Source organism: Myodes glareolus, chromosome X (assembly GCF_982192425.1).
Source record: "Myodes glareolus chromosome X, mMyoGla1.1, whole genome shotgun sequence".
NCBI lineage: Eukaryota > Metazoa > Chordata > Mammalia > Rodentia > Cricetidae > Myodes > Myodes glareolus.
Genome location: NC_142053.1, coordinates 77298750 through 77435944, shown reverse-complemented (window position 1 = coordinate 77435944; position 137195 = coordinate 77298750). Strand labels below are relative to the sequence as shown.

General features: G+C 39.3%; 3 protein-coding genes across 3 annotated transcripts in view; all 3 read right to left on the bottom strand.

Moving 5' to 3' along the window:
• The window catches only part of Taf9b (TATA-box binding protein associated factor 9b), an 8781-nt gene extending 5696 nt beyond the window's left edge, over nt 1–3085 (bottom strand). Inside the window, exons 1-5 of the mRNA XM_048417669.3 lie at nt 3003–3085; nt 1303–1422; nt 614–695; nt 127–263; nt 1–48 (exon numbers count right to left, since the gene is read on the bottom strand). The exon at nt 1–48 is cut by the window's left edge and continues 87 nt beyond it. Coding sequence (XP_048273626.3) covers nt 1–48; nt 127–263; nt 614–695; nt 1303–1422; nt 3003–3056 — 441 coding nt within the window. The 5' untranslated portion in view covers nt 3057–3085. The remainder of the gene's footprint in view (nt 49–126; nt 264–613; nt 696–1302; nt 1423–3002) is intronic.
• Nucleotides 3086–16015: 12930 nt separating this feature from the next.
• Nucleotides 16016–56813, bottom strand: LOC148117368 (fibronectin type III domain containing protein 3C1-like). Its single transcript, XM_087902557.1, is given in 23 exon segments — nt 16016–16167; nt 19171–19414; nt 20168–20289; nt 22391–22557; nt 23045–23257; nt 23570–23844; nt 27771–27920; nt 28917–29030; nt 29237–29343; nt 29759–29864; nt 29970–30088; nt 30669–30740; nt 31336–31474; nt 31679–31765; nt 32841–33015; nt 33102–33223; nt 33949–34002; nt 34532–34670; nt 35101–35160; nt 48062–48204; nt 48517–48572; nt 49708–49742; nt 56521–56813. Coding segments are annotated over 23 exon segments (3144 nt in total).
• Nucleotides 56814–72972: 16159 nt separating this feature from the next.
• LOC125389240 (fibronectin type III domain containing protein 3C1-like) lies at nt 72973–108974 on the bottom strand. The gene is made up of 24 exons (XM_087902556.1): nt 108959–108974; nt 105601–105677; nt 103696–103975; nt 100492–101202; nt 98999–99054; nt 98537–98679; nt 89584–89643; nt 89014–89152; nt 88431–88484; nt 87596–87717; nt 87335–87509; nt 86210–86296; nt 85877–86015; nt 85193–85264; nt 84419–84537; nt 84191–84296; nt 83669–83775; nt 83344–83457; nt 82191–82340; nt 78767–79041; nt 78241–78453; nt 77590–77756; nt 74573–74694; nt 72973–73702 (listed from the first exon to the last, which is right to left on the bottom strand). Exons 1-24 carry the CDS (start codon nt 108972–108974, stop codon nt 73367–73369), a joined length of 3840 nt encoding a protein of 1279 aa, XP_087758682.1. The 3' UTR covers nt 72973–73366.
• Nucleotides 108975–137195: the final 28221 nt, after the last annotated feature.

The following is a 137195-nucleotide window of genomic DNA, read 5'->3' as shown; positions in this document are numbered from 1 at the left end:
CAGTGGCAAAGGAGTTTGATTTTTCTGCCTTGCAATATCTAGTAAAAACTAAAAGAGAAAAATCCTCATTAGAAATATATTTTTCAAAGTGCAAGTAAAAATAACTGCAAATAAATGTTTGCTCACATCTCGTGGAGGAGGAGAGGTAAAGGACTGGTCAGCCCGGCATTGGATTGCCAGTCTCACATCGTCTGCATCAACAGTAGGTTTCTTAGCATGACTTGAATAAATTTTTGCATCATCCAGAATTGTAGTCACATAGCCTTTAGGAGCAAAATATTATTACATGAAGACATACTTACATATATATGTAAATACTATATATACAAATAATAAATATACACATATATAAATACTATTTATATATTTATTTATGGCTCCTTTTAAAAGGTTCCACTAATTTCTGGAACCTTTCTGTCTTGGTTTTAATAGCTGTCCAATTTGCATGGTACTTTAGTTAAACATACATGCTATATGTAAATACTGCTGTCCCTTAACTTGGGCTCCTCCTTAGTGCTTTACTCATTTCTAGACAGGTAACAGAATATGCTTTAAAGTGTTATAATTAATCATCTTTTCTAATTAACAAGGTCAAGTTTCTTTTTTAACTTACGGAAAGCAAATTCCAACATTTGATTTATGACCCTTGGCTCATACTCAGTGATCCCCATATCCTTCAGGATCTGTGCCATCACCTGTGGATTCAAATAAAAACAATAAGCCAGATGCACAATGTAGATAAAAGAAATCAAAGCTGGACTGGAGGCATATTTCTATGTTTGCTACCAAGTCCCAAACTCCGCCTTGTGCCTCCTCCAGTGTCAGCGATCACACAAAATCAGTCAAATGCTCTTGGTAATAACTTTTATTTTAGCAAGGGTGGGAGCAAAGACACAAGAAAGGCCTGGACTGGCTTTCTAGGCAGAGGTAGGGGTGGGTCCAGCTGGCTGTCATTTTCAGATCTGACAGTGAGGAAAGCTAGCATCAGAACCCATGTATGTCGCAGTCAGGACTCACAGACTGGGTGAACCGATGAGGCTGCAGACTTGGGCAGGGGCGTGGGGGGGGGGAGCGGCCCGGCGCTAAGGAGACAAAAGCCCTGAAGCAGCCGGCGCCCCTCCAGAGGGGTTCCCGCAGCGCGGACGGCGCCCCAGGGACAGGGGAACCCTATTGCCCTTTTCCAGCTATGTCGCCCAGCTGCACATGGCACGCGAACCCCCTGCCTCCCCGCCAGGCACTCAGTCAGGCTTGCCACACGGGGCGCCTCCAAGTGCGCCTCAGTCTCGCTGCCCTCGCGCTTACCAATGCATCTCTAGGAGCGTTCTTGGGAGGCGCCATCTTGCTGGGCTCCATTTTCTCCTGCGAGTCTTCCACCAGGGCGAGAGCTTGGCAGGCTGATTCCTCCTCGCTCGGGCTCCACCCCTGTGGGGAAGGAAAGGCGGGCCTAGCTTGCGGCTCGCCCGCCTGGGCGGGTTCCCAGCCGCCGGCCCCCACCTGCGTGGGCGCGGCTACCCGGAGCCCGGGTGGCCGCCGGCGCCCAGACGGAGATGCCGAAAAGTCGCCCTAGTAACGCTGGGCGGCTGGGCAGCAGACGACCCCAGCTCTGCTCCCACCATCCTCACTCCCCTTCATGACCTCCTGTCCTTTGAATTTCCTGGAATTTCCTGGAATTCCCGCAGAGGCCCTTCCTCCACCTGTCTCAGGGTGAACAGGGCCCTGGCGAACTCAACCTCCCCTTACATTTGAGAATCACATTAACAATGAATACAGTTTTGTAAGCGTTATTACCACATTTACAAGGGCCATATTGATACTACAAAATTATGTGCTGTTTAGCTGACGTTCAAATTTAACTAGCCATTCTTGAATTCTTTTTTTTTTTCCTAAATCGGACAACCCTACCCAATAGACCAAAGGTTCTCAAACTGTGGTTCAAGACCCATTGCGGTGGGTGGGTTGGTGGGTGGGCTGTCGCATATCAGATATCCTGCATATCAAATATTTACATTATGATTCATACCAGTAGCAAAATTACAGTTATTCTGAAGTAGCAATGAATAACTTTATGGAGATTTAATTAATAACTCTATTTAATAATTTAAAATTTAATAATCTTAACATTTTATATATTATATTTAATATTTAAATCTATTCTATGTAAATATGAATAATTATATAATATAAAATTAAAATTTAATAAGTTTAATAATTACTCCAACATGAGGAACTATATTAAAGGGTCGTAGACTTAGGAAGGTTGTGAACCACTGAAATGGGCACTATTCTTTACGTGTAGGGTTTTGGTCAAGTCTTCATAAGCACCTTCTTCCCTCTATCCTTCTCACGGTCTGAAGCGTTCATCCCACTAAGGTCCAAACTGGGCCCTTTCTTGCTTTCCAGAGTTCCCAGTTCCATTTTTATTTTCAGCATATGTTAGGCATAGGGACCAGCAAAGAGAGAGCACGAGACAAGTTTGTAGACCTGTCCTCCTCTACGAAATGCCCGTGGGCTTGAGCACTATGACGGTCATGCCCTGGCATCTACTCTCCCGACCCCCACCCCCCATTAAAAAGACATCAGTTAACAGTCTCTGTCTTAAAAGGTGTGGGAGAATCCTGTTTCTACAAGCATCAACTGTTCTACTATCTTCTGCCTTCAAAATGGTTGCCGTGACCCCTAGATTAGAAACGGCCAGGCCATAAAGTCTTTTTCCCTTAGTCCATTAATTAAGAACAAGTCCTATTATGGTGACCTCACAAAATTACATCACATCTCATAGTGCCTCGGTATTTAGTTCTAGAGCTGTGATGGTAACGTCTTCACACCAACTGCTTACTAAGACTGAACTAGGCCTGCCTACTAAGGCTCTGTCACTTCCTCGCAACGGAAGGGAACTCTTAGTTACAACAAATATTGTTTTATTTAAAATTCCCCAATAGTACCACCCACATATTAAAGGTTAGGGGCTTAGAAAACCTTCCAGTTAGGGTAGAACAGTTTACCTGTTCGGATACCTCAACCATCTCGTCAGAATCGTCCGACTTCTCGGCAGCCATTTTGAACTTTGACGACCGGCCAAGCACTCTAGTGACGCACCCCACCCAGCCCCCCTCAGTCACGCCTTATTCCCCGTGGGAACCTTCAGTCCGTAGCGTCTCCCCTCCCCCCCCCGCTCTTAAAAAAGTTATCCTGTGTTCAAAACTAACAACGATTACCCCTTCCAAATAAGTAGAAACTAATAAATGAGTAGCTTGTACATAGTATATAACACTAAAAAAAAAGAAAAGGCACTGTTTGACTTCCAGTTTTGATTTAAAACTTGTCTATGCAATATACAAGCAGTCCCTTGTCTCTATCATCTTTTCCCTTTATTATACTGTTTAGCCTTTAGAAAGACAACCCGGAACACAACTCTACTGGGTAGGAAATTTATAAGACAATATATAAAAAGTAATTATACACAGTGTTATTAGTTGAAAATCAATGTTCATTTTAATTCTTTAATTTAGTCTTCTGTTGTACAACTGGTAACAAAGCAGTAAGACTAAATAATTGCAATAAGGCAATAAACAGGCTATGTCCAAAAATATAGGACAATTTTTCATTTTTGTCTTCCGTCAGCAAATATATTCGTGGATTCTGTGAGTTATACTATCGTTTCTTCTTAATAGATGTATGCAAGTTTTAAAAGGGAAATATAAACAAAGTAAAAAACAGCTATCACCTATATTCAAAATAAAATGAAATTTTCCTTTTATTCCTATAGTACAATAATATTTTTAAAATATTTGTTTTCTTTTTCTGTGTATGCATGTATGCCTGAGTGCATATATATGCACCACATGTATGCAGGAGTCCAAAGAGGTCAGAAAAACTGTCAGATCTCTTGAAACTGGAGTTAGAGAAGGGTGTGAGTCACCATGTGGGTGCTAGGAACCAAACCTATCTTCTCTGCAAGAGCAGTTAGCACTCTTAGCTGCGGAGTCAAAGATTTTTCTTGCTGTTTGTGTTCTAATACAGCTTTTGGGAGATTCTTCTTTTATACTGTATATTTGATAAAAGTTGTGTAGCAAGCCTTCTTGTTGGTCTCTATTTGGACTGCCATCCCATAAATAATGACCTGGAGATGTATTATTAATTATGAAGCTTGGCCTTTAGCTTAGGCTTATCTCAACTAGCTCTTATAACTTAAATTAATTCATATTTTAAAATCTATGTTCTGCCACACTTCTCTTCCATCTTGCACCTTCCATTTCCTCTCCTCATCTGGCTGGCAACTCTGCCGTTTTTCTTCCCAGAGTCCTCTCTGTCTCCAGAAATCCCGCCTAACTTCTTCCTGCCTAGCTATTGGCCATTTATCTCTTTATTAAATCAATCAGAAGGTGTCTTGGCAAAGATACATTTTTAGAGTGTAAACAAATACTCCACAACAAAGCTGAACACAGTTAAATATAATATTCACTTTTATATACAACTCAGATCTTAGCAAGATCCTCTTAGAATGATTTTTCTCATGTTACTTCAGCGTAATAACATTAAGAAAACTATCAGGCTGGCAAGATAATTTAGTAGGCAAGGGTGCTTGCTGCTAAGTCTGGTGAACTGAGTTCAATTCTCTGAACATACAAGCTGGAAGAGGTGAAGTGACCCCTGAAAGTTGTCCTCTGACCTCCACATGTGAAAACACACACACACACCCATATACAAGTAAATAAACATAATAAAAATGTAAGATAAATATCCATTCAAAATGCATCTTTGCATTTGTAATACTTAAATTTGATGTGCTAGAAGCAATAGGTTCTTAAAAATCTATTTATTTATTTATTTATTTATTTATTTATTTATTATGTATACAATATTCTGTCTGTGTGTATGCCTGCAGGCCAGAAGAGGGCACCAGATCCCATTACAGATGATTGTGAGCCACCATGTGGTTGCTGGAAATTGAACTCAGGACCTTTGGAAGAGCAGGCAATGCTCTTAACCTCTGAGCCATCTCTCCAGCCCAGCAATAGGTTTTTTGATTTGAAATTAGTTCCTAGTTCTCTGAAAATGCCTGGCCCACTCTTTCAATGCTATAGGATTGTCTTGGTGGACGGTTTCCCAGCTAATCAGACCCTTTGCACAGGCATACAGGCTGCCCAGGAAAAAAATCTTTCAGTTTTGAACACTTCAAAGTGCATTGGATGTTAGAAAGTAAGTCTGTCTTTTAAAAAAGTTTTATTAGCCTGACTGTGGTAGTGCACATCTTCAATTCCAGCACAAGAAAGGCAGAAGCAGGCACATCTCGGAGAGCTTGAGGCCAGCCTGGTCTACAGAGTGAGTTTCAGGATTTTCAAGGACAGCTAAGGCTACAGAAAAAAAACCTGCCTCAAAAAAACAAAAGCAAGGTTTTATTTATTTTAATTATGTGTGTGTGTGTGTGTGTGTGTGTGTGTGTGGTGTGCACATGAGGCCTGAAGAGGGTGTAGGATCCTCTGGAGCTGAAATTACAGATAGTTGTGAGTTGCCCAATGTGTATTCTGGGAACTGAACTCAGATCCTCTGCAAGAGCTGTATATGATCATGGCAGCTGAGTCATCTCTTCAGCACCAAACTTGTCTTTCTTATGAAAAAAGTCTTACAACACAGAACTAATTTGTGAGACTGAATGGATTCCAGGTAAGTTAGAAATATACTGGATTGGTCTCCCCTTATCTTTGGGGGAAGTATTCTAAGACTCCCATAGATCCCTGGAACTAGGGATAGTTTTGAATACACACACACACACACACACACACACACACACGCACGCACGCACGCACGCACGTAGGCACTCATGCACACACACAGAGATTTTTCCCTCTCTATTTATGTATGATTATGATAAACTTTCATTTTGTTTGTCTTTGTTACATCCAAATTTCCAGAATTACTTATTAGTCTTGTGCCTCGGGGCCATTTTTATTTGCCCACATGCACTGCTGCAGCTGAGACAAGGACTGAACTAGTTTCCGACTCATGAGTGAATCATGTGTGGTTGGGATGCACTAACAAAGGGATGAATCGCTGTCGGAGGGCACAAGAACTTTATACGCTACTGAAAACAGCTTGCAATATATGATTACGAATGGCTAATTTTTGGAATTTTCATTTAATAAGTTTGGACCATGGTTGACAGCAGGCAACTGAAATTGTGGAAAGCAAAAACACTGCATTAGAGAGATAATTAAAAAGAAATGAGAGTCCTACTTCACTCTGGTGCTTTTTCTGATGACTTTGTATGTGCTTATGTATACTCTGAAGCTATTTTATTTTCAAATACAGCTCCCTCTAATTTTCTTTCTTGTATGAGAGTTGTTTCACAACCTACACATAATGTCTGTGCTGATTAGGTTTTTGACAACTTGACACAAGCCAGGGTCATCAATTGAGAAAATACCTCTGTAAGACTGGCCTTAAGGCAAGTCTTTGGAGTATTTTCTTGATTAATGATTGATGTGTGAGGGCCCAGACCACTGTGGGTGGTCTACTGCTGGGCAGGTGGTCCCTTGGTTGTATAAGAAAGCAGGCTGAACAAGTATTGAAAAATAAGCCAGTGAGCAGCGTTCCTCCATGGTTTTTACTCCAGTTTCTGTGCTGGCTTCCCTGCGCAATAGACTACAACTGTAAGATGAAATGAATCCTTTCCTCCCAAGTTGAGTTTGGTCAGGGTGTGTTAGCATTTCTTCCAAAATCATGAAGCTCTTTTGGAGAAACAGTATATAAATATCTGTTTGAATATTGTCTATTCTCATTCCTAGTGTTTTTTCAAATTATGTGCATTTTCTTTTCCACATTAACAAAGTTTCAATTTATGGCAGACCAGCATTTTAGCATCTTTTCTATGGCCAATGACGAAGATAATCATTTGGCAGGCACATGTCTTAAATTATCACTTCCATTTCAGTAATTTAAAACATTTCAGGAACCTTTGTACATTTTCAGGAAACTGAAAGTACACAAAAGCTTCCACTATGATTCCACGCTATTCTCAGTAGCGTATTAAGTTCTTGTGCCCTCCCACAGTGATTCAGCCCTTTGTTAGTGCATGCCAACTATACACAGATTCACCCAGGCACCCAGGAGTCGGTAACTATTTCAGCTGTCATCTGAACTGCTGCAGTGCATGTGGACCAGTTTTTTTTTTTTTTTTTTTTTTTTTTTTTTTTTTTTTTTTTGCTTAAAAATGGCCCCGAGTCACAAGATTAGTAATTCTGGAAATTTGGATGTAACAAAGACAAAGAAAAATGAAAGTTTATCATACATATGTATAGAGGAAAAACTGTGTTTATGTGTGTGTATTTCTATGTGTGTCTTTAATAACATCCCTAGATCTGCAATATCCTAGGCAAAAAAAATATCACATCCCTCTTCATCAGAACTGTGTATAAGACTTGCATATAGTACATCTAGTTGGTTAATAATCTTGTAATTTTCTTTGCTTGTAGTTTATGGACTGACAGAGTAGAATATATTAAAATTTATATCTGTATGTTATTTGAATATGAATCAACTAAGCAAAAACGCTCTTTGTATTTGGAGAAAATAGCAATATTTTGTTTTATATTTTATACAGTTTTATTAATGTCTTTATTAATCCAGTTAGTAGATTTGAAACTCCATTGTCTTCAAGTGCACATCCCTAAAAATAAGAAGGAACATTTGTAGAAAGTATGATTGGGTTCTGTACCATGAGAGGCCAGTCCATCTACTGTCAAAAACTTTTTTTTCATTTGTTCATAAAATGTTTCAGTTATATCTGAACCAGGAGCAGTAACTTAACTACAAGGAGCAACCAAAGGAGCTTTGTAATAATTTATATGTTTTTGAATCTCTAATTCAACAACTGTTCTTTTCTTTATTTTTTTCCTTTTGACAGTCATTGGTTTGAGACAGGGTCTTGCTATGTAGCTCAGGCTGGCCTTGAACTCACCAATATAGTACAGATAGGCTTTAAACTTGTGATTTTCATGTCTCGGCTTCTCAAGTGCTGCAATTACAGACATTGATCATGGTGTCTGTGTGGTAGCTGTGTTTTCAACTCAATACTGAGTCTTATGGGAGGTGAGCAAACTGGATTTGGTCTCCATATGTCTTTCTACTTCCATGCCCAATCTTATGTTCTTTTCTGTATATTTTGGAGCATGCTTTATTTGGTTATTGTTTTTTCTATTCTAATGTGTGTATCTTGAAAGAGATCAGAAGGACCCAAGCTCCAACAAGAGCATTTGGCTAGGATTTAAACACTACTAGATAAAATTCATTGAAGAAATATGTTATTTTCAAGTTTATATTTGTTGTCAGCAATTCTTAATTATTTTTTCTCTTTTATTCTTTTAAAGAATTGACTTATTTGTAACATGAGGGGCTGTTTGTTGGGGTTTCTGTATTATTTCGGGGGTAAGCTAGCCGGGATTCAGGCGGGAACCCACAGCCTGCTGCTCCTTCTACATTTATTATTTATGTGTGCCTGCTTGAGTATATGCACTGCCTTAGTGCTGGAGCTCTTGGAGGTCAGAGGACATCGGATCCCCTAGAATAGGAGTTGCAGATGATTGAGAACCATTTGATGTAGCTGTTGGACACCAATAGCAGTAAATGCTCTCAACTGCTGAGCCGTCTCTCCAGATCTGTTCCTTTCCCTAAAGACTGAAGACTTCAGGCACCAGCAGTTGAGTTATTGAATTGAATAGCTATCTGACTCTCCCTTTCTGGTACCCTGTCTTAAGGGCAACTTCCAGGGAGTGGAACTGGGTGACTCAGGTTGAGGCCAAAATGGAGGTCAGATGAGAACTATAACTTTTTGCCCAGGTTTTTCAAGACTGTCAGAACTCTACTTTCATTATCATGGTGACAAGCACATCTACAGTTTGGGCATTTTCTCAGAGGTTGCACAAATTATCAGTCAAACCCTTACTTCTCAGGTAATTGTTTCAACTCTCCTCCGAACAACTGTGACCACTTTAAACACTTCATGATTGCCTGAAAAATTCCTAGTCAGTTCAGGCACCCAGAAGATCCTGATCTAGGTACCGATGACCCGAGAAGATTTCCTTCCAGCCATTGGGACCATTGTGTTTGTCAAACCTTGGATTTGCTTCAGTAAAATTTGCTTCAATCCTGGCAACACCAGACCCTCGGAAACAGTTTTGGGAGACTTCCATTGGATCACGACAGCTTCAGGTAACCTTTCTATGTGTGGGCAAAAGTAGTGACAGTCACTATGGAAAGCCGATCATTTGTGTTGTCTTGATAGTAGAGACAGTGCTGTTTTTAACTTTTATTTATTTTTGGTCACTGTGTACAGCTCAGCTGTTTTCACCTCTTATTTAAGATTTTCTTAGGTCAAAAATATTGAGGAACAATGTTTCTCGTGCTAAATCTCTTGCTTCTGATTCTCACTTCTGGCTGCTAGTCTCGGTTCCTGTTCCCCATTCATGCAGAGGACTGTGATCTAGGACAGTGATCTGTGAATCTCCCCTAAATAAATAACCCTTTATTATATGTAATTCTGAACTAGTGTGGGGATTAGTTTGTAACTTCTGTCATCACTGCCTGTGAGAAATTAATAGCAATTATCCCCAAAGTGATAGAATTAACCTTATAAAGAGAGCTACTTGGATTCTTCTCCAAATTGTACATGGTGCACCCATCACTGGAGCCTGTACGTTTTATACTGATGGAAACAAATCAACAAAGGCAGGTTACAAATCAGAAGAATTAAGTAAGGTGGAACAAAGCCCTTATAATTCTGTCCAAAAGGCAGAGTTATATGCTATTCTTATGGTACTAAGGGATTTTTAAAGAACCTCTCAATATAGTTAATAATTCACAATATGCAGAAAGAGTTGTTTTGCATATTGAAACCACTGAATATATATCAGATGATACAGAATTGATTTCATTATTCGTTTAGGTTTAAGGTACAATCAGGAATAGGCTTTATCCCAAACACATAACACACATCTGATTTCATATGGGTCTGTCAGGTCCTCTAGCTCCAGGTAATGCAGAAATTGACAGATTATTGATTGGAAGTGTTCTGAAGGTCTCAGAATTTCACAAGAAACATCACGTTCGTAGAAAAGGTTTAAAGAAAGAGTTTTCTATTACGTGGCAACAAGCTAAGGAGATTAAAAAGAGCTTTCCGACTTGCTCTTTCTATAATCAAACACCATTAACTGCAGGGACTAACCCAAAGGGTCCTCAAAGGAATGAGATCTGGCAGATGGGTGTGTTCTACTTTACAGAATTTGGAAAATTGAAATATGTACATTGACACTTATTCAGCTCAGAAAAGACTGCTTCAGTAATCACACATTTATTGGAAGTTGTGGCCATCATGGGTATACCTTCACAAATAAAGACAGACAGTGGTCCAGCATATGTGTCAAGAAAAAGAAACAGTTTTTTTGCTTATTATAATATTGCATATTACAGGTATACTAAACAATTCAACAGGTCAGGCAGTTATACAAAGATCAAATCGTACTATAAAGGATATGCTAAACAAACAGAAAGGGATGGAAAATACCTCCAGAAATAGATTGCATAATGCTTTACTAATCTTGAATTTTCTTAACACTAATGAGAAAGGAACAAAAACAGCAGAGAGACATTGGATAATAGAAAAAGCTTCTGAATTAAATCAGCTGGTATATTTCAAGGATATGTTGACCTCACAGTGGGAACCAGGAGATGTGCTAGGTTGGAGAATGGGTTTTGCTATTGTTTCTACAGGAGAAGAAGAATTATGGATACTGTAAAAATTAATAAAGATTCTGTTTGAAAAAGAGAAATCATGTGAGAAAGAAAAATGAGAACTCATCCACAGAGGTGACAGCCATACAGGTTGTAAGAAAACCTCATAAGGGTTGGGGCACGGTTCTGTTCTTGTCTTTGCAGGAAAATATTCATCTTCAAAGAGTCGAGAGACCTGGGGGGACATCTAGATGCCTAGACATGAAAGGATAGCTATCCAGAAAGAATCAACAAGCCAAGAGAATTCTGACTTATGATACTGTATCATCTGCATGGTAAAATTTGATTATCTGGATATGTATATATCTCTACTCAAAAATAAGAGCTGGATTTGGAGTTGGACAATAGTTATCCTTCTCTAAATCCAAGCATGTTGTTAAAAGAAAAATTCAGAATTTCTACTTGATGTCAGGATTCATTGGTATGGGGCAGAAAGAAGATAGATTTTAAGGAAATATTTTACTTCTTTCCAGGCCCATTTTATCTATGTCGTATCTTTTGCTGAATATATGTCTATATGAATAATGTTTAAGTTTTCAGCAATGAACAGCCAATTTTCCTGCAGTAATTCTTGAAGTTTCTAGGAAGAAGATGGGGCCCCATAATGACTCCACCTTGTTGATATGACATCATGATACTGATAGTGCTACTATGAAACCCGTTTTTGGGTACCAGCTGTAGAAATGGTGCATCTTTTTACAACAATCTGGCCAGAACTCCAAATAAGAGCTACAAACAAACAAACAAAAAACCCTATCGATTGCTCATAGACCATTTACATTTATACAGAACAGCAATATTGAAAGTTAACCATCATTTTACTTTTACAGGATCCCATAGAAAGAACATTGCCCTCATGACAGCTGGAAGCAATTCGAGAAGACGATCTCCCCTCCCCCAACAAAGTTTGTCCTCAAGGTTAGGGCCAGCATTTCAGGGTTGATTATTACTCGCATAGGGTTGGAGGTTGGGGTGGAAATTATGGAGGTCCAGAGATCTTAAGAAAAAAAGAGGGAAAACTGAGTGGGATGATAGGTAATTCAGTATGAATTTATTCACACTAGTAATAATAATAGTGAGTACTAGTACTTGTGAGCTATTATTTATAAACAATTTACATTGGTTTAGATTTTTGTATATTGATACAAGTTGAAATTATATTTGTTACATTGAATATGCTATTTCTGTCTACAATATTTGCACACCTATACAAAGTTATTTCATCAGATTGTAAGCATGCATGTTTCTATCTCTGCTTAAGACATTTTGTATATTGATATAATTTTAGGATATATTTATCATATTGCATTATATATTTCTACCTCTGATCAAAATATTTATACATTGTTTACATTTTGAGGTCATTGTCTTCCTTTACTGCACAATTGTTTCAAGATTGTTTAATATTTTGATATGAAACCTTAATCTTTAAGTTATATAGGTATTAAGTATTATAGGTCAATAGTCATTCATGTTTGTTATACTTTTAGTCAGAATAATTAGGTTCTTTAGATACATAGAGATTGTATTCTGCATAAATAGTAATCTTCAACCACTTCAAAGAGCTGTAGAACATGGCATTTAAATAATTTAGGATTCTGTTGACATGAGACATGATTGCTCCTGGCAGCACCAATCTATTATTGAGAGAGTGTTGAGCACCAAAGACACTCCACTTGGAGTTTGTTTTCTTCTTGACACAACTGGCTTTTGGGTAAGGAACTGCCCATGCCTCAACCACTGACAAAGTGCACGATGTCTGAACTGGACAAGCAGGATACAAGAAAAAAGACTGTCAAATCTTGCTAAGACAGGGCAAGATGGTTTTGAAAATATTTGTGCCTCTGAAAATGACCTAGTGTAAGGCCAGTTACACTAGGCCTTAGCCAAAGCTGGTTGCTTCAACATTGCAAATGAGACTTTGGGTGATTGTTCAGACAGCCAGTGTCTCTGTCATCTATTGCACATTTTGGAAGCTTCTTGATTACACTTCCTGCCTACTCAAGTAATATTGTTTTCCTTCTCAGGCTTTCGATGGGGTTAAAGATTAGATAGTTGTAGCTTCTGTCCTCTTATGATCTAGCCAAGTCATTTCCAATACAACACTTAGACTCCTTAGGATAGAAAATTTTTTAAAACATTAGGATATGTTCCTTGCTTAATAGTGTTTATGCTGGTTGTAATTCTAACTTTATATTTGATATCTGTTCCTAGTGTACATAGTTTTGTATTGCATTTGGAGCTCTCTTATTTAAACAAAAGGGGAGGTGCTGTGGGATCTCCTTCAGCCAATAGCCTTTAAGATACTAGCCCACTTGGGCATGGTCTCATACTATAAATGCAGTTGTAAAACGTGCACTTGCTCTCTTGCTTCCGGTTCTCACTTTTGGCTGCTAGATTCGGTTCCTGTTCCCTGTTTGTGCAGAGGACTGTGATCTAGGACAGTAATCTGATCTGTGAGTCTCCTCTAAATAAATAACCCTTTATCATATGTAATTCTGAACTAGTGTAGGATTATTTTGTAACTTCTGTCATCAATGCTCAATTCTGAGCTAGTGTGGATTTTTTTTTTTGTGACATGTTCACTTTGCGGTAGAGAAATCCCCAGGATCAACAAGGATGACCCCAACTAAAACCCTAAGCAATAATGGAGAGGATACCTGAATGGTTTGCCCTATATTCAAGTTGAACTATCTTAAATGTCATCATAGAACCTTCATCTCTGGTTATTTCTGCTGCTTAGGCTCTAAAGGGCACCTCAGGACTGGTTTGTCTTAAGTCTGTGACTGGTTTCTTTCTAAGAACAAACTGAGAATGCCTAAGAGTGGTAGTCGATCTTTCTGACAACCCTGTATTGCATTTCACTGCTTCATTGGAATACTTTCAATTGCTAATTCTCTTTATTATCACTTAATAATAATTATATATAATAATAATTATATGTATAGATTGAGGTACAGTGTGATATTTTAACAAATATATGCAGCATACACTGATAAAACTATGTAATTATCTGTATGACACTTATGTTTTGAGCCTCCTTATTGGCCTGACTTTTTATACTTTCAGCCTTTGAGCCTCTCTTATAATTCTTCACAACATTCTATTGTTTAGTTCACTATGCTGTGGATCACTACGAACCATTACTTCTGTGTGCCTTCCAATACCCCTTAACCAACCTCTAGCTTTCCTTCTTCTCTTCCTAATTCCCAGTGTTCTACAATCTGAGTTCTTCAGGTGTTTGTATATGGACAACATATTTCTCTTTCTGTGTTTGGCTTACTCCAATTAATAGTCTGTCCTTCTGTTTTGACAATTTTGCTACAAATGGCAGGATTTTGTGTTTCTTTATGGCTGAGTAATGTTCAATGATGTACCTATTATCAACAACAATTTCTAAAATAATTTACATTTACTATAGATAGTGCTGAAATACTGTTTAATAATTTTTCTTCCCCATCATTTCATCTATCACAAGTGTTAGGGAAATCAAGTGGAATGCACATATAACTGGATTTTTTTGTAATTTTCTTATGGACCAACCATTATTTGTTTAGTGGAAAGAAAATGTTACCTGTTACATGATGGCAATCACAGTGCATATAGAGAAGCAAGACTGAGCTAATGTCTATCAAAATGTACTGGAAATTTTATATTATCATTTATATTGCTTATCAGTTCCCAGTAAAAGGATATATCATAGAATATGACAAAATCGTCAGTGGTGGGTATCTTCATATTGAATTTAAGTATTGTTTTAAAATCCACTGAAATATGAGATAGCATTTAAACATTTTCAGTGTGTGTGGTAGCTTGAAAGAAAATGTCCCTCAAAGTGTGTGGCTCTATTAGGACGTGTGGCCTTGTTGGAGGAAGTGTGTCACTGTGAAGCTGGGCTTTGTGATCTCATATATGCTTTAGCCACTCTCAGTCTCGGTTCACTTCCAGTTGCCTTTGGATCAAGATGCATTGGCTCTCAGTTTCTTCTTCAACACCATGTCCTCTTACATGCTGCCTCGTCCCACCATGATGATAATGGACTGAACCTCTGAGCTGTAAGTCACTACCACAATTAAATGTTTTTCTTTATAAGAGTTGCTGTGGTCATGGCTTCTTTTCACAGCTATAGAAACCCTAACTAAGACAGTGAGCATGGTAAGTTTCTTGATAGATTTTGAGAAAAACTCCCAGAGCATGAACTGTGGGAACTGAGGTGAGATGCTTCATGTGTAACTAGAAATGGATGTGACTCCATCTATTGTGAGAGGAAACAACTATGATTTGCTGTGTACACATGCATATAGACGATTGTATATATATATATATGTATATGTGTGTGTATATATATATATACACACACAGTGTTTTAATATGCTGTGCACATGAGCATATAGACTATTGTTTATGTATACAGTGTTGTAATATGCTGTGTACACATGCATATAGAGGATTATGTATGTTTACAATGTTATAATATGCAGTGTACATGTGCATATAGACTATAGTGTAAGTATACAGTGTTATAATATGCTGTGTACACATGCATATAAATGATTGTGTATGTATACAATGCTTGACAATACCAATGAGAGGAATGTATTTCAAGGAGCTTACAGTGGTAAAGAATAGTTCTCCACGTCATTTCCCATTATCCCTAATTTCCTATTACAGCAAAGAGCTATAAAGTACTATTTCCCCACTGTCAAAGCATGATGGCTAACTTCCATCTCGACTATCCCATTCCCTCAAGTTCTCCTTGCTTCTTCCTTTCTCCCCTGATCTTACCCTTCCATCCTTTCTTCTTCCCCCATGCCATGCTTCCAATTTTGTCAGGCAATCTTGTCTTTTTCAACTTTCCAGGTAGATCTATGTAGTTTTTTTGGGGGGAGGGGTTCACCTGTATAATTTCTTCATATCGATATTAACTGGACAAGTAGAAGTGATTTTAATATTTCCTCCAAATGAAATTCCAGAACACTGCTGTTATCTCATAGTTTCAAAATTTTTGGAAAAGATTGGCTTGAAAATTTAAGGCAGGTAATAGTTTGACAAAAGTTTGTAGTTTTGCACAACAATGTAAAGTTTTGTTGACAAATGATGGAATTCAAAGTACATTTTTTACCCTAAAAATTTTCTTCTATTGCCACATTAAAAGTTCTTAAACAGTGAGCAGGTTTTTTATTTGTGACTAGTTTCTACCAATAAGCTCCATTTCTAAGTGAAGATGTATCTAAGGTTTTCTAAATTTGATGTAGTGTGCTTTCCTAATTCCCAGAAGAACAGACTTGTTGGTCAGGAAGTACTGAATTGCAGCAGCACACAAAATGGCAATAAGTAAAAATCCAATCTGGAGTGTTAGAATAAAGGTACCACCACTTATTTCTTTATTATTTTTTTTTAAAATTTATTTATTTATTTAATTATTTATTTATTTGTTATGTATACAATATTCTTTCTGTGTGTATGCCTGCAGGCCAGAAGAAGGCACCAGATCTCCTTACAGATGGTTGTGAGCCACCATGTGGTTGCTGGGAATTGAACTCAGGACCTTTGGAAGAGCAGGCAATGCTCTTAACCTCTGAGCCATCTCTCCAGCCCCCTCTTTATTATTTTTTTAAAAGAAACAAGGTTTTTTCATTACACAGACCAATCCAAGTTCCCACTCCCTCTCCTCCCCCCTTTTTCTCTACCTAAGCCCCCACCCCACCCACCATCAAATCCTCAGAGAGAGTAGGCACATTGCTTTGGGAAATGTCCAAGGCCCTCCTTACTATATTTGTCTGAGCAAGGTATCCGTGCAAAGGGAATAGGTTCCCAAAAAGCCAGTACATGCAGTAGGGATGAATCCTGGTGCTACTGCCAGTGTTCCCACAGTCTGCCCCAGTCATACAACTGTCAACCACATTCAAATTTCAAGATGTCATCATTTTTTACTTCTGAATAGTGCTCTAATGTGTAAACGTGCCACATTTTCTTTATCTATTCTTTGGTTGAGGGGTATCTAGATTGTTTGTAGGTTCTGCTATTACAAATAATTCTGCTATGAACATAGTTGAACAAGTCCTTGTAGTATGATTGAGCGTCTTTTGGGTATATGCCGAAGAGTGATATTGCTGGGTCCTGAGGTAGGTTGATTCCCAATTTTCTGAGAAATTGCCATACTGATTTCCTAAGTGGTTGTACAAGTTTGCATTCCCACCAGCAATGGATGAGTGTTTCCCTTACTCCAATCCTCTCCAGCATTAGCTATCATTGGTGTTTTTGATCTTAGCTATTCTGACTGGCGAAAGATGGTATCTCAGAGTTATTTCGATTTGCATTTCCCTGATGGCTAAGGGTGTTGAACATTTCCTTAAGTGTCTTTCAGCCATTTGAGATTCTTCTGTTGAGAATTCTATGTTTAGTTCTGTATCCCAGACTTTCTTATAGACCAGGTTGGCCTCGAACTCACGGAGATCCATCTGCCTCTGCCTCCCGAGTGCTGGGATTAAAGGTGTGTGCCACCACCATTCAGCCTGTATCCAATTTTTAATTATGTTATTTAGAATTTTTTGTCTAATTTCTTGAGTTCTTTATATATTTTGGAGATCAATCCTCTTTCTGATGTGGGATTGTTGAAAAATTTTCCCATTCAGTAGGCTGCTTTTTTGTCTTATTGACTATGTCCTTTGCTTTACAGAAGCTTCTCAGTTTCAGGAGGTCCCATTTATTTATTGTTGTTCTCAGTGTCTGTGCTACTGGTGTTATATTTAGGAAGTGGTCTCCTGTGCCCTTGCATTAAAGGCTACTTCCCACTTTCTCTTCTATCAGATTCACTGTGATCAGATTTATATTGAGGTCTTTAATACATTTGAATTTTGTGCATGGGAATAGAATTGGTCTATCTGCATTCTTCTAACTGTTTACATCCAGTTATGCCAGCACCATTTGTTGAAGATGCTTTCTTTTTTCCATTGTAATTTAGCTTGTTTGTCAGAAATCAGGTGTTCATAGGTGTGTGGATAAATATCTGAATCTTCAATTCAGTTCCATTTGTCAATCTCTCCGTTTTTATGCCAATACCAAGCGGTTTTAATTACTGTAGCTCTGTAATAGAGCTTGAAGTCAGGGATGGTGATGTCTCCCCAAGTTTCTTTATTGTAAAGGATTGTTTTGGCTATCCTGGGTTTTTTGTTTTTCCATATGAAGTTGAGTATTGTTCTTTCAAGGTCTGTGAAGAATTGTTTTGGGATTTTGATGGGGATTGCATTGAATCTATAGGTGGCTTTTGGTAGGATTGTCATTTTTATTATGTTGATCCTACCTATCTGAGAGCATGGGAGAGCTTTCCATTTCTGGTATTTTCTTTAGTTTCTTTCCTCAAAAACTTAAAGTTCTTCTCGAATAGGTTTTTCACTTCTTTGGTTACTGTTACCCCAAGATATTTTATGTTATTTGTGGCTATTGTGAAAGGTAATGTTTCTCTAATTTCTTTCTCAGCTTCTTTATTGTTTGTATATAGGAGGGCTACTGATTTTTTCGTGAGTTGATCTTGTATCCTGCCACATTACTGAAGGGATTTATCAGCTCTTGGAGTTCCCTGGTACAGTTTTTGGGGTCACTTATATATACAATCATATCATCTGCAAATAACGAAAGTTTGACATCTTCCTTTCCAATATGAATTCCCTTGATCTCCTTTTTGTTGTCTTATTGCTATAGCCAGAACTTCAATAACTATGTTGTAGATATATGAAGAGAGTGGACAGCCTTGTATTGTTCCTGATTTTAGTGGAATCGTTTTGAGTTTCTCTCCATTTAATTTGATGATGGTTGTTGGCTTGCTGTATATTGCTTTTATTATGTTTAGATATGTTCCTTGTATCTCTGATCTCTCTAAGACCTTTATTATGAGGGGGTGTTGGATCTTGTTGAATGCTTTTTTTAGCATCTAAAGAGACGATCATATTTTTTTTCTTTCAGTCTATTTATATGATGGATTACACTGATAGACTTTCAAATTTTGAACCATCCCTGCATCTCTGGAATGAAGCTGACTTGATCATGGTGGATGATTTTTTTGAAGTGTTCTTGGGTTTGGTTTACAAGTATTTTATTTGAGTATTTTTTAAAAATATTTATTCATTTATTATGCATACAATATCTGCCTACATGTGTGCCTGCAGGCCAGAGAGGGCACCAGATCTCATTACAGATGGTTGTGAGCCACCATATGGTTGCTGGGAATTGAACTCAAGACCTTTGGAAGAGCAGGCAATGCTCTTAACCACTGAGCCATCTCTCCAGCCCCCTTATTTGAGTATTTTTGCATCTATGTTTATGAGTGAGATTGGTTTGCAATTTTCTTTCTTGGTTGAGTCTTTGTGTGGTTTTAGTACCGATTACTCTTTTCATTCTTGTGCTTTTTATCTTTGCTGTTGTGGTTGCCTCTTCTTTTCCCTCCACTCCCCTTGCCGCACCCGGACTGAAGCTTATAAGTTGACAAAAATGAGCTGGAGCTATATGGCCCCCAGAGCTCTTGCATGCCATCAGAATTTTCATATTGGCGTCCGGCACAGACCTTGAAGCGATATTTTGAATTTGCAAGATAGTTGGAAAAGGAAAAGGTGGTATTTGGTCCTTTGTAAATCTAAAGGAAAAGGGATCAAATGAAAATTAGTTTTTTTCCAATTAAAGCTATATTGTATAGTGTTTTTTACAACAAGGAAAACAAAAATTCCTTAGTTTAATGAACATATTGACAACAAAAGTAAAATTTTACTCAGTGCTTCTAATGTTCTGAGGGTATTCAGTATTTATTAGATAATTATGTTTAATAAAGCATAAAAACCCTACAACTGTTGAGAATTATTTCATGTCTGGACTTGAGCATGGATTGTGGTCAGTAGAATCAAGAAATACTAAATAATTCAATGGTGATGAGCTAATTAAATGAATAAGCTAGATTATGTACATAAATATTACAGATGAGATGAGACTTCGGAATAAGATTTAGGTACTTTAAACATCTTTGAAAGTAACATACTATCCTCCAAAAGCTCTAGCCTCAGCTAGACATAGAACTACAGTATTTTTTCAAGATAGGGTTTCTCTGTGTAGCCCTTGTGGTTCTGGAACTCAATCTGTAGACCAAGCTGACCAAGAACTCAGAGATCTACCTGCCTCTGCCTCCCAAGTGCTGGGATTAAAGATATGTGCCCATCCCCCAGCATACTTTTTTTTTCAAGAATACAAGACCTCGTAGAGCCCAGGATACCCTCAGACTTGCTATGTAACCAAAGAGTACCTTCATCCTCCTGAGTTTACCTGTCAAGTACTGAGGCTACAATCAGGTGCTATCATGCCTGGCAGAATATTAGAGACTAAGTGTAAAGGAATATACCTGTTCAGCTTTCTTTCCAGTGAAGACTTGAAGAGAATAAACAATAGGATCACCTTTAATTGGCTCCAAGGAATCCCATTTGATCTCACAAATGTTGCTATCTAGTGGATGTAATTTAGGGGCTGGAAAAGGAAAATTGCATTTTAGAACATTCTATTTTTTTTTCTAAATGATGCTGAATACATCAAAATGACTCAAACCACACAGTCATTACAAGCACATGTAGACCTAATATGAGAAACATGTAACCATATTTAAAAAGATATTTATGTATTTTGAGAGATGGTTTCCCTAAGTAGCTGTGGCTGGCCTGGAACTTGCTATGAAGATTAGACTTAACTGTTCTGATTGTAACATGCCCCCAGACCTTAGGAAAACTGACTCCAAAGTCTCTAAATGTCCTACCTTTGTTTTTTGGCTGCTATAGTTCTATTTCTGACTAATTCTTCTTGTTAACTGAAGTATGTCAACCCAGTACATGGTTTTTGTGCTAAAAAGCCCACCCTAATAAAAGCTCAGTGCTACAGTAAGATCCCAAACAGCTAGTGTAGCTTCGGGTCTGAATAGTGTCCATAACAAACCATTTGAGAAAATATAATGTGTAACAATGAATGGATATGACAATGTGGGCAGCACACCATTATGGAAACCAAGAGCCTTTGTTTCACATGTGTATAGGTATGGGCACCAGTGTGTGTTCTGGGTGCTCACAGAGGTCTGACAGAGATTTGGATTTCATGGAACTGGAGTTATGGATGGTCATAAACCACCAAGTGGGTGTTGGGAACATAACCTGGGTACTATGCAAGAGGAACCAGTGCTCTTAACCCTTGAGCCCTCTCTTCAGCTCCATGTCTTACTCTTAAAACTTACAGTGCTGATCTCTAAGATATTTGAAAAATATTGATGGCTGGAGTTTTATTAATCCTTTTTTTAAATGTGTGTTTTTTGAGACAGAGCTTCTCTGTGCAACAGTCCTGGCTGTCTTGGAACTCACTCTTTAGATCAGGTTGGCCTTGAACGCAAAGACCCGCGTGCCTCTAACACTCTATTGTTGGGATTAAAGGTATGTGCTCCCACTATCAGGCTTGAAGTCTTGATAAATTTTTTCATTGCTCCTGAAGTACACAATTACGCACTACTTTTCTGATATTTTATTAGTGAATTTAAAAAATTACTGCAGCTAATTTTAAGATTTAATTTAACTTAAATTTTAGATTATTTATCTATTTTGTGTGTGTGGGTGTTTTGCCTGCATATATCTATGTCTGCACTATGTGTGCCTGGTGTCTGTGGAGAACAGAAGTGGGCACTAGATCCCCTGAAACTGTAGCTACAGAAGGCTGTGAGATGCCATGTAGGCACTGGGAATTGATCCCGGGTTCTCTAGAAGAGCATCTAGTGCTCCTAACTACTGGGCCATCTCTCTAGCCCCAAGATTTAATTTAATTTAATTTTTAAATTTTTTTTTGTGCTCTTTTTGAGACCGGGTTTCTTTGTGTAGGTTTGAAACCTATTCTGGAACTTGCTCTCTTGCCCAGGCTGGCCTCGAATTCACAGTGATCTGCCTGCTTCTGTCCCGCTGAGTGTTGGTATTAAAAGTGTGAATGATCACAGCCCCACTGTTTTTTATAATTTATTCATTATTATTTTATGTGTATGCATGTTTTGCCTCCAGGTATTACCAGACGAGGGAGCCAGATCCCCTGAAATGGAGTTACAGACAGTTGTGAGCTGCCATGTGGGTGCTGGAGATTGAACCCAGGTGATGAGCAAATGGAGCCAGGGCTCTTAATTTAATTTTTAAATCAGCAAGGAAAGTAAGAGACCTTCTTATGGCGTTTTCATACATTTTGAGTTTGTTTAGGTTCCCCATCGGCTGTTCGTCTCAGTTTCGTGCTCTATTTTACTACTTGTACTCCTCAACCTCCTGAATCCCCTTCTACTTTAATGTCATGTGTGTTTTATGCCCTTTCTACTCCTTTCCTTAGAGCCTCCCCCTAGTCTTATGATTTCTACTTTCCTCACCTCTACCCATACTGACTCTCACCTAAATACATTTATATAAAATTTAGAAGTCAGAATTTCCATGAGAGAGTGCATGTGGCATTTGTCCTTCTGAGCCTTGCTGCCTCTCTTAACTTAGCATTTTCTAATTACTGCTTACATATGTGTGCCGAGGAAGCTCTAAGAAAATGTTCAGCGTCTGCGCGCATCATTTACCTTTAAGAGCACCAGGTGGGGTTTTTGTTGTCATGAAAGTGTAGACATCAGACTGTGGTCCCTCACCAGCTTCATTACATGCCTGGATTTTAAACTTGTATTGTGTATATTCACTCAATTTTTGCACTTTGTGAGTCAGATCAGGTCCATGGTAAATGACAGAAAATCTGAGAGGAAAAAAGATAAAATTAGGGAAGCAATGTTATAATCAGCAGTTGAACCCAAGAAAGTCAAAATAAGCCAGAAAGGGAAAACAAAGAAAATGGCAAAAAGAAATCAAGTCACAGGATCAATACTGTCAGGGCAGCAGACTTTCTCTCTTTCTTCCATAGCTTCTGTTCTCTGGTACTTAACATTGCACTAGGAAAAGGAAAAGTGGTTAGGAAGAAGGGAAAATACACAGCTTAACCATGAACAAGGACGGAAAGTATTAGTGTTGTTTTCATGTCGACTTCATTCACTGATACTACAGATTAAGATTTTTTTTTTTTGTGTGTGTGTGTGTGTGTGTGTGTGTGTGTGTGTGTGAGAGAGAGAGAGAGAGAGAGAGAGAGAGAGAGAGAGAGAGAGAGAGAGAGAGAGAGAATGGCTTGGAAGATATAATAATTTAAAGTGTTCTAAATACAGTAGACATTAAATGGTAAAAGTGGTTACCTGCCAGATTGATCTTCCATTAGCAAGTTGTAGCTTATAACGTGAGCATGTGATTTTTTCCTTGAAGCATTGCCCCATTTGAGTCTGAGACTATGGTGTTCTTGGACCACACAATCAAGCTGTGGAGGCTCGGGTAGTATTGGTTTGGTTTTGCTTCTTATTGGTGGGCTAAAAGGACTTAGTCCGTAATGATTAATAGCTTGAATTCTGATTCTAGTGGTAAAAATAAGTTAAAATATATAAATTTATATTTAGTAGGGGAAATACTTTTCTTCATATAAGCCAACCCACTCTATCTCTATATAGAATGACAATTATACTGATTACAAGACAGGTTTCCAAGGTAGAACTACTATTGAAAACTATTGATGAGAGGCAGAAATGATTCTTACTAATATGAAATTTCGCCAAAGAAGCAGAACTCTTTTCAAAAGAAATCTGAAGTGTATTAAATACACAAAAGCAGTTCTGCTCAAAATTCTCACAATTCTTTCCATTACCCAAAATAAGATATGAGTGACTTACCTGTATGTAGTATTAGGCTGTAGATTTTTCAGAACATACTCTGTTACTCTATCAACAGTCAAGATTTTTTTATCTCCATACTCGATGTTATATCCAGTGATGGGAGAGCCATGGCAGTCTGGCTCCTTCCATTGGATTGCTATGCAAGATGAGGACAGTTTGGCAGGAACTTTGTCTTTAGCTTCTTGTAACATTGGTACTATGGTGGGTACAGTTCCCGGTGTAGTTACTTTTCCAGTTTCTCCAAACATTCCAACCCCAACTCTATTGACAGCCTGAAAAGCACATGAAACATTTGTTAGCAATTCACTTTGATGATTTTCTGTGCATAAGCCATTTTGTTGCATAACAAAACAGTACATCATAAACTCATATTCTAACAATTTGGTTCTACAGTGCAGAAATACATGCTGAGACTTGCAGTCTGCGTCTTTAGGAAGGTCAAGAGTACACACAAGGGAAGGAAAGTCAGGAGTGTTTTATGGACATTTTAGATAACTAACCCTCACAAGACTCATCAACTATGACACTAAGCGTTTCTCCATTCTTCATGCTTGAGATTTTAATTTCTGTTACATTCCCATCCAATCCATCAGTTTCACTGATCTTGGGAAAGCACATAATATATAATCCCAAACTGAACAATAATATATACATATATCCTGTACCTACTTTCCTCTGGAGACAATTTTTCAATAGTTACAGTTCAATACTACGACCAGGAAATCACCATTCATAAAACCCATGAATGTTACTCGGAACTGTGTTTAGTTATTTGTCTGTGTACTTAAGTTTTAGTCAGTGACCATGGCCACTTCAACATAAAGAAATTTTATTAAAGGATTCTATGTGCTCCTCTTCCAGCCACAGTATGTTCCTACTTTGTCCAACTTCTAACTCATGGAAACCACTAACTGCTAGCTATTCATCTTTACTACAAATTTCTTGTTTTCAGAATATTATATAATACAACATATAAGTTTGATGCAGGCTCTGTTTTTAGTTACTGTAATAATCTGGAGAGCTTTCATCTATCCTATATATTAGTAATTTGTTCAAATTCATTACTGAACCGTTTGCCACATTATAGATGTACATAGATGGATAGATTTTTATTTAACCACACATCTGTTGAAAGATATTGAGCCGATTTTAGTTTTTGACTTCTATAAATAAATGTAGGAATGCCTTTTTCTGGAAAGGCTATGATTTTCATCAGCAAAGTGTAAGTGACCAGTTTCCTTAGGAATCTGACAACACTTGGTGTTACCATTGATCCTTAGCTTAGGCATTCTGAAAGATACAGAATGGAATTTCCTTGTGCATTTCCCTAATAGTAAATGACTCTGAACATCTTTGCATGTGCTCACTTGCCCTTGCCCTTGTACATTATCTTCAGTCACTAATCTTTATTCATTTTCTTCTATCTTTGTTTTTCGAGTCAGGAATTCTCTGTGTATGTCTACTGTCCCAGAAGTCACCCTGCAGACAAGGCTAGCCTCAAACTCATAGAGATTCACCTGCCTCTGCCTCCCTGAGTGCTGAGATTAAAGGCATGTGCTATCATCACCCGGCCTGTATGCATTTTCTAACTGAGCTGTTAGAAACAACTCCTGAGTTTTGAAAGTTTTTTTATATTGTAGGTGCTAGCCTTTTTCAAGATATGAGAATGGCAAATATTATCTCCCAGCCAGTAGGTTCACTTTCATGCTTTTTAGAACATAGAAAAGTAAAAATTTTAAACATTTAATAGCTCAAACTTACCACTATTCCTTTTGTGGGGCTCTACTTTTGATATCAATTGTTTGCCTAGACATATATCACATAGACTTTTCTCTTACATTTTTACGTTCTTTTTAGTTTTGTTCTTGTTTATAAAATTAGGACTTTATTTATATTTAAGAACCAGATTTTTGCTATGTTTCCGAGGTTAGACCGAGACCTCTGGACTTAAGGGATCCTAGCATTTCAGTCTCAAGTAGTTGATACTACATGTATGTGCTTTCTGGTTTCATTCTGGAAAGGAAGATGTAAACTCACTGTTAATTTGTCTTTAAACTATTTGAAGAGTTCTCCTGTGAAACCAATTAGGACTGGAAATTTCTAAGTGTCTTTATTATATAGACACAAATTCTTTTATGACTACATGGCTACATACTACCTAGGCTGAGCTTCATTGCTTTGTGATTTTTGAGGACTAGTTTTATTTTTTGTGTTCAAGTATAAAAGTGCTCTGAGTTTGTAAAAATAATGCTGTTGTATTCCGGAAATCAGTGATTTGTGTCCATCCCTTTTTAATGCAGATGAACCCATGGCTTCTCACGTTGATCTCCCCAGCCCCTCTACTGTTTTTATCATTGTTAATTTTATAAGAACCTTTTTCAGCTTTCTTGTTTTTTTCTAGTGAACCAATCATAATGTTTTATTGAATTTTACTGTTGTTTTCCATTCGTTGATTTCTGACTATATATATATATATATATATATATATATATTTGTTACTTCCCTTCTTCTTGCTTTACTTTTATTTTGCCATTCTGTTCACTACCTGATGTAGAAAGTTAGATTAATGAATCGAGTTCCTTGGTAATAGAAGCATCTAATGTTCTGATTTTTTTTCTCACTACTGTTTTAGTTCATCCCACTCATTTTGGTATGGTGCATTTTGATTTTTATCCAGTTCTGTGCATTTAATATTTTTCTTCGAGATTTCAGCTTTGATTATGGAAAATCTGAAACCGTATTATTTAATTTCTCTCTGATAAACATTTAAGATATATTTTGTATTGATTGATAATTTGATTCTACTATGGACAAAGAACACTCAGTATTAAACTTCTCAAATTAAATCCTATAGAGTATCAGGCATGGTGGCACATACCTACAATTCCAGTACTTGTTTGGTGGAGGCAGAAAGATCAGTAGTTCAAGGCCAATCTAGGATACATAGAAAGACTGGACTTTTTTTTTTTTTTAAAGAAAAAGACAAATGAGTGGTAGTGGCGCATGCCTTTAGTCTCAGCACTTGGAAGGTAGAGACAGGTGGATCTCTTTGAATTTGAAGGCAGCCTGGTCTACAGAGCTATCCTGACTTTCCTTCCTCATGCCCTACTTTCCCACCCGTATTCCACCTCTGCCCTTTTCCAACTCCATCTCCACCTGATATTTGAGTCTTACCTACAATTTCTCTGAAATCCTAATATTCTAAAATCCAATACTTTCAACTATATCTTGGAAGGGTCTCCTCCATACTATCTTGATCCCTTATCTATCTAGTCACAGCTCCATTCTGGCCTGAATAGCATGCCTTTTCATGAAACTAACAGTTTCAGTTTGCTGAAGGCAGACTTTAATTGAATATATAATTCCCGTAATGCTATTTAAATCAGTAACATCATCTCGTCTAACCCACAAGACCATTTTGGCCATTCAGAAAAATTCCAAAAACCCCCAGTGATGCCTTTCTAAGCCATAGCCCTTTAAGAACCCTATCGAGTAAATAAAGTTCATTGTCTTACTCTCTTGACTTCTGATAAGCGCCTATACCAAGTTTTTCTCAAAGTCAACCTATCTTTACACTGGGAAAGCTGAGACTGTTGGATTTTTGAGTTTGAGAACAGCCTGGTCTCCAGTGAGAGTTCCAGGAAAACCAGAGCTACACATAGAATCCCTGTCCTTTCTCGGAAAACCAAAAGCAAAACCAACCCCCACAAAAAAAAGAAAGAAAAAGAAAAGGAAAGAATGAATGAAATTGAATGTATAGACCTGAATGGGTATATTTGTTTGTTTAAGACAAACTTACTATGTATCCCAGGCTTACCTCAAACCTGTGGCAATCCTCCTTCTCCTCCTCTAAAATTGTGGGAATACATGCATGTACGACAGGCCTGGCTCAAATCAGTGTTTAAATAAGCATTTTAGATAATCGCTAAGTTCAGAGAGATCTGAAAACCTCAGACGTATAAAGGAAACATGGCAGATCAAGTGGGACTGGAAAGTACATGTGAGATCATTTGGGGCTTTAAATAATATGAGAAGGAACTCCAAATGCTGTAGTTCAAGATAAACAATATTTTTAGAAATCCTTCCCTTCTTGACTTTACTCTGGACTTACGTTGGAAATGACAGTAGTATCATATACATGAGAAGTGCAGTTTAATAGCGATCGCCTTCTTTATAGTGAAGGAAATGCGAACTCTACCTGGACTCTGCAAAAATACGTGGTTGCTGGAATAAGGCCTTTGACTTCATACTGCAAAGAAGGGCCAGTGTAAATCAAATGCATGGAATCTTCAACTTGTCCCCACTGCAGTCGGTAATCAGTGATTTCAGCACCATTGCATTTAGGAATCTGAAAGACGAAATGCACACAGAAATTCAATCCTTTTTCTAAATGGTCGCTATATTAGATACTGTGGAGAGGAATAACACATGAAAGCTTGTAATCCATCAAGTGAAACAGGATAGAGATGGATAGAAACAAACACAGGCAGGACTCTAGAACCACATTCAAAGTTAAAGTAAGAAAAAGGACTTGCTGATTTCACAACTTAGATCAATGAAAACAAATATATTAATAATGTTTAACATTGCCTCTGGTTAGTATGATAAATCACTGATCACATGACCTGGTGAATTGGTCTACATAAGTTAAAAATTCAGCGTTGTCATACATTATTAACGGACTAAGCCCTTTCTGTAAAAATTAAAAAATAAGCTATTGCTTGGGACTGGCGAAAAAAGAACAACCCAAATGAACCTATTTGCCTACATAATTAACCCTTATTTTTAAGAACTTAATTAGTTTGGTAAGACATTCACATGGGTTGTTAAAAGTATATATTTTAAATCTTTAATATACCTTATGTATGGTATATGTTATGGGTTAGAAATGGTAGCAGAAGATTTTTCAATAAAGTTCTTCAAAGAATAGCAGGTTGTGGGCTGGGGATATTGTTCAGAAGTAGAGTGCTTGCCTAGCATGTATGAATCAGCCCCAGCTTCATTCCTCAGCAGCACAGAAAGTTAAACTTTTATAAAATGATTTACCTTAGCTGTCTCTTGCCTTAGCTTTAAAACCTCAGTTAGTAACCCATTGATAGTCCATTTTGATCCCTGTTTTTATAGTTGATATCTGAAGAGCAGAATATCAGTTTTGTAGTCTTCATGTTATTACGGGTATCAAGTCCTACCCGTAATGTTCTAGAAACCAAGGTCTGGGGGTTATGGGATCCAAATTCTAATCTATGATTCATTAGCAATTTCAAGTCTCCTCCCAAAAATGTTCTAACCCATTAGCATGTTTGTGTGTCAGCAAAATTAATAAGAAGTTGAATCAGTGAAATACCTCCCAACTGACAACAACACAGGTTGGACCCTTGCAGGTTAGCACAGGTGTACCACACTGAGAAGGAGGGTGCCGAGCTGGTACAGTTCCACACTTCACTGAAGGAGAGTCAAGCTACAAATTAAACAAACATACAAATAAACAAACCCATGCATGACTTTGTAGGCGTAGTCACTCCTTACCTGGACAGCAAGTACAGTGCAAGCATGTATTCATTCAGAGTGAAATGAAGTACAGGCAGATCACCTGGGCAGCACAACTTCTCCTATTTTATGTTTTTAGCCAGAAACTGTGGGTTCTTCAGGAAGTCATTTACTTACTGTACATATCTTTTCAGAGCTTGGGTTCTCATTTCTGTCATTCCGGGGTTCTTTTGCTTTTTTGCCACGCACAACTGTTTCCAAGTTACGATTAACAGAACGGTTGTCTATAAAATATGTAAAATGCATTCAATTCCCCTCTTTCCAAATTAGTTATTTTTGTACCAGTGTTTGAACCCACTCTTGTTTATACTAAACACATACACTATCCTTTAGCTCCATTCCAAGTCTCTAGTATTTAGGAATGGTTCTTTAAAATAATACAATATACTGTGGAGTGAGTTAAGACTCCTCTCTTAAAATGCTTAGGGATGCCAAGCTTACTGTATCTATTAACTTCATAATTTGACTTAGACATTAAAAAGTTAGGTTTCCATTACCAAGCATTGGTTTTCTAAGAATTATTCAGTTCAGACTAAAAGGAAACTCTACTTGATGATATTAACACAGGCACACAAAGCTAAAGTCACAGGACAAGAAACTTAGGCACAGTTGTCAATCACGTAAGGAAGCCTTACTTACCAAGGGGAAGGTTTCTGTCCTTGCATTTGGTTTTGCTGTTTAAGGGCAGTGAGCGACAAGATGCAGGAGGTAGAGTAGGTGTCTGAAGTGTCAATACATCTGAAGGCTGAGAGATAGGAAATATTTTACTATTTTACTAAATTGAAGTTCAGCAATATAACAGTTTATTTCAACCCTCAGTTTGAGAACTCTCCCCTTTCTGATTTCTTACCTGGCTTTGGCCTACAGGTGAAGTGCAAAAGACTCTCAGTTTATATGTGGTGCCTGGTTGGAGGCCATCGTACAGAAATTCCTGGAGAGTGCCATTGTAGATTATCTTCCAGAGATTTGCTGCAGGAAGAAGAGCAAATTGGCTCAATTTGTTCATAGGTCACTTCTAACTTTTAACTCCCCACAACAATTAATATATTCATGATATATGCTAAAAAACAACCATCTTAGAACATAACTGGTTCCAATAATCTTTTTTGGGGAGAGCTTTCAAAACAGCGTTTCTCCTGGAACTCACTCTGTTGATCAGGCTGGTATCCAACTCACAGAGCTCTGCCTGCCTCCTCTTGTGTGCTGGGATTACACATGTGTGCCACTACTAAATAGAGAAATGCGGGATTCTTTTTATAATAAATTATTTTGTTTCCAGTAGAATTAAACAAAAGTATAAGGGATCAGTAAGTAACGATTTCTTATCCAAACTCAAATGACTCCAATTACATTCCATGGTTTGGCTTTACAGCTGTGTATTTCTATTGATTTCTGGTTCTTGCAGTTGTACTATGGCTACATAAAACACTATTATTAGGTGAAGGAAAGTCAATGTTTTTCTAGGGAACTCTGTACTATTTTTTCATAGCTTTTAGATGTGTGTAAGATTATTGCAAAATAAACTATTTTAAAATTTGTGTTGCCTTACCACCATACGAATTTTCACTGACTTCTAAACTGTAGCTTGAAATGTGCATCCCACCATTGTCTCTGGGGGAGTCTAAAAAGAGAAACAAATTTTAAGTGATTCTAGAAAAAGCTTACAAGTCTTTAACTAAAATTTTATCTCATAAATTGTATCTTCTCACAGAGAAAAGTAAAAACATGACTCATTGTTGTATTTATATCTATATACTAGTAACAATCTACAAACCTAGTACAAGTTACATACATTTGATATTACTAATCAAATATTTAGATAGTGTTTCAAAGTTCTTGGTAAGGAACTAAAATGACAATTTATCTAGTTGAGGTAATAAATGTGTTTAAATATAACTTTTGGTTAAGCTGACATTTATCTGTGGCATAGACTTCTTTCTACGGTAACTATGTCGTCTAAAATTTTACTTGGAAGATGGTTATTTAAGGTTCCATATGAAGTTCAAAAGTTGGTTCATGTGTGAATAATTAAGCTAGCTATAGGAAATTCAATAGAAAAATGGGAAAAATAATAAGGTTATATAAACTCATTTATATGACAGAGTATTTCACAAGCAAATGACAATATTTTATTAAGCTTAGAGCAATTGCAGAAAGATTTCTTCTCAACAGTAATTATGAGGAGAACAAATTTTAGACATAGAAGAATTATTTACCCCAAGCAATTTTTACTTGGCGTGCATGGATTGCTCCCACTACATATGGTTTCTTTGGGTATCCAGGCTTGGCTGGACAAGTAGAATATTTTACTTCTCTGCTGGGGTTGCTTCTTCCTTCTAGATTGCAGGCAAAAATCTGTTTGTGTAAAAGAAAATATTGTGTTGGACATTGGAAATAAACGTCTGCTTTGATAATGTGTAATGTGCAGCTGGGTGAGCATTTTCAAGAATTTAATGTAAAGCAAAGTTTCTTTTCAAAGAAAAAAACCAGCATTTATTCCAGCGAAGAGTTTAGTCTTGTATGAAAACACAACACCAATTTTTATATCATGCCACATACCCGAAACTTGTATGTAGTATGTCTCTGAAGATTTCTTACAGTGCAGGAGAGATTTTTTCCATTGTATTTAGGTTTAAAACCCAATCTCTGAAAATGGAGGACAGGGAATTTAGGAACGAAGCTTAGGATCAAGCTCTGGCTTCAACTTGCTATCTACCTTAATGGTCTTGAGAAAGTACCTTAGACTTTCTGAACCCCAAAGGGTCTGCACCAGTTCCTCTGCATATATGTTACAGCTGTTAGCTTGATGCCTTTTCTAGGACTCCTAACAGTGGGAGTGGGTGTATCTCTGGCTCTTTTGCCTGTTCTTGGGAGTTTCCCCCTCCTATTGGGTTACCTTGTTCAGCTCTGATATGAGGGCTTTTGGCTTGTCATATTATATCTTGTTTGACTGTGTTTGCTTGTTGTCTCTTGGAGGCCTGCTCATTTTTGAAGGGAAACGAAGGAGTAGCAGATCTGAGGTCTGGGAGGTGTGTGTGTGTGTGTGTGTGTGTGTGTGTGTGTGTGTGTGTGTGTATGTGTGTGTCTATTGGGGGTGGATCTGGGAGGAGTGTTATTGTAAAGGGATGTATTGTGTGAGAGAAGATATTTTTAATAAAAAATGGAGATAATTTTTTGTTTTAAATGTTCCATTTTTTCACAATACAATGAGATAGCACATGAAAGAGCAAGTCGCCTATTAGTTACGATAGAATATGTCTCAGTGTTATCTCCTCCATTTAACATTTTGTGCCTTGTACATAGTAATTTGTGGTTGCTGTTTAAATTGACTGGCTCTTTGACACAGATTTGAAAGTTCCAAATGGAATGAAATAGTTGCCCACCCACACGAGAAAACTGAGATGAAGGTGGCCAGCTTGGCAGAATTGTGTAAAGGTGCTGAAAGATATCTGTGACCACAGAGAGTCAGCCAACAGGGCTGGAGCTGAAAATGCTAACAGACGTCTTTGACTAGAACGAGCAGAGTGCAGGGGTGCTGCTGTTGCCTTCAGCTAGTTGAGGATGAGGGGCCTATGCAGACTTGCCCAACAGTTGCTCTGCATTGAGCCCATTCAGAACACAGGGACTCAAGGTTATTATTCCCCCCTTCAAGTGAGAAGTGAGTATAAAAAGGTATTGAGAGATGAGGCTAAAGATCATAGCCCCCAAACAGGAAACTTACAGATCTTGGTTCCTCCATCTCGAGTACATAAGTAAGAGTGTCATTTGGGTTTGGGTTTGTTGGGGCACACCATTCCAGCCACAAACTGTAGACTCCTGCTTCTTTCAACTTAGGTGGCAGCGGTGCCGGAGGTGTGTTTCCTGATGTGTAGAAGACGGCTATTTCACTGAAATTACTGAAAGGATATGTTAAAGTGGAAACACCAGTTTCAGGATCTCATGGCACTGTAGACTTTCCAATTGTGAATATAATTCAGTGTACCTGGAGCCGAAGTGATTTTTGGCAGCTAATCTGAATGAATACTTCGTAGAAGCGGTCAGTTGAAAGATCTTGTGCTGTTTCATGGGGCCACTGTAGCAAATTTTGAACTCTTCACCTTTACCCTTGACAATGCACACAAAATATTAGAATATTTTAAAATAGTGCACTTAACAGCACATACTCATCATAACCTTAATCATTCAGAATCAGGTGAATGATTTTTAAAGATATCTGTGCATGAGGTTTAATCCCCATGGGGTCCCTGCACTGAGAGTGGAAAGCCTTCATCCTTTACCTGGAAGTTATCTCCAGTTGAAAAGCGCTTGCAAGGGAAAAATTCATTTTCTCCCATGGAGTCTCACTGGGTATCCAAGCCACACTTAAGGGCAGGATCCATTCCCAGCAGTAGTTGACCAATACAACATGAACTCAGTAGTATTTTTGAAGATTTTTTAGTGACTCATAATGCTTTGTCTGGGCATTTAAAAATATCTCTAAGTCTTTTGCTTAGATATTATGGTTTTCGATCCTTATGAGATTTCTAGGTGTGCAAACATGGGTCTCTATGTCTCTATGTGTTTATATGCTTTTTTTGGCTCTTTTTTTCTGTTCATTTGGGTTTTTTTGTCCTATTCAGGTTTCCTTGTTTTTATATATCTTATTATTATTTTATTCTTTCTTATTTTAGATGCTTGTTTTCTATGAAGAACAAGAAAGTCTGTGGATTTGCATGGGGGATGCATAGGGGACCTGGAGTCGAGGGAGGGGAAACAGTAATCTGCATATATTATATTAAAAGTATTTTAATAAAAATAAAATAAAAAAAAATCAAAATAAATGTGCATACCTCATCCCATTCCAAAAGAAAGTTGCTTATTATGGATCCATTATCTTTGGAACCCTGTAAAGATCAGAATGATAAAATTATGTTGGCTTATTTTTACATAATTAATATTTAAATGTATTGCATATTATATATATATGTGCATGCATTTAAGGTGGTATAATTTACTGTAAAAATTTCGTATATTTTTTTTTCATGGCAATTCAGATTTAAGGTTAAAGCACATGTTTTACAGTCTACAAGTCACACAGTGATTCTGTACTTTGTGTTTTCAGACTACACAAAAGGAAAGAAATTAAAACTGATACCAAGAAAATGGAGAGATATATTCATTAGTAATTGTGATGACTAATACCATAATTTTAGTGCTGGAAATGGGCAGTTCACTTTTTATTAATTATATAAGTTCTATTGACATTTCTCAATTTGCTTGGCAGGACCTCTCAGAGCGAAGAGAAAGAGCATTGTGAAGAGAAGCATTAGACCAGTAAGTTTCATGAAGCATGCATAATCCATCTTTAAAGTTCAGGATATCATAGAGTGTTTTAAAGTCACATTGAGATGCTTTTGTCAGTAAAATCCTTACTTTCCACTGCAGGTTCAGGCTGTTCTTGGTTCTGGTAATTAGTTTAGGTGCAAGTGGAGGGTCTGGTTCACAGCCACGTGTTGTGAAACTAACCACTTCAGACACGTTTCTGTGCTCTGCATCTCTTATGGTTGTAACTCTGAAAGGGTAACAGCAGTTGTCATAAGCTTTCCAGTACTGAGTTGCACGACTGTGCTTCTAGACACATGTTTTGTTGTTCTGTTGTTAGCATATATTGTTTATACATAGTAACGGCTCACATTCTGGCATTTTCATAGAAGATCATACCCCCTCCTTTCCCATTATGCTCTTTTGCTCCCTTCTCATTCCCAATAGTCACCTACTTTCTACCTTCATGGCCTTTCTTTTCTATACCTAGAAAAGAATGAGTTAAACTAGGGTTGCTTACATGAGTATGGAGGTGGGGTTGTTTGAAGCTGGAAGGAAAGGGCATTTTGCTGGTAAATAATCAGGCTGACTTCCAGAATTCTAAGTAATAAAGTCTCATAGGTTAAGGAGTTTTGGCTGGCTTGCAGGCTGGTGGCAGGTTGTATAGGACAGAGTCTTACCTTAAAAAGTAGACTGTGCAGGGCTGGAGATGATGTAGGGCCACGGAACCCTCATTACCACTGTGAAGATAATCTTTGTTTACATGGGATCTCACACATATTTAACAGCTAATAAGCAGTCCTAGTCTCATAATACCTGAATAACTGATAAAGAACCACAGTTTTCCTTGAAGTTTGGATAACTTTAAACCACTTTGTATGTGTGCAAAATATTTCCAGTAGGCTCCGGCTTGCACTGAGGAGCAGCAGCACCTCACCAGGCACACCAAGTTGATGAGAGATATGATCTGGGAGGTGAGTGGTTGCCACAAGCTGGAGGACACACCACAGAGCTGCTCTAAATTTCTATGGCAGGCGCTCAAGTTCAGAGAGGGGGGTGCCCAAGGCTAGAGATGCTGAGCAAGGTACTGCTTGCCATCAGGAAAGTGACCACTAAGAAATACTGAGTTTGTCCTGTCATTTACACCAAGAATCATAACAATAATTCAAACCAGTCAATTTGCATTTTAGTGCTACATACATTTAACAAAAATAGTACAGACTTTTCTTTTGATTAGCCCATTTAAAAGAGTGTAGACACCAAAGCTTCAAAGAACACCATGTCTCACGTCATTCATTCAGTCAGTTTCAGAAGGATGTTTCTGCGGTGGAGCCCTAGCTGGCCACACAACCAGAGGGATTATAGTCCCCAACCTATGTCTTCCTGAGCAAAACCTTACAAACACCTAAGTGTATTTTACCACACTAAGGACTTCCTAAAAAGACCCCTCTAAAGATGGAAGGGATTGCTACTTTTAAGCAAAGTCTACTTAAAAGCCTTCAAGTGTGATCAGAAATGTAAGAAAACAGGCAACTTCATCCTCTTCTCTCGCCTTTTCCTCCAAACATTGAAAGCTATGTTCTTTTCCTTGTTTTGTTTTTGTTTTAGTTTATTTATTGTTTTTACTAAACTGATTATTTTTTTTTGCTCCCTTCCTCCCCCCACCCTTCTACCCTTTCCTATGATCCCCATGCTCCCAGTTTACTCAGGAGATCTTGTCTTTTTCTACTTTCTGTGTAGATCCTTGTATATGTCTCTTAGGGTCCTCTTTGCTGTCTAGGTTCTTTGGGGTTGTAAATTGTAGGCTGTTTTCTGTTTCCTTTATGTCTAAAAGCCACTTATGAGTGAGTATATATTATATTTGTCTCTCTGGGTGTGGGTTACCTCACTCAATATGATGTTTTTTAACTCCATCCATCCATTTGCCTACAAATTTCAATATGTCAATTTTTTCTGCTGTGTAGTACTCCATGTGTAAATGTACCATATTTTCTTTATCTGTTCTTTGGTTGAAGGACATTTAGATTATTTCCAGGTTCTGGCTACCACAAGTAATGCCACCACCTTTTGTTGAATATGCTTTCTTTTTTTTCAGTTTATGTTTTTTGCCTTTTTGTCAAAAATCAGGTGTTTATAGGTGTATGGATTTATATCTGGGTCTTCATTTCAATTCCATTGTTCCTCCTGTCTGTTTTTATGCCAACACTAAGCTGTTTTCATTACTGTAACTCTGTATTAGAGCTTGAAGTCAGGGATTGTGATGCTTCCAGAAGTTCCTTTATTGTGTAGAATTGTTTTAGCTATCCTGGGTTTTTTGCTTTTTCATATGAAGTTGAGTATTGTTCTTTTGAATTCTGTGAAGAATTTTGCTGAGATTTTGATGGACATTCTATTGAATCTATAGATTGATTTTGGTAAGATTAACATTTTTATGGTGTTATTTCTACCTACCCAAGAGCATGAGAGCCCTTTACATTTTCTGGTGTCTTCAATTTCCTTCTTCAAAGATTTCAAGTTCTTGTCATGCATTTCTTCACTTGTTTGGTTTGAGTTTCTCTGAGATATTTTATGTTATTTGTGCCTATTGTGAAGGGTGATGTTTCTATGATTTCATTCTCAGTCCATTTATTATCAGTTTAAAGGAGGGTTACTGGTATTTTTGAGTTCATCTTGCATCCTGCTACATTACTGAAGGTGTTTATGAGTTGTATGAGTTCTTTGATAAAAGTTTTGGGGTCACTTATGTAAACTATCATATCATCAGCAAATAGTGAACATTTGACTTCTTCATTTCTAATTTGTTTCCCCTCAATCTCTTTTGTTGTCTTACTGCTCTAGGTAGAATCTTAAGTACTATATTGAATAGATAAGGAGAGAGTGGACAACCTTGTCTTGTTCTCAATTTCAGTGATATTGCTTTGACTTTCTGTCTGTTTAGTGGTGCGTGATTCCCCTCTATATGTTGTGAATATGTTTTATTACTATTGGTTAATAAAAAATCAGCTTTGGGCCTATTGCAGTGCAGAATAAAGCAAGCTGGGAATAGAAGAGAAAAGAAGGCAGCATCAGAGAGATGCCATGTAGGTGCTGAAGGAAGCAGAGTCCCTGGAACTTTACCAGTAAACCACGAGCCTCATGTTAAAATATAAAATAATTGAAATGGGTTAATTTATGATATAAGAGCTAGCTGACAATACACCTAAGTGATTGGCCAAGCAGTGTTAATTAATAGAGTTTCTGTGTTATTATTTCGGGTCTGGGTGACTGGGAATGAACGAGCATCCTACACCTATGAAATGGTGCCCTATGTGGGGCACAAATCCACGACCCTGAGAGTAAGAGTCTCATGTTTTAAATATGTATGTAGGCAGCCCTGCTCCAAACCCTCCTATCCCCTGCAACCTCAGAGGAACTCTTTGAAACACAGCCTTCTATTACACAGAGAGGACCAAAAATTGAGTGACCAGCCACCTGGTGGTACACCCTACTCTCTAGGCCCTCCCTACCAGGGCAAAACCCTGGGCCCCTCCCTTACCTGTCTTGGCTTCTCTAGCCAGCCAGCAGGAGAATTTCTTGCAGGTAGGCTGTTCCATTACCCCCACACCAGCCATCAAACCCTGCAATCTCCAAATCCTGCCCTGCCCACAAATTCTCCTATCCTTTTGAAACCTCAGTGGAACTCTGAAATACTGCCTGCCACTACACAGAGATGTCCAAGAGGTGAGTAACCAGACATCCAGCAGGACACCCCACTCACTAGGCCCTCCATACCTGGACAAAACCCTGGACCCCACCTTTCTCAGCTTCTATAACCAGCCAGTAGGTGAGTTTCCTGCAGGTACAGTGCTCAAAAACCCCTGAGACACAGACAGTAACAGTACAGAACAGACAAAGAACAGTTACCAAGACAAAGACTGGCACTTCAAGGACTGGACCAAGATGCAAAGAAACTGCTGTCATCAATTGAAGAAAAAGATGGGTAGGTGCCAACGCAAGAGTTCATCCAACAACCTAAAAAGTAGCATGGTAACACCAAAACCCAGTGATCATACATCAGGAAGACTTGATCATCCTAACCCAGAAGAAGCAGAAGAATATGATTTTAAACATAACTTTATGAAGATGTTGGAGACCGTTAAGGAGGAAATGAAAAACTCTCTTCAAAAATGGTGGAAAAGACAAACAAAAAGTAGGAGTTACTAATCTCTCAAAGAAATCCAAAAAACCAAGGAAAACAATCAAACAAGTGAAGCAAACAGTTCAAATCTTGAAGTCTGAAATAGAGGCAATAAATAAACCAAGGGAATTCTGAATATGAAAAATCTGGGTAAATAAATGAAAACTATAGAGGCAAGCATAATGAACAGAATACAAGAGATAGAAGAGAGATTTTCAGGTGTTGAAAGTACTATAGAAGAAATTGATTCAGTGGTCAAATAAAACATAAATTCAACAAATTCTTAGCACAATATATCTAGGAAATCTGGGGCATTATGAAAAGATCAAACCTAAGAATAATAGGGATAGAAGAAGGAGAAGAACTCCAAAGACACAGAAAATATATTCAACAAAGTCATAGAAGAAAACTTTCCCAACCTAAGGAAGGATATCCCTATGAAGGTAGCAGAAGCTTATGAAACAGCAATTAGACTGGATCAAAAAAATCCCCTCACCATATAATAATTAAAACACAAAACATATAAAATAAAGAAATAATATTAAGAGCTGCATAATAAAAAGGTCAAATAACATATAAGGTAGACCTATCAGAATTACACTCATCTTCTCAATGGAAACCATGAACTCCAGAAGGTCCTGGGCAGATGTGCTGCAGACACTAAGAGACCACGGATGCAAGCCCAGACTACTATATCCAGCAAAACTTTCAATCATCATCGATGGAGAAAACAAGATATTCCATGACAAACCAGATTTAAACAATATCCTTCTACAAATCCAAGTCTACAGAAAGTACTAGAAGGAAAATCCCAGCCCATGGAAGCCAACTGAACCCACAAAAGACAGTAAACTGGTAACCTCACACCAACAAAACCCTAGGAAGAGAAACACACACACTATCACTGAAAAATCACAGCAATGAACAATTATTGGTCATTGAATTCTCAATATCAAAAGACTCAATTCACCTATAAAAAGACAGAAGCAAAGAGGATGGATACAAAAGCAGGATCTAGCCTTCTGCTGTATACAAGAAACACACCTCAACCTCAAAGACAGACATTACCTCAAAGTAAAGGGTAGGGAAAAGATTTTCCAATCAATGGACTAATGAACAAATGGGTGTAGCTATGCTAATATGTAACAAAATAGACTTCAAACTAAAATCAATCAAAAGATATGGTGAAGGACACTTTATACTCATAACAGGAACAATCCATCAAGATGAAGTCTCAATCCCGAACATCTATGCCCCAAATACAAGAGCACCCACTAATGTAAAATGAACATTAATAAAGCTTAAATGACACACCAAACCCCACACACTAGTAGTAGGAGACTTCAATACCCTACTCGCCCCGATGGACATGCCAACCAGACAGAAACCTATCAGAGAACTATCAGATATCATGATTCAAATGGAATTAACAGACATCTACAGAACATTCCACCCAAATGCTAAAGAATATACCTTCTCAGCACCTCATGGATCCTTCTCTAATATTGATCATATACTTGGTAACAAAGCAAATCTCAACAGATGCAAAAAAGTGGAGTAACCCCATGTATCCTATTGGATCACCATGGTTTAAAATTAGAATTCAACAGCAACACTAATTTCAGAAAACCAGCAAACACATGTAAATTAAACAGTGCTCTATTGAATCACCCCTGGTTCAAGGAAGAAATAAAGAAAGAAATTAAAGACTGATGTGTGATTTCCCTCTGTACCATTGATTAATAAAGAAACTGCTTTGGACCTATAGCAAAGCAAAACTTAGGTAGGCAGGGAAGGCTAAGCTGAATGTTGGGAGAAAGGAGTTGGAGTCAGGGAGAAGCCGTGGAGTCACCGGAGACAGAGCTAGGAACTTTATCCAGTAAGCCACAGCCACATGACAATATACAGAATAATAGAAATGGGTTAAATTAATATAAGAGTTAGCCAATAAGAAGCTAAAGCTAATGGGCCAAGCAGTGATTTAATCAATACAATTTCTGTGCAATTATTTTGTGTCTATTGTAGACGGGCAGCTGGGAACCAACAAGCGACACATCTCCTACAAAAGACTTCCTAGAATTCAATGAAAATTAAGGTACAACGTACCCAAAGCTATGGTACACTCTGAAAGCAGTGCTAAAAGAAAAGTTCATCGCATTTAGTGCCTACATAAATAAAGTGGAGAAAGCTCACACTAGTGACTTAACAGCACAACTGAAAGCTCTAGAACAAAAAGGCAGACTCACCCAAGGAGTAGAAGATAGGAAATAATTAAATTGAAGGCTGAAATCAACAAAATAGAGACAAAAGCAACACAAATAATCAGTAAAACAAAGAGCTGGTTTTTGGGAAAATCAACAAGATAGACATACCCTTATCTAAAATAACTAAAAGATAGAAAGAGAACATCCAAATTAACAAAATAAGAAATAAAAGGGGACATAACAACAAATACTGAGGAAATTCAGAGAATCTTTAGGTCATATTATTCAAACATGTACTCTACAAAACTGAAAAAATTATGTTGATTTCAGCCCTCAGTTTGATTATTTCCAGTCTTCTAGACCTCCTGGGTGAATCTATGACACTGGGACCTGTTTCCTCTACATATAATGGATTTTGGGGATCCAGTCTGTTTGGACACTCACCTTCCTGGACCTGGAGGGAGGGGGAAGGAACTGGAACTTCCCACAGGGCAGGAAACCCTGACTGCCCTGGGGGACGAAGAGGGAGGAGGAGGGGGAGTAGGGGGAGTGGGAGGGTGTTGGGAGGGGGGGTGGAAATGGAAACTTTTATAATTTAATAAAATTTACTAAAAAAAAAAAAAGAAAGACATTAGCCAGACTGGAAAAAAAAAACAAAACTGAAAAAATTAAAAGAAACGGACAATTTCATGGATAAGTACCATATACCAAAATTAAATGAAGACCAGGTGTACAATTTAAATAGACCTATAACCTGCAAGGAAATAGAAGCTGTCATCAAAAGCTCCTGAACCAAAAAAATCCCAGGGCCGAATGGTTTCAGTGTAGAATTCTAGCAGAACTTCATAGAAGCGCTTATACCTATCCTCCTCAAAGTGTTCCACATAATAGAAACAGAAAGAACACTGCCAAACTCATTTTATGGGGCTACAGTTACCCTGATACCAATACCACACAAAGACTCAACCAAGAAAGAAAATTACAAATCAGTCTCACTCATAAACACAGATGCAAAAATACTCAATAAAATAACAACAAACCAAATACAAGGACACATAAAAAAAAATCATCCACTGTGATCAAGTTGGCTTCATTCCAGAGATGCAGGGATGGTTCAACATAGAAAAATCTATCAATGTAATTCATCATATAACTAAGCAGAAATAAAAAAACCATGATCATCTCTTTAGATACTGAAAAAGCATTTGACAAAATCCAACACCCCTTTATGATAAAGGTCTTGGAGAGATCAGGAATTCAAGAACCATATCTAAATATAATAAAAGCAATATTCAGTAAGCTGACAGCCAACATCAAATTAAATGGAGAGAAATTCCAAATGATCCCATTAAAATCAGGAACAAGATGAGGCTGCTCACTCTTTCCATATCTATTCAATATAGTTCTTGAAGTTCTGGCTATAGCAATAAGACAACAAAAGGAGATCAAGGGACTACAAATTGAAAATGAAGAAGTCAAACTTTTATTATTTGCAGGTGATTTGATAGTATACATATGTGACCCCAATAACTCTACTAGGGGATTTCTACTGCTGAGAAATACCATCAGTAATGTGGTAGGATACAATATCAACTAAAAAAAAAATCAGTAGCCCTCTTATATACAAATGATAAAAAAGCTGAGAAAGGAATCAGAGAATCATAATCCTTTACAATAGCCACAAATAACTTAAACTATATTAACCCTATATATATGTATATACACATATACATATATGTGTATATATGTATACATAGACACACACACATATATATGTATATGTATATACATATACAGATAGCAACCCTAACCAAAGAAGTGAAAAAGCTTTTCGAGAAAAACTTTAAGTCTTTGAAGAAAGAAATTGAAGAAGATACCAGAAAATGGAAAGATCTCCCATTCTCTTGGATAGGTGGGATCAACATAATAAAAATAGCAATCCTACAAAAAATCATTTATAGATTCAATGCAATCCCCATCAAAATCCCAACACAATTTTTCCCAGACTTTGAAAGAACAATAACCAACTTCATATGGAAAAACAAAAAACCCAGAACAGCCAAAGCAATCCCGTACAATAATGTAACATGTGGAAGCATCACCATCCCAGACATCAAGTTCTATTACAGAACTACAGTAATGAAAATAGCTTGGTGTTGGCATAAAAACAGAGAGGTTGACAAATGTAATTGAATTGAATACTTGGATGTCAATCAACACACCAATGAATACCTGATTTTTGACAAAGAAGTTAAAAATATACAATGGAAAAAAGAAAGCATCTTCAACAAATGGTTTGGGCATAACAGGATGTCAACATGTAGAAGCATGAAAATAGATCCATATCTATCATCATGCACAAAACTTAAGTCCATATGTATTAAAGACCTCCATATAAATGCTACCACACTGAACCTAATAGAAGAAGTGGGAAGTAGCCTTCAATGCATGGGCACAGGAGATCACTTCCTGAATATAACCCCAAGAGGACAGACACTGAGAGCAACAGTAAATAAATAGGACATCCTGAAACTGAGAAGCTTTTGTAAAGCAAAGAACACAGTCAATAAGACAAAAAGGAAACTTACTGAATTGGAAAAGGTTTTTAACAAACCCATGTCAGACAGAGGACTGATCTCCAAAATATATAAAGAACTCAAGAAATTAGACATCAAAATTTCAAATAACCCAATTAAAAAATAGGGCACAGGACTAAACCAAGAATTCTCAACAGAAGAGTTTCAAATGGCTGAAAGACACTTAAGAAAATAATCAACACCCTTAACCATCAGGGAAATGCAAATCAAAACAACTCTGAGATACCATTTTACACCAGTCAGAGTAGCTAAGATCAAAAACACCAATGATAGCTTATGCTGGAGAGGATGTGAAATAAGGGCAACATTCCTCCATTGCTGGTGGGAATGCAAACTTGTACAACTACTTTGCAAATTCCTATGACTGTTTCTTAGAAAATTGGGAATCAGCCTATCTCAGGACCCAGCAATAGCACTCTTGGGCATATATCCAAAAGATGCTCAATAATAGTATAAGAACACTTGTTCATCTATGTTCTAAGCAGCATTATTTGTAATAGCCAGGGCCTGGAAACAACCTAGATGACCCCCAATTGAAGAATGGATAAAAAATTTAGCAATTTACACATTAGAGTACTACTCAGCGGTAAAAACTATGACATCTTAAAATTTGCATGCAAATGGATAGAACTAGAAAAAAATCATCCTGAGTGAGATAACTCAGACCCAGAAAGATGAAAATGGTATGTAGTCACTCATAAGTGGGTACTAGCTGTAAACAAAGCATATTGAGTTCAGAATCCTAGAGAAGGTAAATAACAAGGTGAATCCTAAGAAAAACAGACAGAGATCTGCCTGGAAAGGGAAACAGACAAGATCGCCTGACAAAATTGGGAACATGAAGGTAGGGGGAGTAGGGAGAATGGAAATGGAAGATGAGGGTAGAAGGAGTGTGGGAGGAGAACTTGAGGAAATGGGATAGTTGAGATGGACGAAGGACAGAGATGAGAGCAAAGAAAAGGTTATTTGATTGAGGGAGCCATTATGGGGTTAGCAAGAATCCTGGCACTAGTGAAATTCTCAGGAATTCACAAGGATGACCTTAACTAAGACCCTAAGCAATAGAGGAGAGGATGCCTGAACTGGCTTTGCCCTGTATTCAGACTGATGAATATCTTAAATATCACCATAGACCATTCATCCAGTAACTGATGGAAACAAAGATGGAGACCAGCATCTGAGCACTGTACTGAGCTCCAAAAGTCCAGTTGAGAATGGGAGGAGTAAGAATATGAACAATGAGGTCAAGATCATTATGGAGATACTGAAACAGTTTAGCTGAGCTAATGGGAGCTCACCAACTCCAGCCAGACAGGGAAGGAAACAGCCTAGGTCCAAAGTAGTCCCTCTAAATGTGGGTTACAGTTTTATGGCTGGAACATACTATGGGGCCACTGGGAAGTGGCACTAAGATTTGTCCCTACTGCTTTTGCTGGCTTTTTTCGGAACCTGTCTGTTTGGATGGATGCCTTTCTTTTTTCTTTCTTTTTTTTTGGGGATGCCTTTCTCAGTCTAGTTATAGCAGGGAGGGCCTTGGACTTTCCCCAAAGCAATGTGACTTAACCTCTTTGAGGAGTGGATAGTGGGTGGGGTGAAGGTGTTAGGTGTTAGGTAGAGGGAAGGGGAGGAGGGGAGGGAATGGGAACTTGGAATGGTATGTAAAATGAAAAAGGATTGTTTGTTTTCTTTTTTATAATAAATAAATAAATAAAATTTTAAAAAAGTACTTAGTCTTGGGAGAGAGAACAAACAGTATAGACAGTTATAAAAAGAAGTAATATAAAAGAGTACAGACAGACAGAAATTAAATGAGTTAAAAAAACAAATATTAAAGAACAATAGAGTAAAAAAATCACATAAAGATGGAAAGTACACAAAGAGATTATATTATGTATACTATTGTGTTTTGTTTGAATTTTTAGACTGTGAATGAGCTAATATAGAAAGGCATTTTATTGTATGGGCTGATAAGCTAAGTACAATATATATATATATATATATATATAATATATATATATATATGCATCTTGACTCCAAATTTGGGTTAAAGGATATCTTGCTTTGGAAAAGAGGTTCTGCTTTTGTTTTCACAGAGGTAGATTCCTCCAGACTAATGTGGTTTGATGGAACAAGACCCCTTGAAAGGTCTCCATGAATACCCTCAAATACTTTGCCCAGCAAGAAGCAGGAATCAGTTTGACGAGAACTAAGCCCAAATTCTGAAATATTATTTATAAATGTTTGTTTTAATTTAAAGGGGGATATAATATTAAGATAAACACTTTACATTGATATGGACTCTGGATTATTGATACAAATTTAAGGTCAATTTTGTTATGTGAATATTTCTGCTCTTGTTTAAGGTATTGTGTTTACGCAACTTATTTAAAATTTAAAATGTAATGTATAGTTAAGAAATACAGATTAAGAGATAGTCATTTATAGCACCAAACTTTTAGTCATGTTAGTTAGGTTTTCTAGATGTACAGAGATATATTTCATATGGATAGGTATTCTTCAACTCTTTCAAATACTTACAGAATATGGCATTGAAAATGTTTTAAGGACTGAGACTTTACAGTGAGACATGTCTGCTTCTGGCAGCACCAATTACTTCAGAGCGGCTGATGGGCATTGAAGAAACTCATTATGGAAATTGTCTTCAATGTGACAAGGCTAGCCATTTGGGCAAGAAACTGCTCTTGCTTGATGGTTTGCTATATAAATTGGACATGCAGGATCTGCTGAAAAATAACTGCTGAAGTTGCTTAAAGAAGGTTAGACAGTCCTTCAGGATTCCTGCTTCATTAAAGAGCCTGCCAGATATTCTGCAGGATACAGAAGAAAGTTACTGACAAACTGTCAATAGAGGCGGATCTGTCTTTGAAATTTCCTGCTTCATAGAAAAGTTTGCCATATACTAAGGGCCTGTAGGCTGAAGATGATGCCCCAATGTTACAACAAACTTTGGGTGGCTCTCCAGGCAGTGAAATGTCTCAGTCAATTCTAGAGTTTTGGAAGTTGCTTACAATGCACTTCCTGTTAACTTAGGTAATATTATATCCTTCTGTGGTCTTTGGTGGAGGTGAAGAATAGATAGAATTAAAATTTTCCTTAGTTATGATAAAAGATAAAGTATATATAAATATTCTAACTGTAATTCTTACTTGATAGCTGTTTTGTTGTATTAATTTTACTATGTTAGAGTTAAACATTCCTTTTTATGTAGACAGAAAAGGGGAGGTGATGTGGGATTTCCCTCTGTATGCTGTGAATATGTTTTATTATCATTGGTTAATAAAGAATCTGCTTTGTGGCTTTTGCAGTGCAGAATAGAGTAATGTGGGAATTCTAAGCTGAGCTAGAAAAGAAAAGAATGTGGAGTCAGAGAGATGCCATGGAGGTGCCGAAGGAGACAGAGGCCCCAGAACCTTACAGGTAAACCATGAGCCTTGTGGTAAAGTATAAAACAATGGAAACTTTGGGTTAATTTAACATGTAAGAGTTAGCTGGCAATATGCCTAAGTTATTGGCCAAGCCGTGTTGTAATTAATATAGTTTCTGTGTTATTATTTTGGGTCTGGGCATCCATGAACGAATGAGCAACCTCCACATATATTTGATGTTAGCTGTTGGCTTGCAGTATATTGCCTTTATTATGTTTAGGTATGTTCCTTATGTCCCTGCTCTCTTGAAGACCTTTATCATGAAGGGATATTGTACCGAACTAGTGATGTGTGTAAAGTGTATGACATACAAGAAATAGATTTCCATGCAAGTTAATTTTGCATTTCCCTGTTTCTTACCCAGTATAGAGGATTGTGGGTTGTGATTCTTAAATCTCATAATTTTACATGATAATTATCAAATTAATGAAATTTTATAGAAATTCCTATTTTTACTTTGAATATCTGACCAAAAAATGTTCTAGAAAATAAAATTATCTAATATGATTTTCAAAGTATTGTACACCATCTCTGGCTTATTTACTGCCAAAGCTGAACAGTGGGTGTCAGATTGTCCCTTTCTCTCTATCTGCATGTCTTTCCTTCCTTGTTTCTCTCTGCTGCATCTTCATCCAGGCTGACTGCAGTTTAGAACATCTGGTTGTGCACATGCTTTTTTCTACTGTATTCTCTATAGTCCTGGATCTATCTTCTGAGCCACACCCCTCAATTTATCTTGCTATTTTAACAGACTCCTTTATTATAACCAGCTTCCAGAGCTTAATTAAGGATCCAGGGCTTGAATTTTCACTGCCATGTGAATTTTCTTACTCGCTTACCCAACAACAGCATCACGTGGAGCTCTTTTTTCCTAAATTGTACCAAGTGAAAAATGAGAGGAATTGGAGGTTCAGTTTTTATCCTACTAAAGTTCAAATTTTTCTACCAGGAAGCCTGTAGATGAAAATGGATGATCTGATATTTAAATAACGTCTGCAGTCTAATGAGCTTTGTGGATTGATTTGTGAACCAACTACTAAAAAAACAAAAAAAACAAAAAACAAACTAAAACTAACCCTGTCTAATGGAAGAATTTAGGGAAAAATGAAGAATTTAGCCTAGGGATAATCATTGGGGCACAATGATTATATATTTATACAATATACTTGAAGTGAATAATTCATAATTAATAACACAAAATAATTAAAAAGACTTACTTATAGATGCTTTTATAGATTTCATTTTTACCATCGCTAGACAGTGCCAATTCAAATGTCATGGGAGAATTAGTATGATCACATTTCTCAGTACAGGTCAGATTCCATGAAACAGTAGCAGATCTTGTTTGGATATTAGAAACCTGAAATGATGAAAATGCAAGGAGTATACTTAAAAATCATAATCTGTAATTTTGAATACAGTCTTTTGTATGTCTTAATAGATATTTGGTGTAAATCCCATGTTAGGTGCTGAAATACTGGGATTAAATAACTAGCCATTAATTTTATATTTAATGATGCTGCATTGGTTATTTCATTGGTGAAGGAGATTATGAAAATTTTAACACAGTAAATGCTTCAAATGCATCTTCTATTAAGAAAACATCACAGTGATCATGCGGATTAAGAGTGGAAAGGTAAAAGAGCACGGACTCTTCAGTTTAGTTACTTACCACAGGCTTTTCAAGGTTGGAACAGCAGGGCTGTGCTCTGCCTTCTGTATTGTTTTCTAAAAGTAAGAAAAAACTCACATCAAACAAAAATAATAATATGTTGGCAAAAATAAAGTAAAAAGTTAGATCTATTATCACACTTCAAATATATAAGTACAATGAAAAATATGAAGACCTAATCACAACTTACATTAACACTAAATCAAGAATCTGATAAAAATATGTGTTAAACTCTAGAAGGATATTTAGAAAATTCCTCAATATAAGTAAAATTACACAGACAAAGTAGGATTGAAATTTGCAATGATTCATTAGAATACAACCAGAAAAACATTCAAGGACAAGCAAATTTTACAAGAAGACACATTTTTTACTATGTGTATTTGCGTGTGTGTGTTCTTTGAAATTTTATCCAGGCCCTTTCACATACTAAATGTGCTCTCTATCACTCAGATGCATTCCGACATTTTCTGTGATTTTTAAAAAGGCAGCCCAATTATGATTTTGCATACACTAATTGGTCTTCAAAAGAAGAATGAGAGTTCTGTCATTTGCTACAACATATACAAACCCGAAAGACATTTTACTAAATGAAATAAACTGAGCCCAGAAAATAAAAACATCATGATCTCAGTTATATGTAGAATTTTGTAGAGTTGAAGGAAACATTACCAGGAGTCAGGTGGAAGTTAGAGAATGGGTAGTTTCTGAAGAAAATTTTGTGTGGGAGAAATAGATTTTTGAGAGCTATTGCATGGCAGGGTGACTAGTTAATATAATGTCTATTTCAGTATAATGTATATGCATTTCAGATGTTGCAACATAAAAATCTCCTACCCAAATTCTCTTGAGTCTACTCCCTTCATTCTGCCTTGGAGATTCCACCTTTAGAGCTTCTGCTTATTCTTCCTCCCAAAGCATCTCCCATCTGGTAGCTCAGCCTGTTGCTCTTGAGCCCAGTGCCTTGCTCACTAGGGTTGGCACAAGGTAATAAAGTGGAGAATGCTTCTGTTGTCGAACTACACTGCCCTCCTAGCCGCAAGAGCATACTTTCTGTCACTAGCATGAAAGCCCAAGCCGGGATTCCCCATTTCATACCCCCATTCATTTTTTCCTTTGATGACATAAATCTTATGCACTCATTTCTCATCTTACCCCACTGTCCATTTCCTCTACTAGGAGGGGGCTTGCTTCATAAACTTGCATCGGTCCTATGTCTTTCTTGTCTATCAAATTATCTTCAATTTATCCTTCTGTGCTAGATGGCACCTGAGGGTGACTCTCTCACATCCCTCAATCCTGTTTTTGTCTCTAAACTCAGCCCCATTATATAGGACACAGGCCACCTGACGTTTGCCCAACACCATCACCTGAAGCTCATTTCCCTCAGACTTCCTTCTTGATTTATCTCAGTTCTGAAGCATTCATTTTCCTCTGCCAGACGGCAGGGACTTAAACACATCACTTCTTACCACTTTGTGAATATCCTAATGCTCACAAACTCTCCCAACAATACCATGCCTGTCCTCCACATTTGAAACCTCAATGTCCCTATCACCTTGTACAAGACCTTTAGACAATTCCTAATATACTCACTCATGCCCCAACCATCTACTATTTACCTTTTAAAATTTTTTTAAATTTATTTTTTGTGTGTTTGAGAAAGTGTTTCTCTGTGAACCGTCCTGTCTGTCCTGGAACTTGCTCTGTAGACCAGGCTGGCCTCGAACTCACAGAGATCCAGCTGCCTCTGCCTTCTGAGTGCTGGAATGAAAGGCATTGGACACCACTGCCTGGCCCTTCTACTGTTTTCTCACAGACCCCCCCCCCCGGCATCAATTCTGTTTTCAGTCTTGAACTCAAAGTTGCCTTCTTCATCATTATCCTCTAGCCTAATCTTGGAACTGTCTCTGTTCAAATGGATCATCCCCGAGTCTAACTTCTTTCAGAGACTTACCTGGATTGTTCTCCATGGAGATTTGGTGATGGCTCCTACCACTTGGGGAAAGTTCTTCAAGGGCATTCTGTTCCTCTTCTGTCTTCTCTCCTCTCTCTTGCTCCCATTCTCCCTCTTTCTCCTCCCAAATAGTCTCGTCTTCCCACAGCATTCTACTGCACGACATAGTAGAACTGTTGTGGACTCGATATCAGTTCCTAAGTCTGAGAGAGCCCTTGCAGTCTGAAGTCTCAGAGACTACTTCCTGCTACAGGTCTCCAGCGTTGTGCGTCTCTCCCAACCTTTTTATGCTGCATTCAAAGATGATCTCATGGTCACCTGGTTTCCACTCCAGATACACTCAGAGGTTTCATCACCCTGAAACAGGCCCTCAGGAACTTCTGCCCTTGGGCTCCCCACCCCTCCTGACCTTTCTTTACCTTTACCTCTATGGTGATCATAACCAGGTCTTAGTTCTTCAAGCCCAACCAGTATTTCTCTAAACAAATTGAAGGATATATCAACGTGGCCCCTTATGCCACAATGTTCTAGAAACTGCCATCCTGCTCATCCCTAGAGTCTTCAAAGTTACTTTCCCCTCAACATATTTTTCTCCTCTCATCTGTGTGCAACATGAGTAGCCATCTTTCACTCTCCTGCACTTCCTCCTTTTGCTCCCAGTCTTGTTACACCACCCTTTTCTAACCTGCAGTTTCTCTCTAGCCCTGCCATCCACTCAACCCTAGCTACTCTGCTCTCAAATACAGATAACTTCTCTCTTGTGGCCCAATACTTCACAATTATTCTAAGACAATGGAGGGTGCATTAAGGTTTTCCACCACTTCCCATTCCTAGACATTTGGATTGGTTCACTGAGGGTAGTTTTCTCAGGGAAGGCCCTTATTCTGCTAACTATTATAGCAATTTGAGATTATTATCTTAACTGGTACCATTGGGTCCCATGATGATCTTGACTGCTTCCCTCAGGTGGTGGCAGAGGCAGGTTCAGTCCTTTATCAGACTAATTTTCAGCAGGCAGAGTTCTTTGCACTCACTAGGGTCCTAAACCTAGGTAGATATACCACAATTAGCATCTACACTCATTCTAAGTATACCTATAATTCATTCATTCAAGTACTCCAACTTAGAGAATGTAGTGTTTTCTCACTTCAAAGGGTTCCTTGTCATTACCAGGAAACTCATCCCATGTCTCCTTGAAACAGCCCCCGTTGCTAAATGTTCCACTTTGGGGAAAAGACTCCATAATCCTGGGCCTGCTTGCTGGCTAAGAGCTAGGATGTGCCCCACAGTCTTTCCCCTTTGACTCCTCTTTTCTCCTTTTCAAACTTTTCATATCATTGAAACAGCTCAGATGGTGTGTGTGTGTGGGGTCCTTTTTTCTATGTGTTGCTTTTATTGGTTAATGAATAAAGAACTGCTTTGAGTGTATGGCAAGGGCAGACAGAATTAGGCTGGAAAAACTAAGCTGAATGCTGGGAGGAAGAAGGGCGGAGTCAGAGAGATGACATGGAGTCTCCACTGGAGTTAGACATTGTAAACTTTACCAGGTAAGCCACAGCCACATGGTGATATACAGATTAATAGAAATGGGTTAAATTTATATATGAGTTAGCCAATAAGAAGCTAGAGCTAATGGGACAAGTAGTGTTTGAATTAATGCAGTTTCTGTGGGATTATTTTGGTTCTGGGCAGCTGGGACAAACAAGTGGCTTCATTCAACACTCAGATTCTTAAAGTCAATCTTTGAGAAGCTTACTAGTATCTTAACAATGTTTTATCTCCTTAACTGAAAAACCTTTTCTTCCTCCAAGAAAGTCACTGATACTTTCTAGGCCACTTTCCCCTCTGAAATGTCCTTAGTCAACATGTTCATTTCACCCTCTTTTGAAAGAATACTTACAGAATCTCTGTAAACAGTATAACATCTGTCATAGGGTCTCTTCATGAGCTACTATTAGGTTCCCACCTTTCCCAACTCATCTATATATGGTTCAACTCATACATCCCAAAAGACACATCAATTATTTCCTGGTAGTAGTGGGAGTTGATACTTTCACAGGTTGGGTAGAGGCTTTCCCCACTACTAACAAATTTACTTCCAGTGTGGCCTCTAGGCTACTAAACAAAATCTTTTCTCACTTAGGGGTACAGGCCTTCCATTTAATTTGAAAATGGCTCTGAATTTGTTTTTCAAATAACTCAATGGATCAGCTGTGCCCTAAGCATTTCTATAGTCCTTATAGTCCCAGTCCTTTGGGAAAGGAGCAAGTGTGTGCACGTGGGAGAGAGAGAGAGAGAGAGAGAGAGAGAGAGAGAGAGAGAGAGAGAGAGAGAGAGAATGGCTTTACAAAACAATCTAGCCTGCTTCTCCAATTACATAAAGACTGGATTTTTTTCTTGCCCTTAGCATTACTCAAATTTCCTGAGGTTATCTATAACCCCCTCATTCCCAGTCCTTCTGAGTTATTGTATAGGCACTCCCTTTTGCCCATACCTCCTTCTAATTTGAACCCATCAAAAGATCCTCCTTCTTCACTGAGTAACTCTATTTTAGTTTCTCAAGTCCCTCCTGTAGTTCTTTATTAATTCTCACACCCCCAATCCAATCTCTAACCCACTAGACTACTTCTTGCTTCTTGCATCTTGAGATGTTGTTTTCATTCTTGTTTGAGTGAGCCCTCTAAAGCCCATATGTGAGAGTCCACATTGGCTCCTTCTAACCACCCCTATCTCCTCCAAATGTTAAGATTGATCCCATTGGTACCAGTTGTCCTCCATAAAGAAAGTGCCCTCTGATCCTGGGGACCTGAATACAGCAGTTACTACATAATCTTCCACCTGCACAGGCCCTACCTTGACCTGCCTCGTCTGCATCCTAGGGGATATGGAGTGTTGCATCCACTTCAGTCTACTCCCTCACCCTGTCGCTGACCTTTCTCATGTCCCTCCCTCTCAGACAGGTTTCTGGGTTCTGATCAAATCAGATTGTCTCACTGCTGATTTCTTGAAATCCTTCAATGATGCCATCCACTCATCTTGTTGGTTTTTCCACCACTTGCCTCCGGTAAGCAATACTTTCCTGAGACCTATCACTGCCTAGCTCTCTTCAGAAGTGCGATTCAACCATGCCTGACAGGGCGGTGATGAATCTGAGTAGACACATAAGGATGGTTGGAATGGAGATGAAGATTTCTGCAAATAGGCCACCAAAATTAGTTTCCAGAGATTTGCCTGTTTATAGCTTCCTCAGTGTCTCTTCATTGGCAGCAATAAAAAGGCCTTTGCCTGACCTACCAAGGCTCCCTATGCAACTCCTGACCACTCTCGCCCATTTCCTTGGATGTCGGCAACTTGGAATCTGATCATTACAACCTTACAATAACCACTTTTGCTCCAACTCACTGCATTAACATACCTTTCCTTGTTCGATCTGAAGAACTTAGAACAACTGAACCACCCACCACAAACCAGATCTGTTGACTGCCAAGGAAGAGATTTGCTTTCTGATGTCTTCCCGTGTCTTCCTTTCCCCAGCCTCTAGTTCCCTTCTATCCTTTTCTCCCCTGAAAACTTCTGCACTCCTTTTTAAATTCATATACATAATTTTTCTGAAATTCTTTTCCTAAAATATTTTCAACTTATCCTTGGATGTGTCCCCTGAAGACTGTCCTGACACCCCTAGGTAGGCTCTCACAACACTAGTCTTTGGATCCTCCATCTCCCTCTGCACACACACTCTTAACACCAAATATGGGCACTCAAGGAAGCTCTTCCAGATATACTGCTTTGAATTTTCCACTGCCTGGCATGCACCATTGGAATCTTTAGGATTTGTAGCTCCCAAGGACACATGTGTCTTCCTGTTAATTGTACAAGGGTCTGTACTCTTAACTTCCTTGTGCTCCCAACCTAAACCTTCCCTCCTGATACACAAACCTCACTTCATATCTTGAACTCTGTTAGGACATAGTGGACTGTAATACTTCACTAGTTAACACTTCTTTTCAATCAAATATTAGGGTCTCAAAGATGCTGTATATCAGCTCCTGTCATGTCAAGACCATATCTGTTCCCTAGCTGCTGATCCCGTGCAGGATGTCAGTATCCTGGAGCCCACCCATAGGTCTGTATGTGCACTTCTGAAAGAACAGTGCTGCTTCTTTATCAGGAAATCAGCTCTGGTAGAGATGGACGATAAAGGATAAGGAATAGAGCCACTGCCTTTCTGCAGATCCCCAACTCAGGGTTAGCATCTTCATTGTCCTGGTTGTTTCCCTTTACTGCCTCTTTCATACTCATCATCCTGTGTCCCTCTGCCTCTCTTGCTTATGAACCTCTTTCATAAGTTTTGGTTTACAGGACCACTTTGGTTCCTTCCAGGACAGTGAACTAAGAACATCTAAAACTGTGCTTTTCTTTGAGACCCTTCTTTCTAGGACTAATGGCTATTGCTAGCAGGAACCATTAGAGACTTGGTTTCCCTTACTTCCCACTGAGACTGAATTGAGTGACAAGTCTCATGATCATCTTATCTTGAAACCAGTCCCATTTCTTCTGTGCTGAGGCTGTCAACTGATGAATGAAGGTACCCAGGTTGCTTTGCTCCCACAACATCTGAGTCAACAGAACACAGGGTGATTGTGATGGTATATGTCAAAGCCATGTTCTTTCTTTTGGATTCAGTTTAAACTGACTAATCCTGTTGTAATGCACTGTCAGGGAAGAACTACAGGAGTTTCCTTCCTTTTGAAGTCAGTAAAGGACAATGTGAGATTCCCCCAATCACACTTTTATTTACCGTTTTCTTCCAGGACCTTATCCATATAGACTCATTTCTTGTCTTACCCTCCTCTCCCTTTTGCTTACCAGGGAAGGCATTACACTATAAACTTGGGACATTTCAGATTGTTCTCTCATGGTAGGCTGTAATTGATGGAGACCCCCGTTCATTCCTTGATCTTAACTGAGACTCCTAGTATGACATCCTTGTATGAGACTTAAATATGTCCAGAATTACCCATCATTACCACTTGTCTCGCATCTCTCAAGAACTCTTCTGAAACACATTTTGATAACAAAATACTCATTCTTCCCCTTGGAGTTCTGTGTACCAACACCATCATGTTTCATTACCTTTTTTTCTGTTAGTATCATTTATGAGAACTCCCTCCAAATTATGCTTATCCTTACATTCTGGAAACCCAAGAATCCTACCAATGGTGAGTCTATCCACCTAATAGTCCTTAGGCCTGAGATCCTTCTTTCTCAAATACCCACTGATCACCACTTCACAGTGTTGGACCTCCAGGGTTCTTTCTTCATCATTGCTTTCCACCTCATGTTCTGTGACGTTTTCCCTGACTTCCTACTCAAGTTTCTTCCAATAATTTACATTGATGGACCTCCCCCCGGGATTCTTAGAGTCCACTGATTTGGACAAGCTTTACCAAACATCCTTTTCTCCTTACCAGCAACCTTTTTCAGGACAGATAAGAGCCTCTCTTATACTTCCTCCTTCTATTACTTCATATACGGCCTTCAGACAGGTTAACCGTTCATTTGTTCCTGCATACCCAGTCGTCCTCAACACTTATTTCCTTCTTTCTCACCCTTCTGCCCCCACACTATCAAAAACTCACTGCACTCTCTTAATCTCAAGGGGGCTTCTTCCTCATGTGCTTTTCACCTTTGCCTCATGCACAGCCTCTGAATCAGACCTTAGGTCTTCTAGTCAACAGTTGAATTAGTTCCAACCTGTAGGCTGTTTCTGTAAACACACTGATGCTATGTGTCATTGCTTGCGTATTTTGTCTCTAACTTCAGGCAACTGCTATTCCCCAAAGCCTTCAAGCTATCTTTCATCAGTCTGTTTTTTCCTGTCCTCGCTTCTGTTTCCTCCTTTTGCCTTAAGTCCTGTCCCAAGGGCTTTCTATCCCCTACCACTGGGCGTTCTATCCCCTACAGACTCGGTACAGTCCTGCCCTCAGGTATCCCTATCACCGTGCTCCCAGTCACAGACAGTATGCTTTTTTATGACCCTCACATACCTCACAATTAATCCATAATGGTAGATGAGGCCCTTAAGGTTCTTCACCAACATAATACCACTCCCAATTCTGAGACACTGGATAAATTGATTGACGTTAGGGCCCTCAAGGTTCCCCTTTGCTGGATTCCCATTGTTGAGTAGTATCATGAGAATCTCAACTGCTTCCATTCTCCATGAGTGGAGAAGACAAGCTTCCTCCTTCCTAAGAGCACTTGTTACCAGGCAGAGCTTCCTGAAATCAATCGCCAGGGTCTTACCACAGCCTGGAACACTGTTGTCATCGTCTATCATGACTCTATACACCTATAGCATCATTCATCTCATCTTCTAGATCTGAAGAGAATCACATTTCCTTACACCAAAACCATCACCATTATCAATGAGAGGCCTCTTTTCTCCTCCTGGAAGTATCCATTTTTGCCCCAAAGGGATGCTATTACATACTGTAAAGGCCATCAGACAGGCAAAGGCTTTGGCACCTTTGGGAATTGAATGACCCATAGCTGGGTTGCCCTAGCAGTCTAGGGCTAGGATGTTCTCCACCATCTCTTTCCTTTGTACACATCACTTCTCTCTTCACCCCACCTCATCTCATAGGCAGAAAATTAACCAGAGCTTGATTTTCAAGATCCTTTCTGGAACCTCACCAGAAGACCTAGCTTTGTATCCCTAGGTTGCATAGTGGAAGAGAAGAAGGACTGATGGAATCCTCTCTGATCCCCTTCCCAGTCTCTCCTTGCTCTTTGTACTCTCCCTCCCCCTCAGTGAGTGGACCTCACTTAAATACCTCAACCAGACTGTATTACTATCCACCCATCCAGCGAAATCCAGTAACTCCTTTTTGTTCGCCTCATGTTGGTACCATGTTCACATGTCCCTGTTGACAGATCAGGCTTTCCTGCCCCATATCTGCTTGACTTTCTTCAACAGGGAAACTGCACTATGCCCAGTAGCAAACCCCCTGAAATCGAGTATGTGCATGGCATCGCTGGAGTTGAGGCTAAGATTTCTCAAATCAGGCCACTGTAATACAATTTCAGAGGTGTCTGACCTGCCTGCAATCCTCTCAACATCTCCTCGGCAAAGGCCCTTTGGTTGGTCTGTCAAGTCACACTTGGAAATATCTAGTCCCCTCTGTACAACTGCACCTTCACTATGGTTTCTCCCTTCAACTTTATTAATCTCTACTTACTCTTTAAAGACATGATCTCTCTATGTATTCCTGGTTTTACTTGAACTCACTATGTAGACCAAGCTATCACTGAACTCATAGAGATCCACCAGCCTTTGCCTCCTGAATCTAGGAATTAAAGTGGTTCTCCACCAAGCCCAGCCTCACACACACCTCTTTCCTCTTCAGTCTGCTGAACTCCTTAGACGAACCAAACTCTCAAACCTTTAAGCAACCAGAGACCCAAGCCTGATCCCTAAGCTTCCAATGAAGAGCTCTCTGTCCTGACTTTCCTTCCTCATGCCCTACTTTCCCATCCCTATTTCTCTTTCGTCCATTTCCAACTCCATCTCTAACTGATTTGTGATTCGTCCCCACAATTTCTCTGAAATCCTATTATTCTAAAATCCATTAACTTCAACTTAACATTGGAAGTGTCCCTGTCCAGAATATCATTCCCCCTTTGTACCCTGTCACAGGCCTGGCCTTTGGACCTTCCCCTTCCATCTGGTACATTCACTCTTAGCACCAAATGTGAACACTCAGAAAGTTCTTCCAGATATCCTGCTTTGACGTTTTTACTGCTTAACCTACACCACTGGAATCTTTTAGATTTGTAGCTCCTAGGCATTCATGTGTCTTCCTGTTAAATGTACACGGGTTTGCTCTCTTAGATTTCTATGCCTCGTAATCTCACTCTTCCCTCCTGACACACAAATCTCAATCTATACCTTGACCTCTGAGAGGACATAGGTGTCTGTGAAGGTGATCTTCCTCTTAGTAATCTTGGGAGTTCTGATGACAGTGGGTATGGGGACCTCCAACTTGTGAGTAAGCCCTCACCAGTTAATACTTCTTTTCAAACAAGTATTAGAGTCTCAAAGATGTTGTACATCAGTTCCTGGCATTTCCATACCAGATCTGATCCCTGGCTGCTGTTGCCATGCAGAATGTCAGTATCCTGGAGGCCACTTCTGAAAGTGTGCACTTCTGAAAGAACAGTACTACACTTTTTTTTTAAAAAATCAAGAAGTCAACTTTGGTAGATATGGACCATAATGAATAAAAGATAGAATCACTCCCTTTCTATAGGACCCCAACTCATGGTTGGCCTCTCCATTGTCCTGGGTGTTTTGCTTTGCCACCTCTTTCATCCTGATTATCCTCCTATGCTTCCTTTGCTTACTAACCTCTTCCAGAAGTTTTGGTTCACACGAACAATTTAATTTCTTTTAGCAGAGTGAACTCACAAGAACACCTCGAATATGCCCTCTTCTTTGACACCCTTCAGTCCGGGTCTATTGTCCTTCCTTAGCAGGAAGTACCATTAGAGACTTGGTTTCCCTGTCTTCCCACTGAGACTGAATTGAGTGACAAGTCTCATGATCAACTTGTCTTGAAAGCAGTACCATTTCTTCTGTGTTGAGGCTGTCTACTAACAAATGAAGGTACCCAGGATGCTTTGCCCTCACAGCATCTGAGACCACAGAACACAGGTTGATTGTGATGGTATATGACAAGATCATGTCCTTTGCTTTGGGTTCAGTTCCAGTTGACTAAGTCTGTTCTAATTGACTATCAGGGAACAACTACTGGAGTTTCCTTCCTTGTGATGACATGAAAGTACAACTTGGGGTTCCATCCATCACACTCTTATTTACTCTCTTCTTCCATGACCTTATTATCCACATGCAGTCATTCCTTGTCTTTCCCTCCTCTCCCCTTTGCTTACCAGGGAGGTTGTTACTCCATAAACTAGGAGCCTTTCAAATTATCCTGTCATGCTAGGTTGTAGTTGATGTTGACCCCCATTCATTCGTTGACCTTAACTGAGACTTTTAAGGTGACACTATTTTATGAGACATAGTCGTACAGAACTACCCAGTATCACATTCAGTCTCACATCTCTCTCAGTAACCCTCCTGAATATATTTTAATAGTATAATACCCATCCTGCTCCTTTATGGCTATGGGTATCAACCCAATCATTTTTCATTTCTTTTTTTTTCTGTCAGTATCACTTATGAGAACTTCCTCCAAAACATACCTGTCTTCACAGTCTGGAAAGCCAAGTGTTCCTACAAATTGTGAGACCATTCACCCAATAGTCCTCAACCCTGAGTTTCTTCTTTCTAATATACCACCTGGTCACCTCTTCACAGTCTTGAACCTCCTAGGAATCTTTCTTTACCATTCCCTTCACCTCAAGTCATGTGACATTTTCCCTGACATCTGATTCAATTTTTTCCCTTATTTATTTATTTAAAGAATTTCCACTTCCTCCCCTCCTCCCAATGCCCTCCCGCTCCCCCCACTCCCTCTCCTCCTCCTTCACCATTCCCAAGAGCAGTCAGGGTTTCCTGCCCTGTGGGAAATCCAAGTTCCTCCCCCCTCCCTCCAGGTCCAGGAAGGTGAGCATCCAAATAGGCCAGGATCCCAAAAAGCCAGTCCATGCAGACGAAACAAGACCCAGTGCCATTGTCAATGGCTTCTCAGTCAGCCGCCATGTCAGCCACATTCAGAGAATCCGGTTTGATCACAAGCTCGTTCAGTCCCAGTCCAGCTGGCCTTGGTGAGCTCTCATTCGATCAGTCCCCTTGTATCAGTGGGTGAACGCACCCTTCGCAGTCCTGACTTCCTTTTTCATGTTCTCCTTCCTTCTGCTCTTCATTTGGACCTTGGCATCTGATTCAATTTTGTTCCAACAACTTATCTTGACTGCCCTCCAACAGTTATTCTAAGGATTGACTGCTTTTGACAATCTTTCCCAAAGTTTTTATTTTCTTACTCACCAGCACCCTTCTTCAAGACATATAAGAGCTTCCCCTGTACTTCCTCCTGCTACCCCCTCACACAGGACCTTCAGTTGGGTTAACTCCTCAGTTGTTCCCACACATCCAGTGGTCCCCATCCCTTATTCCCTCCTTTTTCACATAACTGCCCCCACACCATCAAAAACTCACTTCACTCTTTTAATTTCAAGGGGGCTTCTTCACTATGTGCTTTTCACCTTTGCCTCCTGCACAACATATGAATCAGGTCTTAGTTCTTCTAGCCCACTGCTGCAATTTGTCCCAACCTATAGCATGTTTCTCTACACAAACAGACGCTATATATTTGACCTGTTGCCTTATGTCCCTACCTCATGGCAACTGCTATTCCTCACAGCTGTCAAACTATCTGTTATCCATCCGTTTTTTCCTGTCCTCTCCTCTATTTCCTCCTTTGCCTCCAGCCTTGTCACGTCGGATTTCTCTCCTTTACAAAGTCTGTACAGCTCTTATCTCAAGTATGCCTGACACTCTGCTCATAGCCACAGACAACACTCTTCTTGTGACACACGTATGCCTCACCATTAGTCCATGACAGTACTTGAGGCCCTGAAAGTTTTTTACCAGCACAATACCACTCCCATTTCTGGTACCCTGGATAAGTTTATTGTTGGTAAAGGGTCTCCCTTGTTGGGATCACATTGTTGGGTGATATCATGAGAATCTCAATTCCTTCCATTCTCCGTTAGTGTAGTGGACAAGTTTCCTCATTCCTAAGTGAACTCCTCAGCAGTCAGAGCTCACTGCACTCAACAGGGTCCTACCCCCGCCTGGAACACTGCTGTCATTGTCTATCATGACTCTCTAGACACCTACTGCCTCATTTATTCCATCTCCTAGATTTGGAGATTATCATATTTCCTTACCCCAGCGTCAATGAGAGACTTTCCTTCACCCCCCTTCCTTGAAGTATCCATATTGTCACAAAGGGATGCTATCCTCTGCTGCAAGGGCCATCAGACAGCAAAGGCTTTGGCATTCTTGGGAGTTGAATGACCCATTGCCGTGTTGTCCTAGCATTTCAGGGCCAGGATATTCTCCACTATCTCTTTACTTGGTATACATCACTTCTCTCCTCAACTTAGCTCACAGAGGCAGAAAATCTACCAGAGTGTGAATTTCAGGAGCCCTTCTGGTGTACCTCACCAAAAGTATGTACCATGGTATTGCTTGACTGCATCCCAGAGGACAAGGAGAACTAAAGGCTTCCTCTCTGATCCCTTTCCTGGTCTGTCCCTGCTCTTTCTATTTCCCCTCCCTCTCAGACAGGGACGCTTACTTCCATTTCTCAACCAGACTGTCTTACTACCCACCAATCCTGTGAAGTCCCGTAACTCCTCCCTGTTCTCACATTGGTACTGTGTTCACGTGTCCCTGGTGGTAGGTAGCACTTTCCTTCTCCATGTATGTTTGTGTTTTCTCAAGAGGCAGACTGCACTTTGACCAGTAGAGAAACTCTGAAATTGATTATGTGCATGGGATGGTTGGAGTTTTAGCAAAGACTTCTGCAATCAGGCCACTATGATTAATTTTCAGAGATGCATTACTTGCCTACAATCCCTTCAACATCTCTTCAGGAGTCCATACCAAAGGCCCTTTATCTGGCCTGCTAAGTTGTCTTTGGTAGCATCTACTTCTCTCTCTACAACTGCACCCTCACTCTGCTTTCTCCCTTCCACTATATGAACCTCTACTCTCTCCTAAAAGACAGGGTGTCTCAGTGTAGTCCTGGCAGTCCTAGACTCACTATGTAGACTTGGCTGCCACTGAACTCACAGAGATCTACCTGCCTCTGCCTCCAGAATGCTGGGATTAAACTTGTGCTCCCCCAATCCCAGCCAGTCAATACACCTCTTTCTCTTCAGTGTGGTGAAATTGTCTGACCCACCAAACTGTCAAACCATTATGTCAGAGACCATAATATGATGCCTCAGCTTGCAAGGAAGAGGTCACTGTCCTGACCTTCCTTTCTCAAGTGTTACTTTTCCCACCTCTGGTCTTCCTCTGACCCTTTCCAACTCCTTGTCCACCTGATATTTGATTCTTACCTATGATTTCTCTGAAATCGTAAGTTTCTAAAATCCATTGACTTCAGTTTAATCTTAGAGGTGTCCCCTCCAGGATATCTCTCCCAACCCTATGTATCCTGTCACAGACCTAACCTTTGAACTCCCTCGGGCACACTCTCTCTTAATACCAAATGTGGCTCTTCCAGATACCCTGGTTTGACCTTTTCACTACCTGACATACACCACTGGAATTTGAAAGATTGTCAGCTCACAGGGTCGAATGTGTCTTCCTTTTCATTGTACAAGGGTGTGCACTCTTAACTTCCTCGTCCTCCCAATCTCACTCTTTCCTCTTGACACACAACCCTCAATCCATATCTTGACCTCATTCATGTTGGCTGAGTTGTCGGGGTTTTTTGTCCTTTCCAGTTCCCACAATCGTTAAGTCCCAATGAAATCACACAGAGGTCTACATTAACTATAAACTGATTGGCCCATTAGCTCAGTCTTCTTATTAACTCTTTTTTTAAAGATTTATTTATTTTTATTTATTGTGTATACACCATTCTGCCTCCATGTATGCCCACATGCCAGAAGAGGGCGCCAGATCTCATTACAGAGGGTTGTGAGCCACTATGTGGTTGCTGGGAATTGAACTCATGACCTCTGGAAGAGCAGCCAGTGCTCTTAACCACTGAGCCACCTCTCAGCCCCTTATTAACTCTTATAACTTGTATTAGCCCATTATTCTTATCTGTGTTAGCCACATGGCTTAGCACCTTATTCAGCGAGGCAGTCACATCTTGCTTCTTCTGTGCTGGAAAAGGTCTGCATCCCCTTCGCAGCATTCTCCTGTTCTCTTTTACTCACCTCTACTTCCTGTCTGGTTGTCCCGCCTATACTTCTTGCCTGGCTACTGGCCAATCAACGTTTATTTAAAATGTAATTGATAGAATTCAGACAATTGTCCCAAACATTAGGACATAATTGACTGTGAAGGTGATCTTACTCCTAGTAACCTTGAAGGTTCTGATGAAAGTAGGCTTGGGAACCTCCAACCTGTGAGTAATCCTTCACCAGTTAACAATTCATTCAAAAAATATTGCATCTCAAAGACGTGCATCAGCTCCTGTCAGTTTTAGAGCAGATTATGATTCCTGGTTGCTGCTCCCAAACAGGATGTCATATCCCAGAAACCACTCATAGGGCTATATGTGCACTTCTGAAAGAATAGTTCTATTTCTTATCAGTAAGACTGCTCTGGTAAAGATGGAGTACAAAGAATAAAGGATAGAGACACTTCCTTTTTGCAAACCCCTAACTCAGGATTTGCTTCTTCCTTGGTCTGGCTGTTTCCCTTTACTGCCTCTTTCATCCTTGTCCTCCTCCTCTGCCTCCCTTGCTTACTAACCTCTTCCGGAAGTTTTGGTTCACATAAACAGTTTAATTTCTTTTAGCAGAGTGAACTCACAAGAACATCTTGAATATGTCCACTTCTTTGACCTTCATTCTAGGTCTATCACCCCTCCCTAGCAGGAAGTACCATGAGAGACTTGGTTTTCCTGTCTTCCCACTGAGACTGAATTGAGTGATAAGTTTCATGATGAACTTGTCTTGAAAGCAGTCCCATTTCTTCTGTGCTGAGTCTGTCAACTGATGAATGAGGGTACCCAGGATGTTTTGCCCCTTAGCATCTGAGTCCACAGAACACGGGGTGATTGTGATGGTATATGACAAGATCATATCCTTTGCTTTGGGTTCAGTTGCAATTAACAAATTGACTATCAGGGAACAACTACCGGAGTTTCCTTCCTTGCAATGACATGAAAGTACAACTTGTGGTTCCATCCATCACACTCTTATTTACTCTCTTCTTCCATGACCTTATTATCCACATGCACTCATTCCTTGTCTTTCCCTCCTCTCCTCTTTGCTTACCAGGGAGGTTGTTACTCCATAAACTAGGAGCCTTTCAAATTATCCTGTCATGCTAGGTTGTAGTTGATGTTGACCCCCATTCATTCGTTGACCTTAACTGAGACTTTTAAGGTGACACTATTTTATGAGATATAGTTGTCCAGAACTACCCAGTACCACATTCAGTCTCACATCTCTCTCAGTAACCCTCCTGAATATATTTTGATAGCCTAATACCCATCCTGCTCCTTTAGGACTATGGGAATTAACCCAATCATGTTTCATTACCTTTTTTTTGTTAATATCTCTTCTGAGAACCCTCCCCCCAAAGCATGCCTATCCTTACAATCTGGAACGTTGAGTGTTTCTACTAATTGTGAGACCTCATACTCCTCAACCCTGAGTCCCTCCTTTCTCAAATACCCACTGGTCATCTCTTCACAGTTTTGGACCTCCAGAGTTATTTCTTCACAATTGCCTTCAAGCTCAAGTCCTGTGGCATTTTGCCTGACTTCTGACTCAAATTTCTTTCATCATCATACCTTGACTGACATCCCTCAAGATTCTTAGAGTCCACTATTTTGGACTAACTTTGCCAAAGTCCCCTTTCCCCCCATTACCCTTCTCCAAGACATAGGAGAGCTGTTCCTGTACTTTCTGCTCCTATCCCTTCATGAAGGGCCTTCAGTTGGGTTAACTGTTCATTGGTTCCCACATATTAATGCCCCATCCCTTATTTCATCCTTTCTCACCTGTCTGCCCCCACACCACCAAAAACTTACTTCACTCTCTTCATCTCAAGAGTGCTTTCATTAATGTGGGATTCCCCTTTATATGCCTTGAACACCAATGTTAATAAAGAAACTGTCTTGGCCTGTGATAGGGCAAAAGAATAGAGCTGGGGGGGGGCTAAACTGACTGCTGGGAGAAGGAAGTCAGTGTCAAAGAGAAGCCATGTAGCCCTGCCAGAGACAGATGCCAGAACGTTAGCCGGTAAGCCACAGCCATGTGGAAATATACAGATTTCTAGAAATGGGTTAAATTAAGACATAAGTGCTAGCTAATAAGAAGCTAGAGCTAATGGGCCAAGAAGTGATTTAAATAGTATAGTTTCTGTGTGATTAGTTTGGGTCTGAGCTGCTGAGCAGCCAGGAACCAACGAGTATCTCATCCTTCAACAAATTGGTGCCCACATGGCCAGCTAAAATCCACGTAAGACCTGAGAGGACTTGAAAAGGAATTCTAGACACTAAAAAAAAACTTTAGTTGCGTTTATTTTCCCCAATGGGCTTTGCTTGCTGGCAGCATGCTGTGGCTCCATTAAGAGAGGTTTTCCTGATTCAATAATAGCAGAAAAAAGCCATGGTTTTGAAATTTTGGCTTCCTGGTTTGCCAGAACAAATGACGCTGGCTCTTTTGGGAAGTTTGGCTATGGAGCACTTGAATGGGGTTTGTGGGCCTGGGTACTTTTATGCCTGCTTGGGAAAGTAGCTGAGATCATGCCCAGGGCTCAGAGCCCCTCCCACCACCCACCTGGACAGGTGGTAGGATCAGGACTGCTAGGAGTACACAGGCAGGAGAGCATGGCAGATTCCTGTTGTCTGAGGTTTTCTGTCCTGCACAGTTCCCACAGTCGTTAAGTCCCAAAGAAATCACACAGAGGTCTACATTAACTATAAACTGATTTGCCTATTAGCTCAGGCTTCTTATTAACTCTTATACTTTATATTAACACATTATTCTTGTCTATGTTAGCCACGTGGCTTGATACCTTATAAGGCGATGCAGTCATATCTTGCTTTTTCTGTGGCTGGGTCAAGACTGTGGACCAAGCTTTCCTCTTCCCAGAATTCTCCTGTTCTCATTGACCTGCCTCTACTTCGTGTCTGATTCTTCCACCAATACTTCCTGCCTGACTACTGGCCAATCAGCGTTTATTTAAAATATAACTGACAGAATACAGACCATTGTCCCACACCAAATTCCTGCCGCCATACACAGAGCCCTGTTTTGTTATATGTAATTTTACTATGTTAAAGTTAAAACCTTTCTTTTCATTTAAACAGAAGGGGAGGTGATATGGGATTCTCCTCTCTATGTTGTGAATGCCATTGGTTAATAAAGAAATTGTCTTGGCCTGTGACAGGTCAAAAGAATAGAGCTAGGCATGAAAAACTAAACTGAAAGCTGGGAGAAGGAATGTGGTGTCTGAAAGAAGCCATGTAGTCCCACAGAAGACGGACACTGGAACTTTACCCAGTAAGCCACAGCCACATGGTAATACACAGAATATTAGAAATGGCTTAATTTAAGATATAAGTGTTAGACAATAAGAACGTAGAGCTAATGGGCCAAGCAGTGTTTTAAATAATATAGTTTCTGTGTGATTATTTTGGGTCTGAGTTGCCGAACAGCAGGGAACCAACAAAGGGCTCTCACTCCAAAATTTCTTCACCATGTTCTTCTTACATTTGCCTCCTGCACAGAATCTGGATCAGGGCTTAGTTCTTCTAGCCAACTGCTAGCCTGTTTCTGTATATATGTACATATATATATATATATATATATATGGATACACACATATATATATATATATGTATATATATGGAGAGAGAGCGAGAGCGAGAGCGAGAGAGAGAGAGAGAGAGAGAGAGAGAGAGAGAGTAGGTAGAGTCAACATGAAGCCATGTAGCCTTCAGAGGAGAAAGATGCTTACCACCTGGGACCTTGTTGGTAGGCCATGATCCTCATGGTAAAATATAAAATAATGCTAATGGGTTAATTTAAGATATAAGAGCTAACTAGCAATGTGCTTAAGTGATTGGCCAAGCAGTGATTTAAATAATATAGTTCCTGTGTGATTATTTGGGAGTCTGGGCAGCTGGGAAATGAACAAGCAGCCTCCTACAACAACCATCGTCAATGACAGGCTTTTTTCCTCCTCCTGAAAGTATCCATTTGCCGCAAAGGGATGCTATTATACACTGCAAAGGCCATCAAACAGGTAAAGACTTTGGCACCCTTGGGAACTGAATGACTCATTGCTATGTTATTCTAGCAGTCTAGGGCCAGGGTATTCTCCACTATCTCTTTCCTTTGTACACATCACTTCTCTCCTCACCTCACTCCATCACACAGGCAGAAATTCAACCAGAGCTTAATTTTCAGAATTCTTTCTGGAACCTCACCAGAAGACTCATCTTTGTATTCATAGGCTGCATCCCAGAAGAAAAGATGGACTGATAGAATCCTGTGTGACCGCCTTCCCAGTCTGTCCCTGCTATTTCTACTCTCCCACGGCCCCAGATAGGGGTCCTTACTTGTGTACCTCAACAAGACTGCCTTACTACCCACCAATCCCATGAAGACCCATAACTCCTGCCTGTTTACTGCATGTTGGTACTGTGTTCATCTGGTGACACATCAGGCTTTCCTGCCCCATATCTGCTAGGCTTCCTTCAACAGGAACCTGCACTATGCCCAGTAGAAAAACCATGAAATTGATTATGTTTTTGGCATGGCTCAAGTTGAAGCAAAGATTTCTCAAATCAGGCCACTATAATACATTTTCAGAGATGTCTTACCTCCCTACAATCCTCTCAACATCTTCTCAGGAGGCCATAGCAAAGGCCCTTTGCCTGGCATGCCAAGTCACACTTGGTGGCCTCTTCTCGTTGTTCTACAACTCACCCTCACCATGCTGGCTCCCTACCACTATATTAACTTCAACTCTCTATTTAAAGACATGGTCTCTATATTCCTGGTTGTCCTTGAACTCACTGTGTAGTACAAGCTGGCCAACAACTCATAGAGATCCACGTGCTTCTGCCCCCCGAACCCTGGAATTAAAGGTGTGCTCGGCCAAGCACTTGCCACTCAACACACATCTTTCTCTTCAGTCCGGTGCATTCCTTAGATGAACCAAACTCTCAAATCTTTAAGCAATCAGAGACCCAAGCCTGATCCCTTAGCTTCCAACAAAGAGCTCTCTGTCCTGACTTTACTTTCTCATGCCCTACTTTCCCACTCCTATTTATCTTCTGTCCATTTCCAACTCCATCTCCAACTGATATGTGATCCATCTCCACAATTTCTCTGAAATCCTATTATTCTAAAATCCATTAACTTCAACTTAACATTGGAAGTGTCCCTGTCCAGAATAGCGTTCCCCCTTTGTACCCTGACACAGGCCTAGCCTTTGGACCTTCCCTCTCCCTCTGACACATTCACTCTTAATACCAAATATGAACACTCAGGGTAGCTTTTCCAGATACTCTGCTTCAAGCTTTTCTCGGGCTGACGCACATTACTGGAATCTGTTGGATTTGTAGCTCCCAGGCGTTCATGTTCCTTCCTGTTAAATGTACAAAGGTGTGGACGCTTGCTTTCCTCTCCCTCACAATCGCATTCTTCCCTCCCAACACACAAATCTCAATCTATACTTTGACCTCTGAGAGTACATACTGGTCTGTGAAGTTGGTCTTCCTCTTATTAATCTTTGGGGTTCTCATAAAATTAGGTATGGGGACTTCCAACCTGTGAGCAAGCCTTCACCAGTTAACACTTCTTTTCAAACAAGTATTACAGTCTCAAATATGTTGTGCATCAGCTCCTATCATTTTCAGACCAGTTCTGATTCCTGGCTGCTGCCATGCAGGATGCCAGCATCCTGGAGGTAAACCATAGGGCCAATGGTGCACTTCTGAAAGAACAGTGCTACTTTTTTTTAAATCAGCAAGTCAACTGTGATAGACATGGACTGTAATGGATAAAGGATAGAACCACTGCTCTTCTGCAGGACCGCAACTCATGGCTGGCATCTCTATCCTGGCTGTTTTGCTTTGCCACCTCTTTCATCCCGAATATTCACCCCTGCTTCCCTTGCTTACTAACCTCTTTTAGAAGTTTTGGTTTACAGGAACAATTTAATTTTTTTTAGCAGCGTAAACTCACAAGAACACCTCGAATATGCCCTCTTCTTTGACACCCTTCAGTCCAGGTCTATCACCCCTTCCTAGCAGGAAGTACCAATAGAAACTTGGTTTCCTTGTCTTCCCAATGAGACTGAATCGAGTGACAAGTCTCATGATCAATTTGTCTTGAAACTAGTCCCATTTCTTTTGTGCTGAGGCTGTCAACCTACAAATGAAGGTGTCCAGGATGCTTTGCCCCTTATCATCTGAGACCCCAGAACACAGGGTGATTGTGATGGTATATGAAAAGATCATGTCCTTTGTTTTGGGTCCAGTTGCAGCTGACTAAGTCTGTTCTAATTGACTATCAGGGAACAACTACAGGGGTTTCCTTCCTTTTGCTGACATGAAAGGTGAACATGGGATTCCACCCATCACACTCTTATTTACTCTCTTCTTCCACGACCTTATCCACATTTACTCATTCCTTGTCTTTCCCTCCTCTCCCTTTTGCTTACCAGGGAGGTCCTTACTTCATAAACTAGGAGCCTTTCAAATTATCCTGTCATGCTAGGTTGTAGCTGATGTTGACCCCAAATGTCGGGCATAACTTAACAGTTCCATCTATAAATTTTGGTCTGGGAGAGGGTATTTGGGCTCTGTCAGGTACCAGGTCTTACTTAGTGTATTGGCCCAGGCACTGAATTCTAAGAAAAAGTTTTATCCTCACAATGTTTCCCTGCACCTCAGTGGCTGGGATTCTCTTGTTACTCTTCTGTCTGAGGTTGAAAGTGGACTGGTGCACATGGTTCCTCAGTTATTATACTAGGGAGGGGCCAGATGCGCACTGTGAGGATATAGGCCTGAGAACAGGGGTTATGGGTCCCTGCCTGGCATTGGGTTTCAGGTCTACAGTCAGGATTTAATTCTCTTTCCCAAATGGGAGGTGTCTTCAGCTGAACTCCAAAAAGGAGAGCGAGGAGCACCACAGGCAACTCTTTCCTTTCTGCTCTCTTCACTGTTTCTTTTATGGACCAGCAACATTGTGACTCTCCCTGACCTCCTGGGTGTCTACGTACACAGATAGGTTCATGGATCATTGTTTAAATTGGTGTCTGCAGAGCAGATGATCGCTGGACCATCTCACTTAGCTGCCATCTTTCTGACAACCCTGTAATGCATCTCACTGCTTCATTGGAATATTTTCAATTGCTAATTTACTTTATTAACACTTAATAATTATATGTATGTATATATAATAATAATTATATGTATATATATAGGGACGCAGTGTGATATTTTAACAAATATATGCAGCATACACTGATAAAACTATGTAATTATCTGTATGACACTTATGTTTTGAGTCTCCTTATTGGCGTGACTTTTTTATACTTTCAGCCTTTTTGAGCCTCTCTTATAATTCTTCATAACATTCTATTGTTTAGATCACTATGCTGTGAATCACTATGAACCATTACTTCTGTCTTCCTTCCAGTACTCCTGAACCAACCTCTATTCTTCCTTTTTCTCTTCTTCCTAATCCCCAGTGCTCTACAATCTGACTTCTTCTTGTTTCTGAATAAGAGCAACATATTTCTCTTTCTGTGTCTGGCTTATTTCTGTTAACAGACTGTTGTTCCGTTTTGATAGTTTTGCTACAAATGGCATGTTTATGTTTCTGTATGACTGAGTAATGTTCAATGACGTACCTATTATCACCAACAATTTCTTAATCAATGGGCATTTACTATAGACAATACTGAAATATTGTTTAATAATTTTTTCTTCTCCAATGTCTAATCTATCACAAGGATTAGGGAAATAAAGTAGAATTCATGTAGAAGTTGGTTTTCTGTAATTGTTTTATGGACCAACAGTTATTTATTTAGTGGAAAGAAAATGTTACCTGTTACATAAAGGCAGTCACAGTGCATATAGAGAAGCAAGACTGCGCTAATGTCTATCAAAATGTACTGGAAATTTTATATTATCATTTATGTTGCTTATCAGTGCCCAGTAAAAGGATCTATCATAGAATATGACAAAATTGTCAGTGGTGGGTATCTTCATATTGAATTTAAGTATTGTTTTAAAACATGCTGAAATATGAGATAGCATTTAAACATTTTCAGTGTTTGTGGTGGCTTGAAAGAAAATGCCCCTCAAAGTGCATGGCACTATTAGGACGTGTGACCTTGTTGAAGTACGTGTGGCCTTTTTGGAGGAAGTGTGTCACTGTGAAGCTGGGCTTTGTGATCTCATATATGCTTTAGCCACTCCCAGTCTCGGTTCACTTCCAGTTGCCTTTGGATCAAGATGCATTGACTCTCAGCTTCTTCTTCAACACCATGTCCTCTTGCATGCTACCTCGTCCCACCATGTTAATAATGAACTGAACCTCTGAACTGTAAGCCACCACCACAATTAAATGTATTTCTTTATAAGAGTTGCTGTGGTCATGGCTTCTCTTCACAGCTATAGAAACCCTAACTAAGAGAATGAGCATAGTAAGTTTCTTGACAGATTTTGAGAAAAACTCCCAGAGCATGAACTTTGGGAACTGAGGTGAGATGCTTCATGTGTAACTAGAAATGAATGTGACTCCATCTATTGTGAGAGGAAGAAATTATAATATGCTGTGTATACGTGCATATAGACTATAGTATATGTATACAGTGTTATAATAATCTGTGTACACTTGCATATAGGCTATTGTTTATATATACAGTGTTATAATATGCTGTGTACACGTGCATGTAGAGGATTGTGTATGTATATAATGCTTGACAATACCAATGAGAGGGATGGATATATTTCAAGGAGCTTACAGTGGTAAAGAATAGTTCTCCACATCATTTCCCATTTTCCCTAATTTCCTATTACAGCAAAGAGTTATAAAGTACTATTTCCCCACTTTCAAAGCATGATGGCTAATCTTGATTGACAACCTGACTACAGTAAGACTCAACTAAATCCCCACTCCTGTGCACTCCTCTGAGGGATTTTCTTAATTAGATTATTTGAAGCAGAAAGACCCACCATAAATCAGGGCCACACCTTCTGGCGGTAGCCCATATCAAAGGACACAGAAGAAGGAAGTATTTCTTTTTGTCTGCTTTCCCTCACTCTTCCTGGCATGTTTTTCTATCCTGTTGCTATGTCCAGTATTAAATCCAGCTTCTTCAGGATCTAACGTAGTCTGAAAACCTGCATTTCTCTAGGAATCCTCCAGGCTCCAGCTCCTCACTGGGACTGCGAAGACATCCAGCCTTGTGAGTGAAACAACTAGTGATTCTTAGCCTTTCTGTCATGAGATAGACATTGGTGGACTACTCGGAGGCAGTCTATACTGTCTGGCAGTCTATTGCATCCTCCTTTAGTATGTGTGTTCACTCTGTCACTTCTGTTCTTTAGAGAACTCCTGCTAGTACTCAAACTATCAGGGTAGAAACCAATTGCTGAATACAATACATTTTTTTGAACAAATGATAGCACAAAGTTTGGTAGGTACTTTTTATTTCATTGGATGAATATTTAACTGGACAAGTAGAACTGACTTTAGTATTTTCTTCCAAATAAAATTCCAGAACATTGCTGTTACCTCATAGTCTCAAAATTTTTGGAAAAGATTGGCTTGAAAATTTAAGGCAGGAAATAGTTTAACCAAATTTTTCCAGAACACTGCTGTTACCTCATAGTCTCAAAAATTTTTGGAAAAGATTGGCTTGAAAATTTAAGGCAGGAAATAGTTTAACCAAAGTTTGTAGTTTTGAAAACAATGTAATTTTTTTGACAAAATGATGGAATTCAAGGTACATCAATTCCCCTAAAAATTCTCTTTTACTGCCACATTAAAAGTTCCTAAATAATGAGCAGGTTTTTTTTTTTTAATCTGTTACTAGTTTCTATCAATAAGCTTTATTTATAAGTATGAGTGAAGATGTACCTAAGGGTTTCTCAATTTAATGTAGTGTGCGTTCCTAATTTCTAAAAGAATAGACTAATTGATCAGGAAGTACTGAATTGCAGTAGCACACAAAATGGCAATAAGTACAAATCCAGTCAGAAGGGTTAGAACCAAGGTGTTATCACTCATTTCTATCTTGTACTTTTCATCTTTGCTGTTGTGGTTGCCTCTTCTTTTCCGTCCACTCCCTTTGCCGCACCCGGACTGAAGCTTATAAGTTGACAAAAGTGAGCTGGAGCTATACGGCCCCCAGAGCTCTTGCACGCCATCAGAATTTTCATATTGGCGTCCGGCACAGACCTTGAAGCGATATCTTGAATTTGCAAGATAGTTGGAAAAGGAAAAGGTGGTATTTGGTCCTTTGTAAATCTAAAGGAAAAGGAATCAAATGAAAATTGCAGTTTTTCCCAATTAAAACTACATTGTATAGTGTTTTTTACAACAAGGAAAACAAAAATTCTTTAATTTTACGAACATATTCACAGCAAGTGTAAAATTTTACTCAATGTTTCTAATCTTCTAGGGGTATTTAGTATTTATTAGATAATTATGTTCAATAAAGTATAAGAAAACCCTACAACTGTTGAAAATTAATTATTTCATGTCTGGACTTGAACATGGACTGTGGTCAGTAGAATCAAGAAATACTAAATATTTCAATGGCGATGAGCTAATTAAATGAATAAGCTAGATTATGTACATAAATATTACAGATGAGATGAGACTTTGGAATAAGATTTAGGTACTTTAAACCCCTTTGAAAGTAACATACTACCTTCCAAAAGCTGTAACCTCAGCTGGACATATAACTACAGTATTTTTTCAAGATAGGGTTTCTCTGTGTAGCCCTTGTTATCCTGGAACTCAATCTGTAGACCAAGCTGACCTAGAACTCAGAAATCTGCCTGCCTCTGCCTCCCAAGTGCTAGGATTAAAGATGTGTGCCCATCTCACCAGCACACTTTTTTTTTTTCAAGAATACAAGACCTCGTAGAACCCAGGTATCCTCAGACTTGCTATGTAACCAGAGTACCTCCAACCTCCTGTAAAGATGTGTGCCCATCCCTCCAATATTTTTTTTAAAAAAACAAGACCTCGTAGAGCCCAGGATACCCTCAGACTTGCTATGTAACCAAAGAGTACCTTCATCCTCCTGTATTTACCCGTCAGGTGCTGAGGATATAGTCAGGTACTATCGTGCCTGGCAGAATATTAGAGACTAAATGTGAAAGGACATACCTGTTCAGCTTTCTTTCCAGTGAAGACTTGAAGACAGTAAACAATGGGATCGCCTTTAATTGGTTCCAAGGAATCCCATTTGATCTCACAACTGTTGCCATTCAGTGGATGTAATTTAGGGGCTGGAAAAGGAAAATTACATTTTAGAACGTTCTGTTTTTTTTTCTAAATGATGCTGAATACATCAAAATGACTCAAACCACACAGTCATTATAAGCACATGTAGACCTAATATGAGAAATATGTAACCATATTTAAAAAGATATTTATGTATTTTGAGAGATGGTTTTTCTATATAGCTGTGGCTGGCCTAGAATTTGCTATAAAGAACAGACTAGCCTTGTGCTGGCATTAAAGGTGTATATTACCACACCCAACAGAACAATACTTATCGAAATTACTTTTGTTATACCATCAGGCATTATTATTGTAGCAAAACCTTGATGAAGTTATCAATTAATAATGCATGATTATATTTTCTATTTATATTTATATTAATCTAAATTTTGGTTTCTCCTTTTATAATAATCTGTATTGTGTTCATGTGGTATATTTTACATTTAGAAACATTTTCACAAGGACAAGTAATTGTATTTTAGGCATTCAGCAACTGTATGAGGTCAGAAAGAACACACTATTCAGTTCATGTTGTTAGTCTCTACATTTTAAGAAAATGGGGCTTAAATATATAGGGACATTAGTCAGGAATTAAAGAAAGCATTATTTCATCTAAGCAGAATTAATTTAATTTGAATGTGTTTCAGTCAGCATTCTACTGGAGAAGAATGATTTCATATTAGTGATTGAACTTTGAGGCCAGAGAGATGGCTCAACAATTAAGAGCATGGGCTGCTCTTCCAGAAGACCAAGGTTCAATTCCCAGCAACTACATGGCAGCTCACAACTATCTGTTATTCCAGTTCCAGTGATCTGACACCCTCACACAGGCATACATGCAAGCAAAACACCAATTCACATAAAAATAAATGAAAATTAATAGTGATAGAATTCTTGTGGAAAGATTGAACCAACCAACCATCACAACTGGGAGAGGGAAAATAATCCTCAAACCCGAGGTTCTGGGACCTGCCCACTTGGACTCAAGGTTAGTTGATACATAGCACTTAACTTCTCATTGTATCCTTCCCCAGACCTTAGGACAACTGACTTAAAAGTCCATAGTTCTGGAAAAGTCTCTAAATGTCCTAACTTTGCTTTTTAGCTTCAGTAGTTTCACTTCTGGCTAACTGCTCTTGTTAACTGAAGTATGTCAAACCAGTATATGGTTTTTGTGCTTAAAAGCCACCTTAAGAAAGGCTCAGTGCTACAAAAAGATCCCAAACACGTAGTGTAGTTTTGGGCCTGAATACTTTTTATAACAAACCATTTAAGAAAATATAATGTGTAGCAATGAATGGATATGACAATGTGGGCAGCACAACATTTTGGAAACCAGGAGCCTGTGTTTTGCCTGCATATTGGCATGGGTACCAGTGTGTATGTTGGGTGCTCACAGAGGTCTGAGAGGGAAATGGATTTTCTGGAACTGGATTTACAGATGGTCGTAAACCACCAAATGGGTGCTGGGAACATAACCTGGGTCCTATGCAAGAGCAACCAGTGCTCTTAACCCTTGAGGCCTCTCTTCAGTTCCATATCTTACTCTTAAAACTTACAGTGCTGATCTCTAAGATATTTGAAAAATATTGATGGCAGGAGTTTTATTAATTTTTAATTTGTTTTTTGAGACAGAGTTTCTCTGTGCAATAGTCTTGACTGTTTTGGAACTCACTCATTAGACCAGGCTGGCCTTGAATGCAGAGACCCGCATGGCTCTATCTCCCAGGTGCTGGGATTAAAGGTGTGTGCCCCCACCATCAGGCTTGAAGTTTTGATAAATCTTTTCATTGCTCCTGAAGTACACAATTAAGCACTACTTTTCTGATATTTTATTAGTGAATTTAAAAAATTACTGCAACTAATTTTAAGATTTAATTTAACTTAAATTTTAGATTATTTATCTATTTTGTGTGTGTGGGTGTTTTGCCTGCATATATCTATGTCTTCACTATGTGTTCCTGGTATCTGTGGAGAACAGAAGTGGGCACTAGATCCCCTGGAACTGTAGCTACAGAAGGCTGTGAGATGCCATGTAGGCATTGGGAATTGATCCCGGGTCCTCTGGAAGAGCATCTAGTGCTCCTAACTACTGGGCCATCTCTCTAGCCCCAAGATTTAATTTAATTTATTTTTTAAATTTTTTTCTGCTCTTTTTGAGACCGGGTTTCTCTATGTAGGTTTGAAACCTATTCTGGAACTTGCTCTCTTGCCCAGGCTGGCCTCGAATTCACAGTGATCTGCCTGCTTCTGTCCCGCTGAGTGTTGGTATTAAAAGTGTGAATGATCACAGCCCCACTGTTTTTTTTATAATTTATTCATTATTATTTTATGTGTATTCATGTTTCGCCTCCAGGTATTACCAGACGAGGGAGCCAGATACCCGGAATGGAGTTACAGACAGTTGTGAGCTGCCGTGTGGGTGCTGGAGATTGAACCCAGGTGATGAGCAAGTGGAGCCAGGGCTCTTACTTTAATTTTTAAATCAGCAAGGAAAGTAAGAGACTTTCTTATGGCGTTTTCATACATTTTGAGTTTGTTTCTGTTCCCCATCGGCTGTGCATCTCAGTTTCCTGCTCTATGTTACTACTTGTACTCCTCAACCTCCTGAACCCCCTTCTACTTTAATGTCATGTGTGTTTTATGCCCTTTCTACCCCTTTCCTTAGAGTCTCCCCCTAGTCTTATGATTTCTACTTTCCTCACCTCTACCCATACTGACTCTCACCTAAATACATTTATATAAAATTTAGAAGTCAGAATTTCCATGAGAGAGTGCATGTGGCATTTGTCCTTCTGAGCCTTGCTGCCTCTCTTAACTTAGCATTTTCTAATTACTGCTTATATATGTGTGCCGAGGAAGCTCTAAGAAAATGTTCAGCGTCTGCGCGCATCATTTACCTTTAAGAGCACCAGGTGGGGTTTTTGTTGTCATGAAAGTGTAGACATCAGACTGTGGTCCCTCACCAGCTTCATTACATGCCTGGATTTTAAACTTGTATTGTGTATATTCACTCAATTTTTGCACTTTGTGAGTCAGATCAGGTCCATGGTAAATGACAGAAAATCTGAGAGGAAAAAGATAAGGATTAGGGAAGCAATGTTATAATCAGCAGTTGAACCCAAGAAAGTCAAAATAAGCCAGAAAGGGAAAACAAAGAAAATGGCAAAAAGAAATCAAGTCACAGGATCAATACTGTCAGGGCAGCAGACTTTCTCTCTTTCTTTCATAACTTCTGTTCTCTGGTACTTAACATTGCACTAGGTAAAGGAAAAGTGGTTAGGAAGAAGGGAAAATACACAGCTTAACCATGAACAAGGACGGAAAGTATTAGTGTTGTTTTCATGCCGACTTCATTCACTGATACTACAGATTAAGACTTTTGTGTGTGTGTGTGTGTGTGCGTGTGTGTGTGTGTGTGTGTATGAGAGAGAGAGAGAGAGAGAGAGAGAGAGAGAGAGAGAGAGAGAGAGAGAGAGAGAATGGCTGGCAAGATATACCAGTCCAAAGTGTTCTAAATACAGTAGACATTAAATGGTAAAAGTGGTTACCTGCCAGAACGATCTTCCATTAGCAAGTTGTAGCTTATAACGTGAGCATGTGATTTTTTCCTTGATGCATTGCCCCATTTGAGTCTGAGACTCTGGTGTCCTTGGACCACACAATCAAGCTGTGGAGGCTCGGGTAGTATTGGTTTGGTTTTGCTTCTTATTGGTGGGCTAAAAGGACTTAGTCCATAATGATTAATAGCTTGAACTCTGATTCTAGTGGGAAAAATAAATCGAAATATATGAATTTATATTTAGTAGAGGAAATACTTTCCTTCATATAATCCAACACACTCTAGCTCTATATAGAATGACAATTATATTGATTACAAGACAGGTTTCCAAGGTAGAACTACTATTGAAAACTATTGATGAGAGGCAGAAATGATTCTTACTAATATGAAGTTTCGCCAATGAAGCAGAACTTTTTTCAAAGGAAATCTGAAGTGTATTAAATACACAAAAGCAGTTCTGCTCAAAATTCTCAACATTCTTTCCATGTCCCCAAAGTAAGATATGAGTGACTTACCTGTATGTAGTATTAGGCTGTAGATTTTTCAGAACATACTCTGTTACTCTATCAACAGTCAAGATTTTTTTATCTCCATACTCGATGTTATATCCAGTGATGGGAGAGCCATGGCAGTCTGGCTCCTTCCATTGGATAGCTATGCAAGATGAGGACAGTTTGGCAGGCACTTTGTCTTCAGCTTCTTGTAACATTGGTACTATGGTGGGTACAGTTCCCGGTGTAGTTACTTTTCCAGTTTCTCCAAACATTCCAACCCCAACTCTGTTGACAGCCTGAAAAGCACATGAAACATTTGTTAGCAATTCACTTTGATGATATTCTGTACATAAGCCATTTTGTTGCATAACAAAACAGTACATCATAAACTCATATTCTAACAATTTGGTTCTACAGTGCAGAAATACATGCTGAGACTTGCAGTCTGCGTCTTTAGGAAAGTCAAGAGTACACACAAGGGAAGGAAAGTCAGGAGTGTTTTATGGACATTTTAAATAACTAACCCTCACAAGACTCATCAACTATGACACTAATGTTTTCTCCATTCTTCTTATCACTCTTATTTATTTATTGTTAAGAGACAGATACTTGTTAAGTTGGTCAGGTTGAGCTGAAACCTCTGGACTTAAGGCATCCTAGCATTTCAGTCTTAAATAGTTGATACTACATGTATGTGCCTGGTGGTTTATGCTTTTACCTAGTGTTTTATGGTTTCATTCTGAAAAGGAAGATGTAAACCCACTGCTAATTTCTCTTTAAATTCCTTGAATAATTCTGCTGGAAATTCTAAGTGTCTTTATTATATAGACACAAATTCTTTTATGACTACACGGCTACATACTACCTAGACTGAGCTTCATTGCTTTGTGATTTTTGAGGACTAGTTTTACTTTTTGTGTTCATGTATAAAAGTGTTCTGAGTTTATAAAAATAATGCTGTTGTATCCCAAAAATCAGTGATTTGTGTCCATCCCTTTTCAGTGCAGATGAACCCATGGCGAATCACACTGATCTCCCCAACCCCTCTACTGTTTTCATCCTTGTCAGTTTTATAAGAAGTTTTTAAAACTTCCTTGGTTTTATTCTAGTGAATCAATCATAATGTTTTATTGAATTTTACTATTTTTTTTATTTGTTGTTTCTTCCCTTCTGCTTGCTTTTCATTTATTTTGCCATTCTGTTCATTACCTGATGTAGAAACTTAGATTACTGAATCGAGTTCTGTGGTAACATAAGCATCTAATGTTCTGAGTTTTTTCCTCAGTACTGTTTTAGTTCATCCCACTCATTTTAGTATGGTGCATTTTGATATTCATCTGGTTCTGTACATTTAAAGTTTTTCTTTGAGATTTCAGCTTTGACCATGGAAAATATGAAACTGTATCTTTAAATTTCTCTCTGATAAACATTTATGATGTCTTTTTGTATTGATTGATAATTTGATTCCACTATGGACAAAAAACACTCGGTATTAACCTTCTCAAATTAAACCCTATAGAATGCCAGGCATGGTGGCACATACCTACAATTCCAGTACTTGTTTGATGGAGGCAGAAAGTTCAATAGTTCAAGGCTAATCTAGGATACATTGAAAGACTGACCCTTTTGAAAGAAAAGAACAACTGGGCAGTGGTGGCGCATGCCTTAATTCTAGCACTTGGGAGGCAGAGGCAGGTGGATCTCTTTGAGTTCGAAGGCAGCCTGGTTCACAGATTGAGTTCCAGGACATCCAGGGCTACACAGACAAATCCCATCTTGAACTAATAACCAACCCCCCACAAGAGAAACCAAAATAAAGAAAAACACAATGGTATGACTGGCTGTAAAATAAAGCCCAGTTATAGGTCGCTTCTAAGAAACTCACGTTTCTTCTAACAATATATATATATTAAATATATTAAATGTAGAAGGATAGAATAAGATATTTTGTGCAAATGTAATCTGAAGGAAAGTAGGAATAACTATACCTGTATCAGAAAAATGGCTTTCAATCAAAAGGATATGAAGAAACAAAGTGTCATTATTTAATGACTGATAAAGGCCTGCTGTGAAATTTTGGAGCACCTTTATATATAAAGTGATTTGTGATTAACCTAATTGGAGAGATCCCAATGCAGTAATAGTTGGAGACTCCAGCGTTCTGTTTTTAGTAATAGACAGATGATCATAAGAGAACATCACCAAAGGAAGAGCCGAATGAAATCATGTCCTAAAGCAAATGTGCCTAACATCAGCAGATTTTTCCCAAAATATTTTTGTGGTACATACGTCATATTCAGAGCCTGTATTCTTCCACAGAGTTCCACTCCCTATTCATCCAATTAAGCAATATTTAAAATACTTAAAAACTCACTTCTTAATTAGTTGTCCTCCTCCTCCTCCAGACCCTTCATTCCTAGGACTGTACCCCCTCCCTAACAGGACGTATCATTAGAGACATTCTCACAAAGCATAGTTCCTGAATTGAGAGAACAGAAGCACAGCCGTCTTGTCTTGAAGGCAGCTCCATTCTGGCCTGAATAGCATGCCTTTTCATGAAACTAACAGTTTCAGTTTGCTGAAGGCAGACTTTAAGTGAATATATAATTCCCGTAATGCTATTTAAATCAGTAACATCATCTCGTCTAACCCACAAGACCATTTTGGTCATTCAAAAAAATTCCAAAAACCCCCAGTGAAGCCTTTCCAAGTCATAGCCCTTTAAGAACCCTATCGAGTAAATGAAGTTCATTGTCTTACTCTCTTGACTTCTGATAAGCGCCTGTACCAAGTTTTCCTCAAAGTCAACCTATCTTTACACTGGGAAAGCTGAGACTGTTGGATTTTTGAGTTTGAGAACAGCCTGGTCTCCAGTGAGAGTTCCAGGACAACCAGAGCTACACATAGAATCCCTGTCCTTTCTCGGAAAACCAAAAGCAAAACCACCCCCACAAAAAAAAAAGAAAGAAAAAGAAAAGGAAAGAATGAATGAAACTGAATGTATAGACCTGAATGGGTATATTTGTTTGTTTAAGACAAACTTACTATGTATCCCAGGCTTACCTCAAACCTGTGGCAATCCTCCTTCTCCTCCTCTAAAATTGTGGGAATACATGCATGTACGACAGGCCTGGCTCAAATCAGTGTTTAAATAAGCATTTTAGATAATCGCTAAGTTCAGAGAGATCTGAAAACCTCAGACGTATAAAGGAAACATGGCAGATCAAGTGGGACTGGAAAGTACATGTGAGATCATTTGGGGCTTTAAATAATATGAGAAGGAACTCCAAATGCTGTAGTTCAAGATAAACAATATTTTTAGAAATCCTTCCCTACTTGACTTTACTCTGGCCTTTACGTTGGAAACGACAGTAGTATCATATACATGAGAAGTGCAGTTTAATAGCGATCGCCTTCTTTATAGTGAAGGAAATGCGAACTCTACCTGGACTCTGCAAAAATACGTGGTTGCTGGAATAAGGCCTTTGACTTCATACTGCAAAGAAGGGCCAGTGTAAATCAAATGCATGGAATCTTCAACTTGTCCCCACTGCAGTCGGTAATCAGTGATTTCAGCACCATTGCATTTAGGAATCTGAAAGACGAAATGCACACAGAAATTCAATCCTTTTTCTAAATGGTCGCTATATTAGATACTGTGGAGAGGAATAACACATGAAAACTTGTAATCCATCAAGTGAAACAGGATAGAGATGGATAGAAACAAACACAGGCAGGACTCTAGAACCACATTCAAAGGCACAAGTTAAAGTACAAAAAAGGACTTGCTGATTTCACAACTTAGATAAATGAAAACAAATATATTAATATTGTTTAACATTGCCATTGGTTTGTATGATAAATCACTGATCACATGACCTGGTGAACTGGTCTACATAAGTTAAAAAATCAGCGTTGTCATACATTATTAACGGACTAAGCCCTTTCTGTAAAAATTAAAAAATAAGCTATTGCATGAGACTGGCGAAAAAAGAACAACCCAAATGAACATATTTGCCTAAATAATTAACCCTTATTTTTAAGAACTTAATTAGTTTGGTAAGACATTCACATGGGTTGTTAAAAGTATATATTTTAAATCTTTAATATACCTTATGTATGGTATATGTTACGGGTTAGAAATGGTAGCAGAAGATTTTTCAATAAAGTTCTTCAAAGAATAGCAGGTTGTGGGCTGGGGATATTGTTCAGAAGTAGAGTGCTTGCCTAGCATGTATGAATCAGCCCCAGCTTCAGTCCTCAGCAGCACAGAAAGTTAAACTTTTATAAAATGATTTACCTTAGCTGTCTCTTGCCTTAGCTTTAAAACCTCAATTAGTAACCCATTGATAGTCCATTTTGATCCCTGTTTTTATAGTTGATATCTGAAGAGCAGAATATCAGTTTTGTAGTCTTCATGTTATTACGGGTATCAAGTCCTACCCGTAATGTTCTAGAAACCAAGGTCTGGGGGTTATGGGATCCAAATTCTAATCTATGATTCATTAGCAATTTCAAGTCTCCTCCCGAAAATGTTCTAACCCAATAGCATGTTTGTGTGTCAGCAAAATTAATAAGAAGTTGAATCAGTGAAATACCTCCCAACTGACAACAACACAGGTTGGACCCTTGCAGGTTAGCACAGGTGTACCACACTGAGAAGGAGGGTGCCGAGCTGGTACAGTTCCACACTTCACTGAAGGAGAGTCAAGCTACAAATTAAACAAACATACAAATAAATAAACCCATGCATGACTTTGCAGGCGTGGTCACTCCTTACCTGGACAGCAAGTACAGTGCAAGCATGTATTCTTTCAAAGTGAAATGAAGTACAGGCAGGTCACCTGGGCAGCGCAACTTCTCTTCTCCTATTTTAAGCTTTTAGCCAGAAACTGTGGGTTCTTCAGGAAGTTATTTACTTACGGTACATATCTTTTCAGAGCTTGGGTTCTCATTTCTGTCATTCCGGGGACCTTTTGCTTTTTTGCCACGCACAACTGTTTCCAAGTTCCCATTAACAGAATGATTGTCTATAAAATATGTAAAATGCACTCAATTCTCCCCTCCCCAAATTAGTTATTTTGATACTAGTATTTGAACCCATTCTTGTTTATACTAAACACATACACCATCCTTTAGCTCCATACCAAATCTCCAGTTTTTAGAAGTGGTTCTTTAAAACAACACAATAGTCTGTGGAGTGAGTTAAATTTTTTCTCTTAAAATGCTTAGGGACGCCAAAGTTACTGTATCAATTAACCTCATAATTTGACTTAGACATTAAAAAGTTCGGTTTCCATTACCAAGTGTTGGTTTGCTAAGAATTATTCAATTCAGACTAAATGGAACTTCTGCTTGATGATATTAACACAGGCACTCAAAGCAAAAGTCACAGGACAAGAAACTTAGGCACAGTTGTCAATCACGTAAGGAAGCTTTACTTACCAAGGGGAAGGTTTGTGTCCTTGCACTTGGTTTTGCTGTTTAAGGGCAGTGAGCGACAAGATGCAGGAGGTAGAGTAGGTGTCTGAATTGTCAATACGTCGGAAGGCTAAGAGATAGAAAATATTTTACTATTTTACTAAATTGGAGATCAGCTTTAGAAAACATTCAGTAATATAACAGTTTATTTCAACCCTTAGTTTGAGAACTCTCCCCTTTCTGATTTCTTACCTGGCTTTGGCATACAGGTGAAGTGCAAAAGACTCTCAGTTTATATGTGGTGCCTGGTTGGAGGCCATCATACAGAAATTCCTGGAGAGTGCCATTGTAGATTATCTTCCAGAGATTTGCTGCAGGAAGAAGAGCAAATTAACTCGAAATGTGCACCACCACTTCTAAATTTTATAAGTTCCCACGACAATTAATGTTTGCATGATATATGCTAAGAAACAACCATTGTGGAACATAACTTGATCCAACAAGCTTTTTTGGTTGAGATTTCAAGACAGGGTTTCTCTGTGTATCATTGCTGTTCTGGAAGTCACTCTGTAGATCAAACTGGTCTCCAACTCATAGAGCTCTGCCTGCCTCTCCCTCCTGAGTGCTGGGATTAAACGTGTGCACCACCACCTCCCAGCAAAATTTAATAATCTTTTTTTGATAAATTCTTTTATTCCAAGTAGAATTAAACAAAAGTTTTAATGGATCAGTAAGTAAATATTTCTTATCAAAACTCAAAGGAATCCATTTACATTTTATGGTTTGGTTTTATAGGTGTGTATTTATATTGATTTTCTGATTCTGTTAATTGCACTATGGTTACAAGTGGAAACTTTTATAAATTAATAATATATATATATATATATATATAAAATAGTAAGACACTACTATTAGGTGAGGCTAAGTCAGTGTTTTGCTAGGGAACACTGTGCTATTTTTCATAACTTCTAAATGAGTATACAATTATTTAGAAATGAAATCTTTTAAAATTCATTTTTTCCTTACCACCGTCTGAATTTTCACTGACTTCTAAACTGTAACTCGAAATGTGCATTCCGCCATTGTCGTTGGGGGAGTCTAAAAAGAGAAACAAATTTTAAGTGCTCTAGAAAAACCTTGAAAGTCTTTCACTAACATTTTTCTCATAAATTGTAACTTCTCACAGAGAAAAATAAAAACACGACACATTGTATTTATATCTATATACCAGTAATAATATGCAAACCTAGTACAAGTTACATACATTTGATATCACTCCTCAAGTATTTAGATAGTATTTCAAAGGTCTTGGCAAGAAACTAAAATGAAATGAATATGTGAATAACTTGAATTTATCTAGTTGAGGCAATAAATGCGTTTAAATGTAACTTTTGGTTAAGTTGACATTTATCTGTGACACAGACTTCTTTCTTCGGTACTTATGTTGTCTAAAATTTTACTTGGAGGATGGATATTTAAGGATCCATATGAATTTAAAAAATTAGTTCATGTGTGAATAATTAAGCTAGCTACAGATAATTCAATAGCAAATTAGCAAAAAATAATATGGTTTATATAAACTCATTTATATGGCAGAGCATTTCACATGCAAATGACAATATTTTATTAAGCTTAGAGCAATTGCAGAAAGATTTCTTCTCAATAGTAATTATGGAGAGAACAAATTTTAGACACAGAAGAATTATTTACCCCAAGCAATTTTTACTTGGCATGCTTGAATTTCTCCCACTACGTATGGTTTCTTTGGGTATCCAGGCTTGGCTGGACAAGTAGAATATTTTACTTCTCTGCTAGGGTTGCTTCTTCCTTCCAGATTGCAGGCAAAAATCTGTGTAAAAGAAAATATTTTGTTGGAAACAAACGTCTGCTTTGATAATGTGTAATGTGCAGCTGGGTGAGCATTTCCAAGAATTAAATGTAAAGCAAAGTTTCTTTTCAAAGAAAAAAACCCAGCATTTATTCCAGCGAAGAGTTTAGTCTTGTATAAAAACACAACACCAATTTTTATATCATGCCACATACCCGAAACTTGTATGTAGTATTTCTCTGAAGATTTTTTACAATGCACGAGAGATCTTCTCCATTGTATTTAGGTTTAAAACCCAATCCCTGAAAATGGAGGACAGGGAATTTAGGAACAAAGCTTAGGTCCAAGCTCTGGCTTCAACTTACTATCTACCAAAGGGTCTGCACCAGTTCCTCTGCATATATGTTACAGCTGTTAGCTTGATGCTTTTCTAGGACTCCTAACAGTGGGAGTGGGTGTATCTCTGGCTCTTTTGCCTGTTCTTGGGAGTTTCCCCCTCCTATTGGGTTGCCTTGTCCAGCTCTGATATGAGGGCTTTTGGCTTGTCATATTATATCTTGCTTGTTTGACTGTGTTTGCTTGTTGTCTCTTGGAGGCCTGCTCATTTTTGAAGGGAAACGAAGGAGTAGCAGATCTGAGGTCTGGGAGGTGTGTGTGTGTGTGTGTGTGTGTGTGTGTGTGTGTGTGTGTGTGTATGTGTGTGTCTATTGGGGGTGGATCTGGGAGGAGTGTTATTGTAAAGGGATGTATTGTGTGAGAGAAGATATTTTTAATAAAAAATAGAGATAATTTTTAGTTTTAAATGTTCCATTTTTTCACAATACAATGAGATAGCACATGAAAGAGCAAGTCGCCTATTAGTTACGATAGAACACGTCTCAGTGTTATCTCCTCCATTTAACATTTTGTGCCTTGTACATAGTAATTTGTGGTTGCTGTTTAAATTGACTGGCTCTTTCACACAGATTTGAAAGTTCCAAATGGAAAGAAATAGTTGCCCACCCACACGAGAAAACTGAGATGAAGGTGGCCAGCTTGGCAGAATTGTGTAAAGGTGCTGAAAGATATCTGTGACCACAGAGAGTCAGCCAACAGGGCTGGAGCTGAAAATGCTAACAGACGTCTTTGACTAGAACGAGCAGAGTGCAGGGGTGCTGCTGTTGCCTTCAGCTAGTTGAGGATGAGGGGCCTATGCAGACTTGCCCAACAGTTGCTCTGCATTGAGCCCATTCAGAACACAGGGACTCAAGGTTATTATTCCCCCCTTCAAGTGAGAAGTGAGTATAAAAAGGTATTGAGAGATGAGGCTAAAGATCATAGCCCCCAAACAGGAAACTTACAGATCTTGGTTCCTCCATCTCGAGTACATAAGTAAGAGTGTCATTTGGGTTTGGGTTTGTTGGGGCACACCATTCCAGCCACAAACTGTAGACTCCTGCTTCTTTCAACTTAGGTGGCAGCGGTGCCGGAGGTGTGTTTCCTGATGTGTAGAAGACGGCTATTTCACTGAAATTACTGAAAGGATATGTTAAAGTGGAAACACCAGTTTCAGGATCTCATGGCACTGTAGACTTTCCAATTGTGAATATAATTCAGTGTACCTGGAGCCGAAGTGATTTTTGGCAGCTAATCTGAATGAATACTTCGTAGAAGCGGTCAGTTGAAAGATCTTGTGCTGTTTCATGGGGCCACTGTAGCAAATTTTGAACTCTTCACCTTTACCCTTGACAATGCACACAAAATATTAGAATATTTTAAAATAGTGCACTTAACAGCACATACTCATCATAACCTTAATCATTCAGAATCAGGTGAATGATTTTTAAAGATATCTGTGCATGAGGTTTAATCCCCATGGGGTCCCTGCACTGAGAGTGGAAAGCCTTCATCCTTTACCTGGAAGTTATCTCCAGTTGAAAAGCGCTTGCAAGGGAAAAATTCATTTTCTCCCATGGAGTCTCACTGGGTATCCAAGCCACACTTAAGGGCAGGATCCATTCCCAGCAGTAGTTGACCAATACAACATGAACTCAGTAGTATTTTTGAAGATTTTTTAGTGACTCATAATGCTTTGTTTGGGCATTTAAAAATATCTCTAAGTCTTTTGCTTAGATATTATGGTTTTCGATCCTTATGAGATTTCTAGGTGTGCAAACATGGGTCTCTATGTGTTTATGTGCTTTTTCTTTGGCTCTTTTTTTCTGTTCATTTGTTTGTTTTTTTTGTCCTATTAAGGTTTCCTTGTTTTTATATATCTTATTATTATTTTATTCTTTCTTGTTTTAGATGCCTATATTCTAAGAAGAACAAGAAAGTCTGTGAATTTGCATTGGGGATGCATAGGGGACCTGGAGTTGAGGAAGGGGAAACAGTATTCTGCATATATTATATGAAAAAGTATTTTAATAAAAATAAAATAAAAATAAATGTGCATACCTCATCCCATTCCAAAAGAAAGCTGCTTATTTTGGATCCATTATCTTTGGAACCCTGAATTGATCAGAATAATAAAATTATGATAGGTTATTTTTATATAATACATATGTATATGTGTTGTATATTATGTACATATGTGTATGCATTTAAAGTGGTATAAATTACTGCAAATTTTTTTGGATATTTGCTTTTATGAAAATTCATATTTTAGTTTAGAATACATGTTTTACAGTCTACAATACACACACTGATTCTATATTTTCTATTTTCACACTGAATTAAAGGAAAACAATTAAAACAGACACCTAAGAAAATGGAGAAATATATTCGTTGATAACTGTCATGACTACCACCAAAATTTCAGTGCTGGAAAGGGCAGTTCACTTTTTATTAATTATCTAAGTTCTAATGACATTTCTCAATTAACTGCACAGGACCTCTCAGAATGAAGAGAAAGAGTATTGTGAAGAGAAGCATTAGAGAAGTAAGTTAGATGAAGCATGCATAATCCATCTTTAAAATTCAGGATACAGGAGAGTGTTTTAAAGTCACATTGAGATGCTTTTGTCAGTAAAATCCTTACTTTCCACTGCAGGTTCAGGCTGTTCTTGGTTCTGCTAATTAGTTTGGGTGCAAGTGGAGGGTCTGGTTCACAGCCACGTGTTGTGAAACTAACCACTTCAGACACGTTTCTGTGCTCTGCATCTCTTATGGTTGTAACTCTGAAAGGGTAACAGCAATTGTCATAAGCTTTCCAGTACTGACTTGCACGACTGTGCTTCTAGACACATGTCTTGTTGTTCTGTTGTTAGCATATATTGTTTATACATAGTAATGGCTCACATTCTGGCATTTTCATAGAAGATCATACCCCCTCCTTTCCCATTATGCTCTTTTGCTCCCTTCTCATTCCCTATAGTCACCTACTTTCTACCTTCATGGCCTTTCTTTTCTATACCTAGAAAAGAATGAGTTAAACTAGGGTTGCTTACATGAGTATGGAGGTGGGGTTGTTTGAAGCTGGAAGGAAAGGGCATTTTGCTGGTAAATAATCAGGCTGACTTCCGGAATTCTAAGTAATAAAGCCTCATAGGTTAAAGAGTCTTGGCTGGCTTACAGGCTGGTGGCAGGTTGTATAGGACAGACTTCTTACCTTAAAAAGTAGACTGTGCAGGGCTGGAGATCATGTAGGTCCATAGTAATCTCATTATCACTGTGAAGATAATCTTTGTTTACATGGGATCTCACACATATTTAACAGCTAATAAGCAATCCTAGTCTCATAATACCTGAATAACTGATAAAGAACCACAGTTTTCCTTGAAGTTTGGATAACTTTAAATCACTTTATATGTGTACAAAATAATGTCACTAGTAGACTCCTTTTGTTGTCTCATTGCTCTAGCTAGAACCTCAAGTACTGTATTGAATAGATATGGAATGAGTGGACAACCTTGTCTTACTCCTGTTTTCTGTGGTATCACTTTGAATATGTCTGTTTAGTGATGTGGGATTCCCCTCTATATGCTGTGAATATGTTTTATTACTATTGGTTGCCAAAGAATCTGCTTTGGGCCTATTGTAGTGCAGAATAAAGCAATGTAGGAATTCCAAACATAGATAGGGTAGAAAAGAAGGTGTAGTCAGCGAGAAGTCATGTAGCTGCTGAAGGAGACTAAGTCCCTGGAACCTTACCAGTAAACCACAAGCCTCTTGTTAAAATATAAAATAATGAAAATGGTTTAATTTAAGATATAAGAGCTAGCTAGTAATATGCCCAAGTGAATGGCCAAGCAGTGTTATAATTAATATACTTTCTGTGATATTATTTCACGTCTGAGTGGCTGGGAACAAATTCGCAGCCTCCACCTATTAAATGGTGCCCAACATGGGGGCACAAATCCACAACCCTGAGAGTAAGAGTCTCATATTTTAAATATGTATGTAGGCAGCCCGGCCTCAAACCATCCTATCCCCTGCAACCTCTGTGGAACTCTTTGAAACACAGCCTTCTATTACACAGAGAGGACCAAAAAGTGAGTGACCAGCCAGTGATGGTACACCTCACTCTCTAGGCCCTCCATAATGGGTCAAAACCTGGGGCCCTCCCCCACCACCCTCAGCTACTCTAGTCAGCCAACAGGAGAGTTTCCTGCAGGTAGGCTTCTCCATTACCCCCACCCTAAGCATCAGATCATGAAATCTACAAATCCTGCCATGCCCCCAAGTCCTCCTATCCTCCTGCTATCTCAGTGGAACTCTGAAACACAGCCTTTTGTCACACAGAGAGGACCAAGAGGTAAGTGACCAGCTACCCAGAAGATACCCCACTCTTTAGGCCCTCCATACATAAACAAAACTCTGCTTCCCACCAGGCATGGCTCCTATAACCAGCTAGCAGCTGAGTTTTCTGCAGGTAGGCTGATCCAAAACCCCTGAGACACAGACGGTGACAGTACAGAGGAGACCAAGAGCAGTTCCCAAGATATAGACAGCCATTGCAAGGATTGGACTTAGACACAAAGTCATTGCTGGCATCATTGAAGGGAGAAATAGGTAGGTGCCAATGCAAGAGTTTATCCAACAACCTAAAAAGCAACATGATGACCCCAGAATCCAGTGGTGACACATCAGGAAGAATTGGTCATCCTAACCCAGAAGAAGCAGAAGAAAATGATTTTCAATGCAACTTCATGAAGTGGTGCAGGACAATTCTGTATTATGTCAATTATGTTTTAAATAAACGCTGATTGGCCAGTAGCCAGGTAGGAAGTATAGGCAGGGCAACCAGACAGGAAGCAGAGGTGGGAAAATCAGAACAGGAGAATTCTGAAATGGGGGAAGTCCATTCCTCTCTAGTCCTGTCCAGATACCTAAGAAGCAAGATGTGACTTGCCCCACCGAAAAAAGGTACCAAGCCATGTGACTAACACAGATAAGAATAATGGGTTAATGTAAGTTATAAGAGTTAATAAGAAGCCTGAGCTAATGGGCCAATCAATTTATAACTTATGTAGACTTCTGTGTGATTTTCTTTGGGGCCAAAAGGTTGTGGAGCCTGGTGGGAGGACAGAAACCCCAACAAGTAGGCCCTCATGTTACAATGAAGATGTTGGAGATATCTAAATAGGAAACAAAAGCTCCCTTAAAGATATGAAGGAAAAGACAAACAAAAAATGGAAGATATCAATAAATCTCTCAAAGAAACCCAAGAACACCAAGAAAAAACAATCAAACATGTGAAGGAAATAGTTCAAGTTTTGAAGTCTAAAATAGAGGCAATAAATCAACACAAATCAAGGGAATTTTGCATATGGAAAATCTTTGTAAATAGACAGGAACTATATATATATTTTTATTTATGATGTATACAACATTCTGCCTCCATGTATGCCCGCATGCCAGAAGAGGGCGCCAGATCTCATTACAGATGATTGTGAGCCACCATGTGGTTGCTGGGAATTGAACTCAGGACCTTTGGAAGAGCAGGCAATGCTCTTAACCACTGAGCCATCTCTCCAGCCCCCAAACAGGAACTATAAAGGCAAGCATAACTAACAGAATACATGAGATGGAAGAGAGAATCTCAGATGTTGAAGATACTATAGAAGAAATAGATTCTTTGATCAAGGAAAACATGAACTCCAACAAATTCTTAACACAAAACATCCAGGAAATCTGGGACACCATGATTTCCCGGAAATCAATAAAAATGAAAGCACAACATACCCAAACCTATGGGACATTATGAAAGCAGTGCTAAAATGAAAGTTCATAGCACTAAATGCCTACATAAAGAAAGTGGAGAATGCTCAAACTAGTACCTTAACAGAACACCTGAAAGCTCTTGGACAAAAAGAAGCAGACTCACCCAGGAGGAGGAGAAGACAGGAAATAATCAAATTGAGGGCTGAAATCAACAAAATAGAGACAAAGAAAACAATACAAAGAATCAATGAAACGAAGAGTTAGTTCTTTGAGAAAATCAACAAGGTAGACAAGCCCTTATCCAAACTAATTAAAAGACAGCAAGAAAACATCCAAATTAACAGAAATAAGAAATGAAAAGGGGACACAGCAATAGATACTGAGGAAATTCTGAGAATCATTAGGTCATACTATAAAAACATGTACTCCACAAAATTGGAAAATTAAAAAGAAATGGACAATTTTCTGGTACCACATACCAAAATTAAATGAAGGCCAGGTGAACAAATTTAAATAGACTTATAACTTACAAGAAAATAGAAGCTGTCATCAAAAGCCTGCCAATGAAAAAATGCCTAGGGCTGGACAGTTTCAGTGCAGAATTCTTCCAGAAGTTCAAAGAAGAGCTAATATCTATACTTTTCAAAGTGTTCCACATAATAGAAACAGAAGGAACATTGCCAAACTCTTTTTATGAGACTACAGTTACCCTGATACCAATGCTGCACAAAGATTCAACCAAGAAAGAAAATATCAGGCCAATCTCACTTATGAACATTGATGCAAAAATACTCAATAAAATACTGGTCAGTGGTTAAGAGTATTGGCTGTTCTTCCAGAGGTCCTGAGTTCAATTCCCAGCAACCACATGGTTGTTCACAGGCATCTGTAATGGGATCTGATGCCTTCTTCTGCCCTTCAGATGTACATGCAGATAGAGCACCATATACATAAATTTAAGAAATATTCAATAAAATACTGAAAAATCATATGCAAGAACATATCAAAAAATCATCTACCATGATCAAGTTGGCTTTATCCCAGAGTAGCAGGGATGGTTCAACATATGAAAATCTGTCAATGTAATCCTTCATATAAATAAACTGAAAGAAAAAAATCCATATGATCATCTCATTAGATGCTGAAAAAGCATTTGACAAAATCCAACACCCCTTTATGATAAAGGTCTTGAGAGAGCATGGATACAAGGAACATATCTAAATATAATGAAAGCAATATACAGCAAGCTGATAGCCAACATCAAATTTAATGGAGAGAAATTCAAAGCAATTCCACTAAAATCAGGAACAAGACAAGGCCATCACTGTCTCCATATATATTCACCATAGTTCTTGACATTCTGGTAGAACAATAAGACAACAAACTCAAGTTGATCCTACTAAAATCAGGAACAAGTCAAGGCCACCATTGTCTCCATATCTATTCAATATAGTTTCTTAAAGTTCTGGCTAGAACAATAAGACAACAAAAAGAGATCAAGGGGCTACCAATTGAAATGGAAGAAGCAAAACTTTCATTCTTTGCAGAGGATATGATAGTATACATAACTGACCCCAAAAATTCTACTAGGGAACTTCTATAGCTGATAAATCTCTTCAGTAATGTGGCAGAATACAAGATCAACTAAAAAAACCAGTAGCTGTGCTATATGCAAATGATAAAGAAGTTGTGAAAGAAATCAGAGAATCATCACCTTTCACAAAAGGCACAAATAAACATAAAATATCTTGGGGTAACCCTAACCAAAGAAGTGAAAGCCATGTTCGACAAAAACTTTAAGTCTTTGGAGAAAGAAATTGAAGAAGATTCCAAAAAATTGAAAGATCTCCCATGCTCTTGGATAGACAGGATCAACATAATAAAAATGGCATTTCTACCAATAGCAATCTATAGATTAAATGCAATTCCCATCAAAATTCCAGCACAGTTCTTCACAGACCTTGAAAGAACAATACTTAACTTCATATGGACCCCCCCCCCCAAAAAAAAAACCCAGGATAGTCAAAACAATCTTTTTCAATAAAGGAATTTCTGGAGGTATCACCATCCCTGACATGAACCTCTATTACAGAGTGACAGTAATGAAAACAGCTTGGTATTGGCATAAAAAACAGAGAGGTTGACCAATGGAATCGAATCAAAGATGCCCATATTTATACACACACCTACGAACACCTGATTTTTGACAAAGAAGCTAAAAATATACAATGGAATAAAGAATGTATCTTCAAAAAATGGTGCTTGCATAACTGGTTATCAGTCAGCATATAGAAGAATGTAAATATATCCATATCTATCTCCATGCACAAAACTCAAGTCCAAACATATTAAATACTTCCATATAAATCCAACCACACTGAACCTGATAGAAGAGAAAGTGGAAAGTAGCCTTCAATGCATGGACACTAAATATAACCTCAGCAACCCAGACACTTAGAACAACAGTACATAAATGGAATATTGTGAAACTGAAAAGCTTTTGTAAAGCAAAGGAAACAGTCAATAAGACAAAAGGCAGCCTATTGAATGGGAAACCCATATCAGACAGAGAACTGACATCCAAAATATATAAAGAACTCTAGAAATTAGACAACAAAATTCCAAATAACGCAGTTAAAAATGGGGTACAGAACTAAACAGAGAATTCTCAACAGAAGAATCTCAAATTTCCAAATGACACTTAAGGAAAGGTCAGCATCCTTAGCCATCAGGGACATGCAAATCAAAACAACCTTGAGATACCATCTTATAACATTCAGAATGGCTAAGATCAAGAACACCAATGATAATTTATGCTGGAGAGGATGTAGAGTAAGGGGAACACTCCTCCATTGCTGGTGGGGATGCAAACTTGTACAACTACTGTGGAAATCAGTATAGTGGTTTCTCAGAAAATTTGGAATCAATCTACCTCAAGACCCAGCAAAATCATTCTTGGGCATATACCTAAAAGATGCTCAATCATAGTACAAGGACATATTCAACTATGTTCATAGCAGAATTATTTATAATAGTCAGAACCTGGAAACAACCTATATGACCCTCAACCAAAGAATGGATAAAGAAAATGTGGCACATTTACGCATTAGAGCACTACTCAATGTTAAAAAAAAATTACATCTTGAATTTTGAATACAAATGAATGGAACTAAAAACCACTATACTGAATGAGGTAACCCAGACCCAAAAATATAAATATGGTATGTACTCAATCACAAGTAGATACTAGCTATAAAGCAAAGGATATTGATTGTATAGTTCATGATCCTAGAGAAGCTATGTAACAAGATGAACCCTAAGAAAAACATACATAGATCCACCTGGAAAGGGGAAGCAGACAAGATAGCCTGAGAAAATTGGGAGTGTGGTGGTTGGGGGAGTAGGGTGGATGAAAGGGGAAGACTAGTGGAAAAGGGGAGGAGGAGGAAAACTTGAGGAAATGGGATAGTTGAGATGGACGAAGGACAATGGTGAGAGCAAGGAAAAAGTTATTTTGATTGAGGGAGCCATTATGGGGCTATCAAGAAACCTGACACTAGAGAAATTCCCAGGAATTCACAAAGATGACACCAGCTAAGACCCTAAGCAATAGAAGAGAGGATGCCTGAGCTGGCCTTTCCCTGTAGTCAGAATGATGAATATCACCATAGGCCTTTATCCAGAAACTAATGTAAACAGAGGTGGAGACCTGCATCTGAGCACTGGACTGAGCTCCCAAAGTCTAGTTGAAGAGTGGGAGGAGTAAGAATATGAGCAAATAGGTCAAGACTATGATGGATATACCTACTGAACCAGTTTACCGGAGGTAATGGGAGCTCACCAACTCCAGCCAGACAGGGAAGGAAACACCTTAGATCCAAAGTAGTCCCTCTGAATGTGGGTGACAGTTGCATGGCTGGGGCAGACTGTGGGGCCACTGGCAGTGGCACCAGGATTTATTCCTACTGCTTGTACTATCTTTTTGGGATCTTATTCTCTTTGGATGGATACCTTGTTCAGTCTAGATATAGTAGGGAAGGCCTTGGATTTTCTTCAGAGCAATGTGCCTTAAGGTCTATGAGGAGTGGATGGTGGGTGGAGTGGGGGTTTTAGGTGGATGTAAGGGGAGGAATCCAGGGAGTGGAAACTGGGATTGGTATGTAAAATGAAAAAAATATTGCTGGTTTTCTTTTTAAAATTAATTAATTAGCTAATTGAAAAAATGTACATAGGCTTGGGAAAGAGAGGATAAAGAGTATAGATAGTATAAAAAGAATATAAAAGTTCAGACAGACATAGATTAAAGGAGTAAAAAGAGTAAATATTTAAAAGCAATAGAGTAAAAAAGGTCACGTAAAGATGGAAAAAACACAAAGAGTCTGGATTATGTATGCTATTGTATTTTCTTTGAGTTTTTTGACTGTGAATGACCTAAGCACAGAGAGACATTTCATTGTAACCATTTGGGCAAGAAACTGCTCTATATAAACTGGACATACAGGACCTGCTGAAAAATGATTGCTGAAGTTGACTAAAGAAAGTGAGATAGTCCTTCAGGGTTCCTGCTTCATTAAAGAGTCTGCCAGATATTCTGCAGGATACAGAAGAAAGTTACTGACAAACTGTCAATAGAGGCGGATCTGTCTTTGAAATTTTCTGCTTCATAGAAAAGTCTGCCAGATACTAATGGCCTGTAGGCTGAAGATGATGCCCCAATGTTACAACAAACTTTGGGTGGCTCTCCAGGCAGTGAGATGTCTTGGTCAGTTCTAGAGTTTTGGAAGTTGCTTACAATGCACTTCCTGTTAACTTAGGTAATATTATATCCTTCTGTGGTCTTTGATGGAGGTGAAGAATAGATAGAATTATAATTTTCCTTAGTTATGATAAAAGATAAAGTATATATAAATATTCTAACTGTAATTCTTACTTGATAGCTGTTTTGTTGTATTAATTTTACTATGTTAAAGTTAAACATTCCTTTTTATTTAGACAGAAAAGGGGAGATGATGTGGGATTTCCCTCTGTATGCTGTGAATATGTTTTATTATCATTGGTTAATAAAGAATCTGCTTTGTGGCTTTTACAGTGCAGAATAGAGTAATATGGGAAGTCTAAGCCGAGCTAGAAAAGAAAAGAATGTGGAGTAAGAGAGATGCCATGGAGGTGCCGAAGGAGACAGAGGCCCCAGAACCTTACAGGTAAACCATGAGCCTTGTGGTAAAGTATAAAACAATGGAAACTTTGGGTTAATTTAACATGTAAGGGTTAGCTAGCAATATGCCTAAGTTATTGGCCAAGCCGTGTTGTAATTAATATAGTTTCTGTGTTATTATTTTGGGTCTGGGCATCCATGAATGAATGAGCAACCTCCACATATATTTGATGTTAGCTGTTGGCTTGCAGTATATTGCCTTTATTATGTTTAGGTATGTTCCTTATGTCCCTGCTCTCTTGAAGACCTTTATCATGAAGGGAAATTGTACCGAACTAGTGATGTGTGTAAAGTGTATGACATACAAGAAATAGATTTCCATGCAAGTTAATTTTGCATTTCCCTGTCTCTTACCCAGTATAGAGGATTGTGGGTTGTGATTCTTAAATCTCATAATTTTACATGATAATTATCAAATTAATGAAATTTTATAGAAATTCCTATTTTTACTTTGAGTATCTGACCAAAAAATGTTCTAGAATATAAAATTATCTAATATGATTTTCAAAGTATTGTACACCATCTCTGGCTTATTTACTGCCAAAGCTGAATAGTGGGTGTCAGATTGTCCCTTTCTCTCTAGCTGCATGTCTTTCCTTCCTTGTTTCTCTCTGCTGCATCTTCATCCAGGCTGACTGCAGTTTAGAACATCTGGTTGTGCACATGCTATCTTCTACTGTATTCTCTATAGTCCTGGATCTATCTTCTGAGCCACACCCCTCAATTTTCTTGCTATTTTAGCAGACTCCTTTTTTGTAACCAGCTCCCAGAGCTTAATTAAGAATCCAGGGCTTGAATTTTCACTGCCATGTAAATTATCTTACTCGTTTACCCAACGACAGCATCATGTGGAGCTCTTTTTTCCTAAATCTTACCAAGTGTAAAATGAGGAGGAATTGGAGGTTCACTCTTTTATCCTCCTAAAGTTCAATTTTTTCTACCAGGAAGCCTGTAGATGAAAATGGATCTTATATTTAAATAACATCTTCAATCTAATGAGCTTTGTGGATTGATTTGTGAACCAACTACTAGAAAAAATAAGCAAACTAAAACCAACCCTGTGTAATGGAAGATTTTAGGAAAAAAACGAAGAATTTAGTCTAGTGATAAGTTGGGGCACAATGATTGTATGCTTCTATAATATACTTGAATTGAATAGCATAAGATAACTAAAAAGACTTACTTATACGTGCTTTTGTAGATTTCATTTTTACCATTGCTAGACAGTGCCAATTCAAATGTCACAGGAGAATTAGTATGATCACTTTTCTCAGTACAGGTCAGATTCCATGAAACAGTAGCAGATCTTGTTTGGATATTAGCAACCTAAAATGATAGAAATGCAAGAAATATACTTAAAAATCATAATGTGTAATTTTGAATACAGTCTTTTTCTTCAATCTTAATGGATATTAGGTGCAACTCCAATATTAGGTGCTGAAATACTGTGATTAAATAATTAGCCATTAATTTTATATTTAATGATGCTGCATTGGTTATTATTGCATTGCTGAATTAGATTTTGAAATTTAACAGAAACAAATACTTCAAATGAATCTTCTATTAAAAACAGCATCACAGTGATTGTGCAGTGTTAAGAGAGAAAAGATAAAAAGAACACAAAATCTTCAGTTTAGTTACTTACCACAGGCTTTTCAAGGTTGGAACAGCAGGACTGTGGTCTGTATTCTGTATTATTTTCTAAAATTAAGAAAAATCCCACCTCAAACAACAACAACAACAACAACAACAACAACAACAATAATAATAATAATAATATATTGGCAATAACACAAGAAAAAGTTTGGTCTCTTATCACCTTTCATATACATCAGCACAATGAAAATTACAAAGACCTAATGACAACTAACTCTAAACACTAAAACAAGAATCTGATCAAAATGTGTGTTAAACTCAGCAGGATATTACAACATTCCTCAATTTAAGTAAAATCAGACAGACTAAGTAGGATTGAAATTTTCAATGTTTCATTAGAAGACAACCAGAAAAGCATTCAAGGATATGCAATTTTTGCAAGAAGATGCCTTTCAAACTATGTGTATTTGTGTGTGTGTATGTATGTTGATGGGAATTTAATCCAGGGCCTTTCACATACTATACATTCTCTCCACCTAGATGCTTTCTCACATATTCATGATTTTAAGAGGCAGCCTAATTATGATTTTGCATACACTAATTGGTCTTCAAAAGAAAAATGAGAGTTCTGTTATTTGCTACAACATATACAAACCCAAAAGACATTATACTAAATGAAATAAGTCAAGTCCCGAAAAATAAATACAGAATGATCTCACTTATATGGAGAATTTTGTAGAGTGAAGAAAACATTAGCAGGAGTGGGGTGGAAGTTTGAGAATTGGTAGATGTTGAACAAGGGGAAGAAACTTTCATATGAGAGAAATAGATTTCTGAGAGCTATTGCATGGCAGGATGACTCTAGTCAATATAAGGTATATTGCAATACAACACACATGCATTTCAAATGTTGTAAAATAAAATTCCTGATTGGTAAGTGAGATGACAGGGGTTAGTTATCTTTACTTACTAGTTCTACTTTATAATTATAGATTACATGTTTGTGCATCACACTGTACTTTATAAATGTGTGGTTATTATTTGTCAGCTACCAATAAATTAAAAAAATATAAAACCATGGAGGTACAAGTATAATCAGGTTAAGAGGAAACAGAAGCAAAGAATAGCATGTTAATATTTAAAATGGGCTGGCAAGGTGACATTGGAGAATAATGGTGCTTTCCACCAAGCTTTATGACCTGGGTTTGGTCCAGGGACCTGAATAGTTGAAAGACGAAAATAAACGCCTATGAGTTACCTCTGATATCCCTCATTCACAAACATACACCAGCTAAATAAATAATGATGTGTAATAGAAATTTATTTAAAAATGCATTGAGAGTCCAACATATTTGACTTGAGTATTCATTCTCATTGACTACAAAACTGGATGCCTGGGTCCTCTAATCCTCCCTTGTTCACATACATACACAGACTAAATAAATAAGTATGTGTAGTAGAAATATATTTAAAAATGCACTGAGAGCCCAAAATAGTTGACTTGATTACTCAATAACAACAAAACTGGATTCCTGGGTTTACCTTTTAGTACTGCATTTGTTGGCTGATTCTTCATTTGTTTTTCACCTGATTTCTGCTCATTGTCTTCACCTTCCACATTATTCTCTCTCTTTCCATGATTATCTTCAGTATAAGCCCTGGTATTGTTGGAAATGCTGGCTGCACCAGAAGGTCTGAACACATTGTTAATTGAAGAGGGGATATGAGCATTTTCAGAGATGAAAACGTTGCGATCACTCTCAGAAATATAGCTTGGAGTACTCTCAGTATTTGATGACTTTTGAGTTCCATCAGAGGTGACTGGATCGTGAGTAATTCTGGAAGGACCTGGAGCACTATTGATGATGTCAGAGCAAAGAGTAGCGTTTGAGGTAGAAGCGCTAGGGGCGTGTTCAGAGGAACTAGTGATTTTGTCAGTAGTGTTAATGTCTGGAAGACTGTCGGCAATGTAGGTTTTTGGAGTATTGTCAATGGTGCGAGGGCTTAAAATAGTATTCAGAGAGCAAGTGCTTGAAGTATTGTTATCAGTGTGAATTCCTGGAGGAGAATCCACCACAGTGTAAGGACAAAGAGGACTAGAAGTACCGGACATGTCAATGGCTTTGTTTACAAGCAAAGAAGTGTCATTAAACATGGAGCTAGTCTTCTGTTCACCAAATCGGCGATCTCTCATTTTCTTCTTTGACATATTTACATTTCTTCTATGAAATGCTCTTCCATGACGATAGTTTCCTAAAAAAGATAATGTGATAATGTTCAATAATCATAATAACCATATTCTTTCAAGTTCTTTCTTCCCCTTAAACATCAAAAGAACATTGATAAATCATGCTTTACTTAATATTTTTTACTTTACTTCAATCCGAGTATTCAGTTTTTATGTATATGTTCTATGTATATGTTTTCGTGATAAACTGATAGACATGAAAAATATGAGCAAATACGGTATTTTTGTAGATAATAACTTCACTTTCAAATCTTCAGGTCTTATGATTGTGGTGACAATTCTCCAGGTCCATTTGTATTCCCAATAGATAGCATTAATAGTCAAGGATTTTTTATAATTTTTCAATCTGAATTTATAGAAAAATATGTACCACAAATTCACGCTATGTAGAAGCAAAACAAATGTTAATAAAAATAAAGATTCATGAGTATATTACCTAAGACCATAAACTTTAGGCATTATAAGCATTTTGTCTATGGATTATCATTAGTCCTAAAATATATGCTTGATATATAATTATTGAAGGAAATGCTATCTATTATCTTCTACTATTTTCAACTTTAATAACTGTCCAAATCTGTTTGTTTTTAACAAACTGAAAGTCTTTCATATTTTTCTGCTTTCATAAAATTTTCTGTTTCAAATCACCTATTCATTATAGTATAGTGATGGATTCCATGAAAACATTTAATTCAACTATATGATGTTCTTTGCCCACATTTACCTCCTTACCTTCCCATTTCTTTTCCCTCCCACTCCTGCTCTTCTCTATTTTTTGAGATACTCCTTCTTTTTTTCTTCCTCCTCCTTATCCCCCTCTACCTCCTCATGTTTTTGAGACAAAAATCACATTTCCTAGGCAGGCCACAAACTCCAGCATAGATGACCTTTAACTTCTAATCCTCCTTCTTCCACCTCCAGGATGCTGACATTGTACACAAACACCACCATGTCTACTTTCATGTGGTACTGCTGCTTTGGAAATCAATATGGCAGTTTCTAGAAAATTGGGAATCAACCTACCTTAGGACTCAGCAATGCCCAAAGGGATGCTCAGTCATACTACAAGGACATTTGCTTAACTGTGTCAACAGCATTATTTGTAATAGCCAGAACCTGAAAATAACCTAGATGCCCCTCAACCGAAACATGGATAAAGAAAAATGTGATACATTTACACAATGGAGTACTACTCAGTGGTTAAAAAAATGGCATCTTGTAATTTGCATTCAAATGGATGGAACTAGAAAAAACATCCTGAGTGCGTTAACCCAGACCCAGAGAGATGAGAAAGGTATGTACTCACTCATAAGTGGATTTTTGCTGTAAAGCAAATGATAACATTAGCTTATAGTCCATGACCCCAGAAAAACTAAATAACAAGGAGAACCCTATGAGAAACATATATCAATCACCCTGGGAAGGGGAAATAGACAAAGTCTCCTGAGAAAATTGGGAGCCTGGGAGTGGGGTAGAAGGGAGGGAAGAAGGGAAGGAGGAGGACAGAATGCGAGGAGAACTTCAGGGAATGGGACAGTCAAGATGGGAGAAGGACAGAGATGGAGAACAAGGAAAGAGATATCTTGATTGAGGGAGCCATTATGGGGCTAGCAAGAAAGCCGGCCCTAGAGAAATTTCCAGGAATCCACAAGGATGACCCCAGCTAAGACCCTAAGCAATAATGGAGAGGGTGCCTGAACTAGCCTTGTCCTGTAGTCAGACTGATAACTATCTTAAATGTCACCATAGAGCCATCATCCAGCAAATTATGGAAGCAGAGACTGAGAGACACAGTGGAGCACTGGGCTGAGCTCCCAAAGTCCTGTTGAAAAGTGGGAGGAATGAGAATATGAGCAAAGAGGTCAAGACCATGATTGGTACACCCACTGAAACAGTTTATCTGAACTAATGGGAGCGCATTAACTTTGGCCAGAGATGAAGTAACCAGCATAGGACCAAAGTAGGTCCTCTGAATGTGGGTGACAGTTTTATGACTGTAGCAGGCTTTGGGGCCACTGTTAGCGGGGCCAGGATTTATCCCTACTGCTTTTTGGAACTCATTCTCTTTGGAGGGCTACCTTGCTCAGGCTAGATATATAGTTGGGAGGGTCTTGGACCTTCCTCAAAGCAATGTATCTTACCCTCTCTGAGGAGTGAATGAGAGGTGGGGTGGGGGTAGGAGGAAGGAATGGGAGGAGGGGAAGGAGTGAGAAATAGGATTGGTATGTATAATGGAAAACATTTATTTAAAATAAAAACGAAAAGAGAAGAGTGCATACTGGGGTGGAGAGATGGCACAAAGGTTAAGAGCACTGGTGATCTGGATTCAGTTCCCAGGCCCCATACAGCAGCTAACAACTGCCTGTTAAGGCCAGTCCCAGGACATATGATGCCCTCTACTGGGTTTGGCAGGCACAAATACAGTGCACAGGCTTCAGGAGGACCCTTTGTACACATAAAAAGAAACAAAATCTCAAAAGAAGGAAAGCACATATTACCATGATGCTCCTGGTATATAAATGTCGATGGTGGTGGTTGCAGCGGTGGTGGTGGTAGGGCTGGAGGTGGTTGCATCTGCTGTGGAGCAGCTTCTTGGAAGTAAGGCATTGGGAATTCCCCTTGAACTGGTGGATACATAAACTGAGAGGCCTGAGGGAATGTTAGTGGTGGTGGTGCTGTGAAGGGTGAGACCTGCTGGGCAGGAGCAGTCAGGGGCATGTGGTAGTCAAATGTCTGAGGCACCATGATGATTTTTTGAATTCCATTTTCTTCCACCACCTCAAACAGACGACAGAATCATATTAAATTTCACAGCAATCATTACATCTTAAATTGATATACTATCCTTATAATTTGGCAATCTATAACATCAAGGACCAATAATCAAGAAGGCAAGATCATTCTTTTTTTTAGCATGTACCTTGCTTTCTTTTGAGACAGGATCTCATTATGAAGTTTCTGGAACTCACTGCATAGACCAGGCTGACTTTAAACTCACAGAGATTCACCTGCCTCTGCCTCCTGAGTATTGAGATTAAAGGCGTGCACCACCATGCTTGGCTGCAGGTAACTTTTTGTTTAAAGGAAGTAATTTCTGGCACACTTCAAAACCTTAAAGTGTACCATATAATTTAAAAGCAGCCTTCCTAGTCCTCTCTTTCTCAGTGCTTTACAACTGGAAACTATTGTGAATTTCTTAAGAACACTTCTAAAATTTGCTTTTTTTCTTATTTTATCACAGTAGCATTATTCCTATTTTGTACTTTTCTTTTTTATTTAACAATATACCTTTGAAGACGTTTCTGTATTGGTTTATAATTATCCTCTCCTACCCTTTTGAGACAGTCTCATTATGTAGCTCTGGTTGTCCTGGACCCCACTTTGTAGACTAGGCTGGTTTTGAACTCACAGAGATCTGCCTGCCTCTGCCTCCCAAGTGCTGTGATCAAAGGGCTACCCACCAGAACCATTTCTATTTTACCATTTTTTGCTTATTTTTATAGTGCTTCATTATCCTCATATGTTGTAGTCACTCATTTATAAGCATATATTTATTTTCAAACCTTTTTGAAAATAAACCTCTTTGAAAATAAACAGCACTATAAGGAATATTATGTATATGATTAATATATCATTTCAAAGCTGTAAAAATAAATCTGTCTGATAAATTAAAGAATTTACTTATTGAAGTATTCAAAGTAAAATGTTGAATGCAAACACAGGTGTTCTCATATTTTAATTAGGCAATTTCTTACAAGTAATTTTGTTTAGAATTAAAATACACTATACTGACTCCTTTGTGTGTTCTGCATCTACACCACTATGCAATATACACAAATAAATACTCTATGAAGCAAAGGCTTTGAGGAAGGATAACAAGACATCTTCTCAAGTGTGTATTTTCAAGGCCTTTGGATATTTTTAAAATCTCAGTAGGAGTGTTATCCATCTTCTCATTTTAGGTGCACAATAATTATGTGAGAAATTTCTTAAAAGCTTTTCTTTAGTCTTTAAGAATGAAACACTACTGAGTTGAAAGTTCTATGTGATTTTAAGGACTAAAGATTGTACGTTTTCAGAAGCCATTACTGTGAGAATTGTAATGGTACTTAAGGTCAATTAATAAACTCTATAAAGCAAGGGAAGATTATTAAATATTCCTTGATATAAGTTCAGTTAACATTGAAATATTACTTATGAGGCAATCTAAGGGAGGCTTGGTTAAAGTCAATCACTTGAAATAATTTCAGTTAAGGATTAACTGAAAAGCAAAATTGAAAGAAATGACAACAGTAAAGTAAATAAATACATATTTCTGTAAATCTGTTATCACACACTGGCATAGTAAAAATATTAGATGGTAATAAAGAGCTAGATGCCAAAGAAAAACCACATTAGCATACCTGAGATATATAACCAGGAGGAAGGTATATTGGTGGCACATCACCGGTTGGAGCTGTCAGCGGTATGTCTTCTGGTCCTAAGAGAATTATTAATGAAGTTTAAACAAAGTTCATTACAGAATCCAGCTAACTTTGCATAGTGAAAATCAGCACTGAGCTTCAACATATTCACAAAACTTATTGCCAAAGTATAGATGAATCACTAGAAATTCATTTCAACCAATGTAATATCATCAAGGAACATCTTGAGGACTTGGTGAGCTCCCACTAGTTCTATAGTCTCCGTGGGTGGACGCACTCCTCGCGGTCCTGCCTTCCTGTCTATGAGAGGGAATTTTGTAAAGGGCTACTATGAAACTTAGTAACTTTAACACTTTGTGGGAGAAAACACAGGGGTGCTCCCAAAAAACCCTACTTGTTTTCAATCTAGACTAGTTGAAATCATCTGGATGTACGTCCGAAAGCTAAGCCTTCCTGGCCAGACACTTCACAGGTTAAACTCTCCAGATAATAGACACAAGCTTAAATGGATGTGAAACTCTTGCTTCACTTTATTAGACACGGCTTTCAAGATCCTAACCATAAGGAGATCCAGAGAGCCAATGATGCGTCCTAGAAGAGGAAAGATAGAAGAGCAAGGTCAGTTCATGGCTGCCACAACTGTCCATTCCCTGAATATTTCATGAGACCCTAGGGCTCTACCTGGTATCCACCATGGACTGTCACAAGGAACTAGCTCATTTATGGGCCAAAGGACTCTATCCTGTTATTGCAAATGTTAGCAAGGACATTTTAACCAGGAGTGCTAAAGGTTACCAGACTATAACTGTCCTCTAGGACATGTTCAATCTGCAAATTATAGGCCAATAGGGAGCAAGAAAGTCCCTCTCTTCTTGTGAGGGAAGACCAATTTCCACCCAAAGGACCTAGCCTCAGATCAAAGCTAAAAAGGGACAACTGCCCATGATTTTGTGAGAGAACAAGAACATGACTCAGAGTCAACCCCCATTCCAGCCTCATCTCCTCCTGTCACTAAACTCCAGTTTGTGTAGCCCCTTTTCCCTGTGACTATCAGTTTTAATTTCCCATAGTCAGTTTCCCGAAGTTCACACCACTAATACCATTCCTGCAATCTGAGTTTAACTATGACTATTGCTTGCCCACCTGACCTCAGCTTCTTCCACAGCTCTGATAAAACCATAGCCCATGAGAGAAGTTTGCTCTCTCACCTTCAATGATGAGAGTTCTGGGGTTTATTTCAAAACAAATCTGTCAACACAGCTGTGAATTTACCTCCTCAGAGTGAGGATCTTCTTGTATCCCAGGAAGCAGCTGACATTGGTAGCTGTTCCTTGTCTCGATCTTGGCGAGTGTATGATTTTCTCCCCGTGCTACTTTCCTCCTTTCTTTCAACCTTGGCCTCAGATTGAAAAGCTGGTTGCCAACTTTGTAGGTTATCGGGTCCTGATCAGGGGGTTACTCCCTGCTGGACACTCCAAACCCTCTATAATATTTAGCCCCTCTCTGACTCTCTCTGGCTTCTGGGTAGTATATCTCTCCCTCCCTCTCCTTGTCTCTCTCCTCTCCTCTCCTCTCCTCTCTCCTTTCCGCCCCTCTTTTTTTCCTCTCCTCTTTCATCCCCCTCCCCTCTTTCTGTCACTTCCTTTTATATTCTCTTCTTTAGCATCTTTAGCATCTCTGGCAGTGTGGAGCCATCTTGCTCTCTACTTGTATTGTTGAGTGACCCCTTCTGTCTAATTCTTTCTCGAGGTGACTAGGAGATGAACTGATGTACTACCCAGATTGAGAGGTCAAGGAATTGTTACTGGGATGCCTGTCGTTTATTTTTCTGACCTCTCCAGGCAATATCCTATAGGTAAGTGACATATTAACAGGTAATAGGCACACAATGGTCCAGTGTCTTCACAACATCCTGGACTCTCCTCACCACCATAGGTTTCCAAATTTTCTCCAAATACTTTCAACATCCCCTTTAAGGTATCTTTTGTCTAACCTCTCTTAATTGGGACTTTAAGACTGAAATATGATCCAGGAAATGGCCTGGAACCAATGTAAATTGGACAACATCTTTCCGTGGTGAATGACCATCTGACTTGATAAATTCTCAGGGACCTTGATCACTTTAGGACAAGAACCAGTAAGAGGCAGGAAGCTCTCAGTATACAATCTCTCTGCCTCCTCAATGGCTTTTCCTGTGTCACTCCTTCCCTCCTACCTAATTTCTCTTGAAAAAGTCTATTGCCTTCATTCTCCCTTGGAGATTCCACCTTTAGAGCTTCTGCTGATGCTTTCTCCTAAAGCATTTCCCATCCGGTAGCTCAACCTGTTGCTCTTGAGCCCAGTGCCTTGCTCACTAGGGTTGGCACAAGGTAATAAAGTGGAGAACGCTTCTGTTGTCGAACTCCTCTACACTGCCCTCCTAGCCACAAGAGCATACTTTCTGTCACTAGCATAAAAGCCCAAGCCGGGATTCCCCATTTCATACCCTCATTCATTTTTTCCTTCGATGACATAAATCTTATGCACTCATTTCTCATCTTACCCCACTGTCCATTTCTTCTACTAGGAGGGGGCTTGCTTCATAAACTTGCACCGGTCCTATGTCTTTCTTGTCTATCAAATTATCTTCAATTTATCCTTCTGTGCTAGATAGCACCTGAGGGTGACTCTCTCACATTCTTCAATCCTGTTTTTGTCTCTAAACTCAGCCCCATTATATAGGACACAGGCCACCTGATGTTTGCCCAACACCATCACCTGGAGCTCATTTCCCTCAGACTTCCTTCTTGATTTATCTCAATTCAGAAGCATCCATTTTCCTCTGCCAGGCGCAGGGACTTAAACCCATCGCTTCTTATCTCTTTGTGGATATCCTCATGCCCACAAATTCCCAAACAACATGTCTGTTCTCGCTGTTTGAAAGCCCAATGTCCCTATCACCTTGTACAAGACTTAGACAGTTCCTAATATACTCATGTATACCCCAATCTTCTACTATTCATTTTTTATTTTATTTTATTTTATTTTATTTTTTTGTGTTTTTGAGACAGAGTTTCTCTATGAAACAGCCCTGTCTGTCCTGGAACTTGCTCTGTAGAACAGGCTGCCCTGGAACTCACAGAGATCCAGCTGCCTCTGCCTTCTGAGTCCTGGAATGAAAGGCATCGGACACCACCACCTGGCCCTTCTACTGTTTTCTCACAGATCCCGAGGCATCAATTCTATTTTCAGTCTGGAACTCAAAGTTGCCTTCTTCACCATTATCCTCTAGCCAAATCTTGGAACTTTCTCCTTTCATTTTGACCATCCCTAAGTCTAACTTCTCTCAGAGACTTACCTGGATTGTTCTCCATGGAGATTTGGTGATGGCTCATACCACTTGGGAGAAGTTCTTCAAGGGCGCTCTGTTCCTCTTCTGTCTTCTCTCCTCTCTCTTGCTCCCATTCTCCCTCTTTCTCCTCCCAAATAGTCTCGTCTTCCCACAGCATTCTACTGCACGACATAGTAGAACTGTTGTGGACTCGATACCGGTTCCTAAGTCTGAGAGAGCCCTTGCAGTCTGAAGTCTCAGAGACTACTTCCTGCTACAGGTCTCCAGCGTTGTGCGTCTCTCCCAACCTTTTTATGCTGCATTCAAAGATGATCTCATGGTCACCTGGTTTCCACTCCAGATACACTCAGAGGTTTTATCACCCTGAAACAGGCCCTCAGGAAATTCTGCCCTTGGGCTCCCCACCCCTCCTGACCTTTCTTTCCCTTTACCTCTATGGTGATCATAACCAGGTCTTAGTTCTTCAAGCCCAACCAGTATTTCTCTAAACAAATTGAAGGATATATCAACGTGGCCCCTTATGCCACAATGTTCTAGAAACTGCCATCCTGCTCATTCCTAGAGTCTTCAAAGTTACTTTCCCTTCAACATCTTTTTTCTCCTCTCATCTGTGTACAACAAGAGTAGCCATCTTTCACTCTCCTGCACTTCCTCCTTTTGCTCCCAGTCTTGTTACACCACCCTTTTCTAACCTGCAGTTTCTCTCCAGCCTGGCCATCCACTCAACCCTAGCTACTCTCCTCTCAAATACAGATAACTTTTCTCTTGTGGCCCAATACTTCACAATTATTCTAAGACAATGGAGGGTGCATTAAGGTTTTCCACCACTTCCCATTCCTAGACATTTGGATTGGTTCACTGAGGGTAGTTTTCTCAGGGAAGGCCCTTATTCTGCTAGCTATGATAACGATTTGGAATTGTTATCTTAACTGGTACCATGGGGTACCATGATGATCTTGACTGCTTTCCCCAGCTGGTTGCAGAGACAGGTCCTCTCCTTTATCAGACTAATTTTCAGTAGGCTGAGTTTTTATTTGCACTCACTATGGTCCTAAACCTGGCTATATATAGCACAGTTAACATCTATACTCATTCTAAATATACTTAAGACATCATTCATTCAAGCGCTCCACCTTGGAGGGTGTAGTGTTTCCTCACTTCAAAGGACACCTTGTTATTACCAGGAAACATATCCTGTCTTCTTGAAGCAGCCCCATTGCCTAATGTGCCTCTTTGGGGAAAAGACTCCCTAATCCTGGGCCTGCTGGCTGGCCAAGGGCTAGGATGTGCCCCGCTGTCTTTCTCCTTTGACTCCTTTCCTTTTAAAACTTATCAGATCCACTAAAGCCAATCTTTGAGAAGCCTACTAGTATCTTAACAGCCTAGTACCTCCTTCTCAATTGAAAAAACTTCTCTTCCCCCATGAAGGTCACTGATACCTTCCAGGCCACTTTCCCCTCTGAAATGTCCTTAGTCAACATGTTCATTTCACCCTCTTATGAAAGAATACTTACTGAATCTCTGTAAACAGTGTAACATCTGTCATAGTGTCTCTTCATGAGCTACTATTAGGCCTCCTACCTTTCCCAACACATCTATGTATGGTTCAGTTCATACATCAAAAAGACATGTCATTTATTTCCTAGTTGTAGTGGGAGTTGATACTTTCACAGGTTGGGTAGAGGCTTTCCCCACTACTAACAAATTTACTTCCAGTGTGGCCGCTAGGCTACTAAGCAAATCCTTTCTCACTTAGGGGTACAGGCCTTCCATTTAATTTGAAAATGGCTCTGACTTTGTTTTTCTAATAACTCAATGGATCATCAGTGCCCGAATCATTTCTATAGTCCTTATCATACCCAGTCCTCTGAGAAAGGCAAGGGAGAGTGTAAATGACATCTTCAAAACAATCTAGCCTGCTTCTCCAATTACATAAAGACTGGATTTTTCTTGCCTTTAGCACTACTCAAATTTCCTGAGGTTATCTATAACCCCCTCATTCCCAGTCCTTCTGAGTTAATGTATAGGCATTTCCTTTTGCCCACACCTCCTCCTAATTTGAACCCATCAAAAGATCCTCCTTCTTCACTGAGTAACTCTATTTTAGTTTGTTAAGACTCTCCTGTAGTTCTTTATTAATTCTCACACCCCCAATCCAATCTCTAACCCACTAGACTACTCCTTGCTTCTTGCATCTTGAGATGTTGTTTTCATTCTTGTTTGAGTGAGCCCTCTAAAGCCCATATGTGAGAGTCCACATTGGCTCCTTCTAACCACCCCTATCTCCTCCAAATGTTAAGATTGCTCCCATTGGTACCAGTTGTCCTCCATAAAGAAAGTGCCCTCTGATCCTGGGGACCTGAATGCAGCAGTTACTACATAATCTTCCACCTGCACAGGCCCTACCTTGACCTGCCTCATCTGCATCCTAGGGGATATGGAGTGTTGCATCCACTCCAGTCTACTCCCTAACCCTGTCGCTGACCTTTCTCATGTCTCTCCCTCTCAGACAGGATTCTGGGTTCTGACCTAAACCTGACTGTTTCACTGCAGATTCCCTCAAAACCTTTAATGATGCCATCAGCTCATCTCATTTGTTCTGCCATTACTTGCCTCCAAGGCTTTCCTGAGACCTATCACTGCCTAGCTCTCTTCAGAAGTGCGATTCCACCATGCCCGACAGGATGCTGATGTATCTGAGTAGACACATAAGGATGGTTGGAATGGAGATGAAGATTTCTGCAAATAGGCCACCAAAATTAGTTTCCAGAGATTTGCCTGTTTATAGCTTCCTCAGTGTCTCTTCATTGGCAGCAATAAAAAGGCCTTTGCCTGACCTACCAAGGTTACCTTGCAATTCCTGACCACTCTCGCCCATTTCCTTGGATGTCGGCAACTTGGAATCTGATCATTGCAACCTTACAATAACCACTCTTGCTCCAACTCACTGCATTAACATACCTTTCCTGAAGAACTTACAACAACTGAACTTCCCACCACAATCCAAATCAGTTGACTGTCAAGGAAGAGATTTGCTTTCTGACGTCTTCCTGTGTCTTCCTTTCCCCAGCCTCTAGTTCCCTTCTATCCTTTTCTCCCCTGAAAACTTCTGCACTCCTTTTTAAATTCATATACATAATTTTTCTGAAATTCTTTTCCTAAAATATTTTCAACTTATCCATGGATGTGTCCCCTGCAGACTGTCCTGACACCCATTTGTAGTCACAGCCCTAGCCTTTGAACCCTCTATCTCCCTCTGCACACTCACTCTTAACACCAAATATGGGCACTCAGGGAGGCTCGTCCAGATGTACTGCTATGCATTTCCCACTGCCTGGCGTACACCACTGGAATATTTAGGATTTGCAACTCCCAAGGACACATGTGTCTTCCTGTTAATTGTACAAGGGTCTGAACTCTTAACTTCCTTGTGCTCCCAATCTCAACCTTCCCTCCTGACACACAAACCTCAATCCATATCTTGACATCTGTTAGGACATACTGGACTGTGAAGGTGATCATCATCCTAGTAATCTTGGGGGTTCTGATGAAAGTGTGTATGAGGAACTTCAGCCTGTGTTTTTTTCAAACACACACTTGTTTCTTTTCAAACAAGTATTAGGGTCTCAAAGATGCTGTATATCAGCTCCTGTCATGTCAAGACCATATCTGTTCCCTAGCTGCTGATCCCGTGCAGGATGTCAGTATTCTGGAGCCCACCCATAGGTCTGTATGTGCACTTCTGAAAGAACAGTGCTACTTCTTTATCAGGAAATCAGCTCTGGTAGAGATGGACGATAAAGGATAAGGAATAGGGCCACTGCCTTTCTGCAGGTCCCCAACTCAGGGTTAGCATCTTCATTGTCCTGGATGTTTCCCTTCACTGCCTCTTTCATACTCATCATCCTGTGTCCCTCTGCCTCTCTTGCTTACGAATCTCTTCCATATGTTTTGGTTTACAGGACCACTTTAATTCCTTCCAGGACAGTGAACCCTCAAGAACAGCTAAAACTATGCTTTTCTTTGAGACCCTTCTTTCTAGGACTAATGGCCCTTGCTAGCAGGAAGTGCTATTAGAGACTTGGTTTCTCTATCTTCCCACTGAGACTGAGTTGAGTGACAAGTCTCATGATCAACTTGTCTTGGAACCAGCCCCATTTTTTTTTCTGTTTTGAGGCTGTCAGCTGATGAATGAACGTACCCAGAATGCTTTACCCCCACAAAATCTGAGTCCACAGAACACAGGGTAATTGTGATGATATACGTCAAAACCATGTTCTTTCTTTTGGATTCAGTTTAAATTGACAAATCCTGTTGTAATTCACGATCAGGGAAGAACTACGTGAGTTTCCTTCCTTTTGAAGTCAGGAAAGGACAATGTGAGATTCCACCAATCACACTTTTATTTATCCTCTTCTTCCATGACTTTATCCACATGCACTCATTTCTTGTCTTTCCCTCCTCTCCCTTTTGCTTATCAGGGAGGGCATTACAGTATAATCTTGGAGCATTTCAAGTTGTTATCTCATGCTAGGCTGTAATTGATGGAGACCCCCATTCATTCCTTGATCTTAACTGAGACTCCTAGCATACCACCCTTGCATGAGACATAAATATGTCCAGAATTACCCATCTTCACCAGTTGTCTCACATCTCTCAAGAACCCTTCTGAACACATTTTGATAACAAAATACTAATTTCTCCCCTTGGAGCTCTGGGTATCAATACCATCTTGTTTCATTATCTTGTTTCTATTAGTATTATTTCTGAGAACTTCCTCCAAAACATGCCTATCCTTACATTCTGGAAACCCAAGGGTCCTACTAATTGTGATCTCATCCACCTAGTAATTATTAGCTCTGATGTCTTCCTTTCTCAAATACCCACTGGTCATCACTTCACAATGTTGGACCTCCAGGGTTCTTTTGTACCATTGCCTTCCACCTCAAGTCCTGTGACGTTTTCCGTGACTCTGACTCAATTTCTTCCAACAACTTACCTTGTCTACCTCCCACAGCGATTCTTAGAGTTCACTGCTTTGAACTAACTTTGTCAAAGCCCCTATTCTCCCCCCAGCACCCTTCTTCGAGACATAGAAGGGTTGCTCCTGTACTTCCTCTTCCTATCCCCTCATACAGGGCCATCAGTTGGGTTAACTGTTCATTGGTTCCCATATACCCAGTGGTCCCCATCCCTTATTTCCTCATTTCTCACCTGTCTGCCGCCACACCACCAAAAACTCACATCACCCTCTTAATCTCAAGGGAGCTTCTTCACCATATGTTTTTTTCCTTTGCATCCTGCACAACATCTGAATCAGGACTTCTAGTCAACAGTTGAATTAATTCCAACCTGTAGGCTGTTTCTGTAAACACACTGATGCTATGTGTCATTGCTTACGTATTTTGTCTCTAACTTCAGGCAACTGCTATTCCCCAAAGCCTTCAAACTATCTTTCATCAGTCTGTTTTTTCCTGTCTTCTCCTCTGTTTCTTCCTTTTGCCTTAAGTCCTGTCCCAAGGGCTTTCTATCCCCTACCAATGGGCTTTCTATCCCCTACAGACTCTGTACAGTCCTGCCCTCAGGTATCCCTACCACCGTGCTCCCAGTCACAGACAGCATGCTTTTTTATGGCCCTCACATACCTTACAATTAATCCATGATGGTAGATGAGGCCCTTAGGGTTCTTCACCAACATAATACCACTCCCAATTCTGAGACACTGGATAAATTGATTGACGTTAGGGCCCTCAAGGTTCCCCCTTGTTGAATTCCCATTGTTGAGTGGTATCATGAGAATCTCAACTGCTTCCATTCTCCGTGAGTGGAGAAGACAAGCTTCCTCCTTCCTAAGAGCACTTGTTACCAGGCAGAGCTTCCTGAAATCAATCGCCAGGGTCTTACCACAGCCTGGAACACTGTTGTCATCGTCTATCATGACTCTATACACCTATAGCATCATTCATCCCATCTTTTAGATCTGAAGAGAATCACATTTCCTTTCACCAAAACCATCACCATTATCAATGAGAGGCTTCTTTTCTCCTCCTGGAAGTATCCATTTTTGCCCCAAAGGGATGCTATTACATACTGCAAAGGCCATCAGACAGGCAAAGGCTTTGGCACCTTTGGGAATTGAATGACCCATAGCTGGGTTGCCCTAGCAGTCTAGGGCTAGGATGTTCTCCACCATCTCTTTCCTTTGTACACATCACTTCTCTCTTCACCCCACCCCATCTCATAGGCAGAAAATTAACCAGAGCTTGATTTTCAAGATCCTTTCTGGAACCTCACCAGAAGACCTAGCTTTGTATCCCTAGGTTGCATAGTGGAAGAGAAGAAGGACTGATGGAATCCTCTCTGATCCCCTTCCCAGTCTCTCCTTGCTCTTTGTACTCTCCCTCCCCCTCAGTGAGTGGACCTCACTTAAATACCTCAACCAGACTGTATTACTATCCACCCATCCAGCGAAATCCATTAACTCCTTTTTGTTCGCCTCATGTTGGTACCATGTTCACATGTCCCTGTTGACAGATCAGGCTTTCCTGCCCCATATCTGCTTGACTTCCTTCAGCAGGGAAACTGCACTGTGCCCACTGGCAAAACCCTGAAATCGAGTATGTGCATGGCATCGCTGGAGTTGAGGCTAAGATTTCTCAAATCAGGCTACTGTAATACAATTTCAGAGGTGTCTGACCTGCCTGCAATCCTCTCAACATCTTGGCAAAGGCCCTTTGATTGGTCTGCTAAGTCACACTTGGAAACATCTAGTCCCTTCTGTACAACTGCACCCTCACTATGGTTTCTCCCTTCAACTTTATTAATCCCTATTCACTCTTTAAAGACATGATCTCTCTATGTATTCCTGGTTTTACTTGAACTCACTATGTAGAACAAGCTATCATTGAACTCATAGAGATCCACCAGCCTTTGCCTCCTGAATATAGGAATTAAAGTGGTTCTCCACCAAGCCCAGCCTCACACACACCTCTTTCTCTTCAGTCTGCTGAACTCCTTAGATGAACCAAACTCTCAAATCTTTAAGCAATCAGAATTGGGAATTGACGAAGAGCTCACTCTCTTGACTTTCCTTCCTCATGTCCTACTTTCCCATCCCTTTTTCTCTTCTCTTCATGTCCAACTCCATCTCCAACTGATATGTGATTAGTCCCCACAATTTCTCTGAAATCCTATTATTCTAAAATCCATTAACTTCAACTTAACATTGGAAGTGTCCCTGTCCAGAATATCATTCCCCCTTTGTACCCTGTCACAGACCTGGCCTTTGGACCTTCCCCCTCCCTCTGGTACATTCACTCTTAGCACCAAATGTGAACACTCAGAAAGTTCTTCCAGATATCCTGCTTTGACGTTTTTACTGCTTGACCTACACCACCGGAATCTTTTAGATTTATAGCTCCTAGGCATTCATGTGTCTTCCTGTTAAATGTACAAGGGTTTGCACTCTTAGATTTCTCTGCCTCATAATCTCACTCTTCCCTCCTGACACACAAATCTCAATCTATACCTTGACCTCTGAGAGGACATAGGTGTCTGTGAAGGTGATCTTCCTCTTAGTAATCTTGGGGGTTCTGATGAAAGTGGGTATGGGGACCTCCAACCTGTGAGTAAGCCCTCACCAGTTAATACTTCTTTTCAAATAAGTATTAGAGTCTCAAAAATGTTGTACATCAGCTCCTGGCATTTCCAGACCAGATCAGTCTCTGGTTGTTCCAATGCAGGAAGGCAACATATTGGAGGCCTCCCATAGGGCTATATGTGCACTTCTGAAAGAACAGTGCTACTTCTTTATCAGGAAGGCAGTTCTGGTAAAGTCGACTATAACAAATAAGGGATAGAATCACTCTGTTTTTACAGGCCCCCAACTCAGGATTTGCATCTTCCTTGTTTTGGCTGTTTCCCATTGCTGCCGTCTTCATCCTCATCATCCTCCTCTGCCTCCCTTGCTTACTAACCTATTCCAGAAGTTTTGGTTCACATGAACAACTTAATTTCTTTTAGCAGAGTGAACTCACAAGAACATCTTGAATATGTCCACTTCTTTGACACCCTTCATCCTAGGTCTATTACCCCTTCCTAGTAGGAAGTACCATGAAAGACTTGATTTCCCTGTCTTCCCAGTGATTCTGAATTTAGTAACAAGTCTCATGATCAACTTGTCTTGAAATCAGTCCCATTTCTTCTGTGCTGAGTCTGTCAACTGATGAATGAAGGTATCCAGGATCCTTTGCCCCCACAACATCTGAGTCCATAGAACACAGGGTGAATGTGATAGTATATGACAAGGTGATGTCCTTTATTTTGAATTCAATTGCAATTGGCTTAGTCTGTTCTAATTGACTATCAGGGAACAACTACTGGAGTTTCCTTCCTTTTGCTGACATGAAAGGACAACTTGGGATTTCACCCATCAAACTCTTCTTTATTCTCTTTTTCAATGACCTTATGCACATGCACTCATTTCTTGTCTTTCCCACTTTTCCCTTTTGCTTACCAGTGAGCGACTTACTCCATAAACTAGGAGCCTTTCAAATTATCTTATCATACTAGGTTGTAGCTGATGTTGACCCCCATTCATTCCGTGAGTTTACTTGAGACTTTTATGTTGACACTATTGTATGAGACATAGTTGTCCAGAATTACTCAAAAGCACATTTAGTCTCACATCTCACTCAGTAACCCTTTTCCAAATATTTTGATAGCTCAGTACCCTACCTCCTCCTTAGGGGTTTGTGTATCAACCCAACCACCTTTCATTTCCTTGTTTCTGTTAGTATCATTTCTGTGAACTCCTTTCACAGTAGGCCTATCCTTACAGTCTGGAAACCCAGGGGATCCTACAAATTGTGAGACCATCCACCTAATAGTCCTCAAGCCTGAGGCCCTCTTTCTAATATACCCTCTGATCACCACTTCACAGTCTTGATCCTCCTAGGGATCTTTCTTTACCATTCCCTCCACCTCAAGTCATGTGACATTTTGCCTGACTCTGACTCAAGTTTGTTTCACCAACTTACCTTGGCCTCCCTCCCACAGGGATTCTTTTGATAATCTTTCCCAAAGCCCCCTTTCTCCTCACCAGCACCCCTCTTTGAGACATAGAAGAGCTGCCCTTGTACTTCCTCCTCCTACCCCCTCATACAGGGCCTTCAGATGGGTTAACTCCTCAGTTGTTCCCACACAGCCAGTGGTACCCATTCATTATTCCCTCCTTTCTTACACATCTGCCCCCATGCCATCAAAAACTCATTTCACCCTTTTAATTTCAAGGGGGCTTCTTCACTATGTGCTTTTCACCTTTGCCTCCTGCACAGCATCTGAATCAGGTCTTAGTTCTTCTAGCCCACTGCTGGAATTTGTCCCAACCTATAGCCTGTTTCTCTACACAAACAGACGCTATATATTTGACCTGCTGCCTTATGTCCCTAACTCATGGCAACTGCTATTCCTCACAGCTGTCAAACTATCTGTCATCCATCTGTTTTTTCCTGTCCTCTCCTCTATTTCCTGCTTTGCCTCCAGCCTTGTCACGTCGGATTTCTCTCCCTTACAAAGTCTGTACAGCTCTGCTCTCAAGTATGCCTGACACTCTGCTCATAGCCACAGACAAAACTCTTCTTGTAACACACGTATGCCTCACCATTATTCCATGACAGTAGTCAAGTCCCTTAAAGTTTTCACCACTCCTGTTTCTGGGACCCTGTATAAGTTGATTGGTGGTAAAGGGTCTTCTTTGTTGGGTTCAAATTGTTGAATGATATCATGAGACTTTCAACTGCTTCCACTCTCAGTGAGTGGAGGAAGCAATCTTTCTCATCCCGAAGAGTACTCCTCAGCAGTCAGAGCTCACTACACCTGCCTGTGTCCTACCTTCAGCCTGGCACACCTTGCTCTTTACTCTCTATACACCCACCGCATCATTCATTCCGTCTCCTAGATTTGGAGAGATTCACATTTTCTTACACCAAAGGGCATCACCACCATCAACAAGAGCCTATTTCCCCCTCCATGAAGCATCCATATTTCCCCAAAGAAATGCAAGGGCCATCCGACAGCAAAGGCCTTGGCATCCTTGGGAATTGAATGACCCATCACTGTGTTGTCCTAGTAGATCAGGGTCAGGAAATTCTCCCCTATTTCTTTTATTTGCACACATCACTTCTCTCCTCACCTCACCCCATCATGCAGGCAGAAATTCAACCAGAATTGAATTTCAGGAGCCCTTCTGGTGCAACTCACCAAAAGTATGCACCTTGATATGCCTCAACTGCATCCCAGAGGACAAGGAGAACCGAGGACTTACTCCCTGATCCCTTTCCCAGTCTTTCCCTGCTCTTTCTACCCTCCCTCCCCTCATTCAGGGGTCCTTACTTGCATACTTCAACCAGACTGTCTTACTGCCCACCAATACTGTGAAGTCCCATAACTTCTCCCTGTTCTCCTCATGTTGGTACTGTGTTCATGTGCCCCTGGTGGTAGGTAGTGCTTTTCTGCCCCATATCTATTTGACTGCTCCATATCTTTTCTCAACTTTGGCAATTTTTAAGAGGAGAATTGCATTACACCCAGCAGAAAACCTTTGTAATCGCTTATATGCATGAGATGGCTAGAGTTGAGGCAAAGTCTTCTGCAATCAGGCCACTGTGATTAATTTTCAGAGATGTCTTACCTGCCTACAATCCCCTCAATATCTCTTCAGGTGTCCATACCAAAGTAACTTTTGGTGGCTTGACAAGTCATCCTTGGTGGTGTCTACTCCTCTCTCTACAACTGCACCCTCACTATGCTTTCTCCCTTCCACTATATGAACCTCCACTCTCTCTTAAAAGACAGGGTTTCTCAATGTATTCCTGGCTGTCCTAGACTCAGTATGTAGACTAGGCTGTCACTGAACTCACAGAGATTTACCTTCCTCTGCCTCCAGAATGCTGGGATTAAACTTGTGCTCCCCCAATCCCAGCTAGTCAATACATCTCTTTGTCTTCAGTGTGGTGAATCCTTTGACCCACTAAACTGTCAAACCTTTCATCAATCAGAGACCATAATCTGATGCCTCAGCTTACGAGGAAGAGGTCACTGTACTGACCTTTCTTTCCCATATGCTTCTTTCCCACCCTCTGGTCTTCTTCTGTCCGTCTCCAACTCCATCTCCACCTGATATTTGATACTTACCTACAATTTATAAAATCCATTAACTTCAATTTAACTTTGGAGATGTCTCATCCATGCTCTTCTCATCCCCTATGTATCCTGTCACAAGCCTAGCCTTGGGACTCCCTCAGGTAACCCTCTCTTAACACCAAATGTGGACACTCAGGGAAGCTCGTCCAGATATACTGCTTTGACCTTACCACTACCTGACATACACCACTGGAATCTTAAGGATTTTCAGTTCACAGGGATGAACGTGTCTTCCTGTTCCTTGTACAAGGGTTTGCACTCTTAACATCTTTGTCCTCCCAATTGCACCCTTCCCTCCTGACTCACAAATCACAGACTTCAATTCATATCTTGACATCTGTTAGGACATAGAAGACTGTGAAGGTGATCTTCTTCCTTGTAATCTTGGGGGTTCTGATGAAAGTGGGTTTGGAGACCTTCAACCTGTGAGTAACTTTTCACCAGTTAATACTTTATTTAAAAAATATGAGAGTTTCAAAGATGTTGTATATAAGCTCCTGGGATTTCAAGATCAGATCTGATCCCTGGCTGCTGCTCCCACACAGGATGTCAGTATCCTGGAGACCACCCATAGGGCTAATTGTGCACTTCTGAAAGAACACTGCTACTTCTTTATCAGGAAGTTCCTGTACTTTCTGCTCCTATCCCTTCATGCAGGGCCTTCAGTTGGGTTAACTGTTCATTGGTTCGCACATATTAATGCCGCATCCCCTATTTCATCCTTTCTCACCCGTCTGCCCCCACACCATCAAAAACTTACTTTACTCTCTTAATCTCAAGAGTGCTTTCAGTGATGTGGGATTTCCCCTCTATATGCCTTGAATACCAATGGTTAATAAAGAAACTGTCTTGGCCTGTGATAGGGCAAAAGAATAGAGCTGGGGGTGGGGAAACTAAACTGACTGCTAGGAGAAGGAAGGCAGTTTCAAAGAGAACTCATGTAACCCTGCCAGAGACGGATGCCAGAACGTTAGCTGGTAAGCCACAGCCATGTGGGAATATACAGATTGCTAGAAATAGGTTAAATTAAGATATAAGTGTTAGCTACTTGTGCAGCCACTGTGGAAATCAGTGTGGCAGTTTCTCAGAAAACTGGGAGTCAACCTCCCTCAGGACCCAGCAATTCCACTCTTGGGAATATACCCAAGAGATGCCCTATTATACTACAAAAGTATTTGTTCAACTATGTTCATAGCAGCACTATTTGTAATAGCCAGAACCTGGAAACAACCTACGTGCCCCTCAATAGAAGAATGGTTAAAGAAGGTGTGGAACATATATACATTAGAGTTTTTCTCAGCGGTAAAGAACAATGACATCTTGAATTTTGCATGCAAATGGATGGAAATAGAAAACGCTTTACTGAGTGAGGTAACCCAGACCCAAAAAGAGGAATATGGTATGTACTCACTCATAAGTGGATTCTAGCCACAGTTAAAGGTCTTTGAGTCTATAATTTGTGATCCTAGAGAAGCTAGATAAGAAGGTGAACCTGAAGAAAATTTATATAGTTATCCTCCTGGATAATACAACTAGGCAAGATTGCCAAGCAAACTCGGGTGCATGGGGGGTGGGGGGGTGGAAGTAAGGGAAGATGGTTAGGGAGAGGGGAGAGGGCGAGAATTGGGGATGGCTTGGGGGAATGGGAGGGGGGAGGGAGGAAGGATGGTTATGGGAGCAGGGAAGTTTATATCGCAACTAAGAGAGCCATTCTAGGGTTTGCAAGAGACTTGATTCTGGAGGGGTTCCCAGTAAAAATTAAATAAAAAAATAAATAAATAAAAAGAAAAATAAAAAAAAGAAAAAGAAAACGCTTTACTGAGTCAGGTAAGCCAGACCCAAAAAGAGGAATAAGGTATGTATTCACTCATAAGTGGATTCTAGTCATAATTAAAGGTCTTTGAGCCTATTATTCGTGATCCTAGAGAAGCTAAATAAGAAGGTGAACCTGAAGAAAATGCAGGTAGTTTTCCTCCTGGAGATTGGAAATAGACAAGAGTTCCAGGTAACTACGGGTGTGGGGGGTGGGGGGCGGTGGGAGGGTTGTTGGAAGGGGAGAGGGTTAGAGAGAAGGGAGCAGGGGAGGAATGGGAAATGCTCGGGGGACTGGGAGGGGGGAGGGAGGAAGGATAGATATGGGTTCAGGGAAGAATATATCTCAACTATGGAAGTCAGTTTAGGGTTTACTAGGGAGTTGACTGTAAATGGGATCCCAGGTCCAAGGAGAGATCCCCAGATTGTTCTCTGGACAGAGAAGAGGGTGCCTGAACTGGCCTTGGCCCATAACCATACTGATGAATATTTTGCTTATCACCATAGATCCTTCATCTGGCAATGGATGGAGATAGAGACGGGGACCCACGTTGGAACACTGGACTTAACTCCCTAGGTCCAAGCGAGAAGCAGAAGAAAGAAGAACGTGAGCAGGGAGGGCAAGATCAGAGGGAACCTTCATCTGGCGATGGATGGCGATGCAGACGGAGACCCACATTGGAGAACCGGACTGAGCCCCCCAAGGTCCAAAGGAGGAGCAGAAGGAGGAAGAACATGAAAAAGGAAATCAGAACCGCAAGGGGAGCGATCACCCACTGATACAAGGGGACTGATCTATTGAGAGTTCACCAAGGCCAGTTGACTGAGACTGAAGGAGCGCTTGATCCAACCAGATTCTCTGGAGGAGACTGGATTCCCTGAATGTGGCTGACCCGAAGTCTTTCTAAAAAGCCATTGACAATGACTCTGGGACTTGTTTCCTCTGCATATTCTGGATTTTTGGGGATCCAGTCTGTTTGGATACTCACCTTCCTGGACCTGGAGGGAGCGGGGAGGAACTTGAACTACCCACAGGGCAGGAAACCCGGACTGCTCTTAGGGATGGAGAGGGAAGAGGAGAGGGAGTGGGGGGAGTGGGAGGGTGTTGGGAGGAGGGGCGAAAATGGAAACTTTTATATTTTAATAAACTTAAAAAAAAGAAACTAGAGCTAATGGGCCAAGAAGTGATTTATTTTTTTTTGTAAATTTTATTAAATTATAAAAGTTTCCATTTCCGCCCCCCCTCCCAACACCCTCCCACTCCCCCCACTCCCCCCCCTCCCCTCCGTCCTCCAGGGCAGTCAGGGTTTCCTGCCCTGTGGGAAGCTCCAGCTCCCTCCCCCTCCCTCCAGGTCCAGGAAGGCGAGCGTCCAAACAGACTGGATCCCCAAAATCCAGCACATGCAGAGGAAACAGGTCCCAGTGTCATAGTCAATGGCTTTTCAGAAAGACCCCCGGCCAGCCACAGTCAGAGAATCCGGCCAAATTCCGAGAATCTGGCTAGATCACATCCTCGTTCAGTCCCAGTCCGACTGGCCCTGGTAAACTCTCATCAGATCCGTTCCCTTGCATCAGTGGGTGATAGCATCCCTCGCAGTACTGACTTCGTCTTTCATGTTCCTCCTCCTTCCGCTCCCCCTCTGGACCTTGGGGGGCTCAATCCGTTGCTCCAATGTGGGCCTCCGACTGCATAGCCGTCCTTCGCCAGAAATACCACTCTTGGGAATATACCCTAAAGATTCCCTAACATACTACAAAAGCATTTGTTCTACTATGTTCATAGCTGCACTATTTGTAATAGCCAGAACATGGAAACAACCTAGGTGCCCCTCAATAGAAGAATGGTTAAAAAAGGTGTGGAACATATATACATTAGAGTTTTACTTGGCGGTTAAAAACAATGACATCTTGAATTTTGCATGCAAATGGATGGAAATAGAAAACGCTTTACTGAGTGAGGTAAGCCAGACCCAAAAAAGAGGAACACGGTATGTATTCACTCATAAGTGGATTCTAACCATAATTAAAGGTCTTTGAGCCTATTATTCGTGATCCTAGAGAAGCTAAATAAGAAGATGAACCTGATGAAGATTATTTAGCTATCCACCAGGAGGTAGGAAATAGACAAGAGTCCCAGGTAACCTCGGGTGCATGGGGGGGTGGGAGGGTCGATGGAGGGGGAGAGGGCTAGAGAGAAGGGAGTAGGGGAGGAACGGGGAAAGCTTGGTGGCCGGGGATGGAGGGGGGAGGGAGGTAGGATGAATATGGGATCAGGGAACAATATATTTCAACTAAGGGAGCCATTTTAGGGTTTACAGGAGACTTGATTATATATGGGATCCCAGGTCCAAGGAGAAATCCCCCAGATTGCTCTCTGGACAGAGGAGAGGGTGCCTGAATCGGCCGTGGCCCATAACCATACTGATGTATATTTTGCTTATCACCAAGAAGTGATTTAAATAATATAGTTTCTGTGTGATTAGTTTGGGTCTGAGCTGCTGAGTATCCGGGAACCAACGAGTAGCTCTTCCTTCAACAAATTGGTGCCCACATGACCAACTAAAATCCATGTAAAGCCTGAGAGAACTTGAAAAGGAATTCTAGACACTAAAAAAACTTTAGTTGCATTTATTTTCCCCAATGGGCTTTGCTTGCTGGCAACATGCTGTGACTCCTTTATGAGAGGTTTTCCTGATTCAATGATAGAAAGAAAAAGCCATAGTCTTGAAATTTTGGCTTCCTGGTTTGTCTTTTTCTACTTTCTACTTGCCATGTAGATTAGATCTATGTAAGTCTCTCTTAGTGTCCTCACTGTTGTCTAAGTTCTTTGGGGTTGTGATTTGTAGGCTGGTTTTCTTTATAAGAGAGCTTTATGGCTCTCTTATATACATATAGCATCATTCATTCAATCTCCTAAATTTGGAGACAATCACATTTCTTTACATCAAAGACCATCACCATCTGGTATGGGAAGTTCTTCTGTATATGTGTTACTTTTATTGGTTAATAAAGAAGCTGATTTTGGCCAATAGCTTAACAGAATTTAGCCAGGTATTAGGACATATATTAGAGAGACAGTGAGAAGTCCAAAGGATGCTAGCTGCCAGGGAAACTTGCTGGTAGGCCACGAGCCTCATGGTCAAATATAAAACAAAGAAAATGGGTTAATTTAAAATATAAGAGCTAGGTAGCAATGTGCTTAAGTGATTGGCCAGGCAGTGATTTGAATAATATAGTTCATGTGTGATTATTTGGCAGTCTGGGCAAGCAGGAAATAAACAGTCTCCCAAAACAACCTTCATTAATGAGAGGCTTTTTTTCTGCCTCCTGGAAGTATCCAAAGGGATGCTATTACACACAACAAGGGCCACCAGACAGGCAAAGGCTTTGGCACCCTTGGGAATTGAATGACCCATCACTGTGTTGTCCTAGCAGTTTAGGACCAGGATATTCTCCACTATCTCTTTCCTTTGCATACATCACTTCTCTCCTCTCCTCACCTTTTCACACAGGCAGAAATTCAATTAGAGCTTGATTTTCAGGATCCTTTTTGGAACCTCACCAAAAGACCCATCTTTGTATCCCTAGGCTGCATCCAGAAGAAAAGATAGACTGATGGAATCCTGTCCGAACCCCTTTCCATTCTGTCTCTGCTCATTCTATTTTCCCTCCCCCTCAGACAGGGTTCCTGACTTGTATACCTCAAACAGACTGTCTTACTACCCACCAATCCCATGAAGACCCATAACTCCTGCCTGTTCACTTCATGTTGGTACTGTGTTCATCTGGTGACACATCAGGCTTTCCTGCCCCATATCTGCTTGACTTTCTTCAACATGGAAACTGTGCTATGCTCAGTAGAAAAACCATGAAATTGATTATGTTTTTGGCACGGCTCAAGTTGAAGTAAATATTTCTCAAATCAGGCCACTGTAGTACATTTTCCAAGATGTCTTACCTCCTTACAATCCTCTCAACATCTTCTCAGGAGGCCATAGCAAAGGCCCTTTGCCTGGCATGCCAAGTCACACTTCGTGACCTCTTCTCGTCGTTCTACAACTCACCCTCACCATGCTGGCTCCCTACCACTATATTAACTTCCACTCTCTATTTAAAGACATGGTTTCTGTATGTATTCCTGGTTTTACTTGAACTCACTGTGTAGACCAAGCTGGCAAACAAATCATAGAGATCCATGTGCTTCTGCCCCCTCAACCCTGGAATTAAAGGTGTGCTCGGCCAAGCACTTGCCACTCAACACACATCTTTCTCTTCAGTCTGGTGCATTCCTTAGATGAACCAAACTCTCAAATCTTTAAGAAATCAGAGTCCCAAGCCTGATCCAACGAAGAGCTCTCTGTCCTGACTTTACTTTCTTATGTCCTACTTTTCCACCCCTATTTCTCGTCTGCCCATTTCCAACTCCATCTCCAACTGATATTTAATTCATCCCCACAATTTCTCTGAAATCCTATTATTCTAAAATCCATTAACTTCAACTTAACATTGGAAGTGTCCCTGTTCAGAGTATCATTCCCTCTTTGTACCCTGTCACAGGCCTGGCCTTTGGACCTTCCCCCTCCCTCTGGCACATTCACTCTTAGCACCAAATGTGAACACTCAGAAAGTTCTTCCAGATATCCTGCTTTGACGTTTTTACTGCTTGACCTACACCACCGGAATCTTTTAGATTTGTAGCTCCTAGGCATTCATGTGTCTTCCTGTTAAATGTACAAGGGTTTGCACTCTTAGGTTTCTCTGCCTCATAATCTCACTCTTCCCTCCTGACACACAAATCTCAATCTATACCTTGACCTCTGAGAGGACATAGGTGTCTGTGAAGGTGATCTTCCTCTTAGTAATCTTGGGGGTTCTGATGAAAGTGGGTATGGGGACCTCCAACCTGTGAGTCAGCCCTCATCAGTTAATACTTCTTTTCAAACAAGAATTAGAGTCTCAAAAATGTTGTACATCAGCTCCTGGCATTTCCAGATCAAAACCCTGGCTGCTGCCATGCAGAAAGACAGTATCCTGGAGGCCTCCCATATAATTATGTGCCCTTCTGAAAGAACAGTGCTACTTTTTTATCAGGAAGTCATCTTTGGTAGAGATGGACCATAAAGGATACGGGATAGAACCACTGCCTTTCTTCAGGAGCCCAGCTCATGGTTGACAACTCCATTGTCCTGGCCATTTTATTTTGCCACTTTTCTTTTCTTTTTTCTTATTTTGCTGTTTGAACATTTTTCAAATTGATTTTATTGAGATATACATTTTTATCTGTTCCCCTTCCATCTTCTGCCTTCTACCGTTTTCCATGGTCCCTATGTTCCCAATTCACGCAGGAGATCTTGTCTTTTTCTACTTCCCGTGTAGATTAGATCCATATTTGTCTCTCCTAGGGTTCTCTCTGTTGTCTAGGTTCTCTGTGATTGCGAATTGTAGGCTGATTTTCTTTGCTTTATTTCCTAAAGCCACTTATGAGTGAGTACATATGATATTTGTCTTTCTGGGTCTGGGTTACCTCACTCAATATGATGTTTTCTAGATCCATACATTTGGTTGCAAATTTCAAGAAGTCATTATTTTTTCTGCTGTAGAGTACTTTACTGTGTAACTGTACCACATTTTGCTTATCCATTTTTTGGCTGAGGGGCATTTAGGTTGTCTCCTGGTTCTGGCTGTGACAAACAAAGCTGCTATGAACATAGTTGAGCACATGTCCTTGTGGCATGATTGAGTATCCTTTGGGTATATACCCAAAAGTGGTATTACTGGGTCTTGAGGAAGTTTGTTTCCTAATTTTTTGAGAAATCACAACTCTGATATCCAAAGGGGCTGTACCAGCTTGCACTCCACCTGCAATGCAGAAGTTTTCCCTTTACCCCGTATCCTCTCCAGCATAAGTTGTCATCAGTGTTTTTGATCTTGGCCATTCTACAGGTGTAATATGGAATCTCAGAGTTATTTGATTTGCATTTCTCTGATGATGAAGGATGTTGAACATTTCCTTAAGTGTCTTTCAGTCATTTTAGATTCCTTTATTGAGAGTTCTCTGTTTAGGTCTGTACTCCATTTTTTATTATATTATTTGTTCTTTTGAAGACCAATTTCTTGAGCTCTTTGTACATTTTGGAGATCAGTCCTCTGTATAATTTGGGGTTGGTGAAGATATTTTCCCATTTTGTAGGCTGCTGTTTTGTCTTGTTGATCATGACCTTTGCTTTACAGAAGCTTTTCAGTTTCAGGAGGTTCCATTTATTGTTTCTCTCTGAGTTTGTGCTACTGGGGTTATATTTAGGAAGTGGTCTCTTTTTTCAGTGTGTTCAAGTGTACTTCCTAGTTTCTCTTCTATGAGGTTTAGGGTGGCTGGCTTTATGTTGAGGTCTTTGATCCATTCAGACTTGAGTTGTGTGTATGGTGATTGATAATAGATTTATTTTCATTCTTTTACATGTCGATATCCAGTTATGTCAGCACCATTTGTTAAATATGCTTTCTTCTTTCCATTTTATATGTTTTGTTTCTTTGTCAAAAATCAGGTGTTCGTACGTGTATAAATTATTATCTGGGTCTTCTATTCAGTTTCATTGGTTCTCCTGTCTGTCTTTATGCCAATACCATGGTATTTTCAGTACTGTAGCTCTGTAGTAGAGCTTGAAGTTAGGAATTGTGTTGCCTCCAAAAGTTCCTTTGCTGTACAGAATTGTTTTGGCTATCCTGGGTTTTTTCCCTTTATATGAAGTTGAGTATGGTTCTTTTGATGTCTGTGAAAAATTGTGCTAGGATTTTGATGGGCATTGAATTGAATCTGTAGATGACTTTTGGTAAGATTGCCATTTTTACTATGTTAATTCTACCTACCCAAGTGCATGAGGGATCTTTCCATTTTCTAGTGTCTTCTTCAATTTCTTTCTTCAAAGATTTAAAGTTCTTGTCATACAGTTCTTCCACTTATTTGGTTAGGGTTACTCCAAGATATTTTATGCTATTTTTGGCTATTGTAAAGGGTGATGTTTCTCTGATTTCTTTCTCAGCCCATTTATCATCTGTGTAAAGGCAGGCTACTGAGTTTTTGAGTTAATCTTGTATCCTGCTACATTACTGAAAGTGTTTATGAGTTGTAGAAGGTCCTTGATAGAATTTTTGTGGTCAGTTATATAAACCATCATATCATCAGCAAATAGTGAGAATTTGACTTCTTTTATGATTTGTATACCGTTGATCTCTTTTTGCTGTCTCATTACTCTATGTAAGACCTCAAGAACTATATTGAATAGATATAAAGAGAGTGGACAACCTTGTCTTATTTCTGATTTCAGTGGGATCGCTGTGAGTTTCCCTTTATTTAGTTTGATGTTGCCTGTTGACTTGCTGGAAATTACCTTTATCACGTTTAGGTATGTTCCTTGTATCCCTGCTCTCTCCAAGACCTTTATCATGAAGGGATGTTGTATTTTTATGGAAACTTTTTAAGCATCTAATGAGAGGATCAAGTTGTTTTTATTTTTCAGTTTGTTCATATGATGGATTACATTGACAGATTTTTGTATGTTGAACCATCCCTGCATCTCTGGGATGAACCCGACTTGATCACAGTGGATGATGGTTCTGATGTGTTCTTGGATTCTATTTGCCAGTACTCTATTGAATATTTTTGCATCAATATTTAAGAGTGAGACTGGTCTGTAATTCTCTTTCTTAGTAATGTCTTTATGTGGTTTGGGTATCAAGGTAATTTTAGCCTCATAAAGAGAGTTTTGCAATGTTCCTTCTGCTTTTTTGTGTGGAAATATTTGAGAAGTACTGGTATTACTTTTTTTTAAAAAAATATTGTAGAATTCTGCGCTGAAAGCATCTGGTCCTGGGCTTTATTTTTTTCAGTTGGGAAACTTTTGATGACTGTTTCTATTTCTTTAGCAGTTAGAGGTCTATTTAATTTGCCTGTCTGGTCTTGATTTAATTCTGGTAATTAATATTTATCCAAAATGTTGTCCATTTCCTTTAAGTTTTCCAATTTTATGGGGTACAGGTTTTCAAAATATGATGTATTGATTCTCTCAATTTCCTCCATGTCTGTTGTTATGTCCCCCTTTTCATTTATGATTTTGTTAATCTGGATATTTTCTCTCTGCTTTTTGGTTAGTTTGGATAAAGGTTTGTCAATTTTGTTGATTTTGTCAAAGAACCAACTCTTTGTCTCATTGATTCTTTATTTGATTTCTTTGTTTCTATTTTGTTGATTTCAGCTCTCAGTTTGATTATTTCCTGCCATCTTGTTTTCCTTGGTGAGTTTGCTTTTTTTTTTCTAGAGTTTTCAAATGTTCTGTTAATTCACTAGTTTGAGATTTTTTCAGCTTTTTTTGGATGATATTTTATGTTTTATTTTGATCGCAAGAAATGTATAACTCAAAGATATCTAATTATAAAAGAAATTTCTGGTATACTTATAAATAACAGAAGTTTTACTGAAGGCAACATAGTTGTCAATGAATAGATGATATATTTATCAATTTATTTATTTTTTATTATTTTATTCAAAGTTTATTAAATTATAAAAGTTTCCATTTCCGCCCCTCCTCCCAACACCCTCCCACTCCCCACCACTCCTTCTCCTCCTCCCTCTTCATCCCTAAGAGCAGTCAGGGTTTCCTGCCCTGTGGGAAGTTCAAGTTCCTCCCCCCTCCCTCCAGGTCCAGGAAGGTGAGTATCCAAACAGACTGGATCCCAAAAATCCAGTATATGCAGAGGAAACAAGTCCCAGTGTCATTGTCAATGGCTTTTCAGAAAGACTCCGGGCCAGCCACATTCCGAGAATCCGGCCACATTCAGAGAATCTGGTTGGATCACGTGCTCGTTCAGTCCCAGTCCAACTGGCCTTGGTGAACTCTCATTAGATCAGTCCCCTTGTATCAGTGGGTGATGGCACCCCATGCGGGCTGATTTCATTTTCATGTTCTTCCTCCTTCTGCTCCTCCTTTGGACCTTGGGGGGCTCAGTCCGGTGTTCCAATGTGGATCTCTGTCTCTATCTTCATCCATCGCCAGTTGAGGGTTCTATGGTGAAATGCAAAATATTCATCAGTATGGTTGTGGGCCAAGGCTGGTTCAGGCACCCTCTCCTCTGTCCAGAGAACAATCTGTGGATCTCTCCTTGGACCTGGGATCCCCTTTATAATCAAGTCTCTTGTAAACCCTAAAATGACTCCCTTAGTTGAGATATATACTTCCCTGATCCCATATCCATCCTTCCTCCCTCCCCTCCATCCCAGTCCCCCGAGTTTTCCCCATTCCTCCCCTACTCCCTTCTCTCTAACCCTCTCCCCTTCCAACAACCTCCCCACCCCCCCCATGCACCCGAGGTTGCCTGGCACTCTTGTCTATTTCCAATCTCCAGGCGGACAACTACATGATTTTCTTCAGGTTCACTTTCTTATTTAGCTTCTCTAGGATCACGAATAATAGGCTCAAAGACCTTTAATTATGGCTATAATCCACTTATGAGTGAATACATACCATATTCCTCTTTTTGGGTCTGGCTTACCTTACTCAGTAAAGCGTTTTCTATGTCCATCCATTTGCATGCAAAATTCAAGATATCTTGGGATAACTCTGACCAAGGAAGTGAAAAACCTATTTGACAAGAACTTTAAGTCTTTGAAGAAAGAAATAGAGGAGGATACCAGAAAATGGAAAGATCTCCCTTGCTCTTGGATTGGGAGGATCAACATAGTAAAAATGGCAATTCTACCAAAAGCAATCTATAGATTCAATGCAATCCCCATCAAAATCCCATCAAACTTCTTCACAGACCTTGAGAGAACAATAATCAAGTTTATATGGAAAGACAAAAAACCCAGGATAGCCAAAACAATCTTATATAATAAAGGAACTTCTGGAGGTATAACCATCCCTGACTTCAAACTCTATTACACAGCTACAGTATTGAAAACAGCTTGGTACTGCCATAAGAACAGAGAAGTCGACCTATGGAATCGAATAGAAGACCCAGATATTAACCCACAAACCTATGAACACTTGATTTTCGAAAAGGGGACTAAAGGTATGCAATGGAAGAAGGAAAGCATCTTTAACAAATGGTGCTGGCATAACTGGATGTCAACCTGTAGAAGAATGAAAGTAGATCCGTATCTATCACCATGCACAAAAATCAAGTCCAAATGGTTTAAATACCTCAACATTAATCGAACCACTTTCAACCAGATAGAAGAGAAAGTGGGAAATAGTCTACAAGATATAGGCACAGGAGGCTACTTCCTAAGTAGAACCCCAGTAGCACAGACAATAAGAGAATCAATGAATAAATGGGACCTCCTGAAACTGAGAAGCTTCTGTAAAGCAAAGGACACAGTCAGTAAGACAAAAAGGCTACCTTCTGACTGGGAGAAGATCTTCACCAACCCCTCATCAGATAAAGGTCTGATCTCCAAAATATACAAAGAACTCAAGAAACTAGACACTAAAACTCTAATTAACCCAATTAAAAAATGGGGTGCTGATCTGAACAGAGAATTCTCAACAGAAGAACTTCGAATAGCCAAAAAACACTTAAGGTCATGCTCAACATCCTTAGCGATCAGGGAAATGCAAATCAAAACAACTATGAGATACTATTTTACACCGGTCAGATTAGCTAAAGTCAAAAACACCAATGATAACCTATGCTGGAGAGGATGTGGAGAGAGGGGAACTCTCATTCATTGTTGGTGGAAATGCAAACTTGTGCAGCCACTGTGGAAATCAGTGTGGCGGTTTCTCAGGAAACTGGGAGTCAACCTCCCTCAAGACCCAGCAATTCCACTCTTGGGAATATACCCAAGAGATGCCCTATCATACCACAAAAGCATTTGTTCAACTATGTTCATAGCAGCACTATTTGTAATAGCCAGAACCTGGAAACAACCTAGGTGCCCCTCAATAGAAGAATGGTTAGAAAAGGTGTGGAACATATATACATTAGAGTTTTACTCAGCGGTAAAAAACAATGACATCTTGAATTTTTCAGCTTTTTTATGTAGACATTTAGTGCTATGAACTTTCCTCTTAACACTGTTTTCATTGTGTCCCATAAATTTGGGTATGTTGTTTCACCATTTTTATTTAACTTTAGGAAATCTTTAATTTCTTCCCTTATTTCTTCATTGATCCGTTGAAGCTTCAGGTGAACATTGTTTAATTTCCACGTGTTTGTGGGCTTTCTGGAATTGGTATTGCTATTGAATTGTTAAGCCATGGTAATCCGATAAGATACATGGGGCTATTCCAGTCTTTTTTTTTAATCTGCTGAGGTTTGTTTTGTTACCTAACATGTGGTCAGTTTTAGAGAATGTTCCATGAGGTGCTAAGAAGAAAGTATATTCTTTTATGTTTGGAAGGAATGCTCTATAGATGTCTTTTAAGTCCATTTGAGTAATAACATCTGTTAGTTATCTTATTTCTCTGTTAGGTTTCTGTCTGGTTGACCTGTCTACTGGGGAGAGTGGAGTGTTGAAGTCTCCCACTATTAATGTGTGGGGTTTAATATGTGATTTATGCTTGAAAAGTGTTTCTTTTACATATGAGGGTGCCCTTGTACTCAGGACATTCATTTCAGTATTGAGATTTCTTCTCGATGGATTGTTCCTGTGACTAATATGAAATATCCTTCTTTTTTAATATTTATTTACTTACTTATTTATTTATTTATTTATTTATTTATTTATTTATTTATTATGTATACAACATTCTGTCTGTGTGTATGCCTGCAGGCCAGAAGAGGGCACCAGATCCCATTACAGATGGTTGTGAGCCACCATGTGGTTGCTGGGAATTGAACTCAGGACCTTTGGAAGAGCAGGCAATGCTCTTAACCTCTGAGCCATCTCTCCAGCCCTGAAATGTCCTTCCTTGTCCTTTTGATTGATTTTAATTTGAAGTCTGATTTGTTAGATGTTAGGATAGCTACACCAGCTTATGTTTTAGGTCCATTTGATTGGAAAATTTTCCCAATTCTTTATTCTGAGGGATATCTGTCTTTGAGGTTGAAGTGTGTTTCTTGTATGCAGCAGAAGGATGGATTCTTTTGTATCCTATATGTTACTCTGGTGTAGGAGGTACTTCTGTTCATGTTTTGCTTTCATTGGTTAATGAATAAAGAAACTGCTTTGGACCTGATAGGGCAGACCTTAGGTAGGCAGAGAAGTCAGAACTGAATGCTGGGAAGAAGGACAGAGTGAGAGAAGCCATGTATCCTCTGCCTGAGATGGACACCGGTTAGAATCTCTGGTAAGCCACTGCCACTTGGCAATACACACATTAATGGAGATTGGTTAAACTAATATGTAAGAGTTATCCAATAAGAAGTTAGAGCTAATGGCTAAGCAGTGTTTTAATTAATACAGTTTCTGTGTGGTTACTTGGGGTGTAAGCTAGCTGAGCACCTGGGACAAACAAGGGCCTACTCCTTGCAACTATTCTTGCTTAAGTACCTATTTTATGTAATTTTACTGTATTAAAGCCTTCCTTTTTGTTTAAACTAAAAAAGGGAAATGGTGTAGGAGGTACTTCTGTTCATGTGTTGCTTTCATTGGTTAATTAATAAAGAAACTGTTTTGGTCCTGATAAGGCAGAACTTAGGTAGGCAGAGAAGACAGAACTGAATGCTGGGAGGGAGAAAGCAGAGTTGGAGAGCCTCCATGGAGCCACTGGAGACCGATGATAGGAATTTTACCTGGTAAGCCACTGCCACGTGGAGATACATAGATTAATAATATGGATTAAATTAAGATGTAAAAATTAGCCAATAAGAACTAGAACTAATGGGCCAAGCAGTGTTTCAGTGAATACAGTTTCTGTGTGGTTATTTTGGGTGTATGCTAGCTGGGCAGCTGGGGCAAACAAGGGGCCCGCTCCTTGTAACATTACTTTGTGTCTTTTTATAGGTGAGTTGAGCCCATATATTAAGGGATATTAATGATCAGTGATTGCTCTCTTCTGTTATTTTAGTTTTCATTATTGGTGATGTTATTTTGTATGTTTTTTCCCTTCTTTGGGATTTGTTGCTGTGAGATCATTTATTGTCTGTGTTTTTGTTGATGTTGCCAAATTCCTTCGGTTGGAGTTTTCCTTCTAGTACTTTGTGTAGGGCTGGGTTTGTGGCTAGGTATTGCTTAAATCTGGTTCTTTCATGGTATATCTTGTTTTGTCTATCTATGGTGATTGTCAATTTTTTATGCATTTCTTAATTGATATTTTTTGAGCTCTACATTTTTCTCTGCTCCCCTCCCTACCTTTGCCCTCCCCATTCAATCCTCACTCAAGGTCCCCTTGCTCCCAATTTACTCAGGAGATCTTGTCTTTTTCTACTTTCTATTAAGGGGCATTTATGTTGTTTCCAAGTTCTTGCTATGACAAAAAAAGCTGCTATAAACATAGTTGAGCACATGTCCTTATGACATGATTGAGCATCCTTTGGATATATGCCCCAAAGTGGTATTCCTGGGTCTTGAGGAAGGTTGTTTCCCAATTTTCTGAGAAATTGCCACACTGACATCCAAAGGGGTTGTAACAGCTTACATTCCCCACAACCTCTTCAGCATAAGTTGTCATCAGTGTTTTTGATTTTGGCCATTCTTACAGGTGTAATATGGAAGCTCAGAGTTGTTTTGATTTGCATTTCTCTGATGACTAAGGATATTGAACATTTCCTTAAGTGTCTTTCAGCCATTTTATATTCCTCTGTTGAGAGTTCTCTGTTTAGGTCTGAACTCCATTTTTTATTATATTATCTGTTCTTTTGATGACCAATTTCTTGAGTTCTTTGTATATTTTGGAGATCAGACCTCTGTCTGATGTGGGGTTAGTGACGATCTTTTCCCATTCTGTAGGCTGTTGTTTTGTCTCGCTGACCATGTCCTTTGCTTTACAGAAGAAGCTTTTCAGTTTCAAGTGGTCCCATTCATTAATTGTTTCTCTCAGTGTCTGTGCTGCTGTGGTTATATTTAAGAAGTGATCTCTTCTGCCAATGTATTCAAGTGTACATCCTACTTTCTCTTCTATAAGGTTCAGTGTGGCTGGCTTTATGTTGAGGTCTTTGATCTATTTGGACTTGAGTTTTGTGCATGGTGATAGATATGGGTCTATTTTGATTCTTCTACATATTGATATCCAGTTATGCCAATACCATTTGTTAAATATGCTTTCTTTTTTCCATTTGATATTTTTTGCTTCTTTGTCAAAACTCAGGTGTTTGAAGGTATGTGGATTAATTTCCGGGTCTTCTATTAGGCTACATTGGTCCTCCTGTCTGTTCTCATGTCAAAACCAGGCTATTTTCAGTACTGTAGCTTTGCAGTTGAGCTTGAAGTTAGGGATTTTGATACCTCCAGAAGTTCCTTTGTTGTCCACAATTGTTTTGGCTATCCTGGAATTTTTGCTTTTCCATATGAAGTTGAGTACTGTTCTTTCAAAGTCTGTGAAGAATTTTGCTGGGATTTTGCTGGGCTTTGCATTGAATCTATAGATGACTTTTGGTAAAATTGCCATTTTTGACTATGTTAAATCTACCTACCCAAGAACATGTGAGATCTATCCTCTTTCTGGTGTCTTCTTCAATTTCTTTCTTCAAAGATTTAAAGTTTATGTCATACAAGTCTTCCACTTGTTTGGTTAGAGTTACTCTGAGATAGTTCATGCTATTTGTGGCCATTGTGAAGAGTGATATTTCTCTGATTTCTTTCCCAGCCCATTTATCATCTGTGTACAGGAAGGTTATTGATTTTTTGAATTAATCCCATATCCTGCTATATTACTGAAAGTGTTTGTGATTTGTAGAAGTTCCTTGGTAAAGTTTTTGGGATCACCTATGTAAATTATCATATCATCAGCAAACAGTGAGAGTTTGACTTCTTTTCTGATTTGTATCCCCTTGATCTCCTTTTGTTGTCTTATTGCTCTGGCTAGGACCTCAAGAACTATATTGAATAGATATGGAGAGAGTGAACATGTTGTCTTGTTCCTGATTTCAGTGGGATTTCTGGGAGTTTCTCTCCATTTAGTTTGATGTTTGCTGTTGGCTTCCTGTATATTGCCTTAATTTTGTTTAGGTATGTTCCTTGTATCCCTGCTCTCTTCAAAACCTTTGTCATGATGGGATGTTGTATCTTGTCAAAAGCATTTTTTAGCATCTAGTGAGATGATCATATGGTTTTTATTTTTTCAGTTTGTTTATA

Excerpts from the sequence above, each read along its gene's own strand:
- LOC125389240 (XM_087902556.1), bottom strand. Across the intron at positions 77,757-78,240 it reads ATGGAAGATCGTTCTGGCAG|ATTTTCTGTCATTTACCATG; the intron begins GTAACCACTTTT and ends TTTTCCTCTCAG. Across the intron at positions 73,703-74,572 it reads CTGGAAAGAAAGCTGAACAG|ATTTACAAAGGACCAAATAC; the intron begins GTATGTCCTTTC and ends CTTTTCCTTTAG.